Source organism: Pseudophryne corroboree, chromosome 5, assembly GCF_028390025.1.
Source record: "Pseudophryne corroboree isolate aPseCor3 chromosome 5, aPseCor3.hap2, whole genome shotgun sequence".
Taxonomy (NCBI): Eukaryota; Metazoa; Chordata; class Amphibia; order Anura; family Myobatrachidae; genus Pseudophryne; species Pseudophryne corroboree.
Genome location: NC_086448.1, coordinates 694,061,297 through 694,205,475, shown reverse-complemented (window position 1 = coordinate 694,205,475; position 144,179 = coordinate 694,061,297). Strand labels below are relative to the sequence as shown.

At 47.0% G+C, this 144,179-nt stretch overlaps 1 protein-coding gene and 3 long non-coding RNA genes across 5 annotated transcripts; 1 reads left to right on the top strand and 3 right to left on the bottom strand.

Annotated features, from left to right (window-relative positions):
- The first annotated feature begins 30,810 nt into the window (after nt 1–30,810).
- On the top strand, nt 30,811–73,728 carry VCPIP1 (valosin containing protein interacting protein 1). The gene is made up of 3 exons (XM_063923846.1): nt 30,811–33,730; nt 46,390–46,476; nt 61,850–73,728. Exons 1-3 carry the CDS (start codon nt 30,889–30,891, stop codon nt 62,686–62,688), a joined length of 3,768 nt encoding a protein of 1,255 aa, XP_063779916.1. The 5' UTR covers nt 30,811–30,888; the 3' UTR covers nt 62,689–73,728.
- A 10,602-nt stretch (nt 73,729–84,330) lies between these two features.
- On the bottom strand, nt 84,331–85,545 carry LOC134929343 (uncharacterized). Its single transcript, XR_010178493.1, has 2 exons — nt 85,354–85,545; nt 84,331–84,483 (listed from the first exon to the last, which is right to left on the bottom strand). It is a non-coding gene; the product is annotated as an uncharacterized LOC134929343 (long non-coding RNA).
- A 701-nt stretch (nt 85,546–86,246) lies between these two features.
- On the bottom strand, nt 86,247–87,804 carry LOC134929342 (uncharacterized). Its single transcript, XR_010178492.1, has 2 exons — nt 87,694–87,804; nt 86,247–86,448 (listed from the first exon to the last, which is right to left on the bottom strand). It is a non-coding gene; the product is annotated as an uncharacterized LOC134929342 (long non-coding RNA).
- A 12,888-nt stretch (nt 87,805–100,692) lies between these two features.
- Nucleotides 100,693–105,053, bottom strand: LOC134929341 (uncharacterized). Of its 2 annotated transcripts, XR_010178491.1 has the most exons (3): nt 104,858–104,983; nt 103,122–103,343; nt 100,693–100,845 (listed from the first exon to the last, which is right to left on the bottom strand). It is a non-coding gene; the product is annotated as an uncharacterized LOC134929341 (long non-coding RNA). The 2 variants fall into 2 exon arrangements; XR_010178490.1 differs by lacking the exon at nt 100,693–100,845 and having other exon boundaries at nt 103,187–103,343; nt 104,858–105,053.
- Nucleotides 105,054–144,179: the final 39,126 nt, after the last annotated feature.

Below are 144,179 nucleotides of genomic sequence, written 5' to 3'. Positions count from 1 at the left end.
TGAAATCTATATATACACACACAGGTGTGATACTGAGACCGGCTATAGCTTCAGCCTGGATGTGCAGCGCTGCTGCTGCGTGGTCAGATTCCCTGTCAGAAAATATAGATACCCTAGATAGGGACACTATTTTGCTGAACGTAGAGCATATAAAAGACGCACTTTTATACATGAGGGATGCACAGAGGGATATTTGCCGGCTGGCATCCAAAATTAGTGCAATGTCCATTTCTGCCAGGAGAGGGTTATGGACTCGGCAGTGGACAGGTGATGCAGATTCCAAACGACACATGGAAGTTCTGCCTTATAAGGGTGAGGAATTGTTCGGGGATGGTCTCTCGGACCTCGTTTCCACAGCAACAGCTGGGAAGTCTACATTTTTGCCCCATGTTCCCTCACAACCAAAGAAAGCACCGTATTATCAGGTACAGTCCTTTCGGCCCAATAGGGGCAAGCGGGTTAAAGGCGCGTCCTTTCTGCCCAGAGGCAGAGGTAGAGGGAAAAAGCTGCAACATACAGCCAGTTCCCAGGAGCAAAAGTCCTCCCCCGCTTCCTCAAAGTCCACAGCATGACGCTGGGGCTCCACAGGCAGAGCCAGGTACGGTGGGGGCCCGTCTCAAGCATTTCAGCAAGCAGTGGGCTCGCTCACGGGTGGATCCCTGGATCCTTCAAATAGTATCTCAGGGGTACAAACTGGAATGCGAGACGTCTCCCCCCCGCCGTTTCCTCAAATCTGCCTTGCCAACCACTCCCTCAGGCAGGGAGGCAGTGTTACAGGCAATTCAAAAGCTGTATTCACAACAAGTGATAGTAAAGGTGCCCCTACTTCAACAAGGAAGGGGTTACTATTCCACAATGTTTGTGGTACCGAAACCGGACGGTTCGGTGAGACTCATTTTAAATTTGAAATCCTTGAACACATATATAAAAAAATTCAAGTTCAAGATGGAATCGCTCAGGGCGGTTATTGCGAGCCTGGACGAGGGAGATTACATGGTATCGCTGGACATCAAGGATGCTTACCTACATGTCCCCATTTACCATCCTCACCAGGAGTACCTCAGGTTTGTGGTACAAGATTGTCATTACCAATTCCAGACGCTGCCGTTCGGTCTCTCCACGGCTCCGAGGGTCTTTACCAAGGTAATGGCGGAAATGATGATACTCCTTTGAAGGAAGGGAGTTTTAATTATCCCGTACTTGGACGATCTCCTGATAAAGGCGAGGTCCAGAGAACAGTTATTGGTAGGGGTAGCACTATCTCGGGAAGTGCTGCAACAGCACGGCTGGATTCTAAACATTCCAAAGTCACAGCTGGTCCCTACGACACGCCTGCTGTTCCTAGGGATGGTTCTGGACACAGAACAGAGAAAAGTGTTTCTCCCGGAGGAGAAGGCCAAGGAGCTGTCATCTCTAGTCAGAGGCCTCCTATCACTGCACGCGGATCCTGGGAAAAATGGTAGCTTCCTACGAAGCGATTCCATTCGGCAGGTTTCATACAAGAACCTTTCAGTGGGACCTGTTGGACAAGTGGTCCGGATCGCATCTTCAGATGCATCGTCTGATAACCCTGTCTCCAAGGACAAGGGTGTCTCTGCTGTGGTGGCTGCAGAGTGCTCATCTTCAAGAGGGCCGCAGATTCGGCATACAGGACTGGGTCCTGGTGACCACGGATGCCAGCCTTCGAGGCTGGGGAGCAGTCACACAGGGAAGAAACTTCCAAGGACTATGGACAAGTCAGGAGACTTCCCTGCACATAAATATTCTGGAACTAAGGGCCATTTACAATGCCCTAAGTCAGGCAAAACCCCTGCTTCAAAACCAGCCGGTACTGATCCAGTCAGACAACATCACGGCAGTCGCCCATGTAAATCGACAGGGCGGCACGAGAAGCAGGACGGCGATGGCAGAAGCCACAAGGATTCTCGGATGGGCGGAAAATCACGTGTTAGCACGGGAGTGGACAACTGGGAAGCAGACTTCCTCAGCAGGCACGACCTCCACCCGGGAGAGTGGGGACTTCATCCAGAAGTCTTTCAAATGATTGTAAACCAGTGGGAAAAACCACAGGTGGACATGATTGCGTCCCGCCTAAACAAAAAGCTAGAAAAATATTGCGCCCGGTCAAGAGACCCGCAGGTGATAGCTGTGGACGCTCTGGTAACACCGTGGGTGTACCGATCGGTTTATGTGTTCCCTCCTCTTCCTCTCATTCCAAAGGTACTGAGGATAATAAGGAGAAGAGGAGTAAGAACTATACTCATTGTTCCGTATTGGCCAAGAAGAGCGTGGTATCCGGAACTTCAAGAAATGATGTCAGAGGACCCATGGCCTCTACCGCTCAGACAGGACCTGCTGCAGCAGGGGCCTTCCAAGACTTACCGCGGCTGCGTTTGACGGCATGGCGGTTGAACACCGGATCCTGAAGGAAAAGGGCATTCCGGAGGAAGTCATTCCTACGCTGATAAAAGCTAGGAAAGAAGTAACCGCGAACCATTATCACCGCATATGGCGAAAATATGTTGCGTGGTGTGAGGCCAGGAAGGCCCCAACGGAAGAATTTCAGCTGGGCCGGTTCCTGCACTTCCTACAGTCAGGGGTGACTATGGGCCTTAAATTGGGTTCCATTAAGGTCCAGATTTCGGCTCTGTCGATTTTCTTCCAGAGAGAATTGGCTTCACTACCTGAAGTTCAGACTTTTGTTAAGGGAGTGCTGCATATTCAGCCCCCTTTTGTGCCTCCAGTGGCACCTTGGGATCTCAACGTGGTGTTGGATTTCCTAAAGTCACATTGGTTTGAGCCACTGAAAACCGTGGATTTAAAATATCTCACGTGGAAAGTGGTCATGTTGTTGGCCTTGGCTTCGGCCAGGCGTGTTTCAGAATTGGCGGCTTTGTCATGTAAAAGCCCTTATCTGATTTTCCATATGGATAGGGCAGAATTGAGGACTCGTCCCCAGTTTCTCCCCAAAGTGTTATGAGCCACGGCTGTGGCTCATTCCTGTTTTGCAGTTTTGTTCTGTATTTCATGTTATACTTTTGTTTATGTTCCCCGTGGGTGTCATGGGGTGCTCGGAGCTCACCCTTAAGGAGGGGATACTGTTATGAACCACAGGTAGTGGTTCATTCCTATTTTATGTTTATTTAGTTGTCTTGCATGCCAGGATTTCCCATTGCTCTGTTTTGGATTACTCTTGTCTGCTGCCGCTGGTGAGTCTGTGCAATTGCAGCTTGTTCCCATGTGTTCAGCCTCATCTGGCTGCTGATTGCATCTTGTCAGCTTAGTCGTGCAGCAGGCCAGCTGCTAGAGATAATTAATTAGGCCTCTCTGATATATGCTGGCTCACTGCAGTTAGCAGATGCTGATGATATTCCTTGGTTTGCAGTCTGCTTTAAGTTTGAGCTGGTTCTTGTCAGTCCCTGTGTGGATTCCTGTGTCAGTCCCTGTGTGGATTCCTGTGTCAGTCCCTGTGTCTGATCCCGTGTCCTACCCTGAGTTCCAGTGGATTCTGCCTGTCCTCCAGTTCTGAAAGTCGGTGTCGGCAGCTTCCTGTTTGCCTATGTCAGTTGCAGAAAGTATCCAGTCCTGCTCAAGCCGGTTGTTCCTGTCCTCAGTGGTCCTGTACTCAGAGATTTGTCATCTTTTCCTGGAGTCTGACTGAGCACCTTTAACATCCTGTGGTGTTCGTGAGTCACGGCGCAGCCGTGTGTTGCGGCTTGTCCGCTTACTGTTTATTATTTAGTATATTTGTGTCCTGGAGCTTTTGCGGAGGATTCCGCTCTCCCTGATCCACTCTGGTATCCAGCGGTGCTGGATAGGAGTAACGGATCAGTGGATCTTTGGTTGTCCTTTTCCCTGGCGGCTAGTCCGCACATACCTTTTGATTTAGTTAGTTAGCTTGTAACCCCTGGCCTGGTTGCTTAGTCAGAGGGCCCCTTGTTATCACCCTGTCTCGGATTTCCCTTTGTCTCCCATTAAGACCTGAGGGGGCATCGGGGTTGGGCAGACATAATCCGCCCTTCGAACGCGGCTGCCATGGGCTCAAGCAACCATAGTCTCGCAGGGGATTTCTGATAACACGGGCGAGACAACGGAGTTAGGGCGCCAGGGGTTACTAGGCTTTCCTGCTCCCACAACCAGCATATCTTCCCAGTACTCTGACCTCAGCCATACGATCTCCTCTGGTCTGGAGTACGGGAATCATAACATTATCATCAGCCCTACCACAAAAAAGAAATAAAACTTTTTTTTTCTTTTTTGGCCCAGTCCAGTGTTTAGTCTAGAATCCAGTCCTGTCTAGAATTCAGTGTGCAGAATCCAGTCCGGTGTTTAGAATCCAATCCAGTCCGGTGTTTAGAATCCAATCCAGTGTTTAGAATCCAGTCCGGTGTTTAGAATCCAGTCCGGTGTTTAGAATCCAGTCCGGTGTTTAAAAAAAAAAAAAAAAAAAAAAGTCTTGTTTTGTTTAGCAAAATTTAGTCTTGCCTAGTCTTGCCTAGTCTTGCCTTGCCTTGTCTTGCCTTGCCTTGTCTTGCCTTGCCTTGTCTTGCCTTGTCTTGTCTTGTCTAGTTTTAAATCCTCCTATGTCAACTATGCAAGCCCTGCAGGCATCTCTCGCAGCCCTGAACTCTGTATTCAGTGCTTTGAGACCAGAGCGACTTGAAGTTTTGCAGCAATCCCTAAAGCAACTGCAAAACCTTCTGACTAAAATCTTGCTTATTTTGCCAGAAGTCGTTGAGAGTACATCTATCTCTAAAGAGACTCTTGTTCACAGTATGGTGACAAGAGAATCCTCTGGTTTAATTGAAGAGAAAAAGTTTAAAAGTTTTCTGCGGCCCAGGCTCTCAGAAGAGGAGCGTCTGCGTCGCAGAAACTTAAACTTATGCCTATATTGTGGGGGTTTAGGCCATTATCTGCAGACCTGTGAGTTGCGCAAGCCAAAGTGTGGTGACGAGTCTTGCCCTCTGGCCAAGTTGAGTCATGATACAAGACCTACTCCTGTCTCTACTGTGGCAGAGGTACTTGTCACACAACCCACACAAAAAAGCTCTCTGTCCTATAATTGGGGTCCTTGGGCAAGGGAGCCCCATTATAGATTCAGGAATCAAAAGAGAATGTTTCTTTCCTCTCTTGAGGTTCCTGTGGAAGCGGAGTTGCAAGTCCCTGGAGTGGTGCCCGTAGCCCAGGGTCCTGGAGTGGTGCCCGTAGCCCAGGGTCCTGGAGTGGTGCCCGTAGCCCAGGGTCCTGGAGTGGTGCCCGTAGCCCAGGGTCCTGGAGTGGTGCCCGTAGCCCAGGGTCCTGGAGTGGTGCCCGTAGCCCAGGGTCCTGGAGTGGTGCCCGTAGCCCAGGGTCCTGGAGTGGTGCCCGTAGCCCAGGGTCCTGGAGTGGTGCCCGATGCCCAGAGTGCTGGAGTGGTACCCGATGCCCAGAGTGCTGGAGCGGTACCCGATGCCCAGAGTGCTGGAGCGGTACCCGATGCCCAGAGTGCTGGAGCGGTACCCGATGCCCAGAGTGCTGGAGCGGTACCCGATGCCCAGAGTGCTGGAGCGGTACCCGATGCCCAGAGTGCTGGAGCGGTACCCGATGCCCAAGCTTATAGAGGGACATCAAATATTGTAGCTCAGGTTTCCATACCAGATGGGGTCTCAGAAGCTGTTACCCCAGGTAGGGACTTGAGGAGCGCAACCTCAGAAAGGGTATCTAAAACCATAGTTCTTGAAGGGAACTCGAGAAGCAAAACCCCAGAAGGGATCTTTGAAGTAATATCCCCAAGTGGGGTCTCGAGAGACGCAGCCCCAAAGAAGGGTCTAGAAGTCGCTTCCCCAGGAAAGAACTTAAGAAGCATAGCATTAGTGGAGGATCTGAACGTTATTGCTTCAGCAAAAGTCCCGGAAGTCATAGTCCCGGGAGAACTTTCGATTATTATCGACTCAGAGAGGGAGGCCGATGGCCCGATCCCAGTCAGGGAGGCCAACGACCCGGTCCCAGTAAAAGAATCCGAGGTGCTGGCCCCAGCGGGGTTCCCGGAGGCCACTGCCCCAGCGGGGTTCCCGGAGGCCACTGCCCCAGCGGGGTTCCCGGAGGCCACTGCCCCAGCGGGGTTCCCGGAGGCCACTGCCCCAGCGGGGTTCCCGGAGGCCACTGCCCCAGCGGGGTTCCCGGAGGCCACTGCCCCAGCGGGGTTCAGAAAGTCACTGCCCCGGGTGGGGTTCAGAAAGTCACTGCCCCGGGTGGGGTTCAGAAAGTCACTACCCCGTGTGGGGTTCACAAAGTCACTGCCCCGTGTGGGGTTCACAAAGTCACTGCCCCGTGTGGGGTTCACAAAGTCACTGCCCCGTGTGGGGTTCAGAAAGTCACTGCCCCGGGTGGGGTTCAGAGAGTCTCAGCCTCAAGTAAGGGCAATAGTGACCAGGTCCTAGCAAAGCACTTCAGTCAGTCAGATGGGAAGGAAACAGATCCTGACTCTGATATCTCAACATCCATAATCTTTGATGGGGACTTAGCCCAATTTCTGGCGCTTTACAAACACTATTACATTATCATGTTGTCTAGACCATTTCTGGGCATCACTCCAGAGAACATTGTGCTCTATCTTATTTATTCTTTTAAAGGAGAGCCTTTTGAGTGGGCGACCAGCCTAATGAAAGCTGAAGATCCCATTCTTCAGGATCCCCCAGCATTCAGTGATGCAATTATTAAAAGATATGGTTCCAAAGAAATTGGTTCAGGTTCCTCTAAGTCACCCGTCTTGTCTGCTGAGAGTCCACAAAATACTGTAAACTCGGCACAGGAGTCTCAGCCCGTTGTTGTGACTGCAGGATGTGCTTTTCTGACTACTTCTTCTAATAATAGTACTTTACCAGAAAGTTCAGCTCCCAAGGGTAAGAGACCTGTCTCTGATTTGAACGCAGCCTTGCTGGGTGGTACCATCAGTTCAGACAATGTTTGGGGAATTACCTTGGTCAGACCTAAAGAGCTTTGTAAAAAGAAGAAGAAAAAGAAATAATTTTTTGACTCTTGCCTTGATAAAAAAAAAAAAAAAAGATTTTTTTTTCCCTTGTCTTGTGTCCAGTGGCCACCATCAAGGGGAGGGCACTGTTACAAGCTGTGGTTGCAGCTTGTTTCTGTTTTCGTGTCTGTTAGACCAATGTGTCAGGTTTTTTTTTGTATCCCTTGTTCTGGATAGTCTGAATTTTGGGGTCTTTTGACCCCTCCTCAAGGGGGGGGGTACTGTTATGAGCCACGGCTGTGGCTCATTCCTGTTTTGCAGTTTTGTTCTGTATTTCATGTTATACTTTTGTTTATGTTCCCCGTGGGTGTCATGGGGTGCTCGGAGCTCACCCTTAAGGAGGGGATACTGTTATGAACCACAGGTAGTGGTTCATTCCTATTTTATGTTTATTTAGTTGTCTTGCATGCCAGGATTTCCCATTGCTCTGTTTTGGATTACTCTTGTCTGCTGCCGCTGGTGAGTCTGTGCAATTGCAGCTTGTTCCCATGTGTTCAGCCTCATCTGGCTGCTGATTGCATCTTGTCAGCTTAGTCGTGCAGCAGGCCAGCTGCTAGAGATAATTAATTAGGCCTCTCTGATATATGCTGGCTCACTGCAGTTAGCAGATGCTGATGATATTCCTTGGTTTGCAGTCTGCTTTAAGTTTGAGCTGGTTCTTGTCAGTCCCTGTGTGGATTCCTGTGTCAGTCCCTGTGTGGATTCCTGTGTCAGTCCCTGTGTCTGATCCCGTGTCCTACCCTGAGTTCCAGTGGATTCTGCCTGTCCTCCAGTTCTGAAAGTCGGTGTCGGCAGCTTCCTGTTTGCCTATGTCAGTTGCAGAAAGTATCCAGTCCTGCTCAAGCCGGTTGTTCCTGTCCTCAGTGGTCCTGTACTCAGAGATTTGTCATCTTTTCCTGGAGTCTGACTGAGCACCTTTAACATCCTGTGGTGTTCGTGAGTCACGGCGCAGCCGTGTGTTGCGGCTTGTCCGCTTACTGTTTATTATTTAGTATATTTGTGTCCTGGAGCTTTTGCGGAGGATTCCGCTCTCCCTGATCCACTCTGGTATCCAGCGGTGCTGGATAGGAGTAACGGATCAGTGGATCTTTGGTTGTCCTTTTCCCTGGCGGCTAGTCCGCACATACCTTTTGATTTAGTTAGTTAGCTTGTAACCCCTGGCCTGGTTGCTTAGTCAGAGGGCCCCTTGTTATCACCCTGTCTCGGATTTCCCTTTGTCTCCCATTAAGACCTGAGGGGGCATCGGGGTTGGGCAGACATAATCCGCCCTTCGAACGCGGCTGCCATGGGCTCAAGCAACCATAGTCTCGCAGGGGATTTCTGATAACACGGGCGAGACAACGGAGTTAGGGCGCCAGGGGTTACTAGGCTTTCCTGCTCCCACAACCAGCATATCTTCCCAGTACTCTGACCTCAGCCATACGATCTCCTCTGGTCTGGAGTACGGGAATCATAACACAAAGTGGTATCAGCTTTTCATCTGAACCAACCTATCGTGGTGCCTGCGGCTACAAATGACTTGGAGGCTTCCAAGTTGTTGGATGTAGTCAGGGCCCTAAAAATGTATGTTTCCAGGACAGCTGGAGTCAGGAAGACTGACTCGCTCTTTATCCTGTATGCGCCCAACAAGTTGGGTGCACCTGCTTCTAAGCAGACTATATCTGTAGTACGATTCAGTTTGCACATTCTGCGGCTGGACTGCCGCGTCCTAAATCAGTAAAAGCCCATTCCACGAGGAAAGTGGGCTCTTCTTGGGCGGCTGCCCGAGGGGTCTCGGCTCTTCAACTTTGCCGAGCTGCTACTTGGTCAGGGGCAAACACGTTTGCTAAATTCTACAAATTTGATACCCTGGCTGAGGAGGACCTTGAGTTCTCTCATTCGGTGCTGCAGAGTCATCCGCACTCTCCCGCCAGTTTGGGAGCTTTGGTATAATCCCCATGGTCCTTACGGAGTCCCCAGCATCCACTTAGGACGTTAGAGAAAATAAGAATTTACTCACCGGTAATTCTATTTCTCATAGTCCGTAGTGGATGCTGGGCGCCCATCCCAAGTGCGGATTGTCTGCAATACTTGTATATAGTTATTGCTTAACTAAAGGGTTATTGTTGAGCTATCTGTTGAGAGGCTCAGTTGTTATCATGCTGTTAACTGGGTATTGTATCACGAGTTATACGGTGTGATTGGTGTGGCTGGTATGAGTCTTACCCGGGATTCAAAATCCTTCCTAATTGTGTCAGCTCTTCCGGGCACAGTATCCTAACTGAGGTCTGGAGGAGGGTCTTAGTGGGAGGAGCTAGTGCACACCAGTAGTCTAAAGCTTTCTTTGTAGTTGTGCCCAGTCTCCTGCGGAGCCGCTAATCCCCATGGTCCTTACGGAGTCCCCAGCATCCACTACGGACTATGTGAAATAGAATTACCGGTGAGTAAATTCTTATTTATTATGATTTTAATTTTATACCTTAGGTACCCCTGTCTTTAAGTACCCCGGGCCCCCCAAGGCCTTAATCCAGCTCTGATTAAAGGCAAGGTTATTTGCCAGGACTTTCCCACCTCCTTGGAGGAATTCATTGCCATCTGTATTCTTCCCAACACCCACATTTAGGAGCATCAGCTTCAGTGGAAAGAAATTACCATTCACCATCTCCAATTAGCTCACCAGCCACATATGATCTATACTATGCCAGCTTCTAAGAGCCCATGCAGCTAGGGAGGTTTTCTTTGCCTGAAGAAAGGCTCCATTGGCTCTATGCTTCCTTTCTAAAAGTTTAGCTGAGAACTTGAGGGGCACAGACTCTATTGTGCATGCACAAATCTCCGGGGAAATGGCATGGCGCCAATTTTCTCAGAGATTTCCTTACTGCGCATGCGTTAAACTATGAGAAAATGGCTGCAGCGCCATTTATTCAGAGATTTGTAGAGAGACGCTGACGCCGGCAGGGACTTCGGAGAGGTATTAAAAAAATGGGTGCAAGGTGTGCGGTGTGGGCTTCCCTGGATACCAGGGGCCCGCACATACTGCAGCCATTATAGATACACTACTGCACACCAGAATTTGTTCACTAAATGCAAAAGCAGAACAGATTTTGTACTGTGTGCAAATAAATAAATAAATGCATTTGCCATTGTAACAGGCAACATGGTTTGTCCAGGAGCAAATAGTTCCCTTTTTTTGCTCCTACTTAATCTGTTTCAAATACTGTACCTGCTGCCATCCCTCCATTCCCGCCCGCAGTAGGTTTCTATGGGGGATGTGATGTTACCAGATTTACCATTATCTAGAATGTGAAGCATTCTCGATATTGGCCCCTCAGCTACCGCCATTTCCAGAAAGCGGTAGCCCGTTGTAACCTATGGGCTACACATCGCAGGTATAGTTCCAACAGAATTCCCCAGGAACCATCAGCCGAAAATGGCCACTGTGCAATGGCGGTTACGGTGACCACACATGCGCAGAAGCCCCAGCACCGCACTCAGCTCCAACTGTGCCAGGTGACACATTCACCCGAAGTGATCAAATTCTACAATGCGCCCTTGGGCGCTAATATCATGCCCAGAACACATTGCAAATGTAATAATTGATAAATGGGTCCCTATAGCTGTTAAAAAATCCATCTCTACCACGGCACAACCGTGAGTCTCTACTGTGCATGAAAAAATAAGATTTTACTCACCGGTAAATCTATTTCTCTTAGTCCGTAGTATGAACAACAACAGAGCATCAGACAAACCTGATGCAACCATAACATAACCCTTGTTTAAGCAATAACTATATACAAGTATTGCAGAAGAAGTCCGCACTTGGGATGGGCGCCCAGCATCCACTACGGACTACGAGAAATAGATTTACCGGTGAGTAAAATCTTATTTTCTCTAACGTCCTAAGTGGATGCTGGGACTCCATAAGGACCATGGGGATTATACCAAAGCTCCCAAACGGGCGGGAGAGTGCGGATGACTCTGCAGCACCGAATGAGCAAACTCTAGGTCCTCCTCAGCCAGGGTATCAAACTTGTAGACTGTTGCAAAAATGTTTGAACCCGACCAAGTAACAGCTCGGCAAAGTTGTAAAGCCGAGACCCCTCGGGCAGCCGCCCAAGAAGAGCCCACTTTCTTCGTGGAATGGGCTTTTACAGATTTAGGGTGCGGCAGTCCAGCCGCAGCATGTGCAAGTTGAATCGTGCTACAGATCCAGCGAGCAATAGTCTGCTTAGAAGCAGGAGCACCCAGCTTGTTGGGTGCATACAGGATAAATAGCGAGTCAGTTTTCCTGACTCCAGCCGTCCTGGAACATATACTTTTCAGGGCCCTGACTACGTCCAGTAACTTGGAATCCTCCAAGTCCCAAGTAGCCGCAGGCACCACAATAGGTTGATTCACATGAAAAACTGATACCACCTTAGGAAGGAATTGGGAACGAGTCCTCAATTCCGCCTTATCCATATAAAAAACAGATAAGGGCTTTTGTATGACAAAGCCGCCAATTCTGATACACGCCTGGCCGACGCCAAGGCCCACAGCATGACCACTTTCCACGTGAGGTATTGTAGCTCCACGGATTTAAGTGGTTCAACCCAATGCGACTTCAGGAAATCCAACACCACGTTGAGATCCCACGGTGCCACTTGAGGCACAAACGGGGTCTGACTATGCAGCACTCCCTTAACAAAAGTCTGAACTTCAGGCAGTGAAGCCAGTTCTATTTTGGAAGAAAATCTATAGAGCCGAAATCTGGACCTTCATGGAACCCAATTTTAGGCCCATAGTCACCTCTGACTGTAGGAAGTGCAGAAATCGACCTAGCTGAAATTTCTCCTTTGGGGCCTTCCTGGCCTCACAGCACGCAACATATTTCCGCCATATGCGGTGATAATGGTTTGCGTTCACTTCTGTCCTAGCTTTAAATAGCGTAGGGATAACTTCCTCCGGAATGCCCATTTCCTTCAGGATCCGGCGTTCAACCGCCATGCCGTCAAACGCAGCCGCGGTACGTCTTGGAACAGACAGGCCCCCTGCTGCAGCAGGTCCTGTCTGAGCGGCAGAGGCCATGGGTCCTCTGAGATAATTTCTTGGAGTTCTGGGTACCAAGCTCTTCTTGGCCAACCTGGAACAATGAGTATAGTTCTTACTCCTCTCCTTCTTATTATTCTCATTACCCTGGGTAAGAGAGGCAGAGAAGGGAACACATACACCAACTGGTACACCCACGGTGTTACCAGAGCGTCCACAGCTATCGCCTGAGGGTCCCTTGACCTGGCGCAATATCTTTGTAACTGTTTGTTGAGGCGGGACGCCATCATGTCCACCTGTGGCCTTTCCCAACGGTGTACAATCATTTGGAAGACTTCTGGATGAAGTCCCCACTCTCCCGGGTGGAGGTCGTGTTTTCTGAGAAAGTCTGCTTCTCAGTTGTCCACGCCGGGAACGAACACTGCTGACAGTGCTAACACATGATTTTCCGCCCATCGGAGAATCCTTGTGGCTTCTGCCATCGCCATCCTGCTGTCACACCCCGCGGGCAGCGGCGGCCGCGCTTACCGCTGCGGGTGTCCTGGATGGCCTGGCGTCTCTCCCCTCCGGCGGCCTCGGGGGTCCGGCGTCGGGTCGGCGGGTCTCTCCGGCGGCTCCCGGAGCGAGGGCGCCGCCATGCTGCTTTAGATTAGGTAGGCGGAGCGGGGCTGACGTCATCTGCCCGCTCCGCCAATCAGACCAAGGCGGGAGGTTCAAAGCCAGACGCCGAGCAGGGAGCCGGCGCCTGTGTATCATCGTTCTGCTTGTCTGAAGCAGTGATTTCCAGAGCTCCCTTGTTCCTATTTTCCGCTGTGTCTCCAGTGTCTCCAGTGTCTCCAGTGTCTCCAGTGTCCCAGTGTCTCCAGTGTCTCCAGTGTCCCAGTGTCTCCAGTGTCTCCAGTGTCCCAGTGTCTCCAGTGTCTTCACGCACTTCCGTGCCTCCAAGCGCCCGAGCGCCATCACGCACCTCCGTGCCTCCAAGCGCCCGAGCGCCATCACGCACCTCCGTGCCTCCAAGCGCCCGAGCGCCATCACGCACCTCCGTGCCTCCAAGCGCCCGAGCGCCATCACGCACTTCCGTGCCTCCAAGCGCCCGAGCGCCATCACGCACCTCCGTGCCTCCAAGCGCCCGAGCGCCATCACGCACTTCCGTGCCTCCAAGCGCCCGAGCGCCATCACGCACCTCCGTGCCTCCAAGCGCCCGAGCGCCATCACGCACCTCCGTGCCTCCAAGCGCCCGAGCGCCATCACGCACCTCCGTGCCTCCAAGCGCCCGAGCGCCATCACGCACCTCCGTGCCTCCAAGCGCCCGAGCGCCATCACGCACTTCCGTGCCTCCAAGCGCCCGAGCGCTATCACGCACCTCCGTGCCACCAAGGCGCCTGAGCGCCATCAGCACCTCAGTACCTCGGCACCTCAGTGCCTCTGTTCCTCAGCACTCCGGTGCCTCAGCACCATAGAACCTCAGCACCTCGGAGCCTCTGCACCTTAGTATCACAGAATTCCAACACCTCAGTACCTCGGTGTCTCAGCACCTCAGTGCCTTCAGCACCTCAATAATACCAGCATCTCTGTACCTCAGCACTCAGCACTTTCACTAGTCTTGTTTTTCAGGAGACCTTCATCATTCCTCCGTGCTTCCTGCTTACCGTCTTCATCCTGTATGAAGAAGACCTACATCCGGCCATCTCTATTGCGACCCAGTAGCGGTTCCTCTTCCCTGTCACCGGAAGAAGCCCCGAGTCCACAACACCCTTCGACCAGGTCAGTGATAGTATACACAGGCCACATGGACCCGGGGAATCGGAACCCAGAAGCAAGTGCCATCCAAGATCTGGTTTCCCGTGTACAGAGTCAGGAAGCGGCGCAAAACCAGGTGATGCGGTATCTCCAAGAGCTATCCGGCAGGTTGGATCAAATTCAGGTTTCCCTGGCTTCAGTAGTTCCAGTTCCAGCTCCAGTACCCACTCCGGCAGTCGTTCCTGTTAATGCTCACGCAGTGTCCGGTACCAGGTCACGCCTTCAGCTTCCCACTCCCTCTCGCTACAACGGCAACCCGAAGAATTGCCGTGGTTTTCTTAACCAGTGCGAGGTGCAGTTTGAACTCCTCGCACACAATTTTCCCACGGATCGATCCAAAGTAGCATACATTATTTCCTTGCTTGAGGGTTCAGCGTTGGAATGGGTGTCTCCTTTATGGGAGCGATCTGATCCTTTGGTTTCCAACTACACTAATTTCATCTCATCTTTCCGCCGGATCTTTGATGAGCCTGGCAGAACGGCCGCTGCCTCTTCAGATCTTCTTAGAGTTCGACAAGGCTCTCGTTCAGTGGGTCAGTATGTGATTCATTTTCAGACCATAGCTTCCGAATTGCGCTGGGATAATGATGCCTTACGGGCCGCTTTCTGGAACGGGCTGTCCGACCGTCTTAAAGACGAATTGATTACAAGAGATTTGCCAGATTCCTTGGAACAGTTGATCTCGCTCTGTGTGAAAGTGGATCTCCGCATGCAGGAACGAGTTGGCGAACGTTCTCGGTCTGATCGGTGCAGATTCCGGGCTCCTCCGTCTAAACCATCGGTTACGACAGCTCCAGACGAACCCATGCAAATTAATCGGTCTCGACTGTCTCCAGAGAAGCGACAGCGTCGGCGTGAGAACAAACTTTGCCTCTACTGTGGAGCCGCGGATCACTTCCTCAAGTCTTGCAAAGCTCGCCCGGGAAACGGGCAATCCTAGCCTGTTCCGGGGAAGTCAAGCTGGGTGTGGTTTCTCAATCTTCTCCAGAAGTGGACTGTTTACTCTCAGTATCTTTGTCTACTAAAACAAAAGTCAAGACCGTTATGGCTCTTTTGGATTCAGGTGCTGCGGGGAATTTTATTTCTCTTTCCTGCGCCCAGAGTTTGGGTTTGAAATTACAGTTGGTCGAACGACCTATTACTATTACAGCCATTAACGGGGTTCAAATTCCTAACGCCTTGATTACGAGTCAGTCTGAGTCAATTCAGCTACAAGTGGGAGCTTTACATCATGAACAACTGAAGTTTCTAGTTATTCAGGAAATGTCTCACGATCTCGTTTTGGGTTTTCCCTGGCTCAGGCTACACAACCCTCATGTCGACTGGGGGTCGACACAAATAATTTCTTGGAGTCCTTTCTGCCGATTGAATTGTCTTACTCCTGTCGTTCCACTCCGTGCGTCGGCCAAGTTGGACGTGGAGTTAGTTCCTGAGGCTTATCGAGAGTTTTTGGATGTCTTCTCGGAACAGGCGGCTGATAAATTACCTCCGCATAGGGCTTGGGACTGTCCCATTGAGCTCATTCCTGGGAAAATACCGCCTCGAGGTCGCACTTATCCTTTGTCGGTTCCAGAGACACAAGCTATGTCTGAGTACATTAAGTCGAATTTGCAGAAGGGCTTCATCCGTCCCTCCACTTCTCCAGCGGGAGCTGGCTTCTTCTTTGTAAAAAAAAAAGATGGAGGGCTGAGACCATGCATCGACTATCGTGGTTTAAATGAAGTCACCATTAAAAACAAGTATCCTCTGCCGCTCATCACAGAGCTTTTTGATAGAGTGCGTGGAGCTCGAGTATTTACTAAGCTTGACTTAAGAGGAGCATACAACTTGATACGTATTCGTCAAGGAGATGAGTGGAAGACGGCTTTCAATACGAGAGATGGGCATTATGAGTACCTGGTAATGCCATTTGGCCTCAGCAACGCCCCCGCTGTCTTTCAAGGATTCATTAATGAAGTCTTTCGGGATATGTTGTATCTGAATGTAGTAGTCTATTTGGATGACATTTTGATTTTTTCTAAGAATCTTTCTGAGCACCGACTACAAGTTAAGGAAGTACTCCTTCGGTTGCGCAAGAATCATCTTTATGGCAAGATCTCCAAGTGCACCTTTGAGGTTCCTTCTATTTCATTTTTGGGCTACATTATTTCTGGAACTGAATTGCGTATGGATCCGGAGAAACTTTCGGCCATCCGGGATTGGACTCAACCTCTTTCCTTAAAAGCAGTGCAACGATTCCTAGGATTCGCAAATTATTATCGGAAATTTATAAGAGGTTTCTCTACCATCGTGGCACCTATTACGGCTCTGACTAAAAAAGGGGCTGACCCAAGCAATTGGCCTTCTGAAGCAATAGCAGCGTTCAAACAGTTGAAGACCGCCTTTATATCTGCTCCCGTACTTCAGCAGCCAGATTTCCTAAAACCATTCTTTTTGGAGGTTGATGCTTCCACGGTAGGCATAGGTGCTGTACTCTCGCAATACGCCTCAGATGGGAAGTTGCATCCGTGTGGGTTTCATTCTCGCAAGTTCTCCCCTGCTGAACTAAATTACACCATCGGAGACAAAGAGCTACTGGCAATTAAATCTGCGTTGGAAGAATGGAGGTATCTTCTGGAGGGTGCTAAACACTTAATCACAATTTTTACGGACCACAAGAATTTACTGTATCTAAAGACGGCCCAATGTTTGAACCCCCGTCAGGCGAGATGGGCGCTCTTCTTTACCAGATTTTCCTTTATCATCAAGTATCGGGCTGGAATTCTAAATACCAAGGCGGATGCCCTATCCCGTTCAGTGATGGCTTCCGATGAGGAGAATACTATGGGGAAGGCATTAATCCTCAGTCCCATCTCTATTTCTGCAGCTCCCACTAGGTTGGGCCCTCCTCCGGGAAGAATGTCGGTACCAGTTAAATTTCGACCGAGACTGTTGCAGTGGGCACACACTTCTAAGTTTTCTGGTCATCCGGGAATTCAGAAAATGTGGGAATTTCTGCGAAGATCATACTGGTGGGACACTATGAAAAAAGATGTTCAAGAGTATGTCAATTCGTGTCCTCAATGTGCTCAGCACAAAACTCCACGTCTGCCGCCTACGGGTTTGTTGCGTCCTTTGTCCATTCCTAAAAAGCCTTGGACTCATATCTCGATGGACTTTGTTACTGAATTACCGCTCTCTAAGGGTCATAACACCATTTGGGTGATCATTGACCGATTCTCTAAGATGGCACATTTTATTCCGTTGACCGGATTACCCTCCGCTTCCAAGTTGGCCCTGTTATTCATCCAAGAGCATTTCCGCCTGCACGGGTTACCTCTGGAAATAGTCTCAGATCGGGGAGTACAGTTTACAGCGAGATTCTGGAGAGCCCTCTGTTCAACTCTACAAATTAAGCTCAAATTCTCTTCTGCTTACCATCCACAGACTAATGGGCAAACTGAACGCGTCAATCAGGATCTAGAGACTTTTCTCCGTATTTACCTTTCCCCTTCTCAAGATAACTGGGTGGAGTTGTTGCCGTGGGCTGAGTTTGCCCACAACCATTTTTATCATTCTTCTACTGGTGAGTCTCCATTCTTTATTAATTATGGATTTCATCCCCAAGTTCCGGAGTTGCCCATTTGTCCTCCAGAAGAAGTTCCTGCTGCAGCCTCAACTCTTCGACATTTCACTCAAATTTGGAGCCGAGTTCATGCCAATCTTAAGAGGGTTTCCGGTCGCTATAAATTCTTTGCGGATAGGAAACGACGAGCAGCTCCTCAATATAAGGTTGGTGACAAGGTATGGCTCTCTACCCGCAATCTTAGTTTGAAAGTACCCACCATGAAATTTGCCCCAAGGTTCATTGGTCCTTTCTCAGTGCGGCAAGTCTTGAACCCGGTCGTTTGCAAATTGGAGTTGCCTTCCCACCTTCGAATTCCAAACTCCTTCCACGTCTCTCTCCTCCGCCCCCTCATTCTAAATCGGTTCCACTCAGCATCTCCTAGGCCAACTACTACTGTGTCTGAAGCTGGGACAGAATTTGAAATCAAAGCTATTCTTGACTCTCGTTATTTTCATAAGAAATTACAGTACTTGGTAGAATGGAAAGGTTATGGTCCTGAAGAGAGAAGTTGGATCAATGCTACTGAGGTAATGGCTCCCCGACTGGTTCGAATCTTCCATTCCAGACATCCAACTAAACCCGGAAAGTGTCCAGGGGCCACTCCTGGAGGAGGGGGTACTGTCACACCCCGCGGGCAGCGGCGGCCGCGCTTACCGCTGCGGGTGTCCTGGATGGCCTGGCGTCTCTCCCCTCCGGCGGCCTCGGGGGTCCGGCGTCGGGTCGGCGGGTCTCTCCGGCGGCTCCCGGAGCGAGGGCGCCGCCATGCTGCTTTAGATTAGGTAGGCGGAGCGGGGCTGACGTCATCTGCCCGCTCCACCAATCAGACCAAGGCGGGAGGTTCAAAGCCAGACGCCGAGCAGGGAGCCGGCGCCTGTGTATCATCGTTCTGCTTGTCTGAAGCAGTGATTTCCAGAGCTCCCTTGTTCCTATTTTCCGCTGTGTCTCCAGTGTCTCCAGTGTCTCCAGTGTCTCCAGTGTCTCCAGTGTCTCCAGTGTCCCAGTGTCTCCAGTGTCTCCAGTGTCTCCAGTGTCCCAGTGTCTCCAGTGTCTTCACGCACTTCCGTGCCTCCAAGCGCCCGAGCGCCATCACGCACCTCCGTGCCTCCAAGCGCCCGAGCGCCATCACGCACCTCCGTGCCTCCAAGCGCCCGAGCGCCATCACGCACCTCCGTGCCTCCAAGCGCCCGAGCGCCATCACGCACTTCCGTGCCTCCAAGCGCCCGAGCGCCATCACGCACCTCCGTGCCTCCAAGCGCCCGAGCGCCATCACGCACTTCCGTGCCTCCAAGCGCCCGAGCGCCATCACGCACCTCCGTGCCTCCAAGCGCCCGAGCGCCATCACGCACCTCCGTGCCTCCAAGCGCCCGAGCGCCATCACGCACCTCCGTGCCTCCAAGCGCCCGAGCGCCAACACGCACCTCCGTGCCTCCAAGCGCCCGAGCGCCATCGCGCACTTCCGTGCCTCCAAGCGCCCGAGCGCTATCACGCACCTCCGTGCCACCAAGGCGCCTGAGCGCCATCAGCACCTCAGTACCTCGGCACCTCAGTGCCTCTGTTCCTCAGCACTCCGGTGCCTCAGCACCATAGAACCTCAGCACCTCGGAGCCTCTGCACCTTAGTATCACAGAATTCCAACACCTCAGTACCTCGGTGTCTCAGCACCTCAGTGCCTTCAGCACCTCAATAATACCAGCATCTCTGTACCTCAGCACTCAGCACTTTCACTAGTCTTGTTTTTCAGGAGACCTTCATCATTCCTCCGTGCTTCCTGCTTACCGTCTTCATCCTGTATGAAGAAGACCTACATCCGGCCATCTCTATTGCGACCCAGTAGCGGTTCCTCTTCCCTGTCACCGGAAGAAGCCCCGAGTCCACAACACCCTTCGACCAGGTCAGTGATACCTGCTTCTTGTGCCGCCCTGTCGGTTTACATGAGCGACCGCCGTGATGTTGTCTGACTGGATCAGCACTGGCCGGTGTTGAAGCAGGGGCCTAGCCTGACTTAGGGCATTGTAAATGGCCCTTAGTTCCAGAATATTTATGTGTAGGGAAGTCTCCTGACTTTTCCATAGCCTTGGAAGTTTCTTCCCTGTGTGACTGCCCCCCCAGCCTCGAAGGCTGGCATCCGTGGTCACCAGGACCCAGTCCTGTATGCCGAATCTGCGGCCCCCTAGAAGATGAGCACTCTGCAGCCACCACAACAGCGACACCCTGGCCCTTGGAGATGCGACCCGGACCACTTGTCCCACAGATCCCACTGGAAGATTCTTGCATGGGACCTGGCGAATGGAATTTCTTCGTAAGAAGCTACCATCTTTCCCAGGGCTCGCGTGCATTGATGCACCGACACCTGTATTTGTATTAGGAGGTCTCTGTCTAGAGACGACAACTCCTTGGACTTCTCCCCAGGGAGAAACACATTTTTATCCTGTTCTGTGTCCAGAACCATACCCAGGAACAGTAGACGCGTCGTAGGAACCAGCTGCGACTTAGGAATAATCAGAATCCAGCCGTGCTGGTGTAGCACTTCCCGAGATAGTGCTATTCCGACGAACAACTGCTCCCTGGACCTCGCCTTTATAAGGAGATCGTCCAAGTACGGGATAATTATTTCGGCCATTACCTTGGTAAATACCTCGGTGCCGGGGACAGACCAACGGCAACGTCTGGAATTGGTAATGACAATCCTGTACCACAATTTTGAGGTACTCCTGGTGAAGAGGGTAAATAAGGACATGCAGGTAAGCATCCTTGATGTCCAGTGATACCATGAAATTCTCCAGGCTTGCAATAATCGCCCTGAGCGATTCCATTTTGAACTTGAACCTTCGTATATAAGTGTTCAAGGATTTCAATTTTAGAATGGGTCTCACCGAACCGTCTGGTTTCGGTACCACAACATTTTGGAATAGTAACCCCGGCCTTGTTGAAGGAGGGGTACCTTGATTTCACCTGCTGGAAGTACAGCTTGTGAATTGCCGCCAGTACTACCTTTCTCCGAGGGCAGCAGGCAAGGCTGATGTGAGGTAACGGCGAGGGGGAGTCGCCTCGAACTCCAGCCTGTATCCCTGTGATACTACTTGCAGAACCTAGGGATCCACCTGTGGGCAAGCCCATTGGTCCCTGAAGTTCCCGAGACGCGCCCCCACCGCACCTGTCTCCACCTGTGGAGCCCCAGCGTCATGCGGTGGACTCAGAGGAAGCGGGGGAAGATTTTTGATCCTGGGAACTGGCTGTCTGGTGCAGCATTTTCCTTCTTCCCTTGCATCTGTGCAGAAAGGAAGCGCCTTTGACCCGCTTGCTTTTCTGAAGCCGAAAGGACTGTACCTGAAAATACGGTACTTTCTTAGGCTGTGAGGAAACCTGAGGTAAAAATTTTTCTTCCCAGCTGTTGCTGTGGATACGAGGTCCCAGAGACCATCCCCAAACAATTCCTCACCCTTATAAGGCAGAATCTCCATGTGCCTTTTAAAGGCAGCATCACCTGTCCACTGCCGGGTTTCTAATACCCTCCTGGCAGAATGGACATTGCATTAATTCTGGATGCCAGCCGGCAAATATCCCTCTGTGCATCCTTCATATATAAGACGACGTCTTTAATATGCTCTATGTTAGCAAAATATTATCCCTGTCTAGGGTATTAATATTATCTGACAGGGTATCAGACCACTGAGGCAATTGCAGGTCTCAGTATAGAACCTGAGTGTGTATATACAGACTTCAGGATAGCCTCCTGCTTTTTATCAGCAGGCTCCTTCAAGGTGGCCGTATCCTAAGACGGCAGTGCCACCTTTTTTGACAAACGTGTGAGCGTCTTATCCACCCAAGGGAATATCTCCCAACGTGACCTATCCTCTGGCGGGAAAGGGTACGCCATCAGTAACTTTTTAGAAATTACCAGTTTCTTATTGGGGGAACCCACGCTTCTTCACACACTTCATTCACTCATCTGATGGGGGAACAAAACACTGGCTGCTTTTTCTCCCCAAAAATAAAACCCCTTTTATGTGGTACTTGGGTTCATATCAGAAATGTGTAACACATTTTTTATTGCCGAGATCATGTAACGGATGTTCCTAGTGGATTGTGTATATATCTCAACCTCTTTGACACTGGAGCCAGACTCCGTGTCGACATCTGTGTCTGCCATCTGAGGTAACGGGCGTTTTTTTGAGCCCCTGATGGCCTTTGAGACGCCTGGGCAGGCGCGGGCTGAGAAGCCGGCTGTCCCACAGCTGTTTTACGTCATCCTGCCTTCTATGTAAGGAGTTGACATTGTCGGTTAATACCTTCCACCTATCCATCCACTCTGGTGTCGGCCCCACAGGGGGCGACATCCCATTTATCGGCCTCTGCTCCACCTCCACGTAACCTTCCTCATCCCACATGTCGACACAGCCGTACCGACACACAGCACACACACAAGGGAATGCTCTGACTGAGGACAGGACCCCACAAAGGCTATATATTGTGATATTTTTGTCAGCCAAGGTGTTTTTATTGCTGCTCAGGGCGCCCCCCCCCCCCCCCCCCAGCGCCCTGCACCCTCAGTGACCAGAGTGTGAAGTGTGTATGAGGAGCAATGGCGCACAGCTGCAGTGCTGTGCGCTACCTTGGTGAAGACTGATGTCTTCTGCCGCCGATTTTCCGGACTCTTCTTGCTTCTGGCTCTGTAAGTGGGCCGGTATCACTGACCTGATTTGGGAGTGTTGTGGACTCGGGGCTTCTTCCGATGACCGGAAAGAGGAACCGCTACTGGGTCGCAGTAGAGATGGCCGGATGTAGGTCTTCCTCATGCAGGATTAAGACGGCAGGCAGGAAGCACGGAAGAATTCTTGAAGGTTTCCTGAAAGACAAGACTTGTAGAAATACTGAATGCTGAGGTGTTGGAGGCACTGTGGTGTTGGAGGCACGTGGTGTTGGAGGCACTGTGGTGTTGGAGGCACTGAGGTGCTGGTAGTACAGGTACTGAGACACACAGGTGCCGGGAGCACAGTGAGACTGAATGCTGAGGCACTGGAGGCACTGAAGTGCTGGAGGCACGGAGGTGCTTGGAGGCACGGAGGTGCTTGGAGGCACGAGGTGCTTGGAGGCACGGAGGTGCTTGGAGGCACGAGGTGCTTGGAGGCACGAGGTGCTTGGAGGCACGGAGGTGCTTGGAGGCATGGAGATCACAGGAACGTGGGAGCTCTGGAATCACAGCTTCTGCGGGAGAAACGAAGATACTCAGGCACCGGATCTCTGCCCGGCGTCTGGTTTTGAATTCCCCGCCCTTGCCTGATTGGCGGAGCAGGCAGGTGACATCAGTCCTGCTCCGCCTCCTTGACCTCACTATGATGGCGGCGCCCTCGCTCCGGGAAGCCGCCGGAGGAATGCGCCGACCCGCCGCTGGAACCGGAGATCGCCGGGAGAAGAGAGGCGCCGGGCAAACCAGGTCACCCGCAGGGACAAGCGCGGCCGCCGCTGCCTGCGGTGAGTGACAGTACCCCCTCCTCCAGGAGTGGCCCCTGGACACTTTCCGGGCTTAGTTGGATGTCTGGAGTGGAAGATCCGAACCAGTCGAGGAGCCGTTACTTCAGTAGCCTTAATCCAACTTCTCTCCTCAGGACCATAACCCTTCCAGTCCACCAAGTACTGTAATTTTTTATGGAGATAACGAGAGTCAAGAATAGCTTTGATTTCAAACTCCGCTCCAGCTTCTGTCACTACAGACGTTGGCCTAGGGGATGCTGAGTGGAACCGATTCAGAATGAGGGGACGGAGTAGAGAAACATGAAAGGCGTTAGGTATTCGAAGGTGGGAAGGCAAACCCAGTTTACAGACCACAGGATTTAAGACTTGTAGCACAGGGTAAGGACCGATGAACCTTGGAGCGAACTTCATGGTGGGCACCTTCAACCGGAGATTACGTGTGGACAGCCATACCCTGTCCCCAACTTTATATTGAGGTGCGGCTCGCCGTTTCTTATCTGCGAAGAACTTGTACCGGACTGAAACCTTCTTAAGATTAGCATGAACCCTTCTCCAAATTTGTCCGAAGTGTCGTAGAGTGGACGTTACAGCTGGAACCTCTTCTATCGGAAGGCTTGGAAATTCTGGAACACGTGGATGGAACCCGTAGTTGACGAAGAATGGTGATTCCCCAGTGGAAGAATGAAACAAATGGTTATGGGCAAACTCCGCCCAAGGCAATAACTCCACCCAGTTGTCCTGTGAAGGGGAGAGATACAAACGAAGGAAAGTCTCTAGATCTTGATTGACTCGTTCCGTTTGACCATTTGTTTGGGGATGATAAGCGGACGAAAACTTAAGTTTAATTTGTAGAGTTGAACAGAGGGCTTTCCAAAACCTGGCGGTGAACTGTACTCCACGGTCAGAAACAATTTCTTGTGGCAACCCATGCAATCGAAAATGTTCTTGGATGAACAGTAGAGCCAGTTTCGGAGCTGTCGGGAGACCAGTCAAAGGCACGAAGTGTGCCATCTTCGAAAAACGGTCAACGATTACCCAAACGGTGTTGCAACCCTTGGAACAGGGCAAGTCAGTGATGAAGTCCATGGAAATGTGAGTCCAGGGTCTCACAGGGATAGGCAAAGGACGAAGTAACCCTGCAGGAGGCAGACAAGGAGATTTATGTTGTGTACATTGTGGACAAGAATTAACGCAATCTTGTACATCCTTCCTCATGGTGTTCCACCAGTAAGACCTTTGCAGAAACTTGTACATCTTCTGGGCACCGGGATGACCGGAAAACTTGGAGTTATGGACCCACTGTAGTATTCTTGGCCGGAATCTAGCTGGTACGGACATTCTTCCAGGAGGAGGAGCTGGAGTAGTTAAAGCAGCAGAGACAGAAACTGGATTTAGAATTAAACCCCGCTCAGGAGATTCATCCTCGTCTGTGGAAGCTTGTGAACAGGAAAGCGCATCTGCTTTAATATTGAGAGTTCCGGCCCGGTACTTGATAACAAACGAGAATCGAGAAAAGAAAAGTGCCCATCTCGCTTGGCGAGGATTCAAGCATTGTGCGGATTTGATGTACAGCAAATTTTTGTAATCCGTGTAGATGGTAAACACATGTTTAGCCCCTTCCAAAAGATATCTCCACTCTTCCAAGGCGGATTTAATTGCCAAGAGTTCCTGGTCTCCAATAGTGTAATTTCGTTCGGCCGGAGAGAATTTAAGCCACACGGATGTAATTTCTTATCAGAGGAGTACTGAGAGAGAACAGCCCCAACCCCGACTGAAGATGCATCAACCTCTAGGAAGAAAGGTTCATCGAAATTTGGTTGTTGGAGAACTGGAGCCGTCATGAAAGCTAACTTTAAGTGGGAAAAAGCCTCAATGGCTTCCGGAGGCCACAAACTTGGATTAGAACCCTTTCTCGTCAGGGCAGTAATGGGCGCAACAATGGTGGAGAAACCCCTAATGAATTTCCTGTAGTAGTTCGCAAAGCCCAGGAACCTTTGTATTGCTTTCAAAGAAAGAGGCTGAGTCCAGTCACGAATGGCAGACAGCTTTTCCGGATCCATGCGAAGCTCCGTCCCCGAGATGATATAACCGAGGAACGGAATTGATGTTACTTCAAAGGTACATTTGGAAAGCTTGGCATAGAGATGATTCTCTCGTAAACGGTGGAGCACCTCTTTGACTTGAGTCCTGTGTTCGACAAGATTCTTGGAAAAGATCAGTATGTCGTCCAAATATACCACAACACTCTGATATAACATGTCACGAAAGATTTCATTGACAAATCCCTGGAAAACAGCGGGAGCATTACTGAGACCGAACGGCATCACCAAGTATTCGTAATGCCCATGTCGGGTATTGAAGGCAGTCTTCCATTCATCCCCTTCTCGGATGCGTATAAGATTATAAGCTCCCCTCAAGTCGAGTTTGGAAAAAATGCGGGCACCACGAACCCTATCAAATAACTCTGTGATTAGTGGCAAGGGGTATTTATTCTTGATAGTAATATCGTTTAAGCCGCGGTAGTCGATGCATGGTCTCAACCCCCTGTCCTTTTTCTTCACGAAAAAGAAGCCCGCTCCAGCAGGGGAGGAAGAGGGGCGAATAAATCCCTTGAGCAGATTGGACTTAATATACTCCGACATAGCTTGAGTCTCGGGAAGTGACAGAGGATATGTGCGACCACGGGGTGGCGTCTTCCCTGGGACAAGGTCAATAGGGCAGTCCCAAGGCCTATGAGGTGGTAACAGATCAGCTGCTTGTTCCGAAAATACGTCCTTGTACCCTTGATACGCCTCCGGAATGTGCTCTTCATCCGTCTTGGAGGAGACACGGAGCGGACAAACAGGAGTGAGACAATTAGTGTGACAAAAGGAACTCCAGGACAGAATTTGTGAAGACTTCCAGTCGATGTGGGGATTAAGACTTTTTAGCCAAGGCATTCCAAGAACTAGATCATGGTGCAGTTCTGGGATTACCAGGAGTTCCAGACCTTCCTGATGTAGAGCCTCGACCTGCAGCTTAACTGGCCCCGTGCGCCACATTATAAGACCTTTGGAAATTCTAGTCCCGTTGATAGCCGTCAGTGAAATTGGCCGCTCGATAGGCCGTAACTTTAAACCCAAGCTTTGGGCACAGAAGGAAGATACGAAGTTCCCCGCAGCCCCGGAATCCAACAGGGCTTCACAAGACTTGGAGACTGAATCGGAGACTAGAGTTACAGGAAGCAAACAGTCCGAAGTTGGAGAAGCTTTTGTCGTAACTCCCAGCTTGACTCCTCCGGAACAAGCTAGGCCTGCCCGTTTCCCGGACGGGATTTACAAGATTTAAGAAAATGATCTGCGGCTCCACAGTAAAGGCAGAGTTTACCCTCACGACGACGCTGTCGTTCTTCCGGAGACAGTCGGGATCGGTTAATTTGCATGGGCTCGTCCGAGCTAGGTGAGGCCACTGGTCTAGGAGTAGGATTCCGGAACCTGGAACGATCCGAACGGCTACGTTCCCTTCCACGCCCCTGCATCCGAAGATCCACCTTGACGCAAAGGGAAATCAAATCTTCTAATGGATCCGGCAGATCTCTGGTAACCAGCTCATCTTTCAGCCGGTCGGAAAGACCGTTCCAGAAGGCAGCTCTCAGGGCATCATTATTCCAGCGTAGTTCGGAGGCAATGGTCTGGAAATGAACCACGTACTGACCCACGGAATGGGCGCCCTGTCGAACACGTAGCAAGTCGGAAGAAGCAGTGGTCATTCTGCCGGGTTCGTCGAAAATTCTTCGAAAGGACGTGATGAAGTTGGTATAGTTGGAAACCATGGGATCAGATCGTTCCCATAATGGAGACACCCAATCCAAGGCATACCCTTCCAGCAGAGAAATAATATATGCTACCTTGGACCGGTCTGTAGGAAAGTTGTGTGCAAGTAGCTCGAAATGTACCTCGCATTGGTTTAAGAAACCGCGACAATTTTTAGGATTCCCATTATAGCGGGACGGAGTAGGCAGCTGAAGGCGTGGGGTGATACCGGCCGATGGTTGAACATTGCTGGCAACGGCAACTGGTGCGACTACTGGAACAGGTGCCGGAATTACAGAGGCTAGAGACGCCTGAATCTGATCCAGACGCCCGGACAACTGCTGGAGGTACTACATCACCTGGCCTTGTGCCGCTTCCTGACTTTGTACTCGGGAAGCCAGATTCTGGATGGCACTTGAGTCCGTGTTCCGATTCCCCGGGTCCATCTGGCCTGAGTATACTATCACTGACCTGATTTGGGAGTGTTGTGGACTCGGGGCTTCTTCCGATGACCGGGAAGAGGAACCGCTACTGGGTCGCAGTAGAGATGGCCGGATGTAGGTCTTCCTCATGCAGGATTAAGACGGCAGGCAGGAAGCACGGAAGAATTCTTGAAGGTTTCCTGAAAGACAAGACTTGTAGAAATACTGAATGCTGAGGTATTGGAGGCACTGTGGTGTTGGAGGCACTGTGGTGTTGGAGGCACTGTGGTGTTGGAGGCACTGAGGTGCTGGTAGTACAGGTACTGAGACACACAGGTGCTGGGAGCACAGTGAGACTGAATGCTGAGGCACTGGAGGCACTGAAGTGCTGGAGGCACGGAGGTGCTTGGAGGCACGGAGGTGCTTGGAGGCACGAGGTGCTTGGAGGCACGGAGGTGCTTGGAGGCACGAGGTGCTTGGAGGCACGGAGGTGCTTGGAGGCACGGAGGTGCTTGGAGGCACGGAGATCACAGGAACGTGGGAGCTCTGAAATCACAGCTTCTGCGGGAGAAACGAAGATACTCAGGCACCGGATCTCTGCCCGGCGTCTGGTTTTGAATTCCCCGCCCTTGCCTGATTGGCGGAGCAGGCAGGTGACGTCAGTCCTGCTCCGCCTCCTTGACATCACTATGATGGCGGCGCCCTCGCTCCGGGAAGCCGCCGGAGGAACGCGCCGACCCGCCGCTGGAACCGGAGATCGCCGGGAGAAGAGAGGCGCCGGGCAGACCAGGTCACCCGCAGGGACAAGCGCGGCCGCCGCTGCCCGCGGTGAGTGGCAGCCGGCGGCGCGGCTCCGGGACCGAACATCAATGGCCGGTTCCATGCGGTCGATCCCTCTGGAGCTAATGGTGTCCAGTAGCCTAAGAAGCCCAAGCTACCACCAGTTAGGTAGGTTCGCTTCTTCTCCCCTTAGTCCCTCGCTGCAGTGAGTCTGTTGCCAGCAGATCTCACTGTAAAATAAAAAACCTAAAATATACTTTCTTTCTAGGAGCTCAGGAGAGCCCCTAGTGTGCATCCAGCTCAGCCGGGCACAATAATCTAACTGAGGCCTGGAGGAGGGTCATAGTGGGAGGAGCCAGTGCACACCAGGTAGTCCTAAAGCTTTCTTTAGTTGTGCCCAGTCTCCTGCGGAGCCGCTATTCCCCATGGTCCTTACGGAGTCCCAGCATCCACTTAGGACGTTAGAGAAAAACAGGTTTTTGGTGGAAGTGTGAATTTCTTCTATTGAATGTTTTTGATGTCATGGATACCGTCAGAAGATTTGGAATCAGAAGCCCATCCACCATTCGATGATTGGTTTCTGATGTCCATCCTCAGGGGCTGATTGAATGGAAAACCAGCCCAGGAAATTTATGGAAGCAGCCCTAAAGGGGGAGAGGTCTCTTGTGGGGGCAGGGGTCTGTTGACGGGGTGGAATTCCTTCAGATAGGGTCTGATTCTGAGTTGAATGCAGTTGCGATATTCCTTGCATCTTTTGCTGTTGTTGCGTCTGTGACTGTGTATGCTAATAATGCTACAATGCACGTCCTTGTACATCTGTGCACCCAAATATGCAAGACCTGAGACAACCACTGTCAGTATCTACAGATGCTGCAATTATGCTTTGTGCATCTTTAGCTACCACCATCGGTCACACCATAGAAACTTTCACCAGCCCTATGCTAGGTGCAGATCATTCGTCTGAGTATGACCTACAATGTAAGCTACTCAACGTCTGTAAGCAACCACTTTCAGAAACAAGCCCACACTATGGTACATGTGCCTCTGATTAGCCAGCCCCTGTCACCACTCAGGAATGCCCAACACATTTCGAATAACACTTCTTGGTGCGTGTCTGACTCCTGTACTGCAACTCTGTATGAACACCATCACGGTGCATGCAGGGCCGGTTCTGCGGCTCTGCGCGCCCCGGGCGGCAATGGGGGGGGGGGGGCTGGCTTCATGCAGGGGGCGTGGTCATTTACGCCCCCTGTACAGACTGGAATGTGCCCCCCGCTGCCGCGGGCCTCTGTGAAGCCCTTCGTGGAGAGGTCCTTTAATGGCGGTGCGCGATGACGTCATCACGCACAGCACAGGAAAGGTCCTCTCCACGAAGGGAACTAGACGCGACGCGTAGCGTCTAGTTCCCTTCGTGGAGAGGACCTTTGCTGTGCGGTGCGCGATGACGTCATCGCGCACCGCACAGTTAAGGACCTCTCCACGAAGGGAAACTCTAGTTTCCCTTCACAGCGGCAGCGGGGGGCACAGCAGCAGCGGATCTTGCCCTGGTGCGGCACCCTCCGGAAGGCGGCGCCCCCGGGCAGGGCCGGCGACAGGGGGGGTCAAAGGGGACAACTGTACCCGGCCCCAAGGGTCAGAGGGGGCCCCAAGGATATGCCACTTAGTGACCGTCAGGGATGTGAGCCGTCTTGTCCAAATAATGCAGCGAGCTGCAGGTGGTGTGGGCGCAGCCTCAGAGTAAACAGGAGGGCGAGGGTAGCAAGTCTGCGCTGTATAGGACTGAGACAGCTGGCCATGTGGAGAGTGCCATAGCTCCCTAAGGGCTCAGTACAAAAGTACAAAATGAAAAAGGGGGTGTGCTCTCTCTACAATGGAGCCTCAGAGTGACAGGAGCCTCTTACACACAGTCATTATGCGGCGCAAGTGTGTACCTACTATTCCGGGTCCCTATCTGTTGCAAGCAGTTATGGGACATGGCAGCAGCTCCGCTGGGCAGGATTCCTGTGCCCTGTGCTGGCCTCTTCTAGTGGGGTGTGAGGGCCGCATGGTACCTGCTGTGTGGTGTGCGGGTCTGGATAGTGGAAAGTGCAGCGCAGGTGAATCTCTCCCCGGGTTAAGAGTGGATTGGTGAGGGTATATATTGCTTTGGCATAGGGTAGGGGAGCTGGGAATGCAGCATGTAGTCATTGGGGACAGACAGACTGAGGGAGCCACAGCTGGGTTGGACACATGTCCCCAGCATGGACGTTACTTGTGAGAATATTCCAATATGCCATATGCTGACTTTGCACTAGTCGTGTCTTGGATGACATTAAATAACTTTATGCTATTAATGGAGTGCTGGTCTTGTCTGCAGCATAGCCCCTGCTGGAGCCTCTGTGTGTGGAGATATATATATATATATATATATATATATAAATAAAATTAGATGGGGCCCCACAGATATCACTGTACGGGGCCCCGAGATTTCTGTTGCCGGCCCTGCCCCCGGGCAAAAGTCCTGCTTGCCCGTGGCAAGATCCGCTATTGCATGCATGCATGCGTGGTGCAACTGAGATGCAAGCGCAGATGAATAACATTGCACAAAATAAAAATAAAACACAGGAAAAACATACACATTGGGCCACACAGAAAACACTAAAACAAACTGGCCCCCACAGGAAGCAACTAGATTCTACCAACTATCTAGTATATTCTATAAAATAAGAGGAAGAAGCCGATTAGCTGCTATGGGCAACTTCTTCACTTTTCCTCTTTATAAGGTCTCTGACTCTGATACATCTGATCACCCCTGCCCAATAGTAACTCCTTAGCCCCTCCCTCCAGCTGTCATAAACATCTAGGGAGCTACACCACATTGCTAAGGAGAACTACAAACCCCGCCGCCACTTCCGGGTGATTCTCGCAATGCATCATGGATATTGTAGTTTGGTAAGGCCTACGCTCTAGCGGCTAGGCTAGCTTTCAGAACTACGACGGCCACAGTCCACAGCGGCAAAAATGGGCGTAGCTGCGCGGAAAGGGGCCGTTACGTCTGTCAACGACTGTCCCAGAGAAGGGGCGGAGCTGCGGCTGGCGGCGAGCGGCGGAGGGGCAGTGCTTCCGCATTGGAGGAGACCGGTAGCCGTTGTTGTGATCGCGGCTTCGGCGGCGGAGGAGAGGGAGCTGCCGGAGGATGAGCGAGCGGTGAACGTGCCCGCAGCCATGTCTCAGTCCCCGTCTCAGATGCAGCAGCAGCAGAAGAGGAGGGATCGTCGCATCTTCTCCGGGACCTGCCCGGACCCCAAGTGCCGGGCCCGACTGTTCTTCCCGGCCCAGGGCTCGGCCAGCATCGAGTGCACGGACTGCGGCCAGAGGCACGAGCAGGCCAAGCTGCTGGAGGTAGAGGAGGTGATCGAGCCGGACGTGGTGCTCCACAACCTGCTGAGGAACGCCCTGCTCGGCGTGGCCGGGCCGCCCCGGAGAAACGCGGACATGGTGAAGGTGATGGGGCTCTCCAACTACCACTGCAAGCTGCTCTCGCCCATCCTGGCCCGCTATGGCATGGACAAGCAGACTGGCAAGGCCAAGCTGCTGAGGGACATGAACCAGGGGGACGTGTTTGACTGCTCTCTCCTGGGGGACAGAGCCTTCCTCATAGAGCCTGAGCATGTAGACACAGTGGGCTATGGTAAGGACCGCTCAGGTAGCCTTCTTTACCTTCATGACACCCTGGAGGACATCAAGAAGGCCAACGACAACCAGGAGTGCTTTATACCTGTCCACGTTGATGGCGACGGGCACTGCTTGGTGCACGCTGTGTCGCGGTCGCTGGTGGGCAGGGAACTGTTCTGGCACGCTTTACGGGAGAATCTAAAGAAGCACCTGAAAGAGAACCTGGATACGTACAAGGCCCTCTTCCACGATTTCATTGATGTGGCAGAATGGGAAGACATCATTAACGAATGCGATCCGTGCTTTGTGCCACCAGAAGGCGTTCCCCTTGGTCTGCGAAATATTCACATATTTGGGCTGGCTAATGTTCTTCACCGTCCTATAATATTGCTCGATTCTCTGAGTGGCATGAGGAGTTCTGGGGACTATTCAGCTACTTTCCTTCCTGGGTTGATACCGGCAGAGAATTGTAAGGGTAAAGACGGACAGCTCAATAAGCCAATATGCATTGCCTGGAGTAGCTCAGGGCGCAATCATTACATCCCGTTGGTTGGTATCAAAGGCAGTTCCTTGCCAAAACTTCCTTTGAAATTGCTCCCCAAGGCGTGGGGGGTCCCGCAAGACTTGATACGGAAATACATAAAGTTGGAGGAAGATGGAAGTTGCATTATTGGAGGAGACAGAAGTTTGCAAGACAAGTATCTGTTGCGGCTGGTTGCTGCAATGGAGGATGTATTCATGACCAAGCACGGTATCCACCCCAGTTTGGTAGCAGATGTACATCAATATTTTTATAGGAGAACAGGAGTCATAGGAGTTCAACCTGAGGAAGTGACAGCTGCTGCCAAGAAAGCAGTGTTGGAAAACCGCCTTCACAAATGCCTCATATGTGGGGCTCTGTCAGAACTTCTGGTCCCTCCAGAGTGGTTGGCCCCGGGTGGTAAGTTGTATAACCTGGCAAAGACCACCCATGGTCAGCTGAAACCAGATAAGAATTACAGTTTTCCCCTAAATAACATTGTGTGCTCATATGATGCAGTGAATGATATTTTGGTACCTGATTTTAATTTGAGTAACTTAACCAGTTGCAATTGGTGCCGTGGGAACTCCGTTCGCAGAGTGAGAAATGATTCGTCCATCGTGTATCTTGACGGTGACAGAACTAACACCAGGTCCTATGGTGGCAAATGTGGTTGTGGTTTTAAACATTACTGGGATGGTAAAGAGTATGATAATTTGCCTGAAGCATTTCCTATAACACTGGAATGGGCAGGAAGAGTAGTGAGAGAAACTGTATATTGGTTCCAGTATGAAAGTGATGTCAGCCTTAATAGCAATGTGTATGATGTTGCAATGAAATTGGTCACCAAGCATTTCCCTGGAGAGTTCGGCAGTGAGATTCTTGTACAGAAAGTTGTCAACACAATATTACATCAGACTGCCAAAAAGAATCCGGACGACTATACACCCGTATCAATCGATGGTGCACATGTACAAAGGATGGAAGATATTAAACTGGAGCAGGACTCTGACTCAAACCTCCCCACAAAAATAATTCTCACAGGCCAGAAGGCTAAGACTTTGCACAAAGAAGAATTAAACATGAGCAAAACAGAAAGGAAGCTCCAGCAGAACATCACTGAACAAGCCTCTGTCATGCAAAAGCGCAAATCAGATCAGATAAAACAGGAACAGAAAGGACAAGCAAGAGCATCGTCCCCTGGCACTGTCAGAGATAGTCCATCATCTGGCTCTTCAACTCCCACAAAAACGCCTTATTCCCCAACATCTTCCAAAGAAAAGAAAATCCGTATAACAACCAATGATGGTCGCCAGGCCATGCTCACATTAAAATTCTCAACCACGTTTTCTGAGCTTCAGGAAGGGATAGCCAAAGAGTTAGACATCCCTCCTTACCTACAGTCCATTCGTTATGGGTTTCCGCCAAAAGAGCTTCAGCCGCCAAAAGTTGGCATGGAAAATGAGCCTGTGCCGCTACAACATGGCGACCGTGTGACAGTAGAAATATTGAAGGCCAAAGATAAACCTGTCCAGCACACCTCATCCCACTCTCCCCATGCTATCACAGCTTCCGATTCCTCAGAGTCTGCAAATGCTGTTTCCAAGGAGCTCCAAGACCAGATTGATAAGGAAATGTATTCCTTGTGTTTACTGGCAACTCTTATGGGTAAGAACATAAGTTTATTATGATTAATGATTTCTTGGTGTTTAAGAAAAGGATTTACATTTCCAATACATTTGTAGCTTACTTTGTACAGGAAGCAACTGGTATAGAAAACACTGCTTTAGATCTAGAGTGCCCTACCCACTGGGTGACAGCAGCAATTTGGACGATGAACGATCTGAATAATGATCATTATCGGCCAAATTGTTTTGCATTGCAAAATGACGGGAAACCAACGATGAACGACCGGGGGATGCGCTTCGTTCATCGTTGGTGCCTACACACAAAACAATATGAATGATATATTGCTCATTTATGAGTGATATAGTTCATATCACCATTGCCCAGTGTGTAGGGCGCTTAACGTTCACCTCCATCACTGAATACTGCCCCAGCTGAAAATGCGCATATTGGTTACCCTTGCATTAGTTTTAGGGGTGTGCTTTACCTTGCCTTATGGGCCCTACACACTTGCCGATGTTTCCAATCTTGACGATGGTCGAGTTCAACGATTAATGACCATCACCCAAATTGACTTGCTAGGAAGAACGAGGGAAAACCAAGGATGAACGACCGCGGGGCAGTGCATCGTTCATTGTTGATGCTTACACACTGAGTGATGCGAACGATTTATCATTCATTACTGATCGTTCATATCGGCCCTACACATTGGCAAGTATGTAGGGCCCATTAGTTTTATGGTTATGTGACGTCACCACCACGTGACTAGCGACGAGGGAGGAGGAGCAAGGTCAGAACATGGACCCGAAATGTACGCTCGCCAAGCTATGGGCTTGGTGGCTCGCTCCGCTTTGCTCGCCACCAGGGTTACTGAAGGGAGCAGTTGTTGACCTGGATAGTGAAAGTGCTGTCCCGCCACCTTGCTCCTCCCCCTGATGTCAGAGGTCTTTTGCCCCACTTGGATCTAGCATCTTTGGCTGCTTGCGTTGCACATTTTTCCGCCTATTACGGTAAGCAGATTCTGCTTGTACCTCCATAGGCCACAAGCTAAATCTGCCTTCTGTATATAACGCTCTGAAGATACCATGACCAGCGTGTGTGGCTTTTGTGCATAATTGTATCTGCCCCTTAGAGCAGCGACATTCTGTGGTAACCTCGTGTCTATAGGGCACAAATACCATAATTCTGGTAATGAATATTGCTTATTATTGCTCTCCACTCTATGCCAGCAAGAGGAAGTGAAAATTGTTACATAGACTGTTATTTACACTGGGCCTGATTTCAGAGATGTGCGTCGATTCATTTGCAGCTGCGATTCCATACGCAGCGGACGTGCGAAAATACACAAGTGCTGTAGCAGAATGGGCATGTATAGAGATGTCCGCCATTGGCTTTGCAAATATTAGCATCTGCGTACAAACAAGCAGCGGTGTTGCATGCCCTCCAGTGAGTAACCCTATGGTCACGCAGAACGGCTGCGATATCTGAGATGCTGGCGCCATGATTTGTGTACAAGATCCTCACTGTGGGCGATTTAGCACATGCGCAGTGTGACTGCGATTAATGTGATTCCACTCAATAATCACTCAACTGCGTAAACATTGGCGTTGTGTAAATCTCTGAATCAGGCCCATTGACGCAAGGTTACTACAGAACCTACTGGTTAACTAAATCGTCCCTTTGGGGCCCAAATTAAGTAGAATTATTTTCTTTCTGGCTCATGGTTCGGTTCTGTATCAGTTGTGTTTTTCGTATTCACTACTAGTGTTCATTCTAGCACCCTGCACCTTTCAAAATCCATGCAGTTCTTCTTTCCTGCCTGGGGTGTCGCTCTCTGCCCTGGTGCTTCTCAGCACACTCTGGTCTGTATTTCAGTGCTGAGATACAGACCAGAGTGTTCTGAGAAGCACCAGAGCAGAGAGCGACACCCCAGGCAAGAAAGAAAAACTGCATGGATTTTGAAAGGCGCAGGGTGCTAGAATGAACACTACACTACCTTGTTACTGTGTATAAGGTTATATAACACGGGGGTTATGCAATTTTTTGGTCCCTGAATGCTGGGACTTGTAGTGGAAGCTAGAGAACCAGACATTTGTCAAGCCTGTTTTATAAAATAATAGCAACTACAAAAACAAAGTTGTTTAAGTCTTTCCAACTTTACTTTAAAGAGAGAATTTATGTTTGGATGACACTAGATTAGTAATCTGCAAAGAAAGGTATTAACCAAAAATATTCGGGCGCTATGAGACAAGATGCCCCGCTAAGCAGCAGCCAATATATAGAGGGAAGTCACTCCCGATGTACAACAGAAAAGAGGAAAAGGAGAGGCTGCGCTCCAGGAGGAAAGAGCAATTAATTACACTAAGTGTGTCAAATTTATAACAATTTATTAAAAACAATATTTCTAAAAAATAGTATCCTGTGCAATAATTAATAAACCACATGAATTCATGAATTCTTAAAAGGGGAATAATTTACCCGATATATTGGGTCAGGACATATAGCATAGTGCAATGCAGGGGATCCGTTCCAAATGATGCCCTTAGATGAAATTGAGGTCCAGTAAAGAGTCCAATTTGGAGAGTCTTCTATGAGATTAGAGAGTCCAATGTATTTTTCATGCACCGCTAGAGGATTATGAAGCGTGTCCCATATACAGATGAGTACCTCATGCAATGCGGTGGTTAGGTGGTGCCTCTCTGTAGCTCCTCTGGATAACTGGTAGATGACACGGGCTGGTTCGGATCCAAATTAAAGTAGTCCTGTTCCAATGTATAACACCTGACGCGTTTTGCTGCATAGAGCTTGCAGCTTTTTCAAAGGTATGGTGTATTGTTTGGGGTTTATATACCCTAGACAAGATGGTGGCTTAATTAGCACCTGGATGCACAGTTTCTACTAATCAAGCATATAATGCTTTCAAATATTTAAAACAATTGTGACATATATAGAAGACAGACCTACCTCCCCGTAGGGACCATTAGTAACACTTAACTGTTGTTTCTAGTGTTAATAAATGCTTTTAATTTTCTAATATAGTGTGTATTAGTCCAATCAGGGAGTTTGTTTACTCCATTGTAGTCAGGGAAACAGTACCCAAGATTTTCTCATAGGTTAAATCAGAGGTCATGTGATTAGTCTGTATCACATGATCATTTGTCACATGATCGGATGGGATCTCTATTTAGCATAAGCCCATACTTATATATTTATATATGTGGCCCTCCAATCTGAGCCCCGAGTCCGGCGGTCCATTATTACTCGCCATATCCCTCCGTCCCCCGTTATGATTACGTGCGCTTACTAATGGACCGTCGCCATGGCGACACGGTCCGTTAGTGACGCACACCCCTGGGAGGCCGGTGTACTAGCGACACTACCCGGAAGTGATGCGCCCTCCCCGTCGCCATGGCGACGCGGCCGCTAGGGGACGCGCGCCCCCCCCCAGCCAGACGCTTTAGTCACATGGCTGAGTGATGACGCGCCGCTCCCGGCCGGTAACCATGGAAACCCGGTCTGGAAATAACACTTCAGTTCTATATACAGTACATATCAAAAAATTGGGGGACAATACTTCCACATACTCTCTACAGGAGTCTTTATATGGATGTATGAATAAATAGCCTCATTCTTATACTTCTGCTAATTGTGTTATATATATATATATATATATATATATATATATATATATATATAGATATATATATATATATAGATTCTAGACTAAAGACAGATATTGAGTTATAATATTGCTTATTAAAATATTTCATTCAGTAATTGTTTAATACAAGTACCTAAATAAGCGAATATCTAAGTCGAACCATTAATAACATTTAATTCTATATATGAATGAGCCAGAAAAAAAGGGAAAGAGTAGGGAGAAAAGAGAACAGATTCATTTACATACTAATTTACATACTAGATTAGTAATCTGTTGGAATCAAAATTATCCTTTACCATCTGCATAATAGAGGTGAACAAAGTTTGCAGAAATCTAATTATGCTGTGTTAAAGGTTACATTGGGGCAAAGTACCAGCAATGCAGTGATTTCCACTTTTCTCTCACTATTACACACTTAAGACCAACTTTCTCCAAAATACAAATGGCGTTTAATTTGTGGGACAGATCTGAAATGACCCTGATCTCTGTGGCATACAGTACTTGTTTCCAGTTCTAAGATGGTGGAATTGTATTTTTTTATGCGTGCAGGTAAGTAATGGGCGCCTGATAGAGCTATTCAATTATTTGTGGGTGGCCATTACGTATCGCATTTGTCGTGCCCAAAATTCTCAGAGTTTAGTAAAGTGGCTAAACTCATCTGAAGTGCTGGGTTCAGTAAGTAAAATACCGTTTTGGTGCCCAAAAGCTAGACTTTTCGAACATTTCTGCCCCTGCCACCTCATGAGGGTGCAAGCAGAAATAGTGGCTGCCCGCAGCACCATCTGGCATGCAGCCTTTTATGCAGGTTTGGTAATGGAGTTGTTATGATGACTCTAGCTGTAGCAGCATGACATGAGTGAGTCTACACCGCCTACACAGAAATAATATTGGAGCTCCCATGTGTTTAAAACATTGTACAAGAGGGCAATGTTCTGAGCAGGGTATTACAGTTCATAGCTTTCAAACCTTTTATTTCACATTGTTTGTGATCTACAAGCTGTTGCTGGGAGTTGTATTACAGCATCCTAGATCTTTCTTTATCCCAAGCTGTAATCATGTTAAATAGCCTTTGTTGTTTTACTTTTATATCTCTTATCCTTCCATGATGCCCAGGAGAGTGACCTCAGACCCCTTTCACATCGCACAAATAACCGGTATCGACCGGGCATATTGCCGGGTCGACACGGGTCAGTGTGCGGTGTGAAGCAGTGTTATTCCCGCATTGAATACCGGGTCAGTGGCAGCGTAAACGGATTCACGGGGCCCGTTTACTAGATAGGGAGAGGCGGCGCAGAGATTATCTCATCTCCCAGCACCGCTGCCTGTCCCGCCCCCTGCTGCTACGGCAACCGACCCAGCAAATTGGCAGCAGATAGTCTCCAATTCCGGATCCCACCCGGGAAGGACCCATTTCCAATTCCCGGGTGGGATCCGGCATTGGAGATGTGAAAGGGGTATAAGTAAAGCTAGTTCATTCTGACTCTTTGCTGCCTTCCACCTACAAATCTCTGCTCCCCCGTGTTCCAGACCAGTAAAGATGCAAGAAGGAAATGATTCTGAAACCTAGGGGGTGATTCAGATTCCGTAGCAAGTGCTACGGGGTGTGCAAAGTACCTGTTATTGGTACTTTGCGCATGTGTAGGGCTCGTTCTGCTGGTGCTCGAAGGGCCCTGCAACGATTGACAGTCTGATGCAGTTGTGCAGGCGGGGTTGGGGGTGGCGACGTGCTTCGTTTGGGAAAACGGTGGTATGTCGCCACCGTTTAGGGGGAGGGAAGAGACCAGGGATATCAGTTGTGAGTATGTGATTCAATGCTGCTTCCTAGGATACAGGTCAGATCACTACTGCAGTAGGAGACGTCTACTTGTAATAGACATCTCCTGCTGCATCACCATACATCACTGCTGCTTCCAAGGAACAAAAACTCAAACCACATCTGAATTAGGCCCCTAGTGGGACCCAGCATCAACTCTTACATGCTGGACATAGTGAAGTCTTTGCAGAGCCACTTCCCGCCTGTATAGCACCTTTCCCTGGTCTAGCTGCTGGGAACAGGAAGGAGGGCTGCCGTCTCCCAGCCCCAGGTCTACTCTTTATTGGCACTCTCCTGAGGGGTGTTTAGCAAGTAATGGACTATTTTAAAATAACTACAAATGCACTAATTTTTTTAATAAACATTTGCTACAAAAAGATCACTGTAAACTTTTTTTTTTTTTTCTCCGAAATATGATGTTAGTTCCAGTCCCCCCACAGTGTATTCTACTACTACTTCTGGCAGTTCTGATTACTTTCTATTCTTAGTTTTACACATTTTACACTCTCTGATAGCAGGCCACATATGTGTGCAAAAATATTTAATGTGAACAAGCAGAAATTGTTTGTAGTAGTTTAGGATGACATAGATTACTATTTATACTTAGTAACCTTTTATGTTGTTGCAAGGTATTTATCTTCTTTGTACACAAAATACAGTATATAGCAATCCACACCAGTCTTTGGACTGTGTAAAGAAATTGAGAGTACATATAAAGCAGTCACCCTAGTGCTGTGAGGCAGCATTGCTAGACACTGTGCTACCTGTTTTGCACACTTTATTGCAAAAGTGCAATAATAAAACCTATGCAAAATGTACCTGTAACACAGGATAAGCTGATGGCACTTTCCAGAGGGCGTTTTGTAGTCAGCGAAAGTTGGCACACAGGTACTTGTTACATATGCCCCCAGCCTTTCTGTAATGTTCGCGTATTATAATAAATTAATGCCTTGGGGATCAGTATGATTTACTGGCAGCCAGTATGCTGCAAGCGGGGCGAGCACAAAGAGTCCCCTTGCGGGACTCGATATGCTCAAAACAGGTTCTATTCCCACTCTGAGTGTCATGGACACTCACATTTGGGAGTAGCCTCTGTGAGTCAGGATTACCGCTGTCTGGATTACGGCGTTGGTATCCTGACTGCCGGGATCCCGACAGCCGGCAAATTAACTGCATTCCCTGTCTTGCAGTTGAATTTGATTGAATTTACCACTGTGAAGGATTTGGTCTCATCCTACACTTTTTATCAGATGCATTTTCCACCTTCCACATGGAGAAAGTAAATTCTACACCTACTCTGCCCAATGTGAACAAACAGAAACCTTAAAACACACACAGGCGATGCAATATATAAAGGCAGTCAATGCACTTCTCCCTCATTCCTTTAAGCCAGAAACTTGCTAAAGTGAGATGTCATTTTGGAGAAAAACTTGAACGTCTGTTTATCGAACGGGTCTGTAGTAGTAATGAGGTTGGACTAATGTGCAGTCTATGCTTTTTTTTTTTTCTCACATCTATTACCTGCAAACCTAGACGCAATTCTAGTTTTCTGAGCGTATTGCAGGCGTGCGTCTTAAACTGCTGGGTGGACAGTATATGTAGGCTGGTACAATTCCAAGGCGATTTGCAGTGCACCTCTAGTGTGACTTGTATATGAGGCCAACTGTTAATCAGGCGGATTTTCACAGTTCCTCCTTTTATTTTACGCAGTAGTGCGATATTTATTACAACTGTACAAAGATGAGAATGTTTTACATATGATTCAGCATCACATTTTATTGCTGGTACAGTGGAAGTAATTATCTCAGATGTTGCTGAAAATGGTGTAAAGGAAAATTTTCAAATTATGTTTTAAGATTAAGGAAAAGTTTAGAAAGTTGAAACAAATATTTAGTTGCCGAGGGTTACAGCAGCTTTTTACCTGTGCACCACCTTCCAGAAATGTCCTGCGTCAGCTCAGAAAAATTAGAAAATTTTGTGAATCAGTGGTGGCTTCTGGGAGTTTTCTCCCAGCATGTAAACAATATAATATAAGCTAGTAATACAGCCCAATGGCAGCGACCGCAATGTAATTGCGATTGCAGCAACTGTGGACGCCCCCCAGCGAAGGCAGGCGCACCAATGCCATGTTTTCCTTCGGAGCAGCTGCCAAGCAGCCTTAGTTTTTAGTCTTAAATGTATAATATGTCTACTGTACAGTTGCATATGTGCAGTATGAACTCATGTGTGTAATGTTTGTAATGTATGCTACATTTTTCCTCCATGTTGCTGCTTGGCGATGCATTGTACCACAAAGAATTCCTAGTGTACGTGAGTACACCTGGCCAATAAAGCTGATTCTGATTCTGATGTGACTACGTGCAGCCTCCCCGAAAACGGTGCGACCCACCTCCGTTCGAAGCGACCCATCCCCCACAATGCCGCGTCACCGCCCCGCGAACGCCCCTGCCGGTCATTCAGGCAGAGGCGTTCGCAGCCAATGCGATCCAGTCGCTTTGGCCGAGCGCGCACGCTAAGGATGGGACCTGCGTGTGCGCATGGGCGTTTCCTAGGGCAGATTGTATCGTGATGCGACCTGATTAAGGCCCATAGTGTGGATATACAATTCTTACATAAACCAGTTTGGCTTAGGGCAGGAATGTCCAAACTGCAGCCCTCCAGCTGTTGTGAAACTACATATCCCAGCATGCCCTGACAGAGTTTTGCTGTCAGGGCATGCTGGGATGTGTAGTTTCTCAACAGCTGGAGGGCCGCAGTTTGGACATGCCTGGCTTAGGACCACTTCAATTCTATGTCTACTGTCAAATAGGCATATAGGATTCAGAAATATAGATATCCAAAAGTGTTTTATTGTTTATACCCATTAGAGACCTGGAGATGACTGTGCAGTTTTATTTAATCCATCACTATCACATGCATTATATGCCTGCAACCTTTTAGTAGTATTATATTAAGTAATGATACATCAGTCTGGGAACTGCAGTATATATCTCAAGAACCAAAAGTAAAGTCTCTTTTGCTTTGTCCTTATATTACTGCACAGTCATTCCTATAAAAGCTAATTGAACGCTTTGGAGATGTACACATATGACCTCATAAATCCAGCCTCAATATGCCATGTGGCGCAAGACGACTGGCATGAATGAGATGCATTGAGCGGTGTAGCATCTTTTTCGCGTGAATGTGTGACTTAGTGGCAGTGTGATTCGACAACTGCTTTGCAGGACTGCACTGATTAATCACACTTGTACATCTGTGTACGTCTGAGTCTTAATCTGCATACGAAGCAAAACAAAACGTGGTGTAAAAAAAAGCCGCTGCATTCTGACACTTCATATATAGATTCAGACTCTGTCACACACAGACATATAAATGTCACATATCAAATTAATCAGTGCAGACTTGTAAAGTGGTTTAATTTCAGCGTTCGCACGAAAAGAACGCTTGGCGAAAGCTCAGTCGCGCGGGACCTGGGGCGCAGAGGAGGGATGTTTGGCTCATCTGCACCAATAGTGTATAAGGACACATATGCCATATATAATGCTCAGCTTTTATGTTACTATGCGTGCATACTATAGCTTTCGCCCCTCACCTCCAAGCGGCATAGCAGTGTTCACAGCAAGTCTCTCTGCTGCATGTACAGAACTTTTGCACCCAGTGTATGGTGAGGTAAACCATGGAGTGGATAGGGGTGGGGGTCAGATAGCCATGGGACCTATTGTGGGCTTTTAGCTTATGAGTTAAGACTCGTGAACTATTCAATCACAGCCTGCAGTAACTCCCGAGGATGCACTTAACACAGAGTTTTGTTTGCACCTCTGCATACAGAAATCTGCTGTTAGTGCACCTTCTAGGCTTACCACGTGCTGTCATTGCATAGCGCCAGGCACTTATCCCAGACTCTGTGCCTTACTGCCGTGGTCCTCACCATGGGATATAATTGAATAGCTTCATGCACCAACCCATGAGCTAAAAGTTTGCATGAGTGCTGCTGCTACCATAATAATGAAATCAACAATTACATCTGTGTCTTCTCTACTTTTCTTCTGCCAGCCATTCTGTGGTCTGGACTGAGGTCATGTAAGGAAATCCAGCAGCTTCATCAAAGTTCCATTATTATATCAAAGCTTTGGGCCAAATGTAATAGAGTGAGCGTTTTACAAATGTGAGAGATTTGGTAAGGTTTTGCATTTTTTTTTAAGTGGTAATCATTTACACAGCAAGATCAACCTGGTTTTGCAGTGTCAATGATTGCCACTTAAAAAAAACTGCAATACCTTACCAAATCTCTCACTTTATGAAACTCTCACTCTATTACATTTGGCCCTTTGTCTATAATTTGTGCTGTAAAGAATATTCCAGTTGACGAATGGTAACTGATGCCCAAAGCCCATCCTGCTAGAATTGGGAAGAGGATAAATAACTCAACTTGAATAACATTGGGCAGATTTACTAAAGTTTGTAGAAAAGATTAGTGGAGGTGTTGCCCATACCAACTAATAAGATTCTATCATTATCAAAATGCAATAGAAAATGGTTAGCTAAAATGTGGTTGCTATGGTTAACAGCTACACTTTTTTTGAATTTTTTTAGAAGCTTTAGTGAATCTACTGGGGGGTACACATGGGAGATTTCTCCCGGAGATGTGTGCTGAGCGATCTATCACAGACCGCTCAGCACACATCTCTCCCCACCCGCTCAGCACAGTGCGATGTGTGCTGAGCTGGGGGGAAGAGTGCTCATTTCACCCAGCAGTGAGATGGGCGGTCTACTAGATTTGGCTTGCATGCAGGCCAAATCTAGAGCCGGTGATAGCGACGCCCGGGGCCGCGCATCGCTGTTGCTGGCACCCCTACACACGGAGCGATGTGTTCTTAATTTCTAAGAAATCTACTTAGATTGCTTAGAAATTAAGTGAACATTGCTCGGTGTGTACCTCCCTTACCTCTAAATGTATCCTTGCATGATAAAGAAGTCACATGTTGGTTCTGGTCCCAAGGTCTTCACCTCTATTACCATTGGTGAATGAGATGCTGATGCCTCTAGTCCCCATGGTGACAAAATAGGATGTTATAAGTTAAGTCACATTACCTACACAGAATCTCTGTGGTACCAGGGGGGAAAGTGCTCTAAGTTTAATTTGGGGTTTTAAAGGGCATGTAGTTAATATCCCATCAGTCGGGTTCCGACTGCAGCGTCTCTTGCAGATGACATATGCCAGGATAAACCTGATCGCTTTATTTCAGTGAAGACTTTGAGGATAAAGGATGTGTCCATTTCCTTGTAGTTAAGACCATTGTCATTTATCATACCACTTTTCCTACACTTCTCATTTATAGATGTTCATCCCTCAGTGGAAGACCCTGCATTAAGATGATCTTAATGCAGTGTCCCCCACCTTCCCTCCCCCACAGATTTATAGCCAGGGTATTATGTGGACACGGAGGTCTTTCAAAATCTTCAGAACCTAATACGAGTTTCAACTAAAGACTTTCACTAAAATGCTAACAGAAAATCATACATTTATCAAGCTTTCAAAACTTAAATTAAGTTATAGTGGGGTATTCAATTATCCGCAAATTCGCGGCAATTTTGCGCCCGAAAATTTTTCGCGGCAATCGGCCGAAAATTGCCGCGAAAACGCTCCGTTTTTCGACCTATTCAATTCCGACCGGGTTTCACGTGAAAATTCTTGCAGTGAAAAGTGCAGGTGAAAATGGGGAAATCAGCCTGTACCCCAAAAAATGCTAAACTAACATAGGAAAACAGAAGAGAAGTGTGTTAGAGATCACATTAGAGCGTTTTTGGGGACTTAAATTGTGTGAAATGGCTGTTATATGCATTTTTTTAAAAATGCAAAAAAATTATAGAAAGCAATTTTTTTTGAGCAAAATAAATGCTCATTAAATTTGGGGTACATGAAAATGGGTATAAGTATATATTTGGGTAATTTTATGGTACTTTTAAAAAAAGTGGAAACAGACCGATTACTCCCATCTGCAAGCCTAAAAAACACCTGTCCCACTCATAAAGCACCCCAATATACATGTCCCATACCTTGAACCCCAATTTCCATGACTTTTTACTTTTTCACCCCAAAAATGACATGTCATTATTGGCCAATTAAAATTAATTAAAACTTCAACGTGCCTAATTAGTCATTAAGGGGGGTGTCCCAGGAGTTCTGTACCATATCCAAACATTTTTACCTTAAAATAGTGACTTTTCCCAACTTTTCACCTGCTTCAGAGAAGGTGAAGTGAAATTAGTGAAAAAACGATCACCGATAAGTTTTCACGGAAAATTGAATAGGCTGTAATTGCGTTTCACGTGAAAAGTCCGTTTTTTCACCCGAAAACCGGACTTTTCACGTGAAAAGTTCGTTATCACTGCTAATTGAATATACCCCATAGTCTTTACTGTCTGATATCCATTTATGAAGAGTGCTAGGGGTATAATTCAGCATCACAAAGATGGTGTCATTGGCCTTACTTGGTGACAGGAGAGTCTTGTTCTCAAATGTTCTTTGTCCTCTGAGACATCATCATTCCACGGCCAGTTTAGTATGTTTAGATGTGCTGCTTATCGCTGATGTGACTGAGAAAGCTTGGGTGAAAATAGTTTTCATAGCATTGAGGTTTGTGGCATTGAGACTCGGAAGGCTGCACAGTAGCACCGTGAACTATCCCAGTTGAATATGATCAGGAGACTATGTTCAGCCTCCAAACCAAGACTTTGTTTAAGGGCAGTGCGGTGCCCAGTCTTCATGTCATGTGAAACAAATTCTATTTTGTCTCTCTACCTGAAGTCACCGGGGCAGAAGACTCTATTACTTAGTGGTCCATTCCTGTTATAAAGAAACTGGAATACAGATTACTGTCTGACTCCAGGATGCAAATATAGAAGGAACGAGTAGAAGTGGAGTTGGCTGGAGGTGTAGGTTCCCGGTCGAACTCTGACTTTTTTTTTTTTTTTTTTAAAGTGTCAATCATTTACAAGTCAAACCCAAGCCTTGTAAATGATTGCTGCTTGGAAAAAAATTGCCCGAGTTGGGACGGGAACCCGCACCTCTGGCTTCCATATGTCTATTGGAAAGAGTGGTTTTGGATTATATAGCCTACCTTGAATGTATGGTTTTGTTTTTAAACTATTCTATGGTGGGTGAAGGAGGCAATCATACTGGTTCTTGTGTTACTTATGCTTTATCTGTGTGCTTTTGTCTTGCAGGGGAAGATGTTTGGTCATATGCTAAAGGTCTCCCTCATCTGTTCCAGCAAGGAGGCGTATTTTACAATATAATGAAGAAAAACATGGGTACAGTGAACCTTCTTATATGAAATTTAATCCATTCACATTCTTTGATGGGATAGTATTCTGGCATACTATTTTATGCCGGTTTTGTTTTTTGTAGAATATAACCCTAAAATTCATACTATGGGGTCTATTCAATTCCTGTCGGATCCTCTCCGAGAGGTCAGTATTCAATTTTCAGGCATTTCCAACAGGTTTAGCCGGTTTTCGACAATGCGGATCCGACTTTTTTAAATCGGATCAGCATTGTCGAAAACAGGGCAAAAACCTGTCGGAGATGCCCGCAAATCCGACAAAATAGGTGGATCCGCAGCTAAGCCGCCGATCCACGTGTTTTCCGACAATTCGGAAAAACGGCAACTGAGTTAAATAGGTCGAATCCTGATTCGACCTAAAAAAGTCGTAAGGTGCCGTCTTTCCGACTTGACGGCAATTCCGACTTCAGTTGAATAGACCCTTATGTGTATTATAGGTGTTAAGAATCTAAAGGTGTGTACACACGGTTAGATATTTTCTTTCGATTTTGACTATATAGTCAAAATCGCAAGAAAAGTTAGTGCAGATCGCAAGGTGAAAAGTCACCTTGCGATCCCGATTCGATCCCGATGAGTGGTCCCGCCAGGTCGGCATCGCAAGAAAAGATAGACTGTGCAGGCAAGTCAATCCTTGCTAGATAGGTGTACTATCTAGTTCATCTCACATGTCAATGACATCTCACATAAGCCAAAATCTCACATAAGCCAAAATCGTAAGCACACATAGTCCATATCTTAAGAAAAGTTAGTCAAAATCGGTGGTGCTGGGCTCCGGGGAGTTAAAAGGAAATCGCAAGTGAAAATCAGGCATAGCAAGGATCTCACCATGTGTACACACCCTTACAGTTTATTTAAATAAGTTATTAAGAGGCAGTTGACTTTTTAAAATGTAAAAAAAAAAAATGAAGGTCCCTTTGTCAGCTAATTATAACTGAAAACATTAGTTAGTATTATTGCTGCAAAGTTCAATTTGATTGGATTAACTTCAATGAAGCCAGTATAGTCCATAATAAATGAAAGATTGAGACAGGATTGATGTGCCCGCTAAGCCAGTGATGTGACCTTTATATGTACAGAATTTGGTCATTGCAGAAAGTCTATGGTGAATTTAGTCAAGGGGGGGGAATTAAATTGTTTGTGCCTGCAGCTGTCAGTACTGGGCATCCAACGGAGCAATTCAATTGTTGTGAACAGTTGCCGGAGCCAGGATTTCTGCTCGCAGTCCCTCTTTTTGCAGTGCCTTTTTCCTGTAATGGTAAAACAGAGATAGTAGGTCACGTAGAGAACAATGGCCTTGTAGTTATCTTCAGAAATTCCGTAATCCGTCATTCTCCTTTGTAATCGCAGACTTTCTTTCCCTCGTAAATCCCACTTCTACATTGCAGGTTCTTATCACCCTTTAGTGTAAGTCTGCCAGGTAACTTATTGCGCTATCCACTGTTATGTGCACACTGAAAAATGTTCTTCTGTTTCCCATAGTTGCTTTGTTACTGCCTGGCAGATACAAGCAAGATGTCCACTATCTGTATCCCTTTCCATCATCAGGATCTAGGAGTACTTGATTTTATCAGATCATGTTGTTGATAAATAGAAAATATTAGAAAATCAAATGTCCAAATAATTTTAAGAGCATGTTTTATAAACATAAAGTTGTTAAGTAAAATATGTTCTTCTATAAAGAGAAGTATGTGCATAATATATGGGTGTGGTATGTGTGAGCATACCGACGCCGGGGTCCCGGCAGCGCTCGCCACCCTTCCGTCGCGACGGGTTCTAATCCCACTCTATGGGTGTTGTGGACACCCACGAGTGGGAAAAGTCCCAGACCGTCAGGATTGTGAGGGGGCGGGATGTAGGGGGAGGTTATGTGACCATCGGTCTCCTGACCACATCCCTAATATATTCTTCACTCTGCCCTACCCAAAAGCTTGGTACAAGCCGTAGCCCAAATCCATAAAGCTGAATTTACCAATTTATTAATGTAGATTGTTCTTTTATTGTCACACTCTAATGGCCTGATTCTGATTCACGAGTTCATATGCATCTAGCTTTTTTGCTTACAGCACGTGTCCTGGGTTGCATACTCATCTTCGTAAACCTATGCACAATTCAGCGTCGCATGGATCTCAGACGTTTCTTTGCGGACACTACCCCTTTCACACCGCAAATATATCCCGGGATATTGCCAAGTCGAGGCAGCTCGACCCGGGTCGAGGTGCAGTCTAAAAGCACCACTTTTGAATATCCCGGGTCGAGTAACCCTACATTTCAACCCGGTATAAAAGCAGTGTTATACACGGGTTGGATCCGGGTCAATGTGCACTCTAAAGTGCCAACCCGGGTTATTCAACCCTGCATTCATGTAAAAGTGCTGATTGGCTGTTCTTTGTGTGCCTTGATGATGTCAGCAGCCTGAGCCCTGCTACACAGGAGAGAACAGAGAGCATTAAGAATTAGAGCTATTAAGAATTAGGGGTGAGGCCGAGATTGCTAGGCAGCTTACTGTATACCCCCCAACTTATTAAAAGTACAGAGGAACCTTGGCGCATGCGCCTGGAAAGGGTGCATGGCCTATATGAAAAGGGGCAGAGCCATGATCACAAGTCACACCCCCATGTTCCATCACTGATCGGGCATGCCCAGCACTTTGAGTATGCCACCTGAGCAGCAGTGACTGGAGCCTTCCAGTTTCCCCACCACCACCACCACCATGGGACACTGTGGCCCGCAGGTAGGACAGTCCCGCAAAAATCGGGACAGTTGGGAGATATGTTACTGGAACAGTTAACCCCTTTGGTATGCTGGCAATCCCGGAAGATTTCCGTGCAGACTACCTGCTGATTCGCTGGTGACATCAGTGCAGCATGCACGGTGCCGGGGAATCAGCATACTCTATTATGGAGTTATGCCCGCCCTCAGGACTCCTATTGGCCAGGGGGTGGGCTTAGGTGCATCATAGCTTATGCTGATTCCCGGGCACCACAAGGTGGCTGCAAATCAGCACTGGTGTTGGCGATCCCCGCGGGTAGGGTCCCCAGGCAATCACCAGGCGATAACCTTGCCCTGTCACTCGCCCACCCTACACCTTCCCCACCACTCCCACGCCAATTTAAAAACACACCCCCAGGGTGTGTTTTTAAATTGAGAACTCGCCACTGAAGGGGTTAAATATGCAGTTGTGAATACAGGTTGAGTATCCCTTATTCAAAATGCTTGGGACCAGAGGTATTTTGGATATCAGATTTTTCCGTATTTTGGAATAATTGCATACCATAATGAGATATCATGGTGATGGGACCTAAATCTAAGCATAGAATGCATTTATGTTACATATACACCTTATACACACAGCTGGAAGGTAATTTTAGCCAATATTTCTCTGACGTCCTAGTGGATGCTGGGAACTCCGTAAGAACCATGGGGAATAGACGGGCTCCGCAGGAGACTGGGCACTCTAAGAAAGAATTAGGACTACTGGTGTGCACTGGCTCCTCCAGACCTCAGTTAGAATCTGTGCCCGGCTCGAGCTGGTTGCACACTAGGGGCTCTCCTGAGCTTCTAGAAAAGAAAGTATTTATTAGGTTTTTTATTTTCAGTGAGATCTGCTGGCAACAGACTCACTGCTACGAGGGACTGAGGGGAGAGAAACGAACCTACCTGCTTGCAGCTAGCTTGGGCTTCTAGGCTACTGGACACCATTAGCTCCAGAGGGATCGAACACAGGCCCAGCCTCGGTCGTCCGGTCCCGAAGCCGCGCCGCCGTCCCCCTTGCAGAGCCAGAAGCAAGAAGAACGTCCTGGAAATCGGCGGGTCTTCATTAAGGTAGCGCACAGCACTGCAGCTGTGCGCCATTGCTCCCTATGCACACCACATACTCCGGTCACTGATGGGTGCAGGGCGCTGGGGGGGGGGGGGGGGCGCCCTGGGCTGCAATTAGAGTACCTTACATTGGCAAACAGCACATAATATAGTCTAATAAACTATATATGTGCAAAAATCCCCTGCCATAATATTAATATAAGAGCGGGAGAAGCCCGCCGAAAAAGGGGCGGGGCTATCTCCCTCAGCATACTGGCGCCATTTCCTCTTCACAGCTCCGCTGGAAGACAGCTCCCCAGGCTCTCCCCTGCAGTTTCCAGGCTCAAAGGGTAAAAAACAGAGGGGGGGCACTAAATTTAGGCGCAAAACTGTATTGTATTGCTGCTATAGGGAAAATCACTTTCTGTAATAGTGTAAATCCCTGTTTATATAGCGCTGTGTTGTGTGCTGGCATACTCTCTGTCTCCCCAAAGGACTTTGTGGGGTCCTGTCCTCAGTCAGAGCATTCCCTGTGTGTGTGCGGTGTGTCGGTACGGCTGTGTCGACATGTTTGATGAGGAGGCTTATGTGGAGGCGGAGCAGGTGCCGATAAATGTGATGTCACCCCCTGTGGGGTCGACACCCGAGTGGATGGATATGTGGAAGGTTTTACACGCAGTGTCAACTCCTTACATAAAAGGTTCGATGACCTAACAGCTGTGGGACAGCCGGCTTCTCAGCCAGTGCCTGCCCAGGCGTCTCAAAGGCCATCAGGGGCTCAAAAACGCCCGCTACCTCAGATGGCAGACACAGATGTCGACACGGAGTCTGACTCCAGTGTCGACGAGGACGAGACTAATGTACATTCCACTAGGGCCATCCGTTGCATGATTACGGCAATGAAAAATGTGTTGCACATTTCTGACATTAACCCAAGTACCACTAAAAAGGGTATTATGTTTGGGGAGAAAAAGCAACCAGTGGTTTTTCCCCCATCAGATGAGTTGAATGAAGTGTGTGAAGAAGCGTGGGTTTCCCCTGATAAGAAACTAGTGATTTCTAAAAAGTTACTGATGGCGTACCCTTTCCCGCCAGAGGACAGGTTACGTTGGGAGACATCCCCGAGGGTGGATAAAGCGCTCACACGCTTGTCAAAAAAGGTGGCACTGCCGTCTCAGGATACGGCCGCCTTAAAGGAGCCTGCGGATAGAAAGCAGGAGGCTATCCTGAAGTCTGTATATACACACTCAGGTACTATACTGAGACCTGCTATTGCTTCAGCATGGATGTGCAATGCTGCAGCAGCGTGGTCTGATTCCCTGTCTGATAACATTGATTCCCTTGACAGGGACACTATATTGCTAACCATAGAGCATATTAAAGACGTAGTCTTATATATGACAGATGTACAGAGGGATATTTGCCGGCTGGCATCTAGAATTAATGCAATGTCCATTTCTGCCAGGAGAGTATTATGGACTCGGCAGTGGACAGGTGATGCGGATTCTAAAAGGCACATGGAGGTTTTGCCTTACAAGGGTGAGGAATTGTTTGGGGATGGTCTCTCGGACCTCGTTTCCACAGCAACAGCTGGGAAGTCGACATTTTTACCTCAGGTTCCCTCACAGCCCAAGAAAGCACCATATTATCAGGTACAGTCCTTTCGGCCCCAGAAAGGCAAGCGGGTTAAAGGCGCGTCCTTTCTGCCCAGAGGCAGGGGTAGGGGGAAAAAGCTGCACCATACAGCCAGTTCCCAAGAACAAAAATCCTCCCCTGCTTCCACTAAATCCACCGCATGACGCTGGGGCTCCACTGGTGGAGCCAGGTGCGGTGGGGGCCCGTCTCCGGAACTTTAGCGACCGGTGGGTTCGCTCACAGGTGGATCCCTGGGTTCTACAAGTGGTATCTCAGGGATACAAGCTGGAATTCGAGACGTCTCCCCCTCGCCGTTACCTCAAATCAGCCTTGCCAGCTACTCCCCAAGACAGGGAGGTAGTGCTGGCGGCAATTCACAAGCTGTACCTCCAGCAGGTGATAATAAAAGTTCCCCTCCTTCAACAGGGACGGGGTTACTATTCCACAATGTTTGTGGTACCGAAACCAGACGGTTCGGTGAGACCCATTCTAAATTTGAAATCCTTGAACACTTATATAAGGAAGTTCAAGTTCAAAATGGAATCGCTCAGGGCGGTTATTGCAAGCCTGGAAGAGGGGGATTACATGGTATCACTGGACATCAAAGATGCTTACCTACATGTCCCCATTTACCCACCTCACCAGGTGTACCTCCGTTTTGTGGTACAGGACTGCCATTACCAATTCCAGACGTTGCTAAGGGCAAGGTCCAGGGAGCAGTTGTTGGTCGGAGTAGCACTATCTCAGGAAGTGCTACAACAGCACGGCTGGATTCTGAATATTCCAAAGTTGCAGCTGGTTCCTACGACGCGTCTGCTGTTCCTGGGTATGATTCTGGACACAGAACAGAAGAAGGTGTTTCTCCCGGAAGAGAAGGCCAAGGAGTTGTCATCTCTGGTCAGAGACCTCCTGAAACCAAAACAGGTGTCGGTGCATCACTGCACGCGAGTCCTGGGAAAGATGATAGCTTCTTACGAGGCAATTCCATTCGGCAGGTTCCATGCAAGGATCTTTCAGTGGGATCTGTTAGACAAGTGGTCCGGATCGCATCTTCAGATGCATCGGCTGATCACCCTGTCCCCGAGGGCCTGGGTGTCTCTGCTGTGGTGGCTGCAAAGTGCTCATCTTCTCGAGGGCCGCAGATTCGGCATACAGGACTGGGTCCTGGTGACCACGGATGCAAGCCTCCGAGGTTGGGGGGGCAGTCACTCAGGGAAGAAACTTCCAAGGACAATGGTCGAGTCAGGAGGCTTCCCTACACATAAATATTTTGGAACTAAGGGCCATTTACAAGGCCCTAAGTCAGGCAAAACACCTGCTTCAAAACCAGCCGGTGCTGATTCAGTCAGACAACATCACGGCGGTCGCCCATGTAAACCGACAGGGCGGCACAAGAAGCAGGATGGCGATGGCAGAAGCTACAAGGATTCTCCGATGGGCGGAAAATCACGTGATAGCACTGTCAGCAGTGTTCATTCCGGGAGTGGACAACTGGGAAGCAGACTTCCTCAGCAGGCACGACCTCCACCCGGGAGAGTGGGGACTTCATTCAGAAGTCTTCCAGCTGATTGTAAATCGTTGGGAAAGGCCACAGGTGGACATGATGGCGTCCCGCCTCAACAAAAAGCTAAAAAGATATTGTGCAAGGTCAAGGGACCCTCAGGCGATAGCTGTGGACGCTCTAGTGACACCGTGGGTGTACCAGTCGGTTTATGCGTTCCCTCCTCTTCCTCTCATACCAAAGGTGCTGAGGATAATAAGAAAGAGAGGAGTAAGAACTATACTATACTCATCGTTCCGGATTGGCCATGAAGGTCTTGGTACCCGGAACTACAAGAAATGATCTCAGAGGACCCTTGGCCTCTGCCTCTCAGACAGGACATGCTACAGCAGGGGCCCTGTCTGTTCCAAGACTTACCGCGGCTGCGTTTGACGGCATGGCGGTTGAACGCCGGATCTTGATGGAAAAGGGTATTCCGGTTGAAGTCATTCCTATGCTGATAAAAGCTAGGAAGGATGTGACAGCAAAACATTATCACCGCATATGGCGAAAATATGTTGCTTGGTGTGAGGCTATGAAGGCCCCCACAGAAGAATTTCAGCTGGGTCGATTTCTGCACTTCCTACAGTCAGGAGTGACTATGGGCCTAAAATTGGGATCCATTAAAGTCCAGATTTCGGCCCTGTCTATTTTCTTTCAAAAAGAACTGGCTTCACTGCCTGAAGTTCAGACGTTTGTTAAGGGAGTGCTGCACATTCAGCCCCCTTTTGTGCCCCCAGTGGCACCTTGGGATCTCAACGTTGTGTTGGATTTCCTAAAATCACATTGGTTTGAGCCACTTCAGACCGTGGAATTAAAATTTCTCTAACGTCCTAGTGGATGCTGGGGACTCCGTCAGGACCATGGGGAATAGCGGGCTCCGCAGGAGACAGGGCACATCTAAAAAGCTTTTTAGGTCACATGGTGTGTACTGGCTCCTCCCCCTATGACCCTCCTCCAAGCCTCAGTTAGGTTTTTGTGCCCGTCCGAGAAGGGTGCAAACTGGATGGCTCTCTTAAGGAGCTATTTAGTAAAGTTTTTTTTTAGGTTTCTAATCAGTGATTCCTGCTGGCGACAGGATCACTGCAACGAGGGACTTAGGGGAGAGACTGGCAACTCACCTGCGTGCAGGAGGATTGAAGTCTTAGGCTACTGGACACTGAGCTCCAGAGGGAGTCGGAACACAGGTCAGCCTGGGGTTCGTCCCGGAGCTGCGCCGCCGATCCCCCTTACAGACGCTGAAGAAAGACGGCGGAACGGAGGTCCGGAAACAGGCGGCAGAAGACTTCACAGTCTTCAGAGAGGTAGCGCACAGCACTGCAGCTGTGCGCCATTGTTGTCACACGGCTCACTGACACGGTCACGGAGGGTGCAGGGCGCTGCTGGGGGCGCCCTGGGCAGCAATATAAATACCTATTTGGCAAATAAATACATCACATATAGCCATTAAGGCTATATGTATGTATTTTAACCCAGGCCAGTTATTAAAAAACCGGGAGGAAAAGCCCGCCGAAAAGGGGGCGGAGCTTATTCTCCTCAGCACTCAGCGCCATTTTCCTGATCAGCTCCGCTGGTGAGGAAGGCTCCCACTCTCCCCTGCACTGCACTACAGAAACAGGGTTAAAAGAGAAGGGGGGCATAAATTGGCGATATAATGATATATTAAGAGCGCATATATAGAAACAACACCTTCTAGGGTTGTTATATACATTATAGCGCTTTTGGTGTGTGCTGGCAAACTCTCCCTCTGTCTCCCCAAAGGGCTAGTGGGTCCTGTCCTCTATCAGAGCATTCCCTGTGTGTGTGCTGTATGTCGGTACGTGTGTGTCGACATGTATGAGGAAAATGTTGGTGAGGAGGCGGAGCAAATTGCCTGTAATGTTGATGTCACTCTCTAGGGAGTCGACACCGGAATGGATGGTCTACTTATGGAATTACGTGATAATGTCAACACGCTGCAAGACGGTTGACGACATGAGATGGCCGGCGGACAAATTAGTACCGGTCCAGGCGTCTCAGACACCGTCAGGGGCTTGTAAAAACGCCCATTTACCTCAGTCGGTCGACAGACACAGACATGGACACTGACCCCAGTGTCGACGGTGAAGAAACATACGTAATTTTCCTTTAGGGCCACGAGTTACATGTTAAGGGCAATGAAGGAGCTGTTACATATTTCTGATACTACAAGTACCACAAATAAGGGTATTTTGTAGGGTGTGAATAAACTACTTGTAGTTTTGCCTGAATCAGATAAATTAAATGAAGTGTGTGATGATACGTGGGGTTCCTCCGATAGAAAGTTATGGGCGGTATACCCTTTCCCGCCAGAAGTAAGGGCGAGTTGGGAAACACACCTTAGGGTGGATAAGGCGCTCACACGCTTATAAAAACATGGCGTTACCGTCTCTAGATACGGCCGCCCTCAAGAAGCCAGCTGATAGGAAGCTGAAAAATATCATGACAGTATATACACACATACTGGTGTTATACTACGACCAACAATCGCCTCAGCCTGGATGTGCAGCGCTGAGGGGGCTTGGTCGGATTTCCTGACTGAAAATTTTGATACCCTTGACAGGGACAAGATTTTATTGACTATAGAGCATTTTAAGGATGCATTTCTATATATGCGTGATGCGCAGAGGGATATTTGCATTCTGGCATCAAGAGTAAATGTGATTTACATATCTGCCAGACGAAGACACGACAGTGGTCAGGTGAGGCAGATTCCAGACGGCATGTGGAAGTATTGCCGTATAAAGGGGCGGTCCATCGGACCTGGTGGCCATGGCAACAGCTGAAAAATCCACTTTTTGTTACCCCGAATCACATATCGGCAAAAAAGGACACAGTCTTTTCAGTCTCAGTCCTTTCGTCCCCATAGGGGCAGGCGGGCAAAGGCCAGTCATATCTGCCCAGGGGTAGAGGAAAGGGAAGAAGACTGCAGCAAGCAGCCCATTCCCAGGAACAGAAGCCCCTCACAGCTTCTGCCAAGTCCGCAGCATAACGCTGGGGCCGTACAAGCGGACTCAGGTGCGGTAGGGGGTCATCTCAAGAGTTTCAGTACGCAGGGGGCTCACTCGCAAGGGAACTCCGGGATCCTACATGTAGTATCCCAGGTGTACATTGGAAATTCGAGACATCTCCCCCTCACACAATTCACAGGCTGTATTCCCAGCAGGTGATAATCAAAGTACCCCTCTTACAACATGGAAGGGGGTAGTATCCCACACTATATTGTGGTACTGAAGCCAACCGGCTCGGTGAGATCTGAAATATTTGAACACTTACATACAAGCGTTCAAATCAAGATGGAGTCACTCAGAGCAGTGATAGCGAACCAGGAAGAAGGGGACGATATGGTGTCACTGGATATCAGGGACGCTTACCTACAGGTCCAAATTTGCCCTTCTCACCAAGGGTACTTCAGGTTCCTGGTACAGAACTGTCACTATCAGTTCAGACGCTGCCGTTTGGGTTGTCCACGGCGCCCCGGGTCTTTACCAAGGTAATGGCCGGAATGATGATTTTTCTTAAAAGGAAACATGGACGCTTTCCTGATAAGGGCAAGGTCCAGAGAACAGTTGGAGGTCGGAGTAGCACTATCTTAAGTAGTTCTACGTCAGCACGAGTGGATTCTAAATATTCCAAAATCGCAGCTTTTTCCGATGACACGTCTACTGTTCATAGGGATGATTCTGGACACAGTCCAGAAAAACGTGTTTCTCCCAGTGGAGAAAGCCAGGGAGTTCTCCGAGCTAATCGGGATCCTCCTAAAACCAGGAAAAGTGTCAGTGCATCATTGCACAAGAGTCCTGGTAAAAATGGTGGCTTATTACGAAGCAATTCCATTCGGCAGATTTCCCGCAAGAACTCTTCGGTGGGATCTGCTGGACAAATGGTCCGGATCGCATCCTCAGATGCATCAGCGGATAACCCTATATCCAAGGACAAGGGTGTCTCTCCTGTGGTGATTACAGAGTGCTCATCTTCTAGAGGGCCGCAGATTTGGCATTCAGGATTGGATGCCGGTGACCACGGAGGCCAGCCTGAGAGGCTGGAGAACAGTCACACAGGGAAAAAATTTCCAGGGAAGTGTGATTAAGTCTGGAGAATTCTCTCTGCATAAATAAGCTTAGAGCAAATTTATAAGGCTCTAAACTTAGCAAGACCTCTGCTTCAAGGTCAGCCGGTATTGATCCAGTGGGATAACATCACGGCAGTCGCCCACGTAAACAGAAAGGGCGGCACAAGAAGCAGGAGGGCAGTGACAAAACTGCAAGGATTTTTCGCTAGGCGGAAAATCATGTGATAGCACTGTCAGCAGTGTTCTTTCCGGGAGTGGACGACTGGGAAGCAGACTTCCTCAGCAGGCATGACCTCCACCCGGGAGAGTGGAAACTTCATAGGGAAGTTTTTCAGCATGATTGTGGACCGTTGGCAAAGACCAAAGGTGGACATGATAGCGTCCCGCCCGAAAAACGGGACAGGTATTCCGCCAGGTCATGAGACCTTCAGGCGATAGCTGTGGATGTTCTGGTAACACCGTGGGTGTACCAGTCAGTGTATGGGTTCCCTCCTCTGTTTCTCATAACCAAGGTATTGAGAATTATAAGACATAGAGGAGTATGAACTATACTAGTGGCTCCGGATGGGCCAAGAGGGACTTGGTACCCGGAGCTTCAAGAGATGCTCACAGAGGACTAAGGGCCTGGGGAGCTAAGAAGGGACTTGCTTCAGCAAGTACCATGTCTTTTCCAAGAATTACCGCGGCTGCGTTGGACGGCATGGCGGTTGAATACCGGATTCTGAAGGGAAAAAGGCATTCCATAAGAGGTCATACCTACCTTGGTCAAAGCCAGGAAGGAGGTGACCGCACAACGTCATCACCACATGTGGTGAAAATATGTTGCGTGGGTAAGGCCAGGAAGGCTCCACGAAGGAAATTCAACTAGGTCGATTCTGCACTTCCTGAAAACAGGAGTGTTTTGAGTCTCAAATTGGGGTTCATTAAGATTTAAATTTCGGCCCTGTAGATTTTCTTCCAGAAAAAATTGACTTCAGTTCCTGAAGTCCAGATTGTAAAGGGTGTATTCCATATACAGTTCTTTTGTGCCTCTAGGGGCACCGTGAGATCTCAACATAGTGTTGGGATTCCTTAAAATCATATTGGTTTGAACCGCTCAAATCTGTGGATTTGAAATATCTCACATGGAAAGTGACCATGCTGTTGACCAATATCTCACATGGAAAGTGACCATGTTGTTAGTCCTGGCCTCGGCCAGGCGATTGTCAAAAAGAATGGGCGGTTTTGTTTTACAAAAGCCCATATTAGAATTTTCCATTTGAACAGGGCAGAACTGGGACTCGTCTCCAGTTTCTTCCTAAAGGGGTGTCAGCGTTGTCACCTGAAACAACCTATTGTGGTGCCTGCGGCTACTGGGGACTTGGAGGACTATATATAGTTAGGACGGCTGGAGTCAGAAAGTCTGACTTGCTGTTTATATTGTATGCACCCAACAAGCTGGGTGCTCCTGCTTCTAAGCAGTCTATTGCACGCTAGATTTGTAGTACAATTCAGCTTGCACATTCTGTGGCAGGCCTGCCACAGCCGAAATATGTAGATGCCCATTCCACAAGGAAGGTGGCCTCATCCTGGGCGGCTGCCCGAGGAGTCTCGGCATTATAACTTTGCCGAGCAGCTACGTGGTCAGGGGAGAACACGTTTGTAAAATTTTACAAATTTGATACTCTGGCTAAAGAGGACCTGGAGTTCTCTCATTCGGTGCTGCAGAGTCATCCGCACTCTCCCGCCCGTTTGGGAGCTTTGGTATAATCCCCATGGTCCTGACGGAGTCCCCAGCATCCACTAGGACGTTAGAGAAAATAAGAATTTACTTACCGATAATTCTATTTCTCGTAGTCCGTAGTGGATGCTGGGCGCCCATCCCAAGTGCGGATTGTCTGCAATGCTTGTACATAGTTATTGTTACAAAAATCGGGTTATTACTATTGTTGTGAGCCATTTTTTCAGAGGCTACTTCGTTTTGTTATCATACTGTTAACTGGGTTCAGATCACAAGTTGTACGGTGTGATTGGTGTGGCTGGTATGAGTCTTACCCGGGATTCAAGATCCTTCCTTATTGTGTACGCTCGTCCGGGCACAGTACCTAACTGAGGCTTGGAGGAGGGTCATAGGGGGAGGAGCCAGTACACACCATGTGACCTAAAAAGCTTTTTAGATGTGCCCTGTCTCCTGCGGAGCCCGCTATTCCCCATGGTCCTGACGGAGTCCCCAGCATCCACTACGGACTACGAGAAATAGAATTATCGGTAAGTAAATTCTTATTATCTCACGTGGAAAGTGGTCATGCTTTTGGCCTTGGCTTCGGCTAGGCGGGTGTCAGAATTGGCGGCTTTGTCCTGTAAAAGCCCCTATCTGATCTTCCATATGGACAGAGCAGAATTGAGGATTCGTCCCCAATTTCTCCCTATGGTGGTATCAGCGTTTCATTTGAACCAACCTATTGTGGTGCCTGCGGCTACTCGGGACTTGGAGGCTTCCAAGTTGCTAGACGTAGTCCGGGCCCTGAAAATCTATGTTTCCAGGACGGCTAGAGTCAGAAAGACTGACTCGCTGTTTATCCTGCATGCACCCAACAAGCTGGGTGCTCCTGCTTCTAAGCAGACTATTGCTCGCTGGATCTGCTCCACGATTCAACTTGCACATTCTGCGGCTGGACTGCCGCATCCTAAATCAGTCAAAGCCCATTCCACGAGGAAGGTGGGCTCTTCTTGGGCGGCTGCCCGAGGGGTCTCGGCTTTACAACTTTGCCGAGCTGCTACCTGGTCGGGATCAAACACGTTTGCAAAATTCTACAAGTTTGATACCCTGGCTGAGGAGGACCTTGAGTTTGCTCATTCGGTGCTGCAGAGTCATCCGCACTCTCCCGCCCGTTTGGGAGCTTTGGTATAATCCCCATGGTCCTTACGGAGTTCCCAGCATCCACTAGGACGTCAGAGAAAATAAGAATTTACTCACCGGTAATTCTATTTCTCGTAGTCCGTAGTGGATGCTGGGCGCCCGTCCCAAGTGCGGATTTTCTGCAATACTTGTATATAGTTATTGCTTAACTAAAGGGTTATTGTTAGGATCCATCTGTTCAGTGAGGCTCAGTTGTTATTCATACTGTTAACTGGGTATAGTTATCACGAGTTGTACGGTGTGATTGGTGTGGCTGGTATGAGTCTTACCCGGGATTCCAAATCCTTTCCTTGTAGTGTCAGCTCTTCCAAGCACAGTTTCCTAACTGAGGTCTGGAGGAGGGGCATAGAGGGAGGAGCCAGTGCACACCAGTAGTCCTAATTCTTTCTTAGAGTGCCCAGTCTCCTGTGGAGCCCGTCTATTCCCCATGGTCCTTACGGAGTTCCCAGCATCCACTACGGACTACGAGAAATAGAATTACCGGTGAGTAAATTCTTATTTTTTTGTAACTTTGTGCATTGTACAAAGTGTATCTACATTCACACAATTCATTTATGTTTCATATACACCTTATAGACACAGCCTGAAGGTCATTTAATACAATATTTTAATAACTGTGTGTATTAAACAAAGTTTGTGTACATTGAGCCATCACTCAAAAAAGTCCGTATTTTGGAATATTCCGTATTTCTGAATATTTGGATATGGGATACTCAACCTGTAAAACCATAGCGCTGTCAGCCATGATTCCTGCAATGCTGTGAGCTGTCCCCACCCTCTCTTTTTGTCCCCTTCTGACACCTCATCTTTCTGAGCCAAAAAAAGTCCATTTAAAATAACATCCATGGTGTTTTAATTGGTGACCCGGGTTGAGTTAAAAGGAGCCAACCCTGCAATAACCCAGGTTGAAAGTGTAGTATGAAAGGGTCTGACCCAGGTTCAAAATACCTGGTCGGACCCGGGTTTGCGGTGTGAAAGGGGTATAAATGGGCATTTCTGGGTGGAAACTGCAACAACGCTGCAAATGCACACAAGAAGGGCCTCTGGGGTTTGTCAGGGTGTGTTGTGGGCATGTAGCCAGAGATTTATTCTATTGAGTTGTAGGTATGCATTCAGAACGCCAAATTCAGAAGGATGTCTTTTATACGGTAAGTGCAGATGATAATGACTGCCGCTGTTGCGTATGCATAGTTGCGCACAGATTAGGTCGTGTATATATTCGCATTATTATACTGTTCGCAATCCTTTCGCATTCACAGTGCATTTGCTTTTGAACTTGTATGTGGCTCTGGAGCAGGCCCTAAAGCTCATAGAATGAATCCAGTATGCATAAAATAAAAGTTGTATTAAAGTCTTAAAATGATATTCTGTATTTGCAGATGTGGTTGATGGAAAGCATTGCACATTTCCCTACCTACCTAACAAAACCTTTGTATACAACGCGGCTGAAGACAGGCTGGAACTGTGTGTGGACGCTGCTGGCCATTTTCCCATTGGTCCCGAGGTTGAAGACTTGGTGAAAGATGCAATAACCCAAGTGCGTTCTGAGGCGGCTTCCAGAAGCAGGGAATCTAGTCCCTCTCACGGGCTGATGAAACTGGGCAGCGGTGGGGTAGTAAAAAAGAAGTCGGAGCAGCATCACAATGTAACAGTCTTTCAAGGCAAAGGGCACTCGCTAGGAACAGCCTCCAGCAGTCCTGAACATAATCAGAGAACAAGATCAGCATCAAAGCCAAGCACAACAACTAGTTTCAGTAATATGCCAACCTATTCCGATCCCTCTACGTTTACTTCTACATCCAGCGACAACGAGCTGATCAGGGTAGCTCCTGGCGTGATCACCATGAGAGATAGCCGCCAACTTGACCCCAACTTAATTGAGGCCCAGCGGAAAAAATTACAGGAAATGGTTTCTTCCATTCAGGCCTCTATGGATAAACACTTACGGGATCAAAATGCTGAGCAGTTAACAGGGTCCGACACCTCTCCAAAGAAGGGAGAATGGCTTTCCCCAAAGTCTGGGAGCAGTCCTTCAAGAGTAACTGGGGACACAACTGCAGGATCTGTAACTACAGGTAGTAACGTAGGAAGTTCTAGAGCAGCATCGCTGTCTGTGAGGCCGAAAGTTCAGTCAGCCGTATCTACAGACAATGCAGAGGAGATGGACAGCCAAGACACAGAAATAGCCAATATAGCTGAGCCTATGGATCACTCTTGATTGGTGAATGATTCAAAGTAAAAGAAAATCCAGAAATATATATATTAATATGTAATAAGATGGCTGGGCCATGGTGTGAAATAGTCCTTTACATAATTCTTGTACATTTAAAAGAATATTAAACTCCTTTTTCGTTGCATGAAAATGTGTGCAATTTGGATGAGGGTTAAATAAAAAAAAGCTTTCAGGGTTATTTTAGCTTTTTAATGACAGCTATAATTTGCTAATGAAGGTCTTTACATTTTAAAACAATATTGCTGCCTTCAATGGATATGAGAATGTCATTGTGATTATTTGCCTACACGCACAGTCTGAATGTGATGGGGAATCTATACAGCAGGCAGAACCTATCTTTACTGCTAACTATTGACATATGCCGTGGCCTCAGAAATGTCACTAGCTCCCAGTGGTTCAACAGGCTGCATTCTCATTAGAGGCTGCCAACACTCTACAGTCGTTGTGAAAGTACAAGTCTCAGCAGTGCTCTCTTTCTATATGGTGTACAGCTTTACATTCAGAAGAGACACTTCCTCTCTAAGAGTTCTGTTTGCTTACAAAGAACATTTTACTTGCAGGCTTTAGTTATTTAAGTTGAAAGTCCTCATCATAAACTGGCTGCAGTCCACAATACTAGTTATGCGCAAAACAGTAAATTTAACTATGATGAGACATCATAATCCAGAGTGCCTCAATTTGCCCCCTATTGTCTGTTCAGTTCTAAAGGTGCTCAGATGGAGTCTAAAAATTAAGTGAAAATATTGTCTAGAAAAGATGAGACGTTTGATTGGAGATTATATTGAATAAAGGCCTATGGACCTTTTTTTAATTTGTCATGTGCTTTGTTATGTTGCTTCTTTTTGGAGTGAAGAGGATTTTGTTGCACTTTTTGTTTGACTCTATGACCGGTATGTGCGGAAACACTCTAGAAATAGTGTTATCTAAAATATTTTGTATATCTGGTAGCAGAAGATAGATAAGTGCTTAGCACTTATTTTTGAAAGTGAAGTCCTGAAAAACACATACTTCCAGCTGGTGAGTGGGTGATACCGGACCTCGCTGGACCGCTCTCTTATTCAGGATATGGCTTGTAGCTTATAAAGCAGATGGGGTGAAGAAGTAGTAGGCTGCCAATTCAGATCAATGGCTTTGGAAACTAACAGCATGACTTTATCATAAGGAAATTCTGTATTCATTGCTGAGCTTTAAGCTGCCTCACATTGAGATCCAATAATTTGGCCGTATCACTGAAGGAGCCAATACATAGTCATTCTGGCCACATACATGATAGGTTAAGTTGGACATTCGGTGGCAAACATTTGTAGCCTTCTTGTTTCCATTATTATAGTTGGCCAGTAACTTTGCACGTGACCCAATGGGGGTCGTAATCTTCCCATTCTGCCTAAAGCTTGGTACACACCTATACAATCGTCAGCCCGTTCTCCTGATATCGGCAGAACGGGCGTTTATTGTATAGGTGTGTATACAGTGCTGATGCAGGAGTGTTAGCCAATCAATGGCTTATAACGCTCCTGCAACAGTCGGGAACGGGAGATTGCATTTTATGTGCAGTTTAATATTTGTCGGGCTGGCCTCCCAATCCGATAGAAGTCCGTTCACACACACACATACAATTCAAATCCATATTGTATATGTGTGCACAGGTGTCAGTAGCAGGTGATGCCAAGGGCACAATGCTCTGCTGATTGGTAGTGTTAATCCAATCAAGGGATTGTACATGTGTGTACCCAGATTGCTTCTAATTAGATACAATCCAATCTGATAGGCCAACTCTTATGAAAGCTACACATCTATACCAACTCGATCCTCATGTATGTGGCCAACGATAGTGTTATACATTTTGTTTTCTTTGCTAACCATCAGTATTCTTAACTATGTTTTGTAGTTAATTGCATTGTATTCTTAGTTGCAAAGTTAGCTAGTCATTGGTAGTAATATTAGTATGGTGATTGTTCCTGTTTAAAGAGTAGCTCCTGCTAAAATGACATGTTTAACTGACTAGCAGAACTTCATGGATTCCAAGACATAGGGGTAAAATTACTAAAGCTTCTAAAACGGGGAAATGGTAAGGTTTCCTGTAGCAACCAATCAAATACTGTCTATCATGTCTCTATTGCCTTTCAGAAAATGATAGACAGCATCTGATTGGTTGCTATGGGCAACATCACCAATTCTCTGTTTTAGAAGCTTTAGTAAGTTTACCCCATAGACTCTCAACGTTCTGTAGAACTTATCCGCGCTACAAAGCTTCTTGTCCTGGCATTGATTAAGGAGTCATTCAGACAACATTGCATCCATCTGTAAGCCAGCCACAGTGTTTGGAAGCCTCTTTCCCCCCCCCCCCCCCCCGTTGGGACCAGAAACATTGCAGCACTAGTAGGCGCAAGATATCCTGACCCACAGGGATCCTTTTAATAGGACTCCTGCAATTTCATTAAAATGAGTTTTAGCTGGAGTTACCCTTTAGCACTGTGCAAATCCAACTTGCTTTTACTGAAGTCATTTGTGGGCTGTTATCTTGGTAGCTTTTGTCTGTAAATAGTGCAAGTGGGATTTCAGACTGATAGTTAATTGTATATCATGCCAATGCCAACATTGAATGATGCAACCTAATGTTTGTCTGTACATTGCGTCACGTCTGGCCATTGATTTGAAATATAATTAAAAAAAATACTATTTTGCTTGTGGACTGAACCCTACGGAAACCATGACATAGGATCACAGCGGGTCTGGGACTCCAGGTCGACAACAAAAAGGTCGACACACCTTAGGTCGACGCCAATTGGTCGACATGGACAAAAGGTCGACAGGAACAAGGTCGACATGGAAAAAGGTCGACATGAGTTTTTTATGTTTTTTTGGTGTCGTTTTCTTCGTAGAGTGACCGGGAACCCCAATTAGTGCACCGCGTCCCCTCGCATGGCTCGCCATGCTTCGGGCATGGTGCCTTCGCTTCGCTCGGCACAGATTACCGTTCCAATCGTAGTCCACGTGGATCGTTAAGTATGAAAAGGTTCCAAAAAAGAAAAAAATTGTGAAAAAATCATGTCGACCTTTTTCCATGTCGACCTTGTTCCTGTCGACCTTTTGTTCATGTCGACCTAAGGTGTGTCGACCAATTGGCGTCGACCTAAGGTGTGTCGACTTTTTGTTGTCGACCTGGAGTCCGGATACCGATCACAGCTATACCGATAGTTAACAGTACGTTTTTTGTTGTTTTTGTGATTCTCCGACATCTGATCTTGCTTATTAATATTTAGGCTGAAATGTGTAGGCTGCGTGAATAGGATGGATAGACCTAGTGTCTATTACATAATTCTGACAACAAACCAGATTGGAGCTGCTCGCTATGAGATTCATGTATGGCACTTTGACAAATAGTAATTTTAGTGATAGGCATATCACAGATGCTGGATAGCTACAATGTATGTTACTTCTTGGCATCCATCTAGATCTCGGTGGTTGCATCCTATTCCTAATGAACCCCTTCTTAACTTTACTAAATATTTACAAATACCAAATAGGGGTTCACCCTAGTCAGGACCCCCCTTATCACTCCCACCCCATTGTCACGTGCTTCCTTAGAGCTCTATTGTGGGCTATGGTGGAACTTAACAGCTTGAGATAGTACAGTGCAGTTCTCTGCTACCACAACCAGGTATCCGGTGGGCTTTAATTGAGAAAATCCAGCTGGATCTAAGACTTGTCTTCCTTGATCTTTACAGTTATTTTGACCATTATTAGATTATTTTTAAGATCACCTCAAAATACTTTGAGCCATATACAGAAATGTGACATTCTATATCTAGAAACAGCAAATGTCTGTAACTATAACTTGCACAGTGTTTTGGAAGGGATGCCGAAAGCATGAACTGGATTACACTGGTAACTTTAATCAGATGCTTATTATGTACTGTGCATGCAAAGCGCATGTCTATATTTACAATGGAATTTGTTATTTTAATTGTAGAATAGACTTGCAGGTTTAGAAAAGAACAGGCACCTGCTTCTGCAGTAAGTCATGTATGTGCAATTAGTGCATATACATGTGCAAAGTGCATGCGTGCCAATATAAAGTATAGGTCTTATCTGATTGTACTCGTGATTTCCTCTGTGACCACATTGACTGGAAGCCCAAAGTCCCTTGTAGAGTAACAAAGAAGCAGCAGTGGAAGTTAAGAAAAACCCGAACAGAGCAATCCTAATATTGGCCGGGAAGTAATGAAGTTTGAGTCCGGCAGCCGTGCCGGATGCTGGCCGAACTCTGACTTTTTTTAAAGGGGCAATCAAGTACAAGCCTAAACCATGCCTTGTACTGTACATGACGGCCCCTTTAAAAAAAAACGTCCGCGTCGGCTTGCAACCTGTACGGCCGCAGAACTCGGACTTCATTACATCCCGCCCATAGATTTGCTCTTATACAAAGTGAAAACGTACTTTTCTGGTAGTTTAAACAGTTTTGGTCCTCTATTCTTAAATCCAAGTAAAACTTCCTTTAAATTTTCTTTTTATATGCTCTAATTGCACTTGCTTATCTTACTAGATGAATAGATCCCTTTTCCTTTCCATTTCTTATTTTAAAACAGGTGCCAGAAGGATGTTTGCCACCTTTTGAGTAAGGAGGTGGTTTTTCTGATTTAATACATTTGTTTATTGTTATTTGCTTGATACGCAAGTAACCATACTTGAGAATAGCGCCACCTACTGCTCCTCTGTTGATGTACTGTATGTGTGAAAATATGAACCTTGTCTTTAGTGTCCATATGGCTGAGCAGGTTTATTTGTAACACAAAACTCAGTGGAACTCTATAAGCCATAAGGTAAGGGGTTTACATTTCTACTGATACCTGCTTTAGTAACAAACTTCTGAGATCATAGTATCGCGTTATTGCTTCTTCTAGCATAAGTTCTTATCTCCTCTTACAGTTTTTTAGGTTATTCATCTGCAAAATGAATAATGTTGCTGTCCGATGTCCTTTGGCTTTCAGGTCTATATATGTTTTTTTTTTCAGAACATTGTGGGGTAGATTTACTAACGTTCCTAAAACAGGCAAGTGGTGGCCATAGCCAGCAATCAGACCCTAGCTATCATCTCTCTGTTACTATGGGCAACATCACAACTTGTCTGTTTTAGGTGGTTAAGTAAATCTATCAATCACATTTATCAGCTTGTAATAAACTTTTCAGCCACCAAGCAACTCCTGAAAATCACTTTAGAAACTGAATGATTTTTTCTTATGGTCTTTTTTACACCGTTACATTTATAATGTTTCTCTTGCAGTAAGGCTGGGCTACACTGGAGCATGGGATTGCAGGTTGGGGCTGGAGTTTGGCAAGTAATGTAAACTGTAGCTTTAAACTCAAGCTCCTCCCCCGGCTTCTGCATGGTTCCAGTCTTCTTTAGGTGCCTCATGGAGTAGGGCACGGTTTAGGGCAGTGGTAGCCAACCCTGGTCCTCGAGAGCTACCAACAGTTCACGTTTTCCAGCTCACCTGGCAGGTGCACATGTGCAGTTATTACTAACTGTCACATTTTAAAAGAGGAGACCTGGAAAACTTGCACTGTTGGTAGCTCTCGAGGACCAGGGTTGGCTACCCCTTGTTTACGGGCTGCTAAGTAGCCCTTACTGTAGATAGATTTTATTTTTCATGTACAACGCATTTGGCTGGCTAAAATGCAGACCATTGCATGTTGCATCTGCTTGGTCACCACTCAACTCTCTTCTGGTGTAAGGCAACAGTCATCAAACTGGATGTCCACTCTTTCCACTAGGGCGGTGATGCCCTCCTGGCATAGGGTTTTGGCAGGCCAGGTCTGTTGTGCAGCTACCTAGTCCTCTGGACACATGTTGGCTTGTCTTCAGGTTTTGGTCACTCACTGTTGATTCCTTTGCTCTTAAACAGGTTGTCTGACCCTGCGTTCTCTCCCTCATGCTCAGTCATGCGAGGTGTTGTTTCTTGACCATCTTTTCCCTACTAATTGGTTGAATGTTTTACTCGGTTACTGCTATTCCTTTCCGGACTCTTTTAAAGAAGTACTGGAATCATGGAGTTGCAGAGGGAGGAGCTTGGGTTTAAATAAACAGTTTCCATTAAGTGCCAAACTCGAGCCCCAACCTGCAATCCCATGGTCCAGTGTCGCCCAGCCTGCTTAAGAGAGAGGATTTAACGGTAAGTGACCAAAAATCCTATTACTGCCACGTTTGGCATTTTTATTTACCGTGGCACAACCTATTTTTATTCATTAAAGCCTGCTTCCAATAAAATGGATTGTATTGGTAAACATGCATTTAGTGTTCATTCTAGCACCCACCTGTCACAACCCATCCAGTTCCTCTTTACTGTCTGGGGTGTTGCTCCTCGATCTGGTGCTTCTAGCAAAGCTTCACTGAGTTATAGACCAGAATGTGCTAGAAGCACCAGAGCAGAGAGCAGCACCCTAGGCAGGAAAGAGAAACTACACGGGTTGTGTCAGATGCTGAGTCCTAGAATGAACACTATGCATTCATATTGCGTCACCAAAAACGTCTAGAGCGCACATTCGTTTTCTTGTGTTTTTCTTCCAGCATGTATGTTTGGACATTTTCTTGTTCATGTACATTATTTGGCAACCATATGCCCTTGTATGTTCTAGAAACCAAGTATCAGCTTTGGCAATGTGAATCTGAAAGTTATATTGTTTACAGGTTGATTTGGGGGGGAAGAGGATATTACAGTACCTATTATTTACTGTGATATATACTGTATATAGACCTGTTTTGAAAATACAATTATATTGGTACTACAATATATACAGTGATAGGAAATTATTTTAAAGCAAGTTACAGTTTACGGCAGCCTCCTGCCAGATGACTAAATGTTAGCTCATCGTATTTTTTTTTTCTAATTTCAAGTTACTTTAGTTTTAGTAATGGTAAAGTAGTTTAAATGAATTAAATGCAAAATTTTTACATTTTGACCCTTTATAAAATATTTAGCTTTTAACTACGACATAGATTCATTCCTTAAAAATGGATGTATTTGTTTTGTATATTTCTAAAACAAAGTCACAGCTGTCACATTCCAGTTAAGTACAAATACAGTATTCAGGTTGTACTTGTTACTTACTATATCATTTCTAAAATAATGTTGTAATCAACCTATAGATTAATATATAGACATACATCTAAATAGTACCTAGCGCTGTATGTTCATTAATGTACAGTGTGAAGTTGGCACAATACAGCTTTGGGTTTTACAGTCTATTTTACCTGTATACTTGCTGCCTGTTCATGTTCCTATTTTACAGAATGTCTTCATTAATTACATATTACTTCTATGAGATGGGCTTGGTTTATAATACATAGAGTGGAATCCAGTTAGACGTGGTAACTTACTTTGGATCACTGCCTCCCCTAGGGCTATCCAGTTAGCCCCAAAACGGCACTTTTCTGGGATTTTACTTCGGCAGGCAATCCCTGATTGCTGCAGCGAAAACACATACTGTAGGTCCGTGACTTTGCGTGGATCCTATGTGTTTTTGCATGAAAATGTAAAAGCCTGGCTACATAAATAGGCCAAAATAAAATTGACGCTACAAAAAAATAATGCAAAAATTACCAATTTTTAAAATCAAAATGTTTTTTGTCTATTTGGATAAACCCCATAGGATGTTAAAAAAGAAATAAAGTGAATTTTGCAATGATTGCTTCTGTTCCCTCTGACACAGTATTTTGACTTTATTATATAAGTTTATCCTTAATGTAAAATGTAACTGCTGTAAAATAATTTAGCAGATCGCTGAAATGGGACTTCTGCCTGAAATTACCCGTTACAACCACAGAAACACTGTTGCTCCAATATTTGACTGTGAATAACTGAACCATCTGAACTGCAGCTGTAGTTGTAGAAACAGTATAATAGTTTGGTTTCTTGGTGACGGATGTTGCTATAAATATTCCATTATTTACAGGATATCTTGAAGTCCTCAGACTGATTTACATTTACATTACCTATATGAACTAAAATATTGTCCTTTTTGATTAATTCGCTCTGGAGCACTTATGCTCCTGTTGGACCTATATCCAGTTGGCTTGAAGCATATCTGCCAAATTGGGGCAACATGTTAGTCTTCTGAGTGGTTTACCTGTTGATTTGCCCATAAACAGGCCTTAACTACTCCGTGCCATTTATGTGTAATATTTTAATAAACCCATTAGTTTATCCTGTAAAATAAAGTTAGATTTCAACTTTTGTACTTAAGCATGAAACCCACTTTTAATTTCCTCCCAAATTTTGGGGCTGCTTTATCAATGAATTTTATCATTCGCAACAAGTTTTAAAACTCGTTGCATATGATAAATGGTGCTCCGGACAATCCGCTCCTAACTATCATGTGTTTGAAAAAAATGACAGTTTGGATCAATTTTTCTGGAGCACCATTTATTATACGCAACTCATTTTAAATCTTGTTGAGTATGGTAAAGCTTGTTGATAAATCAGCCCCTATATCTTTTTAAGTTGCATTTAACCATTGCCTACTATGCATACAACTTTACAGTTGAAGATAAAATTGTTTCTGGATTTCTTAATATTTTATAAAGTGCACAGGAGAGGCAGACAGTACGTGGGCTGAAGCAGACTTCAGCTGTATGCAGCCTATTCGTTATGAAGTCATGTTTTGTGGCTTGGTCTTCGTTGTAATGTTATTTCTCAAACAGTGAAAGCAGAGCATGCTGCTAGACCATCCAGGGACACTCATTTTTCTTATCTAAATGGGAAGTAATATTTTCTCATTTGCATAGCCCCGATACCGCTTCGGCCAATCAAAAAGGATGGTTATCATAATGTATGACCGATGGTCATTATCACGGTATCCAATTAGAGGCAGTTTTGATTGGCCGAAATTGGACCCCCGATCACATGAAAACACATAGGAATGGGGATAAATCCCAGATGCCATGCGTTATCGCTGCTCTGCGCCCTTTATCACGGATTATGCTTCGGGTGCCGACACCGGGATTAATTGGATAGCCCCAGGTGATCCTATTAGCAGCAGTAAAGTACCGCTGCTAATAATATACTGCCCTTATGTGTTTTGCTGCCCTCCCTGCAGAACACATTTAAACTTTTAGCATCTTCTGAAACTTTTTGCCCACTCCTGTTATCAAATGCCCCATAGGATTCTTTAATAATAACAATATTTCTGCACAGTGATGCTGCCTTAGGAAATGCAGGTGATTGCTATTCACAGGTTTTGTCCTGAATGAGAACTCGGGGAAATGTAGCTTCAGCTAATGAACACACTTCATAGAAGCACTTAAGACTTTAAGCTTTACACTTAATAATATAATTGTCTTTGAACATCTAGCATTTTTTAATATTGTGGTCTTGATAATAACATCCAAAAGTAGAGGAGGAGGAGGGTTCTTTAAAGTGGCAAATACCACTATAATTCACTGTGGAGGTTCTTCTGTAAGTACATCTACTGTTCTCAGGTATAGAGTAATTTACCTGCAGTCTATGTGAGTTATCTTTTATTAAAGGACTGCACAAAACTTACCTAATGAGCCTACTGTACAAAACTTACTGCTGGCATCTTGCCTTTTTGAGTCACAAAATCCTACTGGCTTCTTCTATTCTACATTATGTAGCCATGCTGTATTAGGTTAATGCCGTGCTTCCATCCACGTTCATACAAAAGATTGGGAGCACCATACTTGTATGTGGCAGGGTGCCAACTGTTTTTGGGAAAATTCATATGAGCATTGCATATCTTTTGAGGTGCTTTTGACCTGGGGAACAGCAGTTTGTCCACCTAGTTATCTATGTGTCTGGATTTGGCTCTTCAGTTACATAAATTGGCCTGGAAAATGATTCCTTTTTATTATTCATGGCTGGCTCCAGTATCGGCCCTCTATAGACTGCACACAATTTATTGAAAGCACTAGACTTGACATGACGACTGGGTACGCATCTGACCCAACCAATCAGCCGACCGAGCAACTGATTTGGTAAGCATACATACTTACAAATTGACCGCTCAATATGACAGGCCTGACATCACAACTTGGTGTGCATTTAAATTTGCCCACCTAGTTTTGAAGTCATTGGGGGAGATTCAAATGTTTGAAAAGTCGGTTGGAAGTCTGTTTTTTCCTATCTAATAGACCGGAAAAAACAGACACCCAACCGATTTTTCAGACATTTGAATTCCACCCATTGTGTGTGGTTCCTGAGGCCAGCACAATGAATCAGTTGACCGGTTGCCCGTACACAGAAACTGATGTTCTGATATATCGGCATCTGCCATGCTGCAGGGCCAAGGTAATCTGTGAATAATGCCATTCAAAGACGTATCGGCTGTAAACACGAGCCGATGCACTTGCCGATATAGCGTTTGTTGGCTGTGCAAACTATATGCATATTGTGTATCCAGCCTGACTTTTTTGAAACCAACATTGATTTGGAAGCATCATGTTACCGTATTCACATTGTAGGCAAAGTTTTCTGTAAAAGAAGATAGGTTATAGGATCCACATTACAATCTAAACCTTATACTGTGGGTAAAGTCAGTTATAGCTTTCCAAATTACCCCTGTAAAAGCAGATTAGTATAGATCTGTACATTAAAGTGTGTATGTGTGATGTAGACATTGCTTTCAGCACTTGAGAAAGCAATAAGATTTGGAGAACGTTGTAGGTGTATCGTATGGCAGGTTTTTTTTATTTTTCTTCATAAGAGGTGCACTTTAGAGAGGAAATGCAGAATAAAAATACAATATGTACATATAAGTCTTGTAAATAACATGGAAGGGAAACCGTTTTAGAGTGATTACTGCTAGGATAGCCATGGACTATTTTCGTTGCACTGGCTTTTCTTCAGCCATTGATTTTGTTTTGTGATTGCTGTGCTAAATGACTTTTTTATTTGTAATGTAAACAATAGTGTATAATAAAAGTATATAGTGTACAATATTACACTTGACTGTACAGTATTTGAAGTTGGATTGCTATATTAAACAATGTTAAGTCTACATTCGCAATGGTGTGTGCGTCCGTTTCATTCATTTCTTAAATTACATTGGTTTACTTGAACAGGTACGCAGACCTCCACTGTCAGACAAGTAACTTCCATTAATGATGGTTAATATTGCACATGGTACCTCTGAGACTTTGGCCTCCTGTGTAATTGGTCTGTAACATTGCTCTGCAGCTTTGGGACTGCCTGGTCATCTACTCCCACTCTCACTCCTGTTTAGGTAAGAATTTAACACCAATTTATGAATCTAGCCTCCAGGTACTTTGCGGGGGACTTCACAGGTCTATTCTATTGCTACTAATGGATGCATTTGTGCAGTGGATGGTCATAGTTGTAGTTCACGTTCACTGTAACCTCACAAGTTATGATCTATGTGGAGGTTCCGTTTTGAAAAGATACGTGGCCTGAAATTGCTGCAGCGTTTCACAGCTGACTCCAGTGTCATCCCTCCATAGAGTGCACACAATCTACTGACATGCATCAGGCATCACTTATAAAAATAAGTCACATTTGTTGATCAGTGATTAGCTTTTTTATGTATATTTAATGATGAAATTTAATGATGAAAAAGCTGAAACTTAATTTAAGAGCATTGAATAAATGTTATTGTTTTTAGGGCTTTCACATCCTTCTATATTTTTAAAGATTAATAGTTCTAAGCACAGCTTTGTTAAGCATATATAGTATGGATGACATCTAAAGACCCTGCCATCTCTTCTCTATACTAAGTCACTGGATTAACATGATAACGCAACTATGGGATCTGGTAACATGGTTGACATTTTCAGAAGGTCAGAGGTTGAGTTGCGCGGGGGGTGGGGGGAGTTTAGGAATAGGGGAACAATACATATCAGAACTACAGCTCCTCAGATGTCACTACAGGAAGTGCTGCATACACGCCGGGAACTGGAAGAATTTGCTGGAGCCTCTGCAGAGACCAGTGTTGGACGCTAGGTCGATATTCTATCATCTTCTCCATCTAGACGTGATCAATGTCAACATGGTCACTATTAATCACTTAACTGACGATTTTTCTTCCCAAAAACTGCTCAGAAATAGTTGATTTATGAGTGAACTAGGTGAAGAACACAAATTTAACCTTACTCAAAATGATTTTAGTTAAAAAAAAAAAAAAAATTGTAAATTTTTTAAAATGAAAATAGTTTTTTTTTTTAAACATTAAAACATCATGACCATCACGACTTTCCTTTTAACATCATAACCATCGCGACTTTCCTTCCGGTCCCTCTGAGAGCTGCAGCTCTGGGAAGTTACCCTTCTCTGCAGTTGTACACACTGTTTATCTGACTGGTCATATCCTATGCGACCAGGTCAGATACAGCACTTGCTGGTGTAGTCGCATCTGATGCGACCATGCCACGCAAGTGGGTAAACATGTAGATTTGATGCACACCAAACATACCACACCTCACAAGTTCATTTATAGTTTGCCCAAGGGTGAAGTACCACATTTTAACAAACTCCCAAAATGTCAGATCTCATTTTGCTGGCATAAAAATACCTTTTAGTATCTTCATGCTTCTGTATTTTATGAAAATGTACTTCATTATTTTCTGTACTATATTATGCTATGTATCTGTTAAGCGCCTTGAGTCCTATTGGAGAAAGAGCGCTATATAAATAAAATTATTATTATTATTATTTACTGTCTGCTGTCCCTAAATCACCCCTCTACCCAAAGTGTTATTTTAAAATTCTGGTTGTAAAGGGAGTAAAATTTTAAAAAACAAATACCGATGTTCCAACTGTATGTGGCCAATTAGGTGCCCACAATGTGCCGTTGAAGCTGCAGCAATGGCACAACAAATAGCCACAACTTTGGCCCAAAATCATGTACTTTTGTTTGCAGCCACATAAATGTGCATGTTAAAATACGCAATCTCTGGATTACCATAAGTGTGCACTAGATCATGGGTATCTGCTCCAATTTAATCGATCCCCTATGTGTTTAATTCTATTTGAATGCTGTTACCTGGACAGTATTAGTGCAAAATTATACTTTAACATTTAAAGTACTATTGGGAGTGATCAAGACTCGCCAATATATCATTATTGGTATGTATTAAGCACCAGCAAGTGATCCGCCTCATGAACACGCTGTTACTGTTCTTTGCCAATGCTTGCACAAGTGCAAAACCATCTAAATTGACACCGCATTATATGTGAGCGTGTGCATTACGGAAATCCACCTGTAATTTATCCATGGGCCCCTATGAGTGGGCTAATTCTATTTAGAAATGGCAGATTTATCCAGCCTATTTAAGTAATTATTTGTAGAATAGAGAATTGTTTTGTACGTAGTGAGGTAATTGAGAACTCATTTATAATATGCAGTCTTTTGTAATGGACACTGAAATAGAGACATAGGGCCAAATTCAGCGTGGAATGCTGCTCCGACAGTGTCCGCATGCTGAAACCCTCCGCAGTGTGTGCACCGTGAGATGTGGCGGCATCTCATTTGCGAACGCCTCTGCCTGATTGACAGGCAGAGGCGTTCGCGCGGCGGAAGGGGGTGTTGCGGCAGCGTTTTAGGGGAGTGGTCCGGACAACTCCATCTTGTGATGCACTCTTTTTTTATAACTGTAACTTGTGATCGATCTATGCACCATAACACTGTATATCCTTATCCATTAGGAATGTATCCAGCCCATTCTTAAAAATGTTGACTGAGTCCGCCATAACTACTCTCTCAGGCAGGGAATTCCAAACTCGTATTGTCCTTACTGTGAAAAAAACCTTTTCGCCTTAGTGTGTGGAACCTCCTCTCCTCTAACCTAAGCTGGTGTCCACGTGTTCTCTGCGTTGATCTTACCAAAAACAGATCACCCGCTAGCTCTGTGTATTGTCCCCTTATATATTTATAAATGATGATCATGTTCGCTCTTACTCTTCTCTTTTCAAGTGTAAACATGCCTAGCCTTGCAAGCCTTTCCTGGTATTCCAGCATCTCCATTCCTCTGTTTAGTTTAGTCGCCCACCTCTGAACCTTTTCTAGCTCCAGGATATCCTTCTTACAGTACGGTGCTCAAAATTGTGCACAGTATTCAAGATGTGGCCTCACTAGGGATTTATATAGTGGGAGTTTAACACACTCATCCCTTGCATCAATTACCCGCTTAATGCATGCTAATACCTTGTTTGCCTTCTTTGCTGCAATCCTACTTTGGGTACTGCAGCTCAGTTTGCTATCTATATGAACACCTAAGTCTTTTTGCAGTACAGAATCCCCTTATCTGTTGCATAAAGTGAGTGTACCAGTCCCTACAGCAAAAATTTGGAGGGTGGTGTCCATTTGCCCTGGAGGTTCCAGCACACTGCTCTTCTTACCATGTGTAGGGATTGGTTCATGCACTGTGAAGCACAGTTTGGGCCTGTAATTGCTTGTGGCCTGTGCATAGAGCTGAATGCGGGCCTTCAGAGTGGATATTCAGTATCACTGGCCCCACAAGACTTTTTAACAGATTAGAGAACCTGTGTGCAGCCCGATCTGGTACCAGGTGTGTTGTACGGGGCACAGAATATGTCCCTGACTATGGGTTTATCTGCAAATTTCCATCTGATTTGCAATCAGGAGATTTACTTAAGACAATTCCAACAGAAAAATTGGCAGGAAAAACCAGACTATAGATGGCAATAGACCAGCAGACTAACTATTGATCATTTACATGGGTCCTAATTCAGAGATGTACCCAATAGTTTGCATACACTTTCAATGTTTGTAGTACTGCGCACGCATAGGACCCGCACTGAAGCCAGGGTCTACGTCTCCCTACGCAGATTTCCTGGTCACAGGTGAGGCAGGGAGCCCCGATGACCAGCAAGCCTTCAGGAGCTCCGATCCCTGGCTGCTGGTGAGCATAATCACTGGCGGCAGTTTGTCGTGTCGGAGTGGCGGATGCCGGTGGTATATGTTTTTGTTTGCGAGGAAACTGGAGTACCCGGAGGAAACCAAATTAATCCTGGTGTGAAAGTGTGTGTATATACACGGGCAGACTAAATTGGCAAATGTTTGTTATCTGCCATCAAATTCTATGGGGCATATTCATTATCCTTTAAATGTCACAATTTCTACACTCCCCAGGGGATGTAGAAATTGTGACATTCATCACACTCCGGAAAAGCATTTTTCTCTAACGTCCTAGTGGATGCTGGGGACTCCGTCAGGACCATGGGGAATAGCGGCTCCGCAGGAGACAGGGCACAAAAGCAAGCTTTTAGGATCACATGGTGTGTACTGGCTCCTCCCCCTATGACCCTCCTCCAAGCCTCAGTTAGGTTTTTGTGCCCGTCCGAGCAGGGTGCAATCTAGGTGGCTCTCCTAAAGAGCTGCTTAGAAAAAGTTTTTAGGTTTTTTATTTTCAGTGAGTCCTGCTGGCAACAGGCTCACTGCATCGAGGGACTTAGGGGAGAGATTTTCAACTCACCTGCGTGCAGGATGGATTGGAGTCTTAGGCTACTGGACATAGCTCCAGAGGGAGTCGGAACACAGGTCACCCTGGGGTTCGTCCCGGAGCCGCGCCGCCGATCCCCCTTACAGATGCTGAAGATCGTGGGTCCGGAAACAGGCGGCAGAAGGCTCTTCAGCCTTCATGAAGGTAGCGCACAGCACTGCAGCTGTGCGCCATTGTTGCTACACACTTCACACTGAACGGTCACGGAGGGTGCAGGGCGCTGCTGGGGGCGCCCTGGGCAGCAATAATTAATACCTTTTATGGCAAAGAATACATCACATATAGCCATTGAGGCTATATGTATGTATTTAACCCAGGCCAGATATCTCAAAACCCGGGAGAAAAGCCCGCCGGAAAGGGGGCGGGGCTTATTCTCCTCAGCACACAGCGCCATTTTCCTGCTCAGCTCCGCTGTGAGGAAGGCTCCCAGGACTCTCCCCTGCACTGCACTACAGAAACAGGGTAACAAAGAGAAGGGGGGCATATTTTGGCAATATTTATATATTTAAAGCGCATATAACAGAAACAACACCTTTTAGGGTTGTTTATATACATTTTATAGCGCTTTTGGTGTGTGCTGGCAAACTCTCCCTCTGTCTCCCCAAAGGGCTAGTGGGGTCCTGTCTTCGATAAGAGCATTCCCTGTGTGTCTGCTGTGTGTCGGTACGTGTGTGTCGACATGTATGAGGACGATGTTGGTATGGAGGCGGAGCAATTGCCGGTAATGGTGATGTCACCCCCTAGGGAGTCGACACCGGAATGGATGGCTTTAATTATGGAATTACGTGATAATGTTAGTACATTACAAAAGTCAGTTGACGAAATGAGACGGCCGGAAAACCAGTTGGTACCTGCTCAGGCGTCTCAGACACCGTCAGGGGCTGTAAAACGTCCCTTACCTCAGTCAGTCGACACAGGTACCGACACAGATGAATCTAGTGTCGACGGTGAAGAAACAAACGTATTTTCCAATAGGGCCACACGTTATATGATCATGGCAATGAAGGAGGCTTTGCAGATCTCTGATACTGCAGGTACCTCAAAAAGGGGTATTATGTGGGGGGTGAAAAAACTACCTGTAGCTTTTCCAGAATCAGAGGAATTGAATGACGTGTGTGATGAAGCGTGGGTTAACCCCGATAGAAAACTGCTAATTTCAAAGAAGTTATTGGCATTATACCCTTTCCCACCAGAGGTTAGGGCGCGCTGGGAAACACCCCCTAGGGTGGATAAGGCGCTCACACGTTTATCAAAACAAGTGGCGTTGCCGTCTCCAGATACGGCCGCCCTCAAGGATCCAGCAGATAGGAGGCTGGAAACTACACTGAAGAGTATATACACACATACTGGTGTTATACTCCGACCAGCAATAGCCTCAGCTTGGATGTGCAGTGCTGGGGTAGTGTGGTTGGATTCCCTGACTGAAAATATTGATACCCTGGATAGGGACAGTATTTTATTGACTTTAGAGCAATTAAAGGATGCGTTTCTTTATATGCGAGATGCTCAGAGGGATATTTGCACTCTGGCATCGAGAGTAAATGCGATGTCCATATCTGCCAGAAGAAGTTTATGGACGCGACAGTGGTCAGGTGATGCGGATTCCAAAAGGCATATGGAAGTATTGCCATATAAAGGAGAGGAATTATTTGGGGTCGGTCTATCGGATCTGGTGGCCACGGCAACTGCCGGCAAATCCACGTTTTTACCTCAGACTCCCTCCCAACAGAAAAAGACACCGTCTTTTCAGCCGCAGTCCTTTCGCTGCTATAAAAACAAGCGGGCAAAAGGACAGTCTTATCTGCCCCGAGGCAGAGGAAAGGGTAAGAGAGGGCAGCAAGCAGCCCCTGCCCAGGAACAGAAGCCCGCCCCGGGTTCTACAAAGCCATCAGCATGACGCTGGGGCTTTACTAGCGGACTCAGGAGCGGTGGGGGGTCGTCTAAAGATTTTCAGCAATCAGTGGGCTCGCTCACAGGTGGACCCGTGGATCCTGCAGATAGTATCTCAGGGTTACATGTTGGAATTCGAAAGGTCTCCCCCTCGCCGGTTCCTAAAGTCTGCTTTACCAACGCCTCCCTTAGAAAGGGCGACGGTATTGGAAGCCATTCACAAGCTGTATTCTCAGCAGGTGATAATCAAGGTACCCCTCCTACAACAGGGAAAGGGGTATTATTCCACACTATTTGTGGTACCGAAGCCGGACGGTTCGGTAAGACCTATTCTAAATCTGAAATCCTTGAACCTGTACATACAGAAATTCAAGTTCAAGATGGAGTCACTAAGAGCAGTGATAGCGAATCTGGAAGAAGGGGACTTCATGGTGTCCCTGGACATAAAAGATGCTTATCTGCATGTCCCAATTTACCCCTCACACCAAGGGTATCTCAGGTTCGTGATACAAGACTGTCATTATCAGTTTCAAACGCTGCCGTTTGGTTTGTCCACGGCACCTCGGGTCTTTACCAAGGTAATGACCGAAATGATGGTTCTTCTACGAAGAAAAGGCGTATTAATTATCCTTTACTTGGACGATCTCCTGATAAGGGCAAGGTCCAGAGAACAGCTGGAAGTCGGGGTAGCACTAACCCAAGTAGTGCTTCAACAACACGGGTGGATTCTGAATCTTCCAAAATCTCAATTGACACCGACAACACGTCTGCTGTTCCTGGGAATGATTCTGGACACTGTTCAGAAAAAGGTGTTTCTCCCGGAGGAGAAAGCGAGGGAGTTATCCGAACTTGTCAGGAACCTCCTAAAACCAGGAAATGTGTCAGTACATCAATGCACAAGAGTCCTGGGAAAGATGGTGGCTTCTTACGAAGCAATTCCATTCGGCAGATTCCACGCACGAATATTTCAGTGGGATCTGCTGGACAAATGGTCCGGATCGCATCTGCACATGCATCAGCGGATAACACTGTCACCAAGAACAAGGTTGTCTCTCCTGTGGTGGTTGCAGAGTGCCCATCTGTTAGAGGGCCGCAGGTTCGGCATACAGGACTGGGTCCTGGTGACTACGGATGCCAGCCTACGAGGCTGGGGAGCAGTCACACAGGGAAGAAACTTCCAGGGTGTATGGTCAAACCTGGAGAAGTCTCTTCACATAAATATACTGGAGCTAAGAGCGATCTACAATGCTCTAAACATGGCGAAACCGCTGCTTCAGGGTCAGCCGGTGTTGATCCAGTCAGACAACATCACGGCAGTCGCCCACGTAAACAGACAAGGCGGCACGAGAAGCAGAAGAGCAATGACAGAAGCTGCAAGGATTCTTCGCTGGGCGGAAAATCATGTCATAGCACTGTCAGCAGTGTTCATCCCGGGAGTGGACAACTGGGAAGCAGACTTCCTCAGCAGACACGACCTTCACCCGGGAGAGTGGGGACTTCATCCGGAAGTTTTCCACATGATTGTGAACCATTGGGAAAAACCAAAGGTGGACATGATGGCGTCTCGCCTCAACAAAAAACTGGACAGATATTGCGCCAGGTCAAGAGACCCTCAGGCAATAGCTGTGGACGCTCTGGTAACACCGTGGGTGTACCAGTCAGTGTATGTGTTCCCTCCTCTGCCTCTCATACCAAAGGTACTGAGAATTATACGGAAAAGGGGAGTAAGAACAATACTAGTGGCTCCGGATTGGCCAAGAAGAACTTGGTACCCGGAACTTCAAGAGATGCTCACGGAAGATCCGTGGCCTCTACCTCTAAGAAGGGATCTGCTTCAGCAGGGACCTTGTATGTTCCAAGACTTACCGCGACTGCGTTTGACGGCATGGCGGTTGAACGCCGGATTCTAAAAGAAAAGGGCATTCCAGAGGAAGTTATTCCTACCTTGATTAAAGCTAGGAAGGAAGTGACCGCACAACATTATCACCGCATTTGGAGAAAATATGTTGCGTGGTGTGAAGCCAAGAAGGCCCCAACGGAAGAATTTCAATTGGGTCGATTCCTACATTTCCTGCAGGCAGGATTGTCTATGGGCCTAAAATTGGGGTCTATTAAAGTTCAAATTTCGGCCTTATCAATTTTCTTCCAGAAAGAATTGGCTTCAGTGCCTGAAGTACAAACTTTTGTCAAGGGTGTACTACATATACAGCCCCCAATTGTGCCTCCAGTGGCACCGTGGGATCTAAACGTAGTTTTGGATTTTCTCAAATCTCATTGGTTTGAGCCTCTCAAATCGGTAGATTTGAAGTATCTTACATGGAAAGTAACCATGCTACTGGCCCTGGCTTCAGCCAGGAGAGTTTCAGAGTTGGCGGCTTTATCGTACAAAAGCCCATATCTGATTTTCCATTCGGACAGGGCAGAACTGCGGACACGTCCTCATTTTCTCCCTAAGGTGGTTTCGGCTTTTCACTTGAACCAGCCTATTGTGGTGCCTGCGGCTACTAGCGACTTGGAGGACTCCAAGTTACTGGACGTTGTCAGAGCATTGAAAATATATATTTCAAGGACAGCTGGAGTCAGAAAATCTGACTCGTTGTTTATCTTGTATGCACCCAACAAGATGGGTGCTCCTGCGTCTAAGCAGACGATTGCTCGTTGGATCTGTAGCACAATCCAACTTGCACATTCTGTGGCAGGCCTGTCACAGCCTAAAACTGTTAAAGCCCACTCCACAAGGAAGGTGGGCTCATCTTGGGCGGCTGCCCGAGGGGTCTCGGCTTTACAACTTTGCCGAGCAGCTACGTGGTCAGGGGAGAACACGTTTGTAAAATTTTACAAATTTGATACTCTGGCTAAAGAGGACTTGGAGTTCTCTCATTCGGTGCTGCAGAGTCATCCGCACTCTCCCGCCCGTTTGGGAGCTTTGGTATAATCCCCATGGTCCTGACGGAGTCCCCAGCATCCACTAGGACGTTAGAGAAAATAAGAATTTACTTACCGATAATTCTATTTCTCATAGTCCGTAGTGGATGCTGGGCGCCCATCCCAAGTGCGGATTGTCTGCAATACTTGTACATAGTTATTGTTACAAAAATCGGGTTATTATTGTTGTGAGCCATCTTTTTTTAGAGGCTACTTCTGTGTTATCATACTGTTAACTGGGTTCAGATCACAAGTTGTACGGTGTGATTGGTGTGGCTGGTATGAGTCTTACCCGGGATTCAAGATCCTTCCTTATTGTGTACGCTCGTCCGGGCACAGTACCTAACTGAGGCTTGGAGGAGGGTCATAGGGGGAGGAGCCAGTACACACCATGTGATCCTAAAAGCTTGCTTTTGTGCCCTGTCTCCTGTGGAGCCGCTATTCCCCATGGTCCTGACGGAGTCCCCAGCATCCACTACGGACTATGAGAAATAGAATTATCGGTAAGTAAATTCTTATTTTTGCGGAGTTTGAACATGAAACTGTTAGCCATCCTGAGATGGCGAACAGACCCCCCAAATCTCTGCACAAGTGGCCTTTTACATGGCAGCTTGTGCAAGAAAGAGATCTTTTCAGATACCTCCTGTGGGTCTCTCAACTACCGCACTCCCCTCCAGAGCACCGCAGCTCCTGTGTCCCAGCCTACCCATTGTGCCTCTAAGCTCACCTCTCATCGGCGTCCACAGCACAGCCGGTCACCGCTTCCTGGACAATGTGCCCGCAGCTGCTGCAGGGAGCCTGAGGCGACCCGGCATGCAACATATCAGGTGTGTGTAAGGGGGGGCATGTGGTGGTGACAGTCAATGGGCGGCGGCATGTGGGGGGGTGACAGTGGCGCAAGTAGTGGGTGGTGAGTGTATTTGTGATGGCTGCATGTGGGGGGTGACAGTCAGTGGCGGAGAGTGTATACTTACATTCTAACACAGTATAATGTACCCCTCTGTAATCTCATAGTCTAACACAGTATAATGTACTCCTTTGTAACCTCATAGTCTAATACAATATAATGTACCCCTACATCTGTGGGGTTAGTGGAGTGGGGGTCCAGATGCCTGCGGTGGTATTCACTCGCCACACTATTTTATTCCCCCTCGAATGATGGCGTGGAAATATGGGCCGGCGGTCGGCATTTCACGGGCAGTCGGAATTCGGGAGTCGGTCTCCTGACCGCCGAGATTTCAGTTGCATCCCGCTAGATTATAACAGTGTAAATTGTGTTTCATGTAAGGCAGCAGAACATGACAGTTCCCACAATGATGTTCTGTACTGTAAGACTTTATTATATAAGAGAAAAGAATATAAATAAAGATAGAAGAGCATTTCCCATGGATGTGTCACGTGGGTGAGAGGCAGGAAGGATTCCGTCCATCAGTGCAGACAGTGTTGTCTCTGGCAGTGTCATGGCGCGGAGTCTAAGGATAAATACAATTATTATTATTCATTATATTAAAATAATATATAAAACATACACACATACATGTTACATACAACTCGTACACACAAAAGCACACAGAACACATACACAAACACATGTTAACACATAAATAGAACACATACATACATACATATACACACACACACAGAACATATACATACATAAACACACATATTGGGCCTGATTCAGACCTGATTGCTGCTGTGCGTTTTCGCACAGTGGGCGATCAGGCATTAACTGCGTATGCACCGCAATGAACATGTGCATCGGCAAACAGGCATCGCCGTTCAGCGTCAGGCTGGTGTGAAAATTCTAATCGCACAGCCATTCACATGCTGATTGACAGGAGGAAGCCGTTTGTGGGTGGTAACTGACCGTTTTCACTGAGTGTCAGGGAAAATGCAGGCATGCCCGAGCGTTTTCAGGGAGGGTGTCTGACGTCCGCTCCGGCCCCGATCAGCTCGTTCTGATCGCCCTGTAGGAGTAAGTCCTGGGCTGCGCAGGGACTGTACACACATGTAAAAACCAGACACTGGTGAGTGAGGTGTGAATGGATTTGCAGCTGTCCGCTGACTGAGGGGGGTTTTGCAGCTCGGCGTACACATGCGATCACACACTTGCGCTGCGAATATAAACTCCCCTTGGGCGGCGATTGACTGATTGCTAGGCTGCAATTTTAGCAGCCTAGCGATCAGATCTGAATCACCCCCCATAGAATACAAAGATACTGTATACACACACATAGAACACATAATCATACATATACACACTCACACAAAGAACACATACCATAGATACATACATAAACAGGCAAACACACACAGGTCAAATACACATAAACACTTACTTTTAAAGCCTGGCTTGGTGAATGAAGTTACTGCAGGATGTCATTGATGGGCGGTAGGTATTGGCACTTTTCATCATTATGCCAATATGACGTGATTCACCTGTCTCTGTTGCCTCAAACCCTGCCCAGCCACCCCACCTGGCCCCGCCGCCGCCTCTTACCCTGCCCAGCAACCCATGTCTCTGCCGCCTCTCACCCTGCCCAGCCACCCCACCTGGCCCCGCCTCCTCTCACCCTGCCCAGCAACCCCACCTGGCCTCAAACCCTGCCCAGCCACCCCTGTCCCCGATGCCTCAAACCTTGTCCAGCCACCACACCTGGCCCCGCCGCCTCACTCTGCCCAGCAACCCCCACCTGGCCTCGACGCCTCAAACCCTGCCCAGCCACCCCTCTCCCCAACACCACAAACCTTGCCCAGCCACCCCACCTGGCCCCGCCGTCTCTCACCCTGCCCAGCAACCCCACCTGGCCTCGCCGCCTCAAACCCTGCCCAGCCACCCCTGTTCCTGATGCCTCAAACCTTGCCCAGCCACCCCACTTGTCCCCGACGCCTCAGACCCTGCCCAGCCACCCCACCTGGCCTCGCCGCCTCTTACCATGCACAGCAACCTCGCCACCTCAAACCCTGCCCAGCCACCCCACCTGTCCCCGCCGCCTTAAACCCTGCCCTGCCACCCCACCTGTCCCCGCCGCCTTAAACCCTGTCCTGCCACCCCACCTGTCCCCGTCGCCTCTCACCCTGCCCAGCCACCCTACCTGGCCTCGCCGCCTCAAACCCTGCCCAGCCACCCTACTTGTCCCCACCCATTCTTACCCTGCCCAGCCACCCCACCTGTCCCCGCCGCCTCTCACCCAGATTTATAGCAAGGTCACCTAGGCTACCACCCGGGCTCCACAAAATCCATTCCTAGAGAAGCACTGTGTGTGCAGTGGATGTCATTCTGTCTTCGGCTCTCTCTCTGGTGACTTCTTTCCAACGGTCAGTGTATCCCTTGTCTTCCGGTGGCCAGATGTCTTCTGTCCGCAACACGAGATCCTGTCTATCTGTATTACCCACGCGCTGCCTGCTAAAGCCTCCTTCAGGGTCCACTGCCACTAATGCAAAATAAATATAGGTGGCTGCTTTTACTTATGTATTTACAGTACATAACACAATAAGCATTATAAGTCATAGTAATATTTGTTAATAAACTGTATTAAATGTATTTATATGTGACACCACGAAAGGGGTCTCTCACAAACCCGAAAGATCATGTTTCACACCACCATAGATTAAAACGTTTAGATGTCTCTACGCTCGCCGTGCTTCGAGACCGATTTTATTCCCATTTGGGTGGTGGTATGGACAACCACCCAAGTGCGAATACCGGGCTTGTGTCGGGATTCCATTTACAGGCATTCCCCGGCTGTCGGGATTCCGGCATTAGTAATCCTGACCACTGGAATCTCGACAGCTGGTAAGTTAATCGCTGTCTATGGGTCTGATTCAGAGTTGTACACAGGGCCACCCAGCATGTATGGCGCTGCCCAGCATTATGATCGCATTTAGATTGCAATCGCATCACAGGAGCTCAAATAGGGGACGTCCCTCTGCATACGCAGCAGAATAATGCCAGGAAATGCCAGCTACGTATTCAGTCTACTCCGAAAAAATGGCCATGTCACGCCTGTGTTTCCTACTCCACTCCTCCCAATGCCGCATCGCCGCTCCCGAACGCCCGTCGCCTGTCAATCAAATTGCATTTGCAGCCTTCCTGGTATGCGCCGACGGCCTAGCCCCCACCTCTAAATAAGGCCCAATAGGATTTTGCGAGTGCATCTGAATTAAGCGCAATGTGTGGTGTATAAAGTGAGCGGTTTCCTAAAGGACAAACTTCAAAGAAAATCTGTGAATTTAAACCACTAGGGTTAACTCTCCATCCCAATTTGCATACATGGGAGGTATAGAAACCGTTCCCTGTATTGAGCAGTGATTTGCTAACCTACATGGCAACCAGTCACGAAGTAGTGTTAAGAACGATCTGCCGCTAACAGGCCAAATAGTTCACACTACATGAATTGTGGAGCCTGGACATCAGGGTGCAACCTTAAATATTTTGACCAAAATATAAAGTATTACCTTGCTATAGTTTCGCTGACCTGCAGGGGTAAGGACAAGCGCTGACCATTGTTTTCTTCCTCTCTGAATTGAAATAATGAAGAAAACATTGTCCTTCCCTTCCACTTTCTATTAGCCCACAGTTACTCGGCCTCAGGCAAAGTCAATTGAAAAAATTATGAGGTTAATGCACCTAGGATGACCTGCCAAGTGAGCAGCCTTATATTTGTCCAGTCACTAACCTTATATGAATAGCTTTTCCGGTGATATCGCCTACTGCTGGTGAGCTGTGTGTTGCCAGGGATCTGCATGACTATGAGACAGGATAGCAACAGCAAAGTCCTTGTATAGGCAGTTGTTACCATTATGACATCACAGCATGACCTCACAGACAGAGCAGACCAACAGACACACAAACAGACCAATGCATTTTCTATATGCAATTTTGTGGTTGGAGCCCTGGATTTTTTCACTTGAATCCCCGCCAGTATCACATCTGCCCCATTATCATATAAATATGTGGCAGCATTCATGTCAGTGACTATATTCTGATGTATCACATGGCTGAAATAAAGACCTCATATAACTCCGTTCTGGTGCTAGGGTTTCAGGTAAAGTCCAATTTTGGACCCCCCTCTATTTCAACTGCTCTGCATGTAGCATCTATTTATCTGTATGGGAGAGCGCGCAGTGGGCGGAGCCTTCGTTCGCTGTAAGGACACAGACAAATCAGCTACCCGGGGATCACAGATTTATATAAATGAGGGGCCATAAAAACAGATTTCAAGACAGTGTAAAATTGGAGAATCTTAAATTGACATTTTGCTGTATTTAAGAATGAATATACATTAGAGATGAGCGGGTTTGGTTCGTCGAGATCCGAACCCCCCCCCCCCCCCCCGAACTTCACGTGTTTTACACTGGTCCGAGGCAGCCTCGGATCTTCCCGCCTTGCTCGGTTAACCCAAACGAGGCTGAACGTCATCATCTCGCTGTTGGATTCTCGCGAAATTCGTATTCCATATAAAGAACCGCGCGTCGCCGCCATTTTCACTTGTGCATTGTAGATTGAGAGGAGAGGACGTGGCTACGTTCTCTGCCTGAAAAGCTCAACATCTGTGCTCAGTGTGCTGCATTGTGACCACCAATATATTATACAGTAGTATAGTACAGTAGGCCATTGCTGTATCTTGCAGCTCCATTTTCAGAATCCGTTCTAGTATCCTGATCAGTGCTCAATATCTGCTGCATTGTTGTGTGACCAGTATATACTATATAGTAGTACAGTGCAGCATTTTGGTGACCACCAGTATAGTAGTACAGTACAGTAGGCCATTGCTGTATCTTGCAGCTCCGTGTCACTTCAAGTATCCATATCTGTGCTGCATTGTTGTGAGCAGTATATAGTGGTACAGTGCAGCATTTTGGTGACCACCAGTAAATAGTAGTTCAGTACAGTAGGCCATTGCTGTATCTTGCAGCTCTGTGTCACTTCAAGTATCCGTATCTGTGCTGCATTTATTGTGAGCAGTATATAGTAGTACAGTGCAGCATTTTGGCGACCACCAGTATATATATTAGTACAGTAAAGTAGGCCATTGCTGTATCTTGCAGCTCCGTGTCACTTCAAGTATCCATATCTGTGCTGCATTGTTGTGAGCAGTATATAGTAGTACAGTGCAGCATTTTGGTGACGACCAGTTTATATAGTAGTACAGTACAGTAGGACATTGCTGTATCTTGCAGCTCCATGTCACTTCAAGTATCCATATCTGTGCTGCATTGTTGTGAGCAGTATATAGTAGTACAGTGCAGCATTTTGGTGACCACCAGTATATATAGTAGTACAGTACAGTAGGCCATTGCTGTATCTTGCTGCTCCGTGTCACTTCAAGTATCCATATCTGTGCTGCATTGTTGTGAGCAGTATATAGTAGTACAGTGCAGCATTTTGGTGACCACCAGTATAACTATATAGTAGTACAGTACAGTAAGCCATTGCTGTATCTTGCAGCTCCGTGTCAGACTCAGTTCTATTCTCCGGATCAGTGCTCAATATCTTTGCTGCATTGTGGGGACCAGTATATAGTAGTACAGTGCTGCATTGTGGTATACTACAGTACTATAGTCCAGTGCTGTTCTCGCTGCTCAGTGTCAGTTCTCCGTAGTATCATCAGTGATCAGTATAATCAGTTCTCAGTATAATCAATGCGCTGTTAGACGTGTGCCCGTTTTCCGCCATTAGTGCTTTGGGATTTAGACAATTGATGAAGTTATTGTGTCTCCAGTACAAAATCCTATCTATATTCCACTTCACTAGGCAGGTGATAATGAGATTTTACCAATTAATATCAGTGATTTATAATTATTAATTACAGTGATCTTGCCAAATAATTCCAGTGATTTTGTCATTTTCTTCCAATGATTTGGACCAATAATACCATTGATTAGAACGAATAATTCCTGTGATTTTGTCATTTTCTTCCAGTGATTTGGACCAATAATACCATTGATTAGAACAAATAATTCCTGTGATATTGAGGTGTTTGTTTCGCCATCCAGCGACCACAGTGCACCTCTTTTTCTCTTTTCTTTGCATCATGTGCTGTTTGGGGACTATATTTTTAAGTGCCATCCTGTCTGACACTTCTGTATATGTCCAGTGGTACTGCCATTTGATATACTTCCCGACATTACTGCCATTTAATTCCAGTGATTTTGTAATTTTCTTCCAGTGATTTGGACCAATAATACCATTGATTAGAACGAATAATTCCTGTGATATTGAGGTGTTTGTGTCACTTAGCTTAGCCATCCAGCGACCACAGTGCACCTCTTTTTCTCTTTTCTTTGCATCATGTGCTGTTTGGGGCCAATTTTTTTAAGTGCCATCCTGACACTGCAGTGCCACTCCTAGATGGGCCAGGTGTTTGTGCCGGCCACTTGGGTCGCTTAGCTTAGTCATCCAGCGACCTCGGTGCAAATTTTAGGACTAAAAATAATATTGTGAGGTGTTCAAAATAGACTGGAAATGAGTGGAAATTATGGTTATTGAGGTTAATAATACTATAGGATCAAAAGTAGCCCCAAATTCTATGATTTAAGCTGTTTTTAAGGGGGTTTTGAAAAAAAACACCCGAATCCAAAACACACCCGAATCTGCCAAAAAAATTTAAGGGAGGTTTTGCCAAAACGCCTCCGAATCCAAAACATGGCCGTGGAACCGAGTCCAAAACCAAAACACAAAACCCGAAAAATTTCCGGTGCACATCTCTAATCTCCCTCTATGCCCCTCCTCCAGACCTCAGTTAGATTCTGTGCCCAGAGAGACTGGACACACACTAGGGGAGCTCTCCTGAGTTTCTCTGAAAAGACTTTGTTAGGTTTTTTATTTTCAGGGAGACCTGCTGGCTACAGGCTCCCTGCTTCGTGGGAGTGAGGGGAGAGAAGTCAGACCTACTTCTTCTTAGTTCAAGGGCTCTGCTTCTTAGGCTACTGGACACCATTAGCTCCAGAGGGTTCGATCACTTGGTGCGCCTAGCTGCTTGTTCCCGGAGCCGCGCCGTCAACCCCCTCACAGAAGCCAGAAGAAAGAAGCCGGGTGAGTATATAGAAGCAAGGAGACTTCAGTGACGGCAGAAAACTTCAGTAACGAGGTACAGCGCAGCGCCCCATGCTCCCACACATACTTCCAACGGCACTTACAGGGTGCAGGGCGCAGGGGGGCGCCCTGGGCAGCATGTTACTGAGGCAAAAAACTGGCAAAAGAGACATATTGTAAGTGCCCAGGCACTATATATAAGCCCCCGCCAGTATAAATATTAAAAAATTGAGCGGGACTACAGCGCACCGAGGTGGGGGCGTGGCTTAGCCCTCACAGCTTACCAGCGCCATTTATCTCTTCACAGACTTGCAGAGACGCTGGCCCAGACCTCCACTCTCCTGATCAAGTACAGGGAGCAAAACGGAGGCAGGCACAGTAATTTGGTGCTATCATAACAGCGCACACATCATATATTATTTTTAAGTATTATATGGGCGCTGGGGTGTGAGCTGGCATACTCCCTCTGTGTTTCTCTATCAGGCTTCCCTGTGGATCTGTCCCCTATAGCCAGTGTGAGTGGGGGGGGGTGTCGGTACGGTGTGTCGACATGTCTGAGGCTGGGTGCTCCTCCCTGGAGGAAGTTACTGGAGGCGCAGAGAAGGATTTGGGAGTGACTCTGTCGGCACCGCCGACTGCTGACTGGGTGAATATGTTGAGTACATTGAATGCTAATGTGGCGTTATTGTCTAAAAGACTGGATAAATCTGATTCTCAGACACAAACGTGGAAAAAATCCTTGGAGGATGCCTTGTCCCAGGTACAGGTCCCCTCAGGGTCACAAAAGCGTTCATTTACCCAAATAGCTGATACGGATACCGACACAGACTATGACTCCAGTGTCGACCATAATGAGGACAGTTTACATCCGAAATTGGTTAAGAGTATTCAGTACATGATTGTGGCTATTAAAGATGTTTTACATATTTCTGAAGTGCCTCCTATTCCTGATATAAGGGTTTGTTTGTTTAAGGGAAAGAAGCCTGGGGTGACATTTCCCCCCTCTCATGAACTGAACGCTCTTTGTAAAAAAGCTTGGGAATCTCCTGATAAAAGGTGGCAGATTCCCAAGAGAATTTTTATGGCATATCCTTTCCCCTCTGACGACAGGGAAAAGTGGGAGTCATCTCCCAATGTGGAGAAAGCTCTGTCACGGCTGTCCAAGAAGGTGGCGCTTCCGTCTCCCGACACAGCTGCCCTCAAGGATCCTGCGGATCGTAAGCAGGAAACGACATTAAAATCCACTTATGTCACTACGGGTGCACTCCTCAGACCTGCCGTGGCGTCGGCATGGGTGAGTAGTGCTATTACTAAGTGGGCTGATAATTTGGCATCTGACATGGATACCATGGATAGGAATAACATTCTGTTGACTCTCGGTTATATCAGGGACGCTGCAGCTTACCTAAAGGATGCTGAGAGGGATATTGGTCTCTTGGTCTCACGGGCCAATGCCATGGCAGTCTCGGCCAGGAGAGCGCTGTGGATTCATCAATGGAATGCTGATGCCGAATCCAAGAAAGCTATGGAAGCTCTCCCATATAAAGGTAGTGTCTTGTTTGGTGACGGCCTCGCTGACCTGGTGTCTACCGCTACGGTGGGTAAATCATCTTTTCTTCCTTATGTTCCAGCGCAACAGAAAAAGGCACCCCATTATCAGATGCAGTCCTTTTGGCCTAATAAATACAAAAAAGGAAGAGGCTCGTCCTTCCTTGCCTCAAAAGGTAGAGGACGGGGAAAAAGGTCGCCTGCTGTGTCAGGCTCCCAGGACCAAAAGTCCTCCCCGACCTCTGCCAAGTCCACCGCATGACGCTGGGGCTCCCCTACGGGAGTCCGTGCCGGTGGGGGTGCGTCTCAGACTCTTCAGTCAGGTCTGGTGTCACTCGGCCTAGATCCTTGGGTATTAGACATAGGGGTATATTTACTAAGGTCCCGATTTTGACCGAGATGCCGTTTTTTCATCAAAGTGTCATCTCGGTAATTTACTAAGCAATAATCACGGCAGTGATGAGGGCATTCGTAATTTTTTGGAAGTCCAACAAAAAAATTACGAATGAATACACCATCGGTCAAAACGCGGCTGTTTAACTATGAATCTCGGTAATTTACTAAGAAGTGCAAAGCAAAAAACAAACAAACACTGCCGTGAAAAATTACAACTCGTAAAAAAGTGCTAAAAAAAAACAGACCTGCTTTTTTAATCCGTGATTGTATAGGCATGCAGGGATCCATGAGATCCGTGCATGTATATCAGTGGGAAGGGGTGGGAAAGTGGTTATTTTCTTTAAAAAAATTGCGTGGGGTCCCCCCTCCTAAGCATAACCAGCCTCGGGCTCTTTGAGCCGATCCTGGTTGCAGAAATATGGGTAAAAAATTGACAGGGGTTCCCCCATATTTAAGCAACCAGCATCGGGCTCTGCGCCTGGTCCTGGTTCCAAAAATACGGGGGACAAAAAGAGTAGGGGTCCCCCGTATTTTTAAAACCAGCACCGGGCTCCACTAGCTGGACAGATAATGCCACAGCCGGGGGTCACTTTTATATAGTGCCCTGCGGCCGTGGCATCAAAAATCCAACTAGTCACCCCTGGCCGGGGTACCCTGGGGGAGTGGGGACCCCTTCAATCAAGGGGTCCCCCCCCCCCCCAGCCACCCAAGGGCCAGGGGTGAAGCCCGAGGCTGTCCCCCCCCCATCCAATTGGCTGCGGATGGGGGGCTGATAGCCTTTTGTGAAAATGACAAGATATTGTTTTTAGTAGCAGTACTACAAGGCCCAGCAAGCCTCCCCCGCATGCTGGTACTTGGAGAACCACAAGTACCAGCATGCGGCGGAAAAACGGGCCCACTGGTACCTGTAGTACTACTACTTTAAAAATACCCAAAAAAAGACAAGACACACACACCTTGAAAGTAAAGTTTTATTACATACATCCACACAAACATACATACATACTTACCTTATGTTCACACGAGGGTCGGTCCTCTTCTCCAGTAGAATCCATGGGGTACCTGTTGAATAAATTCTACTCACCAGATCCAGGGTCCCAGGCTCCTCGGAGAATCCTTTTGTAATCCACGTACTTGATTAAAAAAAAAAAAACGGACACCCGAGCCACGCACTGAAAGGGGACCCATGTTTGCACATGGGCCCCCTTTCCCCGAATGCCAGAAACCCACTCTGACTGATGTCTAAGTGGGTTTCTTCAGCCAATCAGGGAGCGCCACGTTGTAGCACCCTCCTGATCGGCTGTGTGCTCCTGTACTGACTGACAGGCAGCACGCGGCAGTGTTACAATGTAGCGCCTATGCGCTCCATTGTAACCAATGGTGGGAACTTTCTGCTCAGCGGTGAGGTCACTTTCGGTCAACCGCAGGGCAGAAAGTTCCCACCATTGGTTACAATGGAGCGCATAGGCGCTACATTGTAACACTGCCGCGTGCTGCCTGTCAGTCAGTACAGGAGCACACAGCCGATCAGGAGGGTGCTACAACGTGGCGCTCCCTGATTGGCTGAAGAAACCCACTTAGACATCAGTCAGAGTGGGTTTCTGGCATTCGGGGAAAGGGGGCCCATGTGCAAACATGGGTCCCCTTTCAGTGCGTGGCTCGGGTGTCCGTTTTTTTTTTTAATCAAGTACGTGGATTACAAAAGGATTCTCCGAGGAGCCTGGGACCCTGGATCTGGTGAGTAGAATTTATTCAACATGTACCCCATGGATTCTACTGGAGAAGAGGACCGACCCTCGTGTGAACATAAGGTAAGTATGTATGTATGTTTGTGTGGATGTATGTAATAAAACTTTACTTTCAAGGTGTGTGTGTCTTGTCTTTTTTTGGGTATTTTTTTAGTAGTAGTACTACAGGTACCAGCGGGCCCGTTTTTCCGCCGCATGCTGGTACTTGTGGTTCTCCAAGTACCAGCATGCGGGGGAGGCTTGCTGGGCCTTGTAGTACTGCTACTAAAAACAATATCTTGTCATTTTCACAAAAGGCTATCAGCCCCCCATCCGCAGCCAATTGGATGGGGGGGACAGCCTCGGGCTTCACCCCTGGCCCTTGGGTGGCTGGGGGGGGGACCCCTTGATTGAAGGGGTCCCCACTCCCCCAGGGTACCCCGGCCAGGGGTGACTAGTTGGATTTTTGATGCCACGGCCGCAGGGCACTATATAAAAGTGACCCCCGGCTGTGGCATTATCTGTCCAGCTAGTGGAGCCCGGTGCTGGTTTTAAAAATACGGGGGACCCCTACTCTTTTTGTCCCCCGTATTTTTGGAACCAGGACCAGGCGCAGAGCCCGATGCTGGTTGCTTAAATATGGGGGAACCCCTGTCAATTTTTTCCCCATATTTCTGCAACCAGGATCGGCTCAAAGAGCCCGAGGCTGGTTATGCTTAGGAGGGGGGACCCCACGCAATTTGTTTTTAAGTTTTACAGTGTTTATTGGAAAAAAAAAAAAATGAACCCCAGCACGGATCACACAGATCCGGCCGAGATTCATTTTGAAAAAGTCGGCAGTGTTTTGCTAATCACTGCCGTAAAAAACTGAAAAAAAAAACGAATGACATCGACATCGGAAAACCCGAAAAGGCAAAATACGGCAGCTTAGTAAATTAGTCGTAATAAATTCAAAAAGTTGCAATTTTACACTGTCGATGTCATTCGTGATTGAACTTTGACCTTTTTCCGAAAAATTACGAATCTTAGTAAATATACCCCATAGTGTCCCAAGGGTACAAACTGGAGTTTCAGGAGGTGCCCCCCCACCGATTTTTCAAATCAGCCTTGCCAGTTTCTATCCCAGAAAGGGAAGTAGTGAGTGCTGCGATACAAAAGCTGTGTCAACAGAGTGTCATTGTCCTGGTACCCCCGTCCCAACGGGGAGAAGGGTTTTATTCGAGCCTCTTTGTCGTACCAAAGCCGGACGGCTCGGTCAGACCGATCCTGAACCTAAAATCCCTCAATCTGTCAATCTGTATTTGAAAACTTTCAAGTTGAAGATGGAATCTCTTCGAGCAGTGATCTCCAGTCTGGAAGGGGGGGATTTTATGACGTCAGTCGATATAAAAGATGCCTACTTACACGCCCCGATATATCCTCCACATCAAGCTTTCCTGAGATTTGCGGTGCAGGATTATCATTACCAATGTCAGACGTTGCCGTTTGGGCTTTCCACGGCCCCGAGGGTCTTCACCAAAGTGATGGCGGAAATGATGGTACTCCTACGCAAGCAAGGTGTCACAATTATCCCGTACTTGGACGATCTCCTGATAAAGGCGAGATTGAAGGAGCAGTTGCTAAGAAATGTGGAACTCTCCCTGACGGTTCTGCAACATCATGGTTGGATTCTAAATTTGACAAAGTCTCAGTTGATTCCGACAACTCGGCTGCCTTTCTTGGGCATGATTCTGGACACGGAACTGCAGAGAGTGTTTCTTCCAGCAGAAAAAGCTCTGGAAATCCAATGCATGGTCAAGGAGATTCTGAAACCGGCAAGAGTGTCGATTCATCAATGCACTCGAGTGCTAGGGAAGATGGTTGCGGCGTACAAAGTCATTCCGTTTGGCAGGTTTCATGCCCGGGTTTTTCAGTGGGACCTGCTGGACAAATGGTCCGGGGTCTTCCCTGCACATGCACCGGAAAATAAGTCTATCTTCCAGGACCAGAATTTCTCTCCTGTGGTGGCTGCAAAGTTCTCACCTTCTAGAGGGACGCAGGTTCGGAATCCAGGATTGGGTCCTGCTGACCACGGATGCAAGTCTCCGAGGCTGGGGAGCAGTCACACAAGGAAGAAGTTTCCCGGGAAAATGGTCAAGCCAGGAAACTCGTCTCCACATAAACGTTCTGGAGTTAAGAGTCATCTACAATGGCCTTCTGCAAGTGGAACACCTGCTTCGAGGTCTACCTGTCCTGATTCAGTCGGACAACGTAACAGCGGTAGCGTACGTAAACCATCAGGGCGGAACAAAGAGCAGAGCGGTGATGGCGGAGACCACAAGAGTTCTCCTCTGAGCGGAAAAGCACGTGAGCGCTCTGTCAGCAGTCTTCCTTCCGGGCGTGGACAACTGGGAAGCAGGTTTCCTCAGCAGACACGATCTCCATCCAGGAGAGGGGGCTCTTCATCAAGAGGTATTTGCAGAAGTGACAAGGCGTTGGGAAATTCCTCAAATAGACATGATGGCGTCGCGCTTCAACAAGAAGCTTCCGAGGTATTGTTCCAGGTCAAGGGACCCCCAAGCCAGTGCAGTGGACGCCCTGGTAACTCCGTGGGTGTTTCAGTCGGTATATGTTTTCCCTCCACTTCCTCTCATTCCAAAAGTGTTGAGGATCATAAGACGAACAAGGGTTCCGGCAGTACTCGTCGTTCCAGATTGGCCACGGAGGGCCTGGTATCCGGATCTTCGGAAATTGCTCATAGAAGATCCTTGGCCGCTTCCTCTCAGAGAGGACCTGTTACTGCAGGGGCCATGCGTATTTCAAGACTTACCGCAGCTGCGTTTGACGGCGTGGAGGTTGAACGCCAAATCCTAGCTCGAAAGGGTATTCCTGGGGAAGTCATCCCCACTCTCCTTAAGGCTAGAAAGGAGGTCACGGCGAAGCATTATCACCGTATTTGGAGAAAATATGTGTTGTGGTGTGAAGCCAAGAAAGCTCCTGCGGAGGAGTTTCAGCTGGGTCGTTTCCTCCATTTTTTGCAGGCAGGCGTGGATGCAGGCCTGAAGTTAGGTTCCATCAAAGTGCAGATTTCAGCTTTATCTATTTTCTTTCAAAAATAATTGGCCGTCCTTCCTGAAGTTCAGACTTTCATGAAGGGAGTGCTGCATATCCATCCTCCGTTTGTGCCACCCGTGGCACCGGGGGATCTTGACGTGGTGTTACAATTTCTTATGTCTCACGGGGGTTGAACCTTTGCGAAAGGTTGAGTTGAAATTTCTCACTTGGAAAGTGGTCATGCTTTTAGCCTTGGCGTCCGCCAGACGGGTGTCAGAATTGGCGGCTTTGTCTCACAAGAGCCCATATTTGATTTTCCATGTGGATAGAGCGGAATTGAGGACTCGTCAACACTTTCTGCCGAAGGTGGTTTCTTCGTTTCACATAAATCAAGCTATTGTGGTGCCTGTGGCTATGGATGCCGTGGCGGTGCCAAAATCTCTCGATGTCGTGAGAGCGTTGAAAATTTATGTCGCCAGAACGGCTCTTGTTAGGAAAACGGAGGCTCTGTTTGTCCTGTATGCTTCCAATAAGATTGGAAATCCTGCTTCCAAGCAGACTATTGCACGCTGGATTTGTAATACGATCCAACAGGCTCATTCTATGGCTGGATTGCCGTTGCCGAAGTCAGTAAAGGTCCATTCTACCAGGAAGGTGGACTCATCTTGGGCGGCTGCCCGAGGGGTCTCGGCACTTCAACTTTGCCGAGCAGCTACGTGGTCGGGTTCAAACACTTTTGCTAAGTTCTACAAGTTTGATACCCTGGCTGATGAGGACCTCATGTTTGCTCAGTCGGTGCTGCAGAGTCGTCCGCACTCTCCCGCCTGGTCTGGAGCTTTGGTATAGACCCCATGCTCCTTTTGGAGTCCCCAGCATCCTCTAGGACGTAAGAGAAAATAGGATTTTAATACCTACCGGTAAATCCTTTTCTCCTAGTCCGTAGAGGATGCTGTGCGCCCATCCCAGTGCGGACTGTTACTTGCAGTTGTATTGTTGTTAACGGTTACACGAAGGTTGTGTATCGGTTATGTTCAGCTTGTTGCTGTTTTTCGTTCATACTGTTCTCTGGTTTTCCTGGTAATCCAGTTGTACGGTGTGTTGTGGTGTGAGCTGGTATGTATCTCACCCTTAGTGTAACAAAAATCCTTTTCCTCAAATGTCAGTCTTCCTGGGCACAGTTCCTATAACTGAGGTCTGGAGGAGGGGCATAGAGGGAGGAGCCAGTTCACACCCATTCAAAGTCTTATAGTGTGCCCATGTCTCCTGCGGATCCCGTCTATATCCCATGGTCCTTTTGGAGTCCCCAGCATCCTCTACGGACTAGGAGAAAAGGATTTACCGGTAGGTATTAAAATCCTATTTTAACCAAGTTGGTTTCGCCTTTAAAATACTGTAATTGCTACTTTAAATTTCAAAGCTGAATCATGAAACGTGTCTCTTTCTGCAGGGTGGAGGCTATTACATTTGTCATAATATAAAGATATGGTGAGATCGCAGCCAATCAGAATAAAGATAAGTAGCACCAGAATGTGGAGATTGGTTACTTACAGTTACAAGCGATGGTCTCAGAAATTCAAAAGTATGCACTTTCCAAGAGGTCACTGTCTCGCTGGCAACTGTCTCGATGCTTAGCTAGGAGTGTGCAAGCGGTCACAGTATCCTCAGCTATCATCCAGGAGGGCAAAGACTCCTTTATGACATCACAAGGCCATGTGATGACATCACAGAATTATACAGCAAACTAACTCATTATAAGTAATGGTTAATGCAGCTCACTAATTATATGGCCCTGGCCCCAAAGGAGTGGAGGGAGCACTGATGACCAGCAAGCCTCCAGGAGCTCCGATCCCTGGCTGTGATGAGTATAATCACTTTCGGAGGGTTGTCGCGTCGGAGTGGCGGATGCCAGTGGTATATTTTTTTGTTTGGGAGGAAACTGGAGTACCCGGAGGAAACAAAATTAATCCTGGTGTGAAAGTGTGTGTATATACACTGGCAGACTAAATTGGCCAAATGATTCTTATCTGCCATTAAATTCTATGGGGCATATTCATTATCCTTTAAATGTCACAATTTCTACACTCCCCAGGGGATGTAGAAATTGTGACATTCATCACACTCTGGAAAAGCATTTTTTGCGGAGTTTGAACATGAAACTGTTAGCCATCCTGAGATGGCGGACAGACCCCCCAAATCTCTGCACAAGTGGCCTTTTACATGGCAGCTTGTGCAAGAAAGAGATCTTTTCAGATACCTCCTGTGGGTCTCTCAACTACCGCATTCCCCTCCAGAGCACCGCAGCTCCTGTGTCCCAGCCTACCCATTGTGCCTCTAAGCTCACCTCTCATCGGCGTCCACAGCACAGCCAGTCACCGCTTCCTGGACAATGTGCCCGCAGCTGCTGCAGGGAGCCTGAGGCGACCCGGCATGCAACATATCAGGTGTGTGTAAGGGGGGGGGCATGTGGTGGTGACAGTCAATGGGCGGCGGCATGTGGGGGGGTGACAGTGGCGGCAGTAGTGGGTGGTGAGTGTATTTGTGATGGCTGCATGCGGGGGGTGACAGTCAGTGGCGGAGAGTGTATACTTACATTCTAACACAATATAATGTACCCCTCTGTAATCTCATAGTCTAACACAGTATAATGTACTCCTTTGTAACCTCATAGTCTAATACAATATAATGTACCCCTACATCTGTGGGGTTAGTGGAGTGGGGGGTCCAGATGCCTGCGGTGGTATTCACTCGCCACACTATTTTATTCCCCCTCGTGTGATGGCGTGGAAATACGGGCCGGCGGTCGGCATTTCACGGGCAGTCGGAATTCCGGAGTCGGTCTCCTGACCGCCGAGGTTTCAGTTGCATCCCGCTAGATTATAACAGTGTAAATTGTGTTTCATGTAAGGCAGCAGAACATGACAGCTCCCACAATGATGTTCTGTACTGTAAGACTTTATTATATAAGAGAAAATAATATAAATAAAGATAGAAGAGCATTTCCCATGGATGTGTCACGTGGGTGAGAGGCAGGAAGGATTCCGTCCATCAGTGCAGACAGTGTTGTCTCTGGCAGTGTCATGGCGCGGAGTCTAAGGATAAATACAATTATTATTATTCATTTTATTAAAATAATATATAAAACATACACACATACATGTTACATACAACTCATACACACAAAAGCACACAGAACACATACACAAACACATATTAACACATACATAGAACACATACATATACACACACACACGGAACACACACATACACACACACACACATACAGAACACATACATAGATAAACACGCATATTGGGCCTGATTCAGACCTGATTGCTGCTGTGCGTTTTCGCACAGTGGGCGATCAGGCATTAACTTCGTATGCACCACAATGAGCGGGTGTAGTACGGCTGGCCGGCGGTCAGGAGACCGCCGGTCAGCTTACCGACGCAGCATATCCCGGTAGCATACCGGCGGGGAGGGGCGAGTGCAGCAAGCCCATTGCAGGCTCGCTGCGCTCGCCACGATGCGGGCTCGGTGGTGACCTGCAGTCGCCACGGGTTCTGTTCCCACTCTATGGGTGTTGTGGACACCCACGAGTGGAAATAGTCCCTGTTGGTCGGCATGCCGACCATCGGGATAGTGAGCCGTCGGGGTGGTGGAAGAGGTCATGTGACTGTCGGTCAGCTGACCGCCGGTCACATGAATACCACCCCAATGAGCACGCGTGTCGGCAAACAGGCATTGCCGGTCAGCGTCAGGCTGGTGTGAAAATTCTAATCGCACAGCCATTCGCATGCTGATTGACAGGAGGAAGACGTTTGTGGGTGGTAACTGGCCGTTTTCACGGAGTGTCAGGTAAAATGCAGGCGTACCCGAGCATTTTCAGGAAGGGTGTCTGACATCAGCTCCGGCCCCGATCAACCCGTTCTGATCGTCCTGTAGGAGTATATCCTGAGCTGCGCAGGGACTGTACACACATGTAAAAACCAGGCACTGGTGAGTGAGGTGTGAATGGATTTGCAGCTGACTGAGGGCGGTTTTAGCAGCTCGGCGTACACACACTTGCGCGGCGAATATAAACTCCCCTTGGGCGGCGATTGACTGATTGCTAGGTTGCAATTTTAGCAGCCTAGCGATCAGATCTGAATCACCCCCATAGAATACATAGATACTGTATACACACACATAGAACATATAATCATACATATACACACTCACACAAAGAACACATACCATAGATACATACATATACAGGCAAACACACACAGGTCAAATACACATAAACACTTACTTTTAAAGCCTGGCTTGGTGGATGAAGTTACTGCAGGATGTCATTGATGGGTGGTAGGCATTGGCACTTTTCCTCATTATGCCAATATGACGTGATTCACCTGTCTCTGTTGCCTCTCACCCTGCCCAGCCACCCCACCTGGCCCCGCCGCCTCTCATCCTGCCCAGCAACCCCACCTGGCCTCGCCGCCTCTTACCCTGCCCAGCCACCCCACCTGGCCTCGCTACCTCTAACCCTGCCCAGCAACCCCACCTGTCACCGCCGCCTCAAACCCTGCCCAGCCACCTCACTTGTCCCCCACTGCCTCTTACCCTATTCAGCCACCCCACCTGTCCCCGCTGCCTCAAACCCTGCCCAGCCACCCATGTCTCTGCCGCCTCTCACCCTGCCCAGCCACCCCACCTGACCCCGCCGCCTCTGACCCTGCCCAGCAACCCCACCTGGCTTCGACGCCTCAAACCTTGCCCAGCCACCCCTGTCCCCGATGCCTCACACCTTACCCAGCAACCCCACCTGGCTTCGACGCCTCAAACCTTGCCCAGCCACCCCTGTCCCCGACGCCTCAAACCTTGCCCAGCAACCCCACCTGGCCCCGCCGCCTCTCACCCTGCCCAGCAACCCCACCTGGCCCCGCCGCCTCTCACCCTGCCCAGTAACCCCACCTGTCCTCGACGCCTCAAACCCTGCCCAGCCACCCCTGTCCCCGACGCCTCAAACCTTGCCCAGCCACCCCACCTGGCCCCGCCGCCTCTCACCCTGCCCAGCAACCCCACCTGGCCCCGCCGCCTCTCACCCTGCCCAGCAACCCCACCTGGCCTTGACGCCTCAAACCCTGCCCAGCCACCCCTGTCCCCGACACCTCAAACCTTGCCCAGCCACCCCACCTGGCCCCACCACCTCTCACCCTGCCCAGCAACCCCACCTGGCCTTGATGCCTCAAACCCTGCCCAGGCACCCCTGTCCCCGATGCCTCAAAGCTTGCCCAGCCACCACACTTGTCCCCACCGATTCTTACCCTGCCCAGCCACCCCACCTGTCCCCGCCGCCTCTCACCCAGATTTACCACAAAGTCACCTAGGCTCCCACCCGGGCTCCACAAAATCCATTCCTAGAGAAGCACTGTGTGTGCAGTGGATGTCATTCTGTCTTCGGCTCTCTCTCTGGTGACTTCTTTCCAACGGTCAGTGTATCCTTTTTCTTCCGGTGGCCGGATGTCTTCTGTCCGCAACACGAGATCCTGTCTATCTGTATTACCCACGCGCTGCCTGCTAAAGCCTCCTTCAGGGTCCACTGCCACTAATGCAAAATAAATATAGGTGGCTGCTTTTACTTATATATTTACAGTACATAATACAATAAGCATTAAAAGTCATAGTAATATTTGTTAATAAACTGTATTAAATGTATTTATATGTGGCACCACGAAAGGGGTCTCACACAAACCTGAAAGATCATGTTTCACACCACCATAGATTAAAACGTTTAGATGGATTCGGTATTGGATCCCGGCAGCCAGGAGACGACACCGTAATCCTGGCAGCGAGAGCAGTGAGTCCCCTCGCTGTGTCTCTATGCTCGCCGTGCTTTGAGCCCGATTTTATTCCCCTTTGGGTGGTGGTATGGACCACCACCCAAGTGCGAATACCGGGCTTGTGTCGGGATTCCGTACACAGGCATTTCCCCGGCTGTCGGGATTCCGGCGTCAGTATCCTGCCCACTGGAATCTCGACAGCTGGTAAGTTAATCGCATCCCGTTTAGATACCAGCCATAGAGCTCCCTATTCAAGAACTCAGTTGCAGAAATACAAGTAGTTAAGCACAGCTCAGGACAAACATATGTCTGACAAAACTAATTTGTGTCGCAATTGCTTCTTCAAGTGGGATAATAAACCAAGTTGTAGAGGCTTTAAGAACTCAAGAGAGCCGCTGTCCAATGGTCTGATTCAGAGTTGTACACAGGACTGCCCAACATGTATGGCGCTGCCCAGCATTGTGATCGCATTTACATTGCGATCGCATCACAGGAGCTCAAATAGGGGACGTCCCTCTGCATACGCAGCAGAGTAATGCCAGGAAATGCCAGCTACGTATTCAGTCTACCCCAAAAAATGGCCATGACACGCCTGTGTTTCCTACTCCCCCCAATGCTGCATCGCCGCTCCCGAACGCCCATTGCCTGTCAATCAAATTGCATTTGCATCCTTCCTGGAATGCAGCGCATGCGCTGATGGACGAAATCGGCCTAGCCCCCACCTCTAAATAAGGCCCAATAGGATTTTGCGAGTGCATCTGAATTAAGCCCAATGTGTGGTGTATAAAGTGAGCGGTTTCTTAAAGGACAAACTTCAAAGAAAATCTGTGAATTTAAACCACTAGGGTTAACTCTCCATCCCAATTTGCATACGTGGGAGGTATAGAAACTGTTCCCTGTATTGGGCAGTGATTTGCTAACCTACACGGCAATCAGTCACGAAGTAGTGTTAAGAAAGATGTGCCGCTAACAGGCCAAATAGTTCACACTACATGAATTGCGGAGCCTGGACATCAGGGTGCAACCTTAAATATTTTGACCAAAATATAAAGTATTACCTTGCTATAGTTTCGCTGACCTGCAGGGGTAAGGACAAGCGCTGACCATTGTTTTCTTCCTCTCTGAATTGAAATAATGAAGAAAACATTGTCCTTCCCTTCCACTTTCTATTAGCCCAGAGTTACTCAGCCTCAGGCAAAGTGAATTGAAAAAATGATGAAGCTAATGCGCCTAGCATGACCTGCCAAGTGAGCAGCCTTATATTTGTCCAGTCACTAACCTTATGTGAATAGCTTTTCCGGTGATATCGCCTACTGCTGGTGAGCTGTGTGTTGCCAGGGCTCTGCAGGACTATGAGACAGGATAGCAACAGCAAAGTCCTTGTATAGGCAGTTGTTACCATTATGACATCACAGCATGACCTCGCAGACAGAGCAGACCAACAGACACACAAACAGACCAATGCATTTTCTATATGCAATTTTGTGGTTGGGGCCCTGGATTTTCTTACTTGAATCCCCGCCAGTATCACATCTGCCCCATTATCATATAAATATGTGGCAGCATTCATGTCAGTGACTATATTCTGATGTATTACATGGCTGAAATAAAGACCTCATATAACCCAGTTCTGGTGCTAGGGTTTCAGGTAAAGTCCAATTTTGGACCCCCCTCTATTTCAACTGCTCTGCATGTAGCATCTATTTATCTATATGGGAGAGAGCGCAGTAGGCGGAGCCTTCGTTCGCTGTAAGGACACAGACAAATCAGCTACCCGGGGATCACAGATTTATATAAATGAGGGGCCATAAAAACAGATTTCAAGACAGTGTAAAATTGGAGAATCTTAAATTGACATTTCGCTGTATTTAAGAATGAATATATATACCGTATATACTCGAGTATAAGCCGACTTTTTCAGCACATTTTTCTATGCTGAAAAAGCCCCCCTCGGCTTATACTCGAGTCAATGGCTGCAGCAGACGCTGTGGGCTGTGTGGGTGTCCGCTGCAGCCGGCTCCAGGGACAGACACTAGAGGTCATTATTGACCTCTAGTGTCTGTGCGGTGTTGCTATGGGAGAGACCTCATGATGTCTCTCCCATAGAGATGATCGGGTGCCGGGAAGCGGGCGCCGGAGCGGGCGGCCAGACGGAGCGGCGGACAGACGGAGCGGGCGGACAGATGGAGCGGAGCAGCGCAGCAGCAGAAGAAGTCGGGAAGCAGGAGCGGGGCAGTGGTAAGTATTGTTTTTGTGTGTGTTTGTGTGTTTGTAAGCGGCGTCGGGGGCACAGCAACAGGGGGCAAAGAAAGAGGGGGCACAACTACTGGGGGCAAAGAAAGGGGGCACAACTACTGGGGGCAAAGAAAGAGGGGTCATAACTACTGGGGGCAATGAAAGAGGGGGCACAACTACTGGGGGCAAAGAAAGAGAGGGCATAACTACTGGGGGCAATGAAAGAGGTGGCACAACTACTGGGGGCAAAGAAGGGGCATGTTTTTATCTGGCACTGTGGGGGGATATCTGTCACTGGGGGTATATGTGGCACTGGGGGTACAACCCTAGCAACAAGCATTACCCCCTGGCAACAAGCATAACACCTACCGCATGAAACCCCTGGCAACGAGCATGACACCCTGAGCATGAAAACCCCTGGCACCGTGCATTTCCCACCCTAGGCTTATACTCGAGTCAGTAATTTTTCCCAGTTTTTTGTGGTAAAATTAGGTGCCTCGGCTTATATTCGGGTCGACTTATACTCGAGTATATACGGTATATATATATTGTATCCATATTGTCGTTTTGTGTCTTATTCCGGAACTATGAAAATAAGAAGGTCTACCTGATGATGGGCCAAATATAATAGCCACTGAGGTTCCGAAAGTGCAGATATTTTGGATATTTAGCAACAAGTTTTTTTTTTTTCTTTTAACTTCAATAAGTTTTTGTGGGGTACAAAATGGAAAAAGAGGGGACGAATAGTACATCATACATCTTAATATAGAGGTTAAAATAAAAATAAATAAAAAAGGGGAGGGTACCGGAGAGGAGGGGGGTAGGGAGCATCCAGTGGATCCAAAGTGCATGTACTCATAGAAACTGGGAAGAAGTCAAAAAAGATATCTAAGGGGAAAGGATACAGATTACACCTGGTAGGTATACTTGTTATATTAGAAATCATGAATCATGAAACTTAAATTTCAGCACAGTAGGCAGAGGGTGTTAAAGAGAAAAAGAGAGGAGGCGAGGATGTATAGAGAACCTAGTGATAGCCTGGGTTAAGAAGGAAATGGTGGAATTCTACAATGTTTGTTGAAGGTTTCCCAGTAGGTAGGCATTTCAACTCATTGTTCACTAACCGGTTGTTCAATTAAATTACAATGTGGTGGGTCGGTTGAGGATGGGATTTGAAAGTAACGGGATCCCTCCCCAACGGTAACATACTGATGCCACAGGGTCCAACCCCTCCTGGGGGAGGTGGTGTTGTCAGGGTGGGGGATATGGTCAGTCTCCATGAGGAAATGGTGATGCGTTTTATAAATAACTTTTAGCAGAACGGGGGGTGTAGGTTGTTTCCAGAGCTGGGCCAAGGTAGTGCAAGCAGCAATCAAAATGTGACCCAAGACATATCTGCTGGGGAGGGGGGGGTATACGACAGAAGAGGGGACTATGTGCAGTAACGCCAGGGTTGGGTCCGGGGTAAGGTGAGTATTAAGAACTCTGTTGATTGAGTCAAAGACTTCAGACCAGTATTTAAGAATTTGCGGGCAGGACCAAAATATGTGGAAAATATGCCCTAGAGACCCGCATAGTCTCCAACATTTGTTGCTACAAGAGAGCCAAAATCTGTGCAATCGGTCAGAGGCCAAATATAGTCTGTGGATTAGTTTTATGTGCATCTCGGTGTGATTCAGACACTGGGACATGGAGTGGGATACTAAAAAGACATTTCTCCATTCAGTCGGGGACAGTGTTCTGCCTAAATCTGATTCCCAGTTTAATTGTGTGTTAGAAGTTGTTCAAGTTTCAATAGAAACATAAAGGAGCGCTGATGGTATATAGATAAAGAATGTATTTCTAATGTTTAATAAAGTTTAACACAATACAAAACAGTTAAGCCAATAATAACCAGATAAAATGTAACCACAATACTTCTGATTGTATATAACTGTACATAAATTCAGCTGTGATCACTCATATTTAAACATGGTACTGCCGTCCATTATTATGCAGTATAAAGTGCAAATGTCCTCCAGAAAATGTATATAAGCACTGGTAAGAGAGAGTCCCAACTTTTATGTAGAGATAACTTGTGCTAGTTCCAAATTTCTCATATAAGAGGTACTGTTCTCACCTGCGTCCGCTGATTCCCGTCACTGGCTTGTTACAGCAGATGCTGAATCTCTCCGCAGCCTCTGGTCCGGTGCAGGGAAAAGGGTAATCCCTGCACCGGACACCCGCCGCCGCCACGCACCCAGCGCTGGGGACAGACAAGCTGCCCCAGCGCTGTCCCCAGCCAGGGACAGCACCACTGATGTGCCCACAGGGCACATCTCTACACTTGTATAGGCAGTTGTTACCATTATGACATCACAGCATGACCTCACAGACAGAGCAGACCAACAGACACACAAACAGACCAATGCATTTTCTATATGCAATTTTGTGGTTGGGGCCCTGGATTTTCTTACTTGAATCCCCGCCAGTATCACATCTGCCCCATTATCATATAAATATGTGGCAGCATTCATGTCAGTGACTATATTCTGATGTATTACATGGCTGAAATAAAGACCTCATATAACCCAGTTCTGGTGCTAGGGTTTCAGGTAAAGTCCAATTTTGGACCCCCCTCTATTTCAACTGCTCTGCATGTAGCATCTATTTATCTATATGGGAGAGAGCGCAGTGGGCGGAGCCTTCGTTCGCTGTAAGGACACAGACAAATCAGTTACCCGGGGATCACAGATTTATATAAATGAGGGGCCATAAAAACAGATTTCATGACAGTGTAAAATTGGAGAATCTTAAATTGACATTTCACTGTATTTAAGAATGAATATATTATATATATATATATATATATATATATATATATAGCAGGAAGAATAGGCGGCACTCCAGAGACTTTGTTAGCAGTGCTTCTTTTTAATGAAGTTGCATCCTACAATTGTTTTGGGCCTCCGCCCGTCATCAGGGATGTACAACATAGTGAAAAAATACAATATATACCCTCACCAAGACCTTCCCCCATCAGTAAATGCAGTAACTCACTTCACCTGCGTACCTGGCCTCCGTTCAGTCCGCCATGCCGACTGCCGCCATCCCTCACTGTGCGCCTGCTTCCGTACAGCGGGCGACGTCATCAGGAGGTGCCCGCAGGGAGGAGAGTGTCATACATCAATGGTTACCTAAGCAACCAACAAACATTACGTTAAAACATACAGAGCTCGCCTCGTATAACTAACCCAATCTCATATATCAAATCTCGTTGAAATATGGATTGCCATATTCCCAGATGCTTAGAGTGCGGCGGATCACCAGTGATCCCTCTAAAATTGATCAAGCTCTGGATGGGATGGTATCTAGGGTTTGACAGAGGGGATATGATAATAAATTACTAATGGACACAAAACATAGGGTGAGTCAAATTCCTAGGGATGTTTCCTTAAAGGGTAAAATTTCGGTTGTGGATGACCAGTGTAGGATTCCTTAGGTGAATAGGTTTACTGATATAAGTAGGAATACTAGTAAAGAAATCAAAGAGATCTGGACTATTGTCAGTACAGATAAGGACCTACCTGGTCTATACAGTACCCGGATTATGCCTGCATATTCCAGGGGGAAAAACCTTAAAGATATGTTGGTAAAATTAGATGTTACAGAACTAACAAAATCAAAACCCAAATCACATTTCTTGTCATGAAAACCTGGGTGTTGCAGATGCATAGGATGCATTACATGTCATTCTATGTTGGTGGGAGACTCCATCTGCCATTCTAGATCAGGCAAAAAATTCACCATTAATTTTCCCCTCACGTGTACTTCACGTTTTGTGGTATATGTTCTGTCTTGCCCATGTGGTTTGTACTACGTGGGCAAGACAGAATGTCAGTTTAAAGAAAGAATGGCCAACCACAGTTCTGCAATACGAGCAGCCTTGGAAACTGGTTCTAGTGACCAGCCAATGGCTCGCCACTGTGTACAGTTCTCACACAACATAGCTAGTATTAGAAGTAAATTAATTGATCATGTTCCGGCATCCATACGGGGTGGCAATAGGGGCAAAATGTTACACCAGCTTGAGAGCCGATGGATCTTCAGGTTGGATACATTGGCCCCTAGGGGGTTAAATGAGCAACATGGATTACACAGTTTTCTGTAGTCCCTCTGTAGATTAGGTTTATTTATTATGCCATAATATGGTCTTGATTTATATATGTGCAGTGTTTGTCTATATGTTTTAAGTAGTCTCTCATTGATGTGACTTTCCAAGCTGCTCACCTATACTGTTTTGTATAACATGCTATATTTGGGATTTGTAAACAACCTTTTTCTGACAGTGTCCCATATTTTGTTTTTACGTTTATGTTTTTTGGTATTAGTTTATTTATTTTATTTTTTTCTTTTCATATACTGTAGATCGCTGGTATATATCTATATTGATATATGAGATTGGGTTAGTTATACGAGGCGAGCTCTGTATGTTTTAACGTAATGTTTGTTGGTTGCTAAGGTAACCATTGATGTATGATACTCTCCTCCCTGCGGGCACCTCCTGATGACGTCGCCCGCTGTACGGAAGCAGCCGCACAGTGAGTGAAGGCGGCAGTCGGCGTGGCGGACTGAACGGAGGCCAGGTACGCAGGTGAGGTGAGTTACTGCATTTACTGATGGGGGAAGGTCTTGGTGAGGGTATATATTGTATTTTTTCACTATGTTGTACATCCCTGACGACGGGCGGAGGCCCGAAACAATTGTAGGATGCGACTTCATTAAAAAGAAGCACTGCTAACAAAGTCTCTGGAGTGCCGCCTATTCTTCCTGCTATTATTGGACATTCAGTCCTAAGGAGGGCGCCGGAGCAGATGCTATGACAGCAAGGGGAGTGCCGGCCATACTGCTATTTTATATATATATATTTATATTGTATCCATATTGTCGTTTTGTGTCTTATTCCTGACTATGAAAATAAGAAGGTCTACCTGATGATGGGCCAAATATAATAGCCACTGAGGTTCCGAAAGTGCAGATATTTTGGATATTTTTTTTTTTTAAATATATTTTTATTGAAGAGAAGTCGAATATGCTGGTACAAGACAAACAGGAGATGATGACTCCAAATGAGATATTCAAAATTACATACACGTTATCCCGTGGGGAATAACCAATTGTAGCATCAACAGGGAAGTACATCATCGCAACCATATATATATATATCGACAGCAATTTTTTGTGTTTAACTTAAAAATAAAGAGAAGGATAGAAGGAGAAAAGAAAAGAAGAGAATAAGAGAGAGAGGGGGAGAAGGGACGGGGGGGGGGTGGGGGAGAGTGGGGGATCATCATAGTAACATACATACAGGGTAAAACCATGTCAAGGGAGGTAGCACCTCCTAACTGGACTCTTTACCAGATTTATAACTGTGGACAGTATATTACTTCTTTTGCTTATTGAGAACCATATGACGGAGGGAGTCACACTCCGGCATTAGAGGGCGTAGTATAGGTGAACCATGGGTCCCATATTCTCCTATATTTCTCTGACCTGTCCCGTAAAGAGGCCGTGATTTTCTCCATCATGGAAATATGCCATATTTTGGCTATCAACATGCTCCTAGGGGGGGTAATGGTTTTTTTCCAATTTTTAGCTATCACACATCTAGCGGCGTGTAGAATTTGGAGTACCAGGTTACTCGCCTGGATGTCAAAGTTGGGGAGAGGTAGGCCCAGGAGGGCCGACCAAGGGCCCAATACTACTCGCGAGTGGAAAATGGAACCAATGAGGGTTTCCACCTGTGTCCAAAACGCGCATATTTTGGGGCAAGACCACCAGATGTGCTTAAAGTCTCCAGTCTGGCCACATCCGCGCCAACATAATGGGGATGACCCGGGAAAAATCTTATGCAGTGTTGCTGGGACCCGATACCATCTAGTATAGACTTTATAAGAATTTTCCTTCACTAAGGAGGAAATTGAGGACTGGGCTACGTTTTGCCTGATGATTTCCCATGAGTCCTCTGCAGGGGGTGGGCCAAGGTCCTGTTCCCATTTACGCTCATGGGGAAGTATGTTCGCTGCTTTCAGAGAACGTAGTAAGCCATAAAGTATGGAGATAATACCCTGTCGCATAGGAGAATAAATACACAAACGTTCCAAGGGGGTAAGTTGACGTATGACTTGGGATTTTGAGAGGGAGCTTAGGAAAGAACGAATTTGTAAATACTCATAAAATACAGGTTGGGGGATATCATATTTGTCCCGTAGGGACTGCAGGGAGCGCCAGGAGGAACCCTCTATGAAGTCAAACACCAGTCCCGGGCGCGGGCTCAGGTGGAACCATGGGTGGGACCGTAAGGTGGAACCAGGGGGGAAATCTTGATTGTCCCAAATGGAAGTAATGGGCGAGGGGAAAGCGGATAAACCATAATGCCAAATGCAGAAACACCACAGGGAGCAGGTAAATTTAGTGGGGGGGAGGCATGTTTGCCTTGTCTGGACTGACTTGGTCGGCGTTAGTAGGGATACCAAAGTGGAAACCCCGGCTGCTAGCCGCTCAATTCGAATCCAGGGTAGATGGGGCGCTGGGGAAAACCAGGCGACATCCTGGCTTAGGTGAGTTGCGTGATAATATTTGCGAATGTCCGGCAAACCTCTGCCTCCAGCTAGTGGGTCACGTACCAAAGTAGAGGTCTTAATTCTAGGAGGCTTGCCTGACCATATGAATTTTAGGAAGAGTCTCTGCATTCGGCCTAAGGCCTCAGCGGGAATGCGTGTGGGAATTGTTTGAATCAGGTATAAGAGCCTGGGTAGGATGTTCATCTTTACTGAGACTATCCGTCCGAACCAGGCTATAATCTGCTTGTCCCACGCCCGAAGGTCCGACTCTATACACTTAAATAAGGCTGGGAAGTTCTCTGAGTATAGGGAGTCGTAGGAGTTTGTGATGAACACGCCTAGGTATTTAATTTTTTTGGAGCGCCAGGCGAAATTAAAGTTAGCAGCTAGGAGAGATCTGGTTTCCTCATTGAGATGCAAAGGGAGGGCCTCCGATTTAGAATAGTTAATACGGTATCCCGAATAATGTGAATATAATGATAGGGTTTTAAATAGGTTGGGGATAGAAATATTAGGTGAAGACAGAGTTAACAGAACATCGTCTGCAAATAATGACAGTTTGAACTCCTCATCGCCTACAGTGATGCCCTTAATATCAGGATTAGCCCTAACCATGCACGCCAAGGGTTCGATGGTCATGGCAAAAATTAACGGAGATAGGGGGCACCCCTGGCGCGTACCGTTATTGATTTGGAAGAGGGAAGAGTCTTTACCATTAACCCGGACCCTGGCAGAAGGGTTGGAGTAGAGTGCCTGTATACCCTGAAGTAGGCTTCCTCCCAGGCCGAACCTACGCAAGGTAGCGAACATGAAAGGCCAAAGTATTTTATCAAAAGCCTTCTCCGCATCAAGCGAGAGAAGGACAGAGGGCAATTTAGCTTTATTGACCAGGTGGACCAGGTCAATGGTTCTGCGGGTATTGTCCCTAGCTTGTCGGCCTGGGATGAAGCCCACCTGGTCCGCATGGATCAGACGTGGGAGAACTGAATTTAGTCTCAGGGCGAGAATTTTGGCAAAGATTTTAATGTCATTATTTAGTAGAGAGATGGGGCGGTAGCTAGCACAGGAGTTGGGGTCCTTCCCAGGTTTGTGAATTAAAACTATGCGTGCCTCTAGAGCCCGGGGTGATAGAGGGTTACCTTTGAGGAAGCCATTGAAGAGCCTACAGAGATGGGGCAGTAGAATCCCTTTAAATTTCTTGTAATACATAATTGACATGCCGTCAGGGCCAGGGGCTTTACCAGATTTCTGAGTTTTGAGTGCGTTATCTAACTCTTCCACAGTTATTTCTGAGCCTAATTGAGAGACTGTCGACCTGCTCAGTGATGGTAGGTCACACTTATCTAAGAGGGATTTGATCCCCTCCTCGAATCTCGATGAGGACGACGAAGGGACTGCCTCCATATTATATAATAGCTTATAAAATTCCTCGAATTCACCCAGAATGCGGTCGGGGTCGTGTGTTAGTGTTCCCTGTTTGGTGCGGATAGATAAGATATTTTTTGAGGAGATCTGAGCCCTCAACTTCCTGGCCAAAATCTTGTCTGCTTTATCCCCTTTTTCGTAATAAATCTGGTTGAGGCGTCTAAGGCATTGTTCAGTCTTATGAGACAAGAGCATATTAAGTTCACCCCTAACTTTAAGTAGTTTGTCTAAGTCGGCAGGGTTTAGAGAAGACTTATGAACCTCCTCCAGAAGGTGGAGTTGGTCAGAGAGCTCTAAGATCTTTTGGGAGCGCTGTTTGGTGAGCCTGGCCGCGATCTGAATGAAATGGCCTCTAAGGACCGCTTTATGCGCCTCCCACAGGGTCATGTCCGATATACCAGGGGTTTGGTTATCATTAAAGTAATCATTCAATGTCTGAGTAACTTGTTGCGGCACATCGGTCTGTTGGAGGAGGGCATCGTTAAGGGACCAAGAGGGGGGGGAAAGAGTGCGGGCCAGCCCAGACAAAGATAAGGATATCGGGGCATGGTCAGACCACGTAATTGGATGAATACAGCATTTCTGGATTCGAGAAGTGAGGTCTCTTCCTACCATAATCATGTCAATTCTAGTGTATAGATTATGCACTGGGGAAAAGAATGTGTAATCTTTAACTAAGGGGTCGACAACCCTCCAGGAATCGAAGAGTAAGTGATTTTTAAGTAGGGACTGCAGGGCTCGGGAGTTGCGGGTATGTGTATGGGTCTGGGATGTTGGCAGGGAGCTGGAGCGATCAAGACTATGATGGAGAATAGTGTTGAAATCTCCTGCCATTAAAATGTCACCTTTCCTACACTGAGCAATTTTGGAATCTAAGGCTGCGAAAAACGAGGCTTGATTGACATTGGGGGCATAGATATTGACCAAGGTGATGGGGACATTGTTAAGCTTGCCTACTATAATGAGGAACCTTCCGCGCTTGTCCCTAACAATTTTTTCTGATTCTAAGTGTAGATGAGCGGGGATTAATATGGCGACCCCTGGAGTGATCGCAGGCGTGTATGGCGACAGGGTGGCGTTTGGAACGTAATTCAGGGTGGGAAGTACCTTTAAAATGTGTCTCCTGGAGGAATACCAGATCTCCCCCCACCTGTTTCAAAAAGAGAAATAGTTTGGTCCTCTTTTGGGGACTATTGAGACCCTTCACATTATAGGATATTATGTTAACAGACATGATTGGACAGGTGGAAACATAACTCTAATGGCCCAAAGGGCCCATAAATGATCTCCCTGAGGGACGGGGGAGAGAAGAGGAGAGGAGTGGGGGGTAGAGAGAGAAAAGGAAAAAAGGAGGATAGAAACATAAAGAACAGTGCAAAATGAAAAGAAATGAACAAATATAACGTACCGAGCCAATGACCCATTGTACGTGTCGTACGGGTCTGGATGTTTGAGCTCCCGTATGGGGTATTAAGGGAGAGGAGTTCTCCCCTATGCTCAAAACTGACTATACTAGCTCGGTGGGGGGTATGGCCCTGAGAATCAAGGGGCCCACCGACCAAATATATGGGGGGAGGCGACCTGAGGGGACATAACAACAATTAACCGTAATGAACCATTTTTGACTCTTCTGAACAAAGAGAACATATGTTCAAATATATGAACACTGTAGCAAAAATTAACCCGTAAACCTCTAAGCTAGTATACATAACAGTAGAAAATAACATATAGTAACCCGGCAGTGCAGCTGTGAAGAAATGTTCACGAAGGGTCATGTCTCACAGAGGTTTTTGCCGGGACTGTCAACCAAAGGCGTCGAGGCGCCCGTTGCGGGAGGGGTGAGACTGGAGTACGTTGAAGAACTGGAGCTTCCCGTGTGGAGTCAGGTTTATCAGATTCCGGGGGGGAAAGGTTGAGTCGCGAAAGAAGCCGGTGAGCCTCCTCCCTCGAACGTGCCAACAGTCTCTTCCCATCGAGTTGCACAATAAGGGCAAAAGGGTAACCCCATCTGTACCGAATTTGGTTTTCCCTGAGGATTTGGGTGTACTCCCGCAGGTCGAAGCGCCTCTTAAGAGTGGTCGGGGATAAGTCCTGAAACACCATTAGCTTGTGGGTGTCAAATATACACAAGTCTCTATTCCGGGCCGCTGTTAGAATTTTTTCCTTGGTTTTGAAGTAATGACATCGTAGAACTACGTCTCTTGGAGGGGACGAATTCGAGGGTTTTTGGCGCAAGGCCCGGTGAGCCCTGTCCAGGAGGAACTGTTCCCGCGGGACGTCCGGAAGGAGGTGTTGGAAAAATCTAAGGAGGAAATCTTCCAATTGTGCTGGTTCCACCGACTCCGGAATGTGTTTAATGCGCAAGTTATTACGTCGTGCGCGATTATCTGCGTCTTCCTGTTGGTCTTGGAGCAAGTAAATATCCTCCTGCATAACGTAGACTGAGTGTTCCAGTTCCTGCTGGAAAGCAATGACTTCGTCGATTTTTTGTTCAGCGTCATTAGTGCGGGCCCCAAGATCAGATATTTCCGCCTTGAGCCCTGAGATGGCTTTATGGATCTCCGAGTGAAAAGCTTGTTTCAGCGACTTCATCTCCGCCAGGATGGAGGAAATGCAATCTTTCATGGAGGGGTCTGGGGCAGATGAATCTTCCTCAGATTCTGAAACCGGGGCGGGCGGTGGGACGGCCGGTATTTTGGTGGAACTAGGCTTCATTTTAGAAATAAAGGAGGAAATTTCCGCAGAAGACGAATTTTTCTTGGCTTTGGACTTAGGCATGATGTGTGACAGTCCCGGAATTAAGAGAGGTCATAGGGCATATCAGAGTAATAGCATAAATAGCTAGTGATCCATCACGAGACAGGAATTGAGAATTCACAAGAACAAGACCCCCATGGTCGCGCCCATAGGCAGTCAGCAGCACATTTCTCTGCTAGGTAATAACATAGGAGACTGGAATATATATAGCAGGCGTAGTTGCAGGCAGAGACCAGGAGATGGCGCTCACTGGTTTGTGATATTGTAATACAGAAAAGTCCAGCACAGAAGGGGAATATCAAAAACCTTCAGCAAGATGTATGAAATTTAACCCTGGGGGGGTGTTGGAGCCTGTATAGAGCCCTTATGTGGCAGGAAGAAGGCACTCTGTTTAGCCCAGTCGCCCCCCAAGGCAGGGGGGGGGGGGGGAGAGGGCCGACGCCAGCACCGTGATGGTCATCGAGTGGGGCTCCCCAGCGACCGGACAGGATCCGCAAGCCAGGTGTCACCCAGCAGGCCAGGTAAGGAGAGGGCAGAGGGTTTCCAGAGCCCCCAAGCTTAATGTGGCTGGTGATGCCCCTTATGAGGTTTAGAAGGCTGCAGGGTAGGGACTGAGGGCCAGCCTCAGAGAGAGGTAGGAGCAAGTGCGGTGTTGCTGCGGTGCTGTGTCTCCCTCCCGATATTTTGGATATTTAGCCACAAGTTTTAAAGTGAAAATGTAATTTAACCAAGTTGGTTTCGCCTTTAAAATACTGTAATTGCTACTTTAAATTTCAAAGCTGAATCATGAAACAGGTGTCTCTTTCTGCAGGGTGGAGGCTATTACATTTGTCATAATATAAAGATATGGGCCCTCATTCCGAGTTGATCGGTCGGTATTTTTCATCGCATCGCAATGAAAATCCGCTTAGTACGCATGCGCAATATTCGCACTGCGACTGCGCCAAGTAATTTAACAATGAAGATAGTATTTTTACTCACGGCTTTTTCCTCGCTCCGGCGTTCGTAATGTGATTGACAGGAAATGGGTGTTACTGGGCGGAAACACGGCGTTTTATGGGCGTGTGGATGAAAACGCTACTGTTTCCGGAAAAAACGCAGGAGTGGCTGGAGAAACGGGGGAGTGTCTGAGCGAACGCTGGGTGTGTTTGTGACGTCAAACCAGGAACGACAAGCACTGAACTGATCGCACAGGCAGAGTAAGGTTGAAGTTACTCAGAAACTGCAAAGTAGTTTGTAATCGCAATATTGCGAATACATCGGTCGCAATTTTAAGAAGCTAAGATACACTCCCAGTAGGCGTAGGCTTAGCGTGTGTAACTCTGCTAAATTCGCCTTGCGACCGATCAACTCGGAATGAGGGCCATGGTGAGATCGCAGCCAATCAGAATAAAGATAAGTAGCACCAGAATGTGGAGATTGGTTACTTTCAGTTACAAGCGATGGTCTCAGAAATTCAAAAGTATGCACTTTCCTAGAGGTCACTGTCTCGCTGGCAACTGTCTCGATGCTTAGCTAGGAGTGTGCAAGCGGTTTTAATTACATGCACACACACACACCAGCATTTGGTTCAAGCCCAATGCATTTTACACATGCATCACATTTTTTGAAATTATTGTTAATTTTTTCACAGTAATAATGTTTTATTGCACATGTATCACTTGTTTGCGTTGGAGGTTTGTCTATGGGTTGCCATGGCTACCGGAGGTGTTCCCGTCCCCAGCATGACGCGCGTCATGCGGGGCGTTCCGGCCGCCGGGAGTGTCTGTGACGTGGTGCAGCGTCTGGCACGGCCGGCGAGTGGCGGAGTGGAAGCGCGCCGAGAGATGACGCGATACAGAGGGGACTGGTGGCGTCCGGAAGAGGGGCATGGCGCACATGACGGACTACACTATTTAAGGTTTTTATTCATTGTTTGTGCACTAGTTCTTGAAAAAAGTCTGAAAAGACTGAAACGTTGAACACCTTATGACGTTGTTCGTCTGAATTATTCCTCTCAAAAAGGACTCGTGAGTGCCGCTTTCTCAGTTGTGTGCATGTTGGAGTTTTACAGCTCTATGGATGGCACCCGAGCCAAGTAACAGGCTGGTCAGTTATGTGAGTGCCGACTTAATTGCTGGATTTATACAGGGGTACCCAGGTTCTCTTGTGGTAAGGCACCCAATACCCGTTATTCTATACCTTAAATTGACATTTCTTGAACTGTACTTCCACGTACTGTTTTGCTTAACGTATTTTGGTTATTACTGTGGCTAAACTAGTTGTTTTCATTATCACCATTATTACTAAAGCATCATGGCTGCAAATTCTAACAGCGATGGCAGTGGCTTTATGAATCTGCGTCTCACAGTAGGAGATGTATTGTCATTTAGTGATTCTGAGGCTGAAGCTTTATATTTCAAAGACTCACTTACAGAGACTGCTGGGGAAGAGTCAGCGGGGGAACTGTATTCCACGTTATTAAGACTTAAGAAAAAGGAGATAGATTACTATTTACACGGAGTCACTTTAACCGATTATCATAAAAATAAGAAAATCCCTCGTGGATTCAGAGTAAAAAACGTGCCCACAATTGGCCGCAACAATGTAGAATTTTGCAAACGCTGGGTAGCAGTATTAAACAAGTGTGCATTAGATCTTATCCTCCTGGTCATTGAGGAATCTGCCAGGGAAATGAAGAACATACAAGAACAAATAGGTACGTTTGAAATGGCACATAAAAAAACACTCATTGATGATCTCCCTGGTAAATGGTTGGAGAAACTGAAGACACAGACTGAGGATTATAAGAAAGAACTGATCAAATTTAAAAAAGAAAAATTGTCCAAAGTCAATGCCGACTACCAGGAAGAAAGAGTGTATGCCTGGGTCACAGGGAGAACATCAGTAGGCGGTGGCAGAATCAAGTATCCACACAGAAGACGCCCTACCAGATTTGACAGTGACCAGTCGGGAGGGACTAATACATCTAATAGTGACACAGATAGCACACTGGCATCATCCAACAAGAAGCCCCCTTTAGGGGTTACCACGCGCGCCATAAAAAAAGTAGGGCGCGCACAAGGCGAGGCGGCCAATGCAAAAGGGAAAAACACCACCAAGAGGAAAACTTAATAGTGAACCTCTCTAAGCGTGACATTTCCCCCATTGAAGCCAAAGTGCTGAACCGGGGGTTAACCTTTATTCCTACTGCTCCTTTTGACCCATTTGAATGGAAGAAAGAACTTTGGAAATTCAACCGCAATTTAAAACTGAAAGAATTTTTTCCCCAACAGGAGGAGACCATCAAATCCAATAGGTTACCTGTCAAAAAGACATCTAATTTTGAACCTCAATCTTTCAACCCATCTCTTAAAAGTTACACACGTCTGCTTGATCAAGAAGTGATGAATGCACACAAAGCAGGAAACCAGAACAGATATTCAAATATGTCCAAAGAAGAATTCAGTGCTTTACAGACCCTGAGCAAAGATGAGTCCATAGTAATCCGGGCGGCCGATAAGGGGGGTGCATTGGTCATTCAGGACACTGAAACCTATCTGGGTGAAATGTACAGACAACTCAATATGCCCGATGTATACAGGAAGTTACCACATGACCCCACCAGCCTGTTTAAAGAGGAGCTGTTGCAGTCCCTAAAGTCTGCTGTTCTAGCAGGGAGCATTTCTGAAAGCACACAAGCGGCACTCACCACACAGTTTCCTGAGGTACCCCTAATTTACAGCCTGCCAAAGATTCATAAGTCTTTGGAAAACCCGCCGGGGCGTCCGATAATCTCCGCCAGGAACTCTTTATACAGCAAGGTCTCCAAGTATCTTGACCACTTTTTACAACCATTGGTACAGAAGCAAAACACATATCTGAAAGACACCAACACCTTTCTCGATAAAGTGCACAATTTAGAGGGACTTCCTGAAAACATCTTATTGTGCACAGTGGACGTCACGGCATTGTACACGAGCATTCCACATGAAGAAGGGCTGAGGTACTTCAATAATTTCTTGACTGAGAACATCGAATATAACGGACCATCAATACCCCTGTTCATGGATCTGATGGAAAAAACTCTCACTCGGAACTACTTCTTGTTCAACAGAGAATTTTACGTTCAACTACGCGGGTGTGCGATGGGAAGTCACGTGGCACCTTCATATGCTAACGTATATATGTTTCAGATTGAGAGAATGGTGTTTTTTGAACATCGGTTATTCCAGCAACACTGTCTTTTCTTTACTAGATACATAGACGATCTATTTTTGATTTGGTCAGGCCCTGAAAACAGCTTCATAGAATTAATGACAGACGTGAATAAAGCTCATCCTTTCATTAAATTCACATATGAATACCATCACCAACAAATACATTATTTGGATGTGAACATTCATTGGGATGGGAAGAACATAAAAAACTTCAATTTACATCAAGCCCACTGATGTCAACAATGCTTTACACGCACAAAGCCATCACCCTGTGGCGCTCAAGATGGGTCTGCCCTATTCGCAATTCTTGAGGATACGCAGAATCACCACGGACGATGAGTCAGCTTTGGCTGAAATAGATCAGATGACACTGAAATTTCTTTCCCGTGGTTACTCCAAGGAAACGTTGCATAGGGCCAAAGCTAAGGTCATGCAATTAAGTCAAGATGCATTGAAGAATCCTAAGATCAAGGAGAAGGGGCGACAGACCATATTTGTGAACAACTATAACACTGAATCTCAAACCATTAACACCATATCTAAGAGATTATGGCCAATTGTCAACACTGACCCTGCTTTACCAGCTTTACAGGGAAGTAAACTTATGATGGGCTACAAATCTTAAATCTTAAAAATCTTAAAGACTGGTTAGTACACAACAATGTTGAAACCCCCAGAGGAGTTAATCCCTCACATTTTTTGACGAAGAAAGCGGGCAGTTACAAGTGCATTGGCTGTACTACATGCCGATATTTAGAAACGGGCAATTATGTTCTACATCCGTATTCTGGAAGGAAGTTGGCAATACATCATGTCCTCACTTGCACCACGCGATATGTCATATACATGATTCGATGTCCTTGCAGTCTCGTATACATTGGGAAAACCTCCTGCACTTTACGTGAAAGAATGAACCAACACAGATCTGCAATACGCTTGGCGCTGGAGGGGAAGACCATCGGTCAGCCGGAGGCCAGACACTTTAAAGATAAACAGCATTCTCTATCCTCTTTAGTGTACGAGCTAATCGATCATGTTCCACAATCCATCAGAGGTGGGGACCGCTATAAAAAACTGTTGCAATTGGAGGCCAGATGGATACACCGTATGAACTCTGTTGCACATTATGGTTTGAATGAGAACTAGAGATGAGCGGGTTCGGTTTCTTTGAATCCGAACCCGCACGAACTTCACTTTTTTTTTCACGGGTCCGAGCGACTCGGATCTTCCCGCCTTGCTCGGTTAACCCGAGCGCGCCCGAACGTCATCATGACGCTGTCGGATTCTCGCGAGACTCGGATTCTATATAAGGAGCCGCGCGTCGCCGCCATTTTCACACGTGCATTGAGATTGATAGGGAGAGGACGTGGCTGGCGTCCTCTCCATTAGAATAGATTAGAAGAGAGAGAGAGAGAGAGAGAGATTGTGCAGACAGAGTTTACCACAGTGACCAGTGCAGTTGTTGTTAAGTTAACTTTTATTTAATATATCCGTTCTCTGCTATATCCGTTCTCTGCCTGAAAAAAACGATACACAGCAGTCACACAGTGTGACTCAGTCTGTGTGCACTCAGCTCAGCCCAGTGTGCTGCACATCAATGTATAAAAGCTTATAATAATTGTGGGGGAGACTGGGGAGCACTGCAGGTTGTTATAGCAGGAGCCAGGAGTACATAATATTATATTAATTTAAAATTAAACAGTGCACACTTTTGCTGCAGGAGTGCCACTGCCAGTGTGACTAGTGGTGACCAGTGCCTGACCACCAGTATAGTAGTATATTGTTGTATACTATCTCTTTATCAACCAGTCTATATTAGCAGCAGACACAGTACAGTGCGGTAGTTCACGGCTGTGGCTACCTCTGTGTCGGCAGTCGGCACTCGGCAGGCAGTCCGTCCATCCATAATTGTATAATTATATACCACCTAACCGTGGTATTTTTTTTTCTTTCTTTATACCGTCGTCATAGTCATACTAGTTGTTACGAGTATACTACTATCTCTTTATCAACCAGTGTACAGTGCGGTAGTTCACGGCTGTGGCTACCTCTGTGTCGGCACTCGGCAGCCCGTCCATAATTGTATATACCAGTGACCTAACCGTGGTTTTTTTTTCTTTCTTTATACATACATACTAGTTACGAGTATACTATCTCTTTATCAACCAGTCTATATATTAGCAGCAGACACAGTACAGTGCGGTAGTTCACGGCTGTGGCTACCTCTGTGTCGGCACTCGGCAGCCCGTCCATAATTGTATATACCACCTAACCGTGGTTTTTTTTTCTTTCTTTATACATACATACTAGTTACGAGTATACTATCTCTTTATCAACCAGTCTATATATTAGCAGCAGACACAGTACAGTGCGGTAGTTCACGGCTGTGGCTACCTCTGTGTCGGCACTCGGCAGCCCGTCCATAATTGTATATACCAGTGACCTAACCGTGGTTTTTTTTTTCTTTCTTTATACATACATACTAGTTACGAGTATACTATCTCTTTATCAACCAGTCTATATATTAGCAGCAGACACAGTACAGTGCGGTAGTTCACGGCTGTGGCTACCTCTGTGTCGGCACTCGGCAGCCCGTCCATAATTGTATATACCAGTGACCTAACCGTGGTTTTTTTTTCTTTCTTTATACATACATACTAGTTACGAGTATACTATCTCTTTATCAACCAGTCTATATATTAGCAGCAGACACAGTACAGTGCGGTAGTTCACGGCTGTGGCTACCTCTGTGTCGGCACTCGGCAGCCCGTCCATAATTGTATATACCACCTAACCGTGGTTTTTTTTTCTTTCTTTATACATACATACTAGTTACGAGTATACTATCTCTTTATCAACCAGTCTATATATTAGCAGCAGACACAGTACAGTGCGGTAGTTCACGGCTGTGGCTACCTCTGTGTCGGCACTCGGCAGCCCGTCCATAATTGTATACTAGTATCCAATCCATCCATCTCCATTGTTTACCTGAGGTGCCTTTTAGTTGTGCCTATTAAAATATGGAGAACAAAAATGCCACTCCTAGATGGGCCCGGTGTTTGTGTCGGCCACTAGGGTCGCTAATCTTACTCACACAGCTACCTCATTGCGCCTCTTTTTTTCTTTGCGTCATGTGCTGTTTGGGGAGGGTTTTTTGGAAGGGACATCCTGCGTGACACTGCAGTGCCACTCCTAGATGGGCCCGGTGTTTGTGTCGGCCACTAGGGTCGCTTATCTTACTCACACAGCGACCTCGGTGCAAATTTTAGGACTAAAAATAATATTGTGAGGTGTGAGGTATTCAGAATAGACTGAAAATGAGTGTAAATTATGGTTTTTGAGGTTAATAATACTTTGGGATCAAAATGACCCCCAAATTCTATGATTTAAGCTGTTTTTTAGTGTTTTTGGAAAAAAACACCCGAATCCAAAACACACCCGAATCCGACAAAAAAAATTCGGTGAGGTTTTGCCAAAACGCGTTCGAACCCAAAACACGGCCGCGGAACCGAACCCAAAACCAAAACACAAAACCCGAAAAATTTCAGGCGCTCATCTCTAATGAGAACTTATCTTTTGCCTGTTTTCTCTAATTTGTCTTTCAGGAGGTTCAGCATATGTTACAGTGAGGTCTCTTTTGAGTTCATTTACAACTAGCATATTATGCAGGGGCTTGTCATCTCTCGGATAATGATGTTATATATCTAGTTAGGTGATCAGAGAGCCAGATGAGACTATGGGTCCATCTGGTATATTCAGCCCAGAAATAAATATACTTGTAGACTAAGCAGTCAGGAAAGGCAGCATTTTTCTTTAGTCAAGACATTAACAGTAGTGGATTGTATCATGTTGGTTTTAATCACTCATTATCTATATCACTTATCCCGACACAGGGTCTTCCATTTTACTCACACTGTACAGGCTCACGCATTTACAGCGTGGTTTTTAATTACACGCACACACGCACCAGCATTTGATTCAAGCCCAATGCATTTTACACATGCATCACATTTTTTGAAATTATTGTTAATTTTTTCACAGTAATAATGTTTTATTGCACATGTATCACTTGTTTGCGTTGGAGGTTTGTCTATGGGTTGCCATGGCTACCGGAGGTGTTCCCGTCCCCAGCATGACGCGCGTCATGCGGGGCGTTCCGACCGCCGGGAGCCGGAAGTGTCTGTGACGTGGTGCAGCGTCTGGCACGGCCGGCGAGTGGCGGAGTGGGAGCGCGCAGAGAGATGACGCGATACAGAGGGGACTGGTGGCGTCCGGAAGAGGGGCATGGCGCACATGACGGACTACACTATTTAAGGTTTTTATTCATTGTTTGTGCACTAGTTCTTGAAAAAAGTCTGAAATAGACTGAAACGTTGAACACTTTATGACGTTGTTCGTCTGAATTATTCCTCTCAAAAAGGACTCGTGAGTGCCGCTTTCTCAGTTGTGTGCATGTTGGAGTTTTACAGCTCTATGGATGGCACCCGAGCCAAGTAACAGGCTGGTCAGTTATGTGAGTGCCGACTTAATTGCTGGATATATATATATATATATATATATATAGCAGGAAGAATAGGCGGCACTCCAGAGACTTTGTTAGCAGTGCTTCTTTTTAATGAAGTCGCATCCTACAATTGTTTTGGGCCTCCGCCCGTCGTCAGGGATGTACAGCATAGTGAAAAAATACAATATATACCCTCACCAAGACCTTCCCCCATCAGTAAATGCAGGAACTCACCTCACCTGCGTACCTGGCCTCCGTTCAGTCCGCCATGCCGACTGCCGCCATCACTCACTGTGCGGCTGCTTCCGTACAGCGGGCGACGTCATCAGGAGGTGCCCGCAGGGAGGAGAGTGTCATACATCAATGGTTACCTAAGCAACCAACAAACATTACGTTAAAACATACAGAGCTCACCTCGTATAACTAACCCAATCTCATATATCAAATCTCGTTGAAATATGGATTGCCATATTCCCAGATGCTTAGAGTGCGGCGGATCAACAGTGATCCCTCTAAAATTGATCAAGCTCTGGATGGGATGGTATCTAGGTTTTGACAGAGGGGATATGATAATAAATTACTAATGGACACAAAACATAGGGTGAGTCAAATTCCTAGGGATGTTTCCTTAAAGGGTAAAATTTCGGTTGTGGATGACCAGTGTAGGATTCCTTAGGTGAATAGGTTTACTGATATAAGTAGGAATACTAGTAAAGAAATCAAAGAGATCTGGACTATTGTCAGTACAGATAAGGACCTACCTGGTCTATACAGTACCCGGATTATGCCTGCATATTCCAGGGGGAAAAACCTTAAAGATATGTTGGTAAAATTAGATGTTACAGAACTAACAAAATCAAAACCCAAATCACATTTCTTGTCATGAAAACCTGGGTGTTGCAGATGCATAGGATGCATTACATGTCATTCTATGTTGGTGGGAGACTCCATCTGCCATTCTAGATCAGGCAAAAAAATCACCATTAATTTTCCCCTCACGTGTACTTCACGTTTTGTGGTATATGTTCTGTCTTGCCCATGTGGTTTGTACTACGTGGGCAAGACAGAATGTCAGTTTAAAGAAAGAATGGCCAACCACAGGTCTGCAATACGAGCAGCCTTGGAAACTGGTTCTAGTGACCAGCCAATGGCTCGCCACTGTGTACAGTTCTCACACAGCATAGCTAGTATTAGAAGTAAATTAATTGATCATGTTCCGGCATCCATACAGGGTGGCAATAGGGGCAAAATGTTACTCCAGCTTGAGAGCCGATGGATCTTCAGGTTGGATACATTGGCCCCTAGGGGGTTAAATGAGCAACATGGATTACACAGTTTTCTGTAGTCCCTCTGTAGATTAGGTTTATTTATTATGCCATAATATGGTCTTGATTTATATATGTGCAGTGTTTGTCTATATGTTTTAAGTAGTCTCTCATTGATGTGACTTTCCAAGCTGCTCACCTATACTGTTTTGTATAACATGCTATATTTGGGATTTGTAAACAGCCTTTTTCTGACAGTGTCCCATATTTTGTTTTTACGTTTATGTTTTTTGGTATTAGTTTATTTATTTTCTTTTTTTCTTTTCATATACTGTAGATCGCTGGTATATACCTATATTGATATATGAGATTGGGTTAGTTATACGAGGCGAGCTCTGTATGTTTTAACATAATGTTTGTTGGTTGCTTAGGTAACCATTGATGTATGATACTCTCCTCCCTGCGGGCACCTCCTGATGACGTCGCCCGCTGTACGGAAGCAGCCGCACAGTAAGTGAAGGCGGCAGTCGGCGTGGCGGACTGAACGGAGGCCAGGTACGCAGGTGAGGTGAGTTACTGCATTTACTGATGGGGGAAGGTCTTGGTGAGGGTATATATTGTATTTTTTCACTATGTTGTACATCCCTGACGACGGGCAGAGGCCCGAAACAATTGTAGGATGCGACTTCATTAAAAAGAAGCACTGCTAACAAAGTCTCTGGAGTGCCGTCTATTCTTCCTGCTATTATTGGACATTCAGTCCTAAGGAGGGCGCCGGAGCAGATGCTATGACAGCAAGGGGAGTGCCGGCCATACTGCTATTTTATATATATATATATATATATATATATATATATATAGTATCCATATTGTCGTTTTGTGTCTTATTCCTGACTATGAAAATAAGAAGGTCTACCTGATGATGGGCCAAATATAATAGCCACTGAGGTTCCGAAAGTGCAGATATTTTGGATATTTAGCCACAAGTTTTAAAGTGAAAATGTAATTTAACCAAGTTGGTTTCGCCTTTAAAATACTGTAATTGCTACTTTAAATTTCAAAGCTGAATCATGAAACAGGTGTCTCTTTCTGCAGGGTGGAGGCTATTACATTTGTCATAATATAAAGATATGGTGAGATCGCAGCCAATCAGAATAAAGATAAGTAGCACCAGAATGTGGAGATTGGTTACTTTCAGTTACAAGCGATGGTCTCAGAAATTCAAAAGTAAGCACTTTCCAAGAGGTCACTGTCTCGCTGGCAACTGTCTCGATGCTTAGCTAGGAGTGTGCAAGCGGCCACAGTATCCTCAGCTATCATCCAGGAGGGCAAAGACTCCTTTATGACATCACAAGGCCATGTGATGACATCACAGAATTATACAGCAAACTAACTCATTATAAGTAATGGTTAATGCAGCTCACTAATTATATGGCCCTGCCCCAAAGGAGTGGAGGTAGCCCCGATAACCAGCAAGCCTCCAGGAACTCCGATCCCTGGCTGCTGGTGAGTATAATCACTGGCGACGGGTTGTCGCGTCAGAGTGGCGGATGCCGGTGGTATATTTTTTTGTTTAGGAGGAAACAAAATTAACCCAGGTGTGAAAGTGTGTGTGTCACGGTCCGGCGGGAGACTGTACAGGGGAGCCGGCTCTTACCTGTCCGGTCCCTTTGGAGAGGTCCAGCTGGCGGAGGTGCAGGCTGCTGGCGCCGGGCAGGGTGTGCTGGGAGGACAGGCAGGGGCACTGGTTGGCAGTTCAGCAGACTGGCAGCAAGTCCCTCCGGCAGGGGTTAGCAGTGTTGCTGTGGAGCCAGGGTTTCTGTGAACAGGCTGGGCTGTGTTCCCGGTGGCCATCTTGGATGTGGGCAAAAAGCCTGTCTTGCCCACACTTCACCAATTTATCACCTTCCTGTGGCCAATTAGCTCTGAGCAGCTGCTATAATACAGGAAGGCCTGGAGGAGGGAATTTTCCAGTGCAACGTCTATCACAGTATCTGTGAAGCTAGTTCTCTGTGCTCCCGCAGCGTCTCCAGTGTCAGGTTCTTGTTACAGCAAATTACCCAAGCCTCCTGATATAGCCTTACGCAGACTGCCGACTCTGTTCCCGTGTCCTACCCAGCTACCTGTTCTGGACGCCGCAGTAACCAGCCTTCGGAATTCCTACTTTAAAGTACTGGGTCACGGTTCCGGTATCCTCAGCCACCCGCTAACCTACAGTAGTATCTCTATTCAACTGTCTTTGGCGAACTCTGTTAAACTACGCCAAGTAATAAATGCGCAAGACCTTCATCCGTCCCGCTCGTTTGTTATTCAGAGATCCAAGTGCATCAGAATCATCTTCCCCAAATCCAGATCCACAAAAATCCTCAGACGTGACAGTGTGTATATAGACGGGCAGACTAAATTGGGCAAATGGTTCTTATCTGCCATCAAATTCTATGGGGCATATTCATTATTCTTTAAATGTCACAATTTCTACACTCCCCAGGGGATGTAGAAATTGTGTCATTCATCACACTCCGGAAAAGCATTTTTTACGGAGTTTGAACATGAAACTGTTAGCCATCCTGAGATGGCGAACAGACCCCCCAAATCTCTGCACAAGTGGCCTTTTACATGGCAGCTTGTGCAAGAAAGTGTCAGGCGCCGGGGTCCGCAATGTCCGCGCGGCCCGGCGCCTAGCAACTAGGGACGCCGTGCGCGTTCAGCCGCCGGCTTCCTAGCAACGCTAGACGCCGGGCGCGCTGAGCCGCACGGACCCTAGCAACGGGGACGCCACGGGCGGACTGCGTTCCCCGTTGCAGGGTCTAATTGCACACACACCTGTCTTCTGGCTGTGCAGCAAGGCAGCTGCACGGCATTAATACCAATCATGCTCTGAACTGCTGATTGGAGGACTCCCTGCTAAATACCTGCTCAGTGCTGCACACAGACGCCGGTAATAGCTTCCTGCATGCTGCTTTGGTTTGCTGAACGTCTGTTCCTGTCCTGCTGTATCCGGTCATTCCTGTCCTCAGAAGTTCTGTATCTTGGAGTTGTCATCTCATCCCAAGAAGTCGTTTGGTCCCCTGTTGTCCTCAACGATCACCAGAGAATATCGTGTGGTGTTCGTGAGTTACGGCTCTGCCGTATGTTGCGGCTCAGCTGCTTTATCTTTATATTCTGTTTCGGAGCATTTGCGGAGGGTTCCGCTTCCACAAGTCCTCTCCGGAACTCGGCGGTGCCGGGTAGGAGAGTGGACAAGTGGATATTTTGGTTGTCCTATTCCCTGGCGGTTTTTCCGCACATATTCTAGTTTTTAGTTTCTTGTAGCCCCTGGCCTGGTTGCTTAGTCAGAGGGCCCCTTGTTATCACCCTGTCTCGGATTTCCCTTTGTCTCCCATTAAGACCTGAGGGGGCATCGGAGTTGGGCAGACATAATCCGCCCTTCAAACGCGGCTGCCATGGGCTCAAGCAACCATAGTCTCGCAGGGGATTTCTGACAGCACGGGCGAGACAACGGAGTTAGGGCGCAAGGGGCTATTTTCCATTCCCGCTCCCTCCCAGCATTACGTTCCAGTGCTCCGGTCCTCGCAATAAGATCTCCTCAGACCAGAGTGCTGGAATCATAACATTATTACCGGCCTTAACCAAAAAAAAAACAAAAAAAAAAAACAACTAAAATTAAACAGGGTTTAATTTTTTCTCATTCAGTTTTTGTTAAAGTTTTTTGGCCTCATGAATCCGACAGGTTTAGGGCCAAATCCTGGCCAGCTCTTAGTCAATCAGATTCAAGAACTTACTCAGATGGTTCAGGATCTTTCTCTTCGGGTGAGGTCACAGGAAGATCTTTTGCGAGCCTCCCCAAAGGTAGTCCCTGAACCAAAGATGCATTTGCCCGACCGTTTTTCTGGTGATAGAAAAGATTTTTTTAATTTTAAAGAGTCCTGTAAACTTTATTTTCGTTTAAGACCTACTTCCTCTGGTACTGAATCTCAGCGGGTTGGGATTATTATTTCTTTACTCCAGGGGGATCCTCAGACCTGGGCATTCGGTTTAAGAGCAGAGGATCCTGCGTTGTTGTCAGTAGACGCTTTCTTTAAATCTTTAGGGCTTTTGTATGATGACCCAGATAGAGAGGCGTCCGCTGAAAGTCAGCTGCGCGCTCTCAAACAAGGTAGAAATCCTGCAGAGGTTTATTGTACTGAGTTTCGCCGTTGGTCGAACGACTGTGGCTGGAATGACCCAGCCCTGCGCAGTCAGTTTCGCCTCGGCTTATCAGAGTCTATTAAAGACAGTCTCCTCCAGTACCCCGCTCCTGAGACTCTCGATAAACTCATGGAGCTTTCTATTAAGATTGATCGTCGTCTCAGAGAGCGGAGAGCTGAAAGAGGAACATCTGTAAGGTCAAGTCCTTGTGTTTATTCCATTCCAGAAGACGTCGAGGAGCCCATGCAGATGGGTCTCTCCCGGCTGTCTCCTGAGGAAAGGACCAGCAGGCAAAATTCCGGTCTTTGTTTGTACTGTGGTGGTAAGGGACATTTTGCTCGTAACTGTCCGAACAAGTCGGGAAACGCTTTGACCAGGTGAATTGTGAGGGGGTTCACCTAGGTCTGCAGCTTATCTCCTCGAATAACTCTCTTTTAGTTCCAGTTAAGGTTTCCTTTGACAGCCTCAGTTCTTTGGTGTCGGCTTTTGTTGACAGTGGAGCTGCAGGAAACTTTATGGATTTAACTTGGGCTAAGGCCTTAGGCATTCCACAGTTACCATTGGATAGGTGTGTCACCATGCATGGCTTAGATGGGAGTCCGCTTTCCAATGGGGTTATTACCCACCGTACACCTCCCGTAGTACTTACAGTAGGAGCCTTACATTCCGAAAATATCGAATTCTATCTAACACATTGCCCAGCAGTTCCAGTTGTTCTGGGTCACCCTTGGCTGGCCTTTCATAATCCCACCATTGATTGGCGGTCCGGGGAGATTTCCCAATGGGGTACATTTTGTGCTAAGGAGTGTATTTCGTTTCCAGTCAGAGTCGCAGCTATCAGTTAAGAACTCATTCCTGGGGAATACCAGGAGTTTGCCGATGTATTCTCCAAAGGCAATGCGGACATTCTGCCTCCCCATCGGCCTTATGATTGTGCTATTGAGCTAGTTCCTGGTGCCGCATTGCCAAAGGGGATATTATATGCATTGTCCGGGCCAGAAACTTTGGCTATGAATGACTATGTTCAGGAGAGCTTACAGAAAGGATTTATTAGACCATCAAAATCCCCTTTAAGTGCTGGTTTTTTCTTTGTGGAGAAGAAGGATGGCTCGCTTAGACCATGCATAGATTTTAGAGCCCTGAATAAGATCTCGGTTAAAAACACCTATCCTTTGCCGTTGATTTCTGTACTCTTTGATCAGTTATGTTCTGCTGTGATTTTTTCTAAAATTGACCTGAGAGGAGCTTACAACCTCATCCGAATTAAATCTGGAGATGAGTGGAAGACGGCTTTCAGTACTCAGTCGGGTCACTACGAATACCTGGTGATGCCGTTCGGCCTGTCTAATGCTCCAGCAGTTTTTCAAGACCTCATAAATGATGTGCTCCGTGACTTCTTAGGGAAATTCGTGGTCGTTTATTTAGACGACATCTTGATTTATTCTGAATCGATGGAACAACATATCACCCAGGTGCGTCTGGTTCTTCAAAAGTTACGTGAGAATCATTTATATGCCAAGCTGGAGAAGTGTGAATTTCACGTCACGGAAGTATCTTTTTTAGGGTACATAATTTCCCCTCAGGGATTTTCGATGGAACCTAAGAAGCTCCAGGCCATCCTTAATTGGGCGCAACCCACCAATTTAAAAGCAATTCAGCTCTTTTTAGGGTTTGCGAATTATTATAGGAGGTTCATTCATTCTTTTTCTGACCTGGTTGCTCCCATTGTAGCTCTGACAAAGAAAGGAGCGGATCCTACCAACTGGTCGCATGAAGCTGAGTTATCCTTCCGGGCCCTGAAACAAGCCTTTGTCTCAGCTCCAGTCCTAAGACATCCTAATCCGGAATTGCCCTTTGTTGTGGAGGTTGATGCCTCAGAAGTTGGAGTGGGGGCCGTCCTTTCTCAAAAGGATCCGGAGTCTCTGGAGTTACATCCTTGTGCCTTTATGTCCAGGAAATTCTCCTCTGCTGAATCCAATTATGACGTTGGTAATCGGGAGTTACTGGCGGTAAAGTGGGCTTTTGAGGAGTGGAGGCATTGGCTGGAAGGAGCGAAGCATACTATTTCAGTATTGACTGACCATAAGAACCTGCAATACATTGAATCAGCTAAACGGCTTAATCCCCGGCAGGCACGTTGGGCATTATTTTTTACTCGTTTCAAATTTATAATCACTTTCAGGCCTGGTTCCAAGAATACTAAAGCTGATGCCCTGTCACATAGCTTTCTTCCGGTTCACAATAACAATCCTGTTGTTACCCCAATACTTCCATCTTCGGTCATCCGGGCAGGCCTCACACAGGATTTATTTACCCAGTTAAACCAACTTCAACATCAAGCTCCTAGATTTACTCCTGCTGGTCGTCTTTACGTTCCTGAATTTTTGAGAGCTACTGTTTTAACTGAATTCCATGACAACAAAGTTTCAGGGCATCCGGGAATCACTAAAACATTGGAGTTAGTCTCTCGCTCAGTATGGTGGCCTAGTATTTCTAAAGACGTTAGGGAATTTGTTTATTCATGTCAGGTTTGTGCACAGCATAAGGTTCCCCGTTCCTTGCCTATAAGGCAACTTATGCCCTTAAGTGTCCCTCTCAGGCCATGGTCTCATATTTCCATGGATTTTGTGGTTGACCTTCCCCTTTCAGCTGGATTCCGAGTCATATGGGTGGTAGTGGACCGTTTTAGTAAAATGGCTCATTTTATTGCTCTTCCCCGATTGCCTTCTGCTCAAGGGTTGGCAGTTTTGTTCCTCCGCCATGTGTTCAGGCTTCATGGGTTGCCCACTGATATTGTTTCTGATCGGGGTCCACAATTCGTCGCACAATTCTGGAAATGTTTTTGTGCTTCATTAAAGATGAAACTGTCGTTAACATCCGGTTACCACCCACAATCCAACGGGCAAACCGAACGAGTTAACCAGTCATTGAAACAATATCTGCGCTTGTATTCAGACAAACTCCAGAATGATTGGTCCGAGTTTCTTCCTTTGGCTGAATTTGCTTACAATAATTCTTGTCATTCCTCCACTAAAGAGTCTCCTTTCTTTTCAGTTTTTGGTTTTCACCCCAGAGCTAATTCTTTTTTTCATCATTCTCCAATCTCCTCGCTGACCTTAACCTCCCATCTCAGAGCAATTTGGAAAAAAGTGCACCTTGCTCTCAGAAAAGCGGCCCTTCGAGAGAAGAAATTTTCTGATAGGCTCCGACGTCCTTGCACTTTTAAGGTGGGAGATAAGGTGTGGTTGTCAACTCGCAACATCAGGCTTCGACAATCCTCGGCTAGACTGGGACCCAAATTTATTGGACCATTTCTTATTATTAAAAGAGTCAACCCAGTTGCCTTTCGGCTACGTTTACCAAGATCTCTCAAGATTGGAAATACGTTTCACTGTTCCCTGTTGAAACAATACGTTTCTTCCAGTAGATTTCCTCTGAGGATCTCTCAGGGTAGATCTCCAGTGGATGTACAGGGACAACAGGAGTTCTTGGTAGAGAAAGTTCTTGATTCCAAATTGTCCCGGGGTCGGCTTTATTTTTTGGTTCACTGGAAAGGCTATGGTCCGGAGGAAAGGTCTTGGGTCCTAGATAAGGATCTTCATGCCCCTAGGCTCAAGAGGGCATTTTTTCGGGAATTTCCTCAGAAACCTGGCTTAAGGGGTTCCTTGACCCCTCCTCAAGGGGGGGGGTACTGTTAGGCGCCGGGGTCCGCAATGTCCGCGCGGCCCGGCGCCTAGCAACTAGGGACGCCATGCGCGTTCAGCCGCCGGCTTCCTAGCAACGCTAGACGCCGGGCGCGCTGAGCCGCACGGACCCTAGCAACGGGGAAGCCACGGGCGGACCGCGTTCCCCGTTGCAGGGTCTAATTGCACACACACTTGTCATCTAGCCGTGCAGCAAGGCAGCTGCACGGCATTAATACCAATCAGGCTCTGAACAGCTGATTGGAGGACTCCCTGCTAAATACCTGCTCAGTGCTGCACACAGACGCCGGTAATAGCTTCCTGCATGCTGCTTTAGTTTGCTGAACGTCTGTTCCTGTCCTGCTGTATCCGGTCATTCCTGTCCTCAGAAGTTCTGTATCTTGGAGTTGTCATCTCATCCCAAGAAGTCGTTTGGTCCCCTGTTGTCCTCAACGATCACCAGAGAATATCGTGTGGTGTTCGTGAGTTACGGCTCTGCCGTATGTTGCGGCTCAGCTGCTTTATCTTTATATTCTGTTTCGGAGCATTTGCGGAGGGTTCCGCTTCCACAAGTCCTCTCCGGAACTCGGCGGTGCAGGGTAGGAGAGTGGACAAGTGGATATTTGGTTGTCCTTTTCCCTGGCGGTTTTTTCGCACATATTCTAGTTTTTAGTTTCTTGTAGCCCCTGGCCTGGTTGCTTAGTCAGAGGGCCCCTTGTTATCACCCTGTCTCGGATTTCCCTTTGTCTCCCATTAAGACCTGAGGGGGCATCGGAGTTGGGCAGACATAATCCGCTCTTCAAACGCGGCTGCCATGGGCTCAAGCAACCATAGTCTCGCAGGGGATTTCTGACAGCACGGGCGAGACAACGGAGTTAGGGCGCAAGGGGCTATTTTCCATTCCCGCTCCCTTCCCCAGCATTACGTTCCAGTGCTCCGGTCCTCGCAATAAGATCTCCTCAGACCAGAGTGCTGGAATCATGACATTATTACCGGCCTTAACCAAAAAAAAAACAAAAAAAAAAACTAAAATTAAACAGGGTTTAATTTTTTCTCATTCAGTTTTTGTTAAAGTTTTTTGGCCTCATGAATCCGACAGGTTTAGGGCCAAATCCTGGCCAGCTCTTAGTCAATCAGATTCAAGAACTTACTCAGATGGTTCAGGATCTTTCTCTTCGGGTGAGGTCGCAGGAAGATCTTTTGCGAGCCTCCCCAAAGGTAGTCCCTGAACCAAAGATGCATTTGCCCAACCGTTTTTTCTGGTGATAGAAAAGATTTTTTTAATTTTAAAGAGTCCTGTAAACTTTATTTTCGTTTAAGACCTACTTCCTCTGGTACTGAATCTCAGCGGGTTGGGATTATTATTTCTTTACTCCAGGGGGATCCTCAGACCTGGGCATTCGGTTTAAGAGCAGAGGATCCTGCGTTGTTGTCAGTAGACGCTTTCTTTAAATCTTTAGGGCTTTTGTATGATGACCCAGATAGAGAGGCGTCCGCTGAAAGTCAGCTGCGCGCTCTCAAACAAGGTAGAAATCCTGCAGAGGTTTATTGTACTGAGTTTCGCCGTTGGTCGAACGACTGTGGCTGGAATGACCCAGCCCTGCGCAGTCAGTTTCGCCTCGGCTTATCAGAGTCTATTAAAGGCAGTCTCCTCCAGTACCCCGCTCCTGAGACTCTCGATAAACTCATGGAGCTTTCTATTAAGATTGATCGTCGTCTCAGAGAGCGGAGAGCTGAAAGAGGAACATCTGTAAGGTCAAGTCCTTGTGTTTATTCCATTCCAGAAGACGTCGAGGAGCCCATGCAGATGGGTCTCTCCTGGCTGTCTCCTGAGGAAAGGACCAGAAGGCAAAATTCCGGTCTTTGTTTGTACTGTGGTGGTAAGGGACATTTTGCTCGTAACTGTCCGAACAAGTCGGGAAACGCTTTGACCAGGTGAATTGTGAGGGGGTTCACCTAGGTCTGCAGCTTATCTCCTCGAATAACTCTCTTTTAGTTCCAGTTAAGGTTTCCTTTGACAGCCTCAGTGGAGCTGCAGGAAACTTTATGGATTTAACTTGGGCTAAGGCCTTAGGCATTCCACAGTTACCATTGGATAGGTGTGTCACCATGCATGGCTTAGATGGGAGTCCGCTTTCCAATGGGGTTATTACCCACCGTACACCTCCCGTAGTACTTACAGTAGGAGCCTTACATTCCGAAAATATCGAATTCTATCTAACACATTGCCCAGCAGTTCCAGTTGTTCTGGGTCACCCTTGGCTGGCCTTTCATAATCCCACCATTGATTGGCGGTCCGGGGAGATTTCCCAATGGGGTACATTTTGTGCTAAGGAGTTTATTTAGTTTCCAGTCAGAGTCGCAGCTATCAGTTCAGAACTCATTCCTGGGGAATACCAGGAGTTTGCCGATGTATTCTCCAAAGGCAATGCGGACATTCTGCCTCCCCATCGGCCTTATGATTGTGCTATTGAGCTAGTTCCTGGTGCCGCATTGCCAAAGGGGATATTATATGCATTGTCCAGGCCAGAAACTTCGGCTATGAATGACTATGTTCAGGAGAGCTTACAGAAAGGATTTATTAGACCATCAAAATCCCCTTTAAGTGCTGGTTTTTTCTTTGTGGAGAAGAAGGATGGCTCGCTTAGACCATGCATAGATTTTAGAGCCCTGAATAAGATCTCAGTTAAAAACACCTATCCTTTGCCGTTGATTTCTGTACTCTTTGATCAGTTATGTTCTGCTGTGATTTTTTCTAAAATTGACCTGAGAGGAGCTTACAACCTCATCCGAATTAAATCTGGAGATGAGTGGAAGACGGCTTTCAGTACTCAGTCGGGTCACTACGAATACCTGGTGATGCCGTTCGGCCTGTCTAATGCTCTAGCAGTTTTTCAAGACCTCATAAATGATGTGCTCCGTGACTTCTTAGGGAAATTCGTGGTCGTTTATTTAGACGACATCTTGATTTATTCTGAATCGATGGAACAACATATCACCCAGGTGCGTCTGGTTCTTCAAAAGTTACGTGAGAATCATTTATATGCCAAGCTGGAGAAGTGTGAATTTCACGTCACGGAAGTATCTTTTTTAGGGTACATAATTTCCCCTCAGGGATTTTCGATGGAACCTAAGAAGCTCCAGGCCATCCTTAATTGGGCGCAACCCACCAATTTAAAAGCAATTCAGCGCTTTTTAGGGTTTGCGAATTATTATAGGAGGTTCATTCATTCTTTTTCTGACCTGGTTGCTCCCATTGTAGCTCTGACAAAGAAAGGAGCGGATCCTACCAACTGGTCGCATGAAGCTGAGTTATCCTTCCGGGCCCTGAAACAAGCCTTTGTCTCAGCTCCAGTCCTAAGACATCCTAATCCGGAATTGCCCTTTGTTGTGGAGGTTGATGCCTCAGAAGTTGGAGTGGGGGCCGTCCTTTCTCAAAAGGATCCGGAGTCTCTGGAGTTACATCCTTGTGCCTTTATGTCCAGGAAATTCTCCTCTGCTGAATCCAATTATGACGTTGGTAATCGGGAGTTACTGGCGGTAAAGTGGGCTTTTGAGGAGTGGAGGCATTGGCTGGAAGGAGCGAAGCATACTATTTCAGTATTGACTGACCATAAGAACCTGCAATACATTGAATCAGCTAAACGGCTTAATGCCCGGCAGGCACGTTGGGCATTATTTTTTACTCGTTTCAAATTTATAATCACTTTCAGGCCTGGTTCCAAGAATACTAAAGCTGATGCCCTGTCACGTAGCTTTCTTCCGGTTCACAATAACAATCCTGTTGTTACCCCAATACTTCCATCTTCGGTCATCCGGGCAGGCCTCACACAGGATTTATTTACCCAGTTAAACCAACTTCAACATCAAGCTCCTAGATTTACTCCTGCTGGTCGTCTTTACGTTCCTGAATTTTTGAGAGCTACTGTTTTAACTGAATTCCATGACAACAAAGTTTCAGGGCATCCGGGAATCACTAAAACATTGGAGTTAGTCTCTCGCTCAGTATGGTGGCCTAGTATTTCTAAAGACGTTAGGGAATTTGTTTATTCATGTCAGGTTTGTGCACAGCATAAGGTTCCCCGTTCCTTGCCTATAAGGCAACTTATGCCCTTAAGTGTCCCTCTCAGGCCATGGTCTCATATTTCCATGGATTTTGTGGTTGACCTTCCCCTTTCAGCTGGATTCCGAGTCATATGGGTGGTAGTGGACCGTTTTAGTAAAATGGCTCATTTTATTGCTCTTCCCCGATTGCCTTCTGCTCAAGGGTTGGCAGTTTTGTTCCTCCGCCATGTGTTCAGGCTTCATGGGTTGCCCACTGATATTGTTTCTGATCGGGGTCCACAATTCGTCGCACAATTCTGGAAATGTTTTTGTGCTTCATTAAAGATGAAACTGTCGTTAACATCCGGTTACCACCCACAATCCAACGGGCAAACCGAACGAGTTAACCAGTCATTGAAACAATATCTGCGCTTGTATTCAGACAAACTCCAGAATGATTGGTCCGAGTTTCTTCCTTTGGCTGAATTTGCTTACAATAATTCTTGTCATTCCTCCACTAAAGAGTCTCCTTTCTTTTCAGTTTTTGGTTTTCACCCCAGAGCTAATTCTTTTTTTCATCATTCTCCAATCTCCTCGCTGACCTTGACCTCCCATCTCAGAGCAATTTGGAAAAAAGTGCACCTTGCTCTCAGAAAAGCGGCCCTTCGAGAGAAGAAATTTTCTGATAGGCTCCGACGTCCTTGCACTTTTAAGGTGGGAGATAAGGTGTGGTTGTCAACTCGCAACATCAGGCTTCGACAATCCTCGGCTAGACTGGGACCCAAATTTATTGGACCATTTCTTATTATTAAAAGAGTCAACCCAGTTGCCTTTCGGCTACGTTTACCAAGATCTCTCAAGATTGGAAATACGTTTCACTGTTCCCTGTTGAAACAATACGTTTCTTCCAGTAGATTTCCTCTGAGGATCTCTCAGGGTAGATCTCCAGTGGATGTACAGGGACAACAGGAGTTCTTGGTAGAGAAAGTTCTTGATTCCAAATTGTCCCGGGGTCGGCTTTATTTTTTGGTTCACTGGAAAGGCTATGGTCCGGAGGAAAGGTCTTGGGTCCTAGATAAGGATCTTCATGCCCCTAGGCTCAAGAGGGCATTTTTTCGGGAATTTCCTCAGAAACCTGGCTTAAGGGGTTCCTTGACCCCTCCTCAAGGGGGGGGGGGTACTGTTAGGCGCCGGGGTCCGCAATGTCCGCGCGGCCCGGCGCCTAGCAACTAGGGACGCCATGCGCGTTCAGCCGCCGGCTTCCTAGCAACGCTAGACGCCGGGCGCGCTGAGCCGCACGGACCCTAGCAACGGGGATGCCACGGGCGGACCGCGTTCCCCGTTGCAGGGTCTAATTGCACACACACTTGTCTTCTAGCCGTGCAGCAAGGCAGCTGCATGGCATTAATACCAATCAGGCTCTGAACAGCTGATTGGAGGACTCCCTGCTAAATACCTGCTCAGTGCTGCACACAGACGCCGGTAATAGCTTCCTGCATGCTGCTTTGGTTTGCTGAACGTCTGTTCCTGTCCTGCTGTATCCGGTCATTCCTGTCCTCAGAAGTTCTGTATCTTGGAGTTGTCATCTCATCCCAAGAAGTCGTTTGGTCCCCTGTTGTCCTCAACGATCACCAGAGAATATCGTGTGGTGTTCGTGAGTTACGGCTCTGCCGTATGTTGCGGCTCAGCTGCTTTATCTTTATATTCTGTTTCGGAGCATTTGCGGAGGGTTCCGCTTCAACAAGTCCTCTCCGGAACTCGGCGGTGCCGGGTAGGAGAGTGGACAAGTGGATATTTTGGTTGTCCTTTTCCCTGGCGGTTTTTTCGCACATATTCTAGTTTTTAGTTTCTTGTAGCCCCTGGCCTGGTTGCTTAGTCAGAGGGCCCCTTGTTATCACCCTGTCTCGGATTTCCCTTTGTCTCCCATTAAGACCTGAGGGGGCATCGGAGTTGGGCAGACATAATCCGCCCTTCAAACGCGGCTGCCATGGGCTCAAGCAACCATAGTCTCGCAGGGGATTTCTGACAGCACGGGCGAGACAACGGAGTTAGGGCGCAAGGGGCTATTTTCCATTCCCGCTCCCTTCCCCAGCATTACGTTCCAGTGCTCCGGTCCTCGCAATAAGATCTCCTCAGACCAGAGTGCTGGAATCATAACATTATTACCGGCCTTAACCAAAAAAAAAAAAAAACTAAAATTAAACAGGGTTTAATTTTTTCTCATTCAGTTTTTGTTAAAGTTTTTTGGCCTCATGAATCCGACAGGTTTAGGGCCAAATCCTGGCCAGCTCTTAGTCAATCAGATTCAAGAACTTACTCAGATGGTTCAGGATCTTTCTCTTCGGGTGAGGTCGCAGGAAGATCTTTTGCGAGCCTCCCCAAAGGTAGTCCCTGAACCAAAGATGCATTTGCCCAACCGTTTTTCTGGTGATAGAAAAGATTTTTTTAATTTTAAAGAGTCCTGTAAACTTTATTTTCGTTTAAGACCTACTTCCTCTGGTACTGAATCTCAGCGGGTTGGGATTATTATTTCTTTACTCCAGGGGGATCCTCAGACCTGGGCATTCGGTTTAAGAGCAGAGGATCCTGCGTTGTTGTCAGTAGACGCTTTCTTTAAATCTTTAGGGCTTTTGTATGATGACCCAGATAGAGAGGCGTCCGCTGAAAGTCAGCTGCGCGCTCTCAAACAAGGTAGAAATCCTGCAGAGGTTTATTGTACTGAGTTTCGCCGTTGGTCGAACGACTGTGGCTGGAATGACCCAGCCCTGCGCAGTCAGTTTCGCCTCGGCTTATCAGAGTCTATTAAAGGCAGTCTCCTCCAGTACCCCGCTCCTGAGACTCTCGATAAACTCATGGAGCTTTCTATTAAGATTGATCGTCGTCTCAGAGAGCGGAGAGCTGAAAGAGGAACATCTGTAAGGTCAAGTCCTTGTGTTTATTCCATTCCAGAAGACGTCGAGGAGCCCATGCAGATGGGTCTCTCCCGGCTGTCTCCTGAGGAAAGGACCAGAAGGCAAAATTCCGGTCTTTGTTTGTACTGTGGTGGTAAGGGACATTTTGCTCGTAACTGTCCGAACAAGTCGGGAAACGCTTTGACCAGGTGAATTGTGAGGGGGTTCACCTAGGTCTGCAGCTTATCTCCTCGAATAACTCTCTTTTAGTTCCAGTTAAGGTTTCCTTTGACAGCCTCAGTGGAGCTACAGGAAACTTTATGGATTTAACTTGGGCTAAGGCCTTAGGCATTCCACAGTTACCATTGGATAGGTGTGTCACCATGCATGGCTTAGATGGGAGTCCGCTTTCCAATGGGGTTATTACCCACCGTACACCTCCCGTAGTACTTACAGTAGGAGCCTTACATTCCGAAAATATCGAATTCTATCTAACACATTGCCCAGCAGTTCCAGTTGTTCTGGGTCACCCTTGGCTGGCCTTTCATAATCCCACCATTGATTGGCGGTCCGGGGAGATTTCCCAATGGGGTACATTTTGTGCTAAGGAGTTTATTTTGTTTCCAGTCAGAGTCGCAGCTATCAGTTCAGAACTCATTCCTGGGGAATACCAGGAGTTTGCCGATGTATTCTCCAAAGGCAATGCGGACATTCTGCCTCCCCATCGGCCTTATGATTGTGCTATTGAGCTAGTTCCTGGTGCCGCATTGCCAAAGGGGATATTATATGCATTGTCCAGGCCAGAAACTTCGGCTATGAATGACTATGTTCAGGAGAGCTTACAGAAAGGATTTATTAGACCATCAAAATCCCCTTTAAGTGCTGGTTTTTTCTTTGTGGAGAAGAAGGATGGCTCGCTTAGACCATGCATAGATTTTAGAGCCCTGAATAAGATCTCAGTTAAAAACACCTATCCTTTGCCGTTGATTTCTGTACTCTTTGATCAGTTATGTTCTGCTGTGATTTTTTCTAAAATTGACCCGAGAGGAGCTTACAACCTCATCCGAATTAAATCTGGAGATGAGTGGAAGACGGCTTTCAGTACTCAGTCGGGTCACTACGAATACCTGGTGATGCCGTTCGGCCTGTCTAATGCTCCAGCAGTTTTTCAAGACCTCATAAATGATGTGCTCCGTGACTTCTTAGGGAAATTCGTGGTCGTTTATTTAGACGACATCTTGATTTATTCTGAATCGATGGAACAACATATCACCCAGGTGCGTCTGGTTCTTCAAAAGTTACGTGAGAATCATTTATATGCCAAGCTGGAGAAGTGTGAATTTCACGTCACGGAAGTATCTTTTTTAGGGTACATAATTTCCCCTCAGGGATTTTCGATGGAACCTAAGAAGCTCCAGGCCATCCTTAATTGGGCGCAACCCACCAATTTAAAAGCAATTCAGCGCTTTTTAGGGTTTGCGAATTATTATAGGAGGTTCATTCATTCTTTTTCTGACCTGGTTGCTCCCATTGTAGCTCTGACAAAGAAAGGAGCGGATCCTACCAACTGGTCGCATGAAGCTGAGTTATCCTTCCGGGCCCTGAAACAAGCCTTTGTCTCAGCTCCAGTCCTAAGACATCCTAATCCGGAATTGCCCTTTGTTGTGGAGGTTGATGCCTCAGAAGTTGGAGTGGGGGCCGTCCTTTCTCAAAAGGATCCGGAGTCTCTGGAGTTACATCCTTGTGCCTTTATGTCCAGGAAATTCTCCTCTGCTGAATCCAATTATGACGTTGGTAATCGGGAGTTACTGGCGGTAAAGTGGGCTTTTGAGGAGTGGAGGCATTGGCTGGAAGGAGCGAAGCATACTATTTCAGTATTGACTGACCATAAGAACCTGCAATACATTGAATCAGCTAAACGGCTTAATGCCCGGCAGGCACGTTGGGCATTATTTTTTACTCGTTTCAAATTTATAATCACTTTCAGGCCTGGTTCCAAGAATACTAAAGCTGATGCCCTGTCACGTAGCTTTCTTCCGGTTCACAATAACAATCCTGTTGTTACCCCAATACTTCCATCTTCGGTCATCCGGGCAGGCCTCACACAGGATTTATTTACCCAGTTAAACCAACTTCAACATCAAGCTCCTAGATTTACTCCTGCTGGTCGTCTTTACGTTCCTGAATTTTTGAGAGCTACTGTTTTAACTGAATTCCATGACAACAAAGTTTCAGGGCATCCGGGAATCACTAAAACATTGGAGTTAGTCTCTTGCTCAGTATGGTGGCCTAGTATTTCTAAAGACGTTAGGGAATTTGTTTATTCATGTCAGGTTTGTGCACAGCATAAGGTTCCCCGTTCCTTGCCTATAAGGCAACTTATGCCCTTAAGTGTCCCTCTCAGGCCATGGTCTCATATTTCCATGGATTTTGTGGTTGACCTTCCCCTTTCAGCTGGATTCCGAGTCATATGGGTGGTAGTGGACCGTTTTAGTAAAATGGCTCATTTTATTGCTCTTCCCCGATTGCCTTCTGCTCAAGGGTTGGCAGTTTTGTTCCTCCGCCATGTGTTCAGGCTTCATGGGTTGCCCACTGATATTGTTTCTGATCGGGGTCCACAATTCGTCGCACAATTCTGGAAATGTTTTTGTGCTTCATTAAAGATGAAACTGTCGTTAACATCCGGTTACCACCCACAATCCAACGGGCAAACCGAACGAGTTAACCAGTCATTGAAACAATATCTGCGCTTGTATTCAGACAAACTCCAGAATGATTGGTCCGAGTTTCTTCCTTTGGCTGAATTTG

Bases quoted from the DNA above. Each gene is read 5' to 3' on its own strand.
- VCPIP1 (XM_063923846.1), top strand. From the start codon at position 30,889: ATGGGCGTAGCTGCGCGGAAAGGGGCCGTTACGTCTGTCAACGACTGT. The intron at 33,731-46,389 runs GTAAGAACATAA...TTTGTCTTGCAG, and splicing joins TTTACTGGCAACTCTTATGG to GGGAAGATGTTTGGTCATAT. The intron at 46,477-61,849 runs GTACAGTGAACC...CTGTATTTGCAG, and splicing joins TATAATGAAGAAAAACATGG to ATGTGGTTGATGGAAAGCAT.